This window comes from Gobius niger (assembly GCF_951799975.1).
Source record: "Gobius niger genome assembly, contig: SCAFFOLD_77, whole genome shotgun sequence".
Classification (NCBI taxonomy): Eukaryota; Metazoa; Chordata; class Actinopteri; order Gobiiformes; family Gobiidae; genus Gobius; species Gobius niger.
This window is the reverse complement of record NW_027639241.1, coordinates 1789-144610: the sequence shown is the minus strand read 5'-3', so window position 1 is coordinate 144610 and position 142822 is coordinate 1789. Positions and strand designations below refer to the sequence as shown.

Below are 142822 nucleotides of genomic sequence, written 5' to 3'. Positions count from 1 at the left end.
ATGACTGATCACTGTTAATTACCTGCTATTCATGACTGATCACTGTTAATTACCTGCTATTCATGGCTGATCACTGTTAATTACCTGCTATTCATGGCTGATCACTGTTAATTACCTCCTATTCATGGCTGATCACTGTTAATTACCTGCTATTCATGGCTGATCACTGTTAATTACCTGCTATTCATGACTGATCACTGTAATTACCTGCTATTCATGACTGATCACTGTTAATTACCTGCTATTCATGACTGATCACTGTTAATTACCTGCTATTCATGACTGATCACTGTTAATTACCTGCTATTCATGACTGATCACTGTTAATTACCTGCTATTCATGGCTGATCACTGTTAATTACCTGCTATTCATGGCTGATCACTGTTAATTACCTGCTATTCATGACTGATCACTGTTAATTACCTGCTATTCATGGCAAGGGTTAAACCTGGACTAAACAAGGGTTAAACCAGGACTAAACAAGGGTTAAACCAGGACTAACAAGGATTAAACCAGGACTAAACAAGGGTTAAACCAGGACTAAACAAGGGTTAAACCAGACTAACAAGGATTAAACCAGGACTAAACAAGGGTTAAACCAGGACTAAACAAGGATTAAACCAGGACTAAACAAGGGTTAAACCAGGACTAAACAAGGATTAAACCAGGACTAAACAAGGGTTAAACCAGGACTAAACAAGGATTAAACCAGGACTAAACAAGGGTTAAACCAGGACTAAACAAGGATTAAACCAGGACTAAACAAGGGTTAAACCAGGACTAAACAAGGGTTAAACCAGGACTAAACAAGGGTTAAACCAGGACTAAACAAGGGTTAAACCAGGACTAAACAAGGATTAAACCAGGACTAAACAAGGGTTAAACCTGGACTAAACAAGGGTTAAACCAGGACTAAACAAGGATTAAACCAGGACTAAACAAGGGTTAAACCAGGACTAAACAAGGATTAAACCAGGACTAAACAAGGGTTAAACCAGGACTAAACAAGGGTTAAACCAGGACTAAACAAAGGTTAAACCTGGACTAAACAAAGGTTAAACCTGGACTAAACAAGGGTTAAACCAGGACTAAACAAGGGTTAAACCAGGACTAAACAAGGGTTAAACCAGGACTAAACAAAGGTTAAACCTGGACTAAACAAAGGTTAAACCTGGACTAAACAAGGGTTAAACCAGGACTAAACAAGGGTTAAACCAGGACTAAACAAGGGCTAAACCAGGACTAAACCAGGACTAAACCAGGACTAAACCAGGTCTAAACCAGGGCTAAACCAGGACTAAACAAGGGTTAAACCAGGACTAAACAAGGGTTAAACCAGGACTAAACAAGGGTTAAACCTGGACTAAACCAGGACTAAACAAGGGTTAAACCTGGACTAAACAAGGGCTAAACCAGGACTAAACCAGGACTAAACCAGGACTAAACCAGGTCTAAACCAGGGCTAAACCAGGACTAAACAAGGGTTTAAACCAGGACTAAACAAGGGTTAAACCAGGACTAAACAAGGACTAAACCAGGACTAAACCAGGACTAAAGCAGGACTAAACAGGACTAAACCAGGTCTAAACCAGGACTAAACCAGGACTAAACCAGGACTAAACAAGGATTAAACCAGGTCTAAACCAGGTCTAAACCAGGACTAAACCGGGACTAAACCAGGACTAAACCAGGACTAAACCTGGACTAAACCAGGTCTAAACCAGGACTAAACCAGGACTAAACCAGGACTAAACCTGAACTAAACCAGGTCTAAACCAGGACTAAACCAGGACTAAACCAGGACTAAACCTGGACTAAACAAGGGCTAAACCATGACTAAACAAGGGCTAAACCAGGACTAAACCAGGACTAAACAAGGGCTAAACCAGGACTAAACAAGGGTTAAACCAGGACTAAACAAGGGTTAAACCAGGACTAAACCTGGGTTAAACCAGGACTAAACAAGGGTAGTAAACCAGGACTAAACAAGGGCTAAACCAGGACTTAACAAGGGTTAAACCTGGACTAAACAAGGGTTAAACCAGGACTAAACAAGGGTTAAACCAGGACTAAACAAGGGCTAAACCTGGACTAAACAAGGGTTAAACCTGGACTAAACAAGGGTTAAACCAGGACTAAACAAGGGCTAAACCTGGACTAAACAAGGGTTAAACCTGGACTAAACAAGGGTTAAACCAGGACTAAACAAGGGCTAAACCAGGACTAAACAAGGGTTTAAACCTGGACTAAACAAGGGTTAAACCAGGACTAAACAAGGGTTAAACCAGGACTAAACAAGGGCTAAACCTGGACTAAACAAGGGTTAAACCTGGACTAAACAAGGGTTAAACCAGGACTAAACAAGGGCTAAACCTGGACTAAACAAGGGTTAAACCTGGACTAAACAAGGGTTAAACCAGGACTAAACAAGGCTTAAACAGGACTAAACAAGGGTTAAACCAGGACTAAACAAGGGTTAAACCAGGACTAAACAAGGGCTAAACCTGGACTAAACAAGGGTTAAACCTGGACTAAACAAGGGTTAAACCAGGACTAAACAAGGGCTAAACCAGGACTAAACAAGGGCTAAACCAGGACTTAACAAGGGTTAAACCAGGACTAAACAAGGGTTAAACCAGGACTAAACAAGGGCTAAACCAGGACTAAACAAGGGCTAAACCAGGACTAAACAAGGGTTAAACCTGGACTAAACAAGGGTTAAACCAGGACTAAACAAGGGCTAAACCAGGACTAAACAAGGGTTAAACCAGGACTAAACAAGGGCTAAACCAGGACTAAACAAGGGCTAAACCAGGACTAAACAAGGACTAAACCAGGACTAAACAAGGGCTAAACCTGGACTAAACAAGGGTTAAACCAGGACTAAACAAGGGTTAAACCTGGACTAAACAAGGGTTAAACCTGGACTAAACAAGGGCTAAACCAGGGCTAAACAAGGGTTAAACCAGGACTAAACAAGGGTTAAACCTGGACTAAACAAGGGCTAAACCAGGACTAAACAAGGGTTAAACCAGGACTAAACAAGGGTTAAACCTGGACTAAACAAGGGTTAAACCAGGACTAAACAAGGGTTAAACCAGGACTAAACAAGGGTTAAACCAGGACTAAACAAGGGTTAAACCTGGACTAAACAAGGGTTAAACCTGGACTAAACAAGGGTTAAACCAGGACTAAACAAGGGTTAAACCAGGACTAAACAAGGGTTAAACCAGGACTAAACAAGGGTTAAACCTGGACTAAACAAGGGCTAAACCAGGACTAAACAAGGGTTAAACCTGGACTAAACAAGGGCTAAACCAGGACTAAACAAGGGCTAAACCAGGACTAAACAAGGGCTAAACCAGGACTAAACAAGGACTAAACAAGGGCTAAACCAGGACTAAACAAGGGCTAAACCAGGACTAAACAAGGGTTAAACCTGGACTAAACAAGGGCTAAACCAGGACTAAACAAGGGCTAAACCAGGACTAAACAAGGGTTAAACCTGGACTAAACAAGGGTTAAACCAGGACTAAACAAGGGTTAAACCAGGACTAAACAAGGGTTAAACCAGGACTAAACAAGGGTTAAACCTGGACTAAACAAGGGTTAAACCAGGACTAAACAAGGGCTAAACCAGGACTAAACAAGGGCTAAACCAGGACTAAACAAGGGCTAAACAAGGGTTAAACCTGGACTAAACAAAGGCTAAACCTGGACTAAACAAGGGCTAAACCAGGGCTAAACAAGGGCTAAACCAGGACTAAACAAGGGTTAAACCTGGACTAAACAAGGGCTAAACCAGGACTAAACAAGGGCTAAACCAGGACTAAACAAGGGCTAAACCAGGACTAAACAAGGGTTAAACCTGGACTAAACAAGGGCTAAACCTGGACAAAACAAGGGCTAAACCAGGACTAAACAAGGGTTAAACCTGCTAAACCAGGAAAAGGGCCGGACTCTCTCCTTCAGGGCTGGCGTTCTGAGGAAGTCCAGCCCCCGTCGTCTCCTGAAACTGGAAAACAAACATCTGAAGCTCCGTGAGGGCCGTGTCTGGATCTGTGTCGCATTATCCAGCGGAACAGAAACACGGGAAGGTAAGAACTGCTTCAGCTTTAATGTTTATCCTGGGACGTGTTTACAGATGTTTCCTGTCGAACGCTGAGCTCCAACAGCAGCAGCACGGGAGACAAAACATTCACCTCTCAACACACTTGAACAGAGCTTTACCCAAATCTAAAAGCTTCTTGAAGAGAGCAGAGATGAAAACGAGAGGGCGAAGGAGCGTCTTCTTATACAGTGCCTCTCGAAAGTATTCATACACCTTGAACTTTTGCACATTTTGTCATGTTTACAGCCCTAAACATAAAGATTTTATTTAGATTTTTTTACTGAACGTTCACACACAAGTAACAGACAACTGTGAAGTGAAAGCAAAATGATACATGATTCTGTGATTTTTCAAAAAATAGAAAAGTGAAAAAATTGCCTTTACAAAAATTCAACAAAAAATCAACAAAAAAATGACAAAAAATCAACAAAAAAATGACAAAAATTCAACAAAAAAATGACAAAAATGCAACAAAAAAATGACAAAAATTCAACAAAAAAATGACAAAAATTCAACAAAAAAATGACAAAAATTCAACAAAAAAATGACAAAAATTCAACAAAATGTGACAAAAAAATGACAAAAATTCAACAAAAAAATGACAAAAACGCAACAAAAATGTGACAAAAATTCAAAAAAATGTGACCAAAAAATGACAAAAAATCAACAAAAAAATGTGACAAAAATTCAACAAAAAAATGACAAAAAATCAACAAAAAGTGACAAAAATTCAACAAAAAAGTGACAAAAATTCAACAAAAAAATGACAAAAATTCTACAAAAAAATGACAAAAATTCAACAAAAAAATGACAAAAACGCAACAAAAATGTGACAAAAATTCAACAAAATGTGACCAAAAAATGACAAAAAATCAACAAAAAAATATGACAAAAATTCAACAAAAAAATGACAAAAACGCAACAAAAATGTGACAAAAATTCAAAAAAATGTGACCAAAAAATGACAAAAATTCAACAAAAAAATGACAAAAATTCAACAAAAAAATGACAAAAATTCAACAAAAAAATGACAAAAATTCAACAAAAAAATGACAAAAATTCAACAAAATGTGACAAAAAAATGACAAAAATTCAACAAAAAAATATGACAAAAATTCAACAAAAAAATGACAAAAATTCAACAAAAAAGTGACAAAAATTCAACAAAAAAATGACAAAAATTCTACAAAAAAATGACAAAAATTCAACAAAAAAATGACAAAAATTCAACAAAAAAATGACAAAAATTCAACAAAATGTGACAAAAAAATGACAAAAATTCAACAAAAAAATGACAAAAACGCAACAAAAATGTGACAAAAATTCAAAAAAATGTGACCAAAAAATGACAAAAAATCAACAAAAAAATATGACAAAAATTCAACAAAAAAATGACAAAAAATCTACAAAAAAATGACAAAAATTAAACAAAAAAATGACAAAAATTCTACAAAAAAATGACAAAAAATCAACAAAAAAATGACAAAAATTCAACAAAAAAATGACAAAAATGCAATAAAAAAATGACAAAAATTCAACAAAAAAATGACAAAAATGCAACAAAAAAATGACAAAAATTCAACAAAAAAATGACAAAAATTCAACAAAATGTGACAAAAAAATGACAAAAATTCAACAAAAAAATGACAAAAACGCAACAAAAATGTGACAAAAATTCAAAAAAATGTGACCAAAAAATGACAAAAAATCAACAAAAAAATATGACAAAAATTCAACAAAAAAATGACAAAAAATCAACAAAAAGTGACAAAAATTCAACAAAAAAGTGACAAAAATTCAACAAAAAAATGACAAAAATTCTACAAAAAAATGACAAAAATTAAACAAAAATGCAACAAAAAAATGACAAAAATTCAACAAAAAAATGACAAAAATTCAACAAAAAAATGACAAAAATTCAACAAAAAAATGACAAAAATTCAACAAAAAAATGACAAAAATTCAACAAAAAAATGACAAAAATTCAACAAAAAAATGACAAAAATTCAACAAAATGTGACAAAAAAATGACAAAAATTCAACAACAAAATGACAAAAACGCAACAAAAATGTGACAAAAATTCAAAAAAATGTGACCAAAAAATGACAAAAAATCAACAAAAAAATGTGACAAAAATTCAACAAAAAAATGACAAAAAATCAACAAAAAGTGACAAAAATTCAACAAAAAAGTGACAAAAATTCAACAAAAAAATGACAAAAATTCTACAAAAAAATGACAAAAACGCAACAAAAATGTGACAAAAATTCAACAAAATGTGACCAAAAAATGACAAAAAATCAACAAAAAAATATGACAAAAATTCAACAAAAAAATGACAAAAACGCAACAAAAATGTGACAAAAATTCAACAAAATGTGACCAAAAAATGACAAAAATTCAACAAAAAAATGACAAAAATTCAACAAAAAAATGACAAAAATTCAACAAAAAAATGACAAAAATTCAACAAAACAATGACAAAAATTCAACAAAATGTGACAAAAAAATGACAAAAATTCAACAAAAAAATATGACAAAAATTCAACAAAAAAATGACAAAAATTCAACAAAAAAGTGACAAAAATTCAACAAAAAAATGACAAAAATTCTACAAAAAAATGACAAAAATTCAACAAAAAAATGACAAAAATTCAACAAAAAAATGACAAAAATTCAACAAAATGTGACAAAAAAATGACAAAAATTCAACAAAAAAATGACAAAAACGCAACAAAAATGTGACAAAAATTCAAAAAAATGTGACCAAAAAATGACAAAAAATCAACAAAAAAATATGACAAAAATTCAACAAAAAAATGACAAAAATTCTACAAAAAAATGACAAAAATTAAACAAAAAAATGACAAAAATTCTACAAAAAAATGACAAAAATTAAACAAAAAAATGACAAAAATTCTACAAAAAAATGACAAAAAATCAACAAAAAAATGACAAAAATTCAACCACAAAATGACAAAAATGCAATAAAAAAATGACAAAAATTCAACAAAAAAATGACAAAAATGCAACAAAAAAATGACAAAAATTCAACAAAAAAATGACAAAAATTCAACAAAATGTGACAAAAAAATGACAAAAATTCAACAAAAAAATGACAAAAACGCAACAAAAATGTGACAAAAATTCAAAAAAATGTGACCAAAAAATGACAAAAAATCAACAAAAAAATATGACAAAAATTCAACAAAAAAATGACAAAAAATCAACAAAAAGTGACAAAAATTCAACAAAAAAGTGACAAAAATTCAACAAAAAAATGACAAAAATTCTACAAAAAAATGACAAAAATTAAACAAAAATGCAACAAAAAAATGACAAAAATTAAACAAAAAAATGACAAAAATTCAACAAAAAAATGACAAAAATTCAACAAAAAAATGACAAAAATTCAACAAAAAAATGACAAAAATTCAACAAAAAAATGACAAAAATTCAACAAAAAAATGACAAAAATTCAACAAAATGTGACAAAAAAATGACAAAAATTCAACAACAAAATGACAAAAACGCAACAAAAATGTGACAAAAATTCAAAAAAATGTGACCAAAAAATGACAAAAAATCAACAAAAAAATGTGACAAAAATTCAACAAAAAAATGACAAAAAATCAACAAAAAGTGACAAAAATTCAACAAAAAAGTGACAAAAATTCAACAAAAAAATGACAAAAATTCTACAAAAAAATGACAAAAATTCAACAAAAAAATGACAAAAACGCAACAAAAATGTGACAAAAATTCAACAAAATGTGACCAAAAAATGACAAAAAATCAACAAAAAAATATGACAAAAATTCAACTAAAAAATGACAAAAACGCAACAAAAATGTGACAAAAATTCAACAAAATGTGACCAAAAAATGACAAAAATTCAACAAAAAAATGACAAAAATTCAACAAAAAAATGACAAAAATTCAACAAAAAAATGACAAAAATTCAACAAAAAAATGACAAAAATTCAACAAAATGTGACAAAAAAATGACAAAAATTCAACAAAAAAATATGACAAAAATTCAACAAAAAAATATGACAAAAATTCAACAAAAAAATGACAAAAATTCAACAAAAAAGTGACAAAAATTCAACAAAAAAATGACAAAAATTCTACAAAAAAATGACAAAAATTCAACAAAAAAATGACAAAAATTCAACAAAAAAATGACAAAAATTCAACAAAATGTGACAAAAAAATGACAAAAATTCAACAAAAAAATGACAAAAACGCAACAAAAATGTGACAAAAATTCAAAAAAATGTGACCAAAAAATGACAAAAAATCAACAAAAAAATATGACAAAAATTCAACAAAAAAATGACAAAAATTCTACAAAAAAATGACAAAAATTAAACAAAAAAATGACAAAAATTCTACAAAAAAATGACAAAAAATCAACAAAAAAATGACAAAAATTCAACCAAAAAATGACAAAAATGCAATAAAAAAATGACAAAAATTCAACAAAAAAATGACAAAAATGCAACAAAAAAATGACAAAAATTCAACAAAAAAATGACAAAAATTCAACAAAATGTGACAAAAAAAATGACAAAAATTCAACAAAAAAATGACAAAAACGCAACAAAAATGTGACAAAAATTCAAAAAAATGTGACCAAAAAATGACAAAAATTCAACAAAAAAATGACAAAAAATCAACAAAAAGTGACAAAAATTCAACAAAAAAGTGACAAAAATTCAACAAAAAAATGACAAAAATTCTACAAAAAAATGACAAAAATTAAACAAAAATGCAACAAAAAAATGACAAAAATTAAACAAAAAAATGACAAAAATTAAACAAAAAAATGACAAAAATTCAACAAAAAAATGACAAAAATTCAACAAAAAAATGACAAAAATTCAACAAAAAAATGACAAAAATTCAACAAAAAAATGACAAAAATTCAACAAAATGTGACAAAAAAATGACAAAAATTCAACAACAAAATGACAAAAACGCAACAAAAATGTGACAAAAATTCAAAAAAATGTGACCAAAAAATGACAAAAAATCAACAAAAAAATATGACAAAAATTCAACAAAAAAATGACAAAAAATCAACAAAAAGTGACAAAAATTCAACAAAAAAATGACAAAAATTCAACAAAAAAATGACAAAAATTCAACAAAAAAATGACAAAAATTCAACAAAAAAATGACAAAAATTCAACAAAAAATGACAAAAATTCAACAAAATGTGACAAAAAAATGACAAAAAAATGACAAAAATTCAACAAAAATGTGACAAAAATTCAACAAAAAAATGACAAAAATTCAACAAAAATGTGACAAAAAAAATGACAAATTCAACAAAAAATGTGACAAAAAAGTGACAAAAATTCAACAAAAATGTGACAAAAATTCAACAAAAATTCAACAAAAAAATGACAAAAATGTGACAAAAATGTGACAAAATGTGACAAAAACTCAACAAAAACTCAACAAAAACTCAACAAAAACTCAACAAAAATTCAACAAAAATGTGACAAAAATTCAACAAAAATTCAACAAAAATTCAACAAAAATTCAACAAAAATTCAACAAAAATTCAACAAAAACAACAAAAATGTGACAAAAATTCAGAATGAGGTCTTCGCTTTCCATCACAGTGGCCTCTAACAATGGTGGTCTCTACAATGGTGGCCTCTACAATGGTGGTCTCTACAATGGTGGCCTCAACAACGCTCCAGGATCATTTGTGTAGTTGGTCTTCCTGTCAGAGGCTCCATCAGCAGAGAAAACCTTCCAAACAGGTGATCCTGGAGCATCAGAGGCCGCTGTGCTGACCCCTCGTCCAGCCGCTGGGTCACTAAGGTCAGACACACACAAATAAACGTTTATTCCACATGAGAAGTCGCCTAATGCTCCTTTAAGTTCCTCCTCTCACATGAGTGACCTGTGATCCTGTAAAGAGCGTGTGCTGTTGTTGCAGATGGACGTGCGGCTGCTCTGGACTGTGACTCTGCTGCTCGGACTCTCCACGGCTCGGAAAGGTCAGTCCCTCTGTTCCTCTGTTTGTTCCTCTGTTTGTTCCTCTGTTTGTTCCTCTGTTCCTCTGTCTGTTCCTCTGTTTGTTCCTCTGTTTGTTCCTCTGTTTGTTCCTCTGTTCCTCTGTTTGTTCCTCTGTTCCTCTGTGTTCCTCTGTTCCTCTGTGTTCCTCTGTGTTCCTCTGTGTTCCTCTGTGTTCCTCTGTTCCTCTGTGTTCCTCTGTGTTCCTCAGATCCTCGTTCAGGTCCGTGAGGTCCAGGCTGTTCCCAGTGTTTATCTCGGCGTCTGTTCAAACTAAACACATGAAGCTGAAGTGGAGATTCCACAGTTTGGTGTAAACTGTTGATCAGAGTCAGATCATTGTTTGTGCAGCAGAAGTTTCTTCCATGACGTGTCTTCACCGCTCGCCTTCACAAAGGGCTTTACCCAAATCTAACAGTTCTCCAGCTTTACCCAAATCTAACAGGTCCTGCAGGTCTTTTCCCTTGTTCTCGTAACTTTGGAAGGTTTTTTCTACATTGCACTTTTTCCACTTTTTCATCGCTTGTTTCTTGTTTTTGTCGCTCTTTTGTTGTGTTTTTACTCACACTTTAATCGTGTGCGACGTCTCCAGTTCAGCTTTACCCAAATCCCGTAGGCCAGTGTAACGCCTCATTTGAAAGCTAAGATCTACAAAACTGAACTGATCTTTTTCCTCACGTCAGATTTTTTTTCAGCACTTTTTTTGTTGGGCAGTCGTCTCATTTTTGTCACTTTTTCGTTAAATTATTCGCATTTTTTTTGTCAAATTCTTATCACTTTTTCGTCCATTTTTTCTCAATTATTCGTCAAATTTTTGTCAAATTCTTATCACTTTTTTGTAAATTTTTGTCACTTTTTCGTTAAATTATTCACATTTTTTCGTCAAATTCTTATCACTTTTTAGTGGATTTTTCGTCACTTTTTCGTCCATTTTTTCTCAATTTTGGTCAAATTTTTGTCATAGTTTTGTCCATTTTTTTGTAAATTTTTGTCACTTTTTCGTCCAATTCTTCATTTTTTTTGTCATTTTTTTGTACATTTTTCGTCACTTTTTCATCAAATTATTCCCATTTTTTCGTAAATGTTTTCTCACTGTTTTGTCACATTTCCATCCTTGTTTTCGTCTCAGTTTTGTCGCTATTTTCACACCTTTTTTCCAGAAGCTTTTGGATTGGGGTAAAGCTGGTGTTAACAGCAGGTGCAGAAGTTTATCTGAAGAATAAAACAGGCTCAGGTGTTTGTGACGTGATTCTCTGTGAAGCACTTTGTGATTTTATCTGTGAGAGGTGCTGTATAAATAAAGTTTCTTCTTCTTCTTCTTCTTCCTGTGTCGTCCTGCAGGGGGCAGTGTTTGCATCCAGGCCGGCGCTCGCTCGTGCGGGGAGTGCGTCCAGGTGTCGGAGTCCTGCGGCTGGTGTTCAGACGAGGTACAGGCGCCTCCTGGAGGTTTAACCTCTTAACCCCCGCCTTTTCTCCTGTTCGGCTTTACCCAAATCTAAAAGCTTCTGGAGAAAAATAGCAACAAGAAATGGACGAAAACGACGGTGAACAGAAAAGTGACAACGGACAAAGATCTGTTTAGCGACAGAACAGAGACGAAAACTATGATGAGGATGTGACAAAAAAGTGAGAAAACTTAGACAAAAAACTGTCAAAAAATGGACAAAAATGTGACAGAAAATGGACCAAAAAAAGGACAAAAAATGGACAAAAAAGGGACAAAAAAATGACAGAAAGTGACAAAAAATGGATGAAAAATTGATTAAAACAATGATGAAAAAGTGGCAAAAAATTGACACAAAAAGGAAAAAAATTGGACAAAAAATTACGTAAAAATGACAAAAATGTGACAAAAAATGGACAAAAAAAAGGACAAAAAAGGGACAAAAAATGGATGAAAAATTGATTAAAAAATGATGAAAAAGTGGCAAAAAAATTGACACAAAAAGTTGACAAAAAAATTACAAAAAAATTATGAAAAATGATGAAAAAGTGGCAAAAAATTGACAAAAAATATTACGAAAAAAATACGTAAAAAAGACAAAAAAGTGACAAAAATTGACAAAAAAAGGACCAAAAAATGATGAAAAAATGATGAAAAAATGATGAAAAAGGACAAAAAAAGTTTACAAAATTCGACCAAAAAAAATACCGAAACAATGACAAAAATTGACAAAAAAAAATGATGAAAAAAAGACAATGTGACAAAAATGTGACAAAAAATTAACAAAGAATAGATGAAAAAATGATGAAAAAGTGGCAAAAAAAAGACAAATTTTTTGTCATTTTTTGGTCACGTTTTTGTCATTCTTTCATCCATTTCTTGTGACATTTTCGTCACTTTTTCATTTTTTTTTGTATTGACCTTTATTTATTATTATTTAAATACTTTTTCATCAATGTTTTCTCACTTTTTTGTCACATTTCCATCATTGTTTTCGTCTCAGTTTTGTTGCTATTTTTTCCCAGAAGCTTTTGGATTGGGGTAAAGCCAAACTGGAGAAAATGTGCTCGGTTCAGGCGGGAGTTAAGGGGTTAATGCAGGCTAGCTGATACCATAGACATGCACTAGCCTAGCATTAGCCTAGCGCCACAAAACTCTTCAAATATAAGAACTGCATGAATTACAAAAAAAAATATCTCCATAAATCAGCAACGCTCTGGATAACGAGGAAACGAGGCCCTGAGAGGTGATGTTCATGTGTCATTTCAAAACGTGTCTCAGACTGAAGTGCTTCGTCCTGTTTCTCTGCAGGCGTTCCTGAGCGTGGGCGAGGCCAAGTCTGCTCGCTGTGATGACCTTCAGTCTCTGTCTGAGCGCCGCTGTCCTCCTGAGAAGATCGAGAACCCTCGAGGAAGCATCACCATCGACAAGGACCAACCAGTGACCAACCGTAAGAAGGACTCCCCCGAGAAGCTGAAGCCGGAGCAGATCACCCAGATCCAGCCGCAGAAGCTCAGCCTCACCCTCCGCTCTGGTACAGATCATCTACAGAAGAACATCTGTGGAGGGTCAGTGGTTAAATCTCTGCTCACGTGCTGTTTCCAGGTGAACCTCAGACCTTCTCTCTGAAGTTCAAGCGTGCGGAGGATTATCCCATCGACCTGTACTACCTCATGGACCTGTCCTTCTCCATGAAGGACGATCTGGAGAACGTCAAGAACCTGGGCACCGACCTCATGAGGGAGATGCAGGGGATCACCTCTGACTTCAGGATCGGTAAGGACCCGGATGTTCATGTCTCTGTCACCGAGCAGAACCTGGAGTTTTCCTTAACCCCTTAACTCCCACCCGAACCGAGCCAGTTTCTCCAGCTTTACCCCAATCCAAAAGCTTCTGGAAAAAAGCTGTGAAAATAGCAACCAAACTGAGACGAAAACAATGATGGAAATGTGACAAAAAAGTGACAAAAAAATGACAAAAAAGTGACGAAAAATTGATGAAAAAATTACAAAAAATTACTAAAAAATTACTAAAAAATTACAAAAATTGACAAAAATGTGATAAAATTGACAAAAAAATGACAAAAAAATCCCCCAAAAATTACAAAAAATTACAAAAACATTTACAAAAAATTACAAAAAATTACAAAAAAATTACAAAATTTGATTTTTTTTTTACTAAAAAATTACAAAAACATTTACAAAAATTGATGAAAAAGATAACAAAAATAACAAAAAAATTACCAAAATTACAAAAAAATTACAAAAAACTTACTAAAAAATTACTAAAAAATTACTAAAAAATTACAAAAATTGACAAAAATGTGATAAAATTGACAAAAAATGACAAAAAAATGACAAAAAAATCCCCCCCAAATTACAAAAACATTTACAAAAAATTAAAAAAAATTAAAAAATTTGATTTTTTTTTACTAAAAAATTACAAAAACATTTACAAAAAATGACAAAAAAGTGATAAAATTGACAAAAAAATGACAAAAAAATCCCCCAAAAATTACAAAAAATTACAAAAACATTTACAAAAAATTACAAAAAATTACAAAAAAATTACAAAATTTGATTTTTTTTTTACTAAAAAATTACAAAAACATTTACAAAAATTGATGAAAAAGATAAAAAAAATAACAAAAAAATTACCAAAATTACAAAAAAATTACAAAAAACTTACTAAAAAATTACTAAAAAATTACTAAAAAATTACAAAAATTGACAAAAATGTGATAAAATTGACAAAAAATGACAAAAAAATGACAAAAAAATCCCCCCAAAATTACAAAAACATTTACAAAAAATTTAAAAAAATTAAAAAATTTGATTTTTTTTTACTAAAAAATTACAAAAACATTTACAAAAAATGACAAAAAAGTGACTAAAAATAATGAAAAAAATACAACCCCACCTCAAAAAAATTACAGAAATGTGATAAAATTTACAAAAAAAACTACAAAAAAAAAGACAAAAAAATTACAAAAATGTGATTTTTTTTTTACAAAAATTGACAAAAATTGACAAAAATTGACAAAAATTGACAAATAAATTACAAAAAATTGCTTAAAATGACAAAAACGTAATGAAAAAATTACAAAAAACAAAAAAGTGACAAAAATGAGTTTAATAACCGACAAAAAATGATCCTCTCGGTTCAGGCGGGGGTTAAGAGGTTAAAGCCTCATGAACGTCACTAACGTCACAGATCACCAGTGTCGCTGTGAAGGTCCTTCCACTAAACGCCTCCCGTCCCGCAGGTTTCGGGTCGATAGTGAAGACTCCGCCCCCTTGTCCCGGGACCCAGAGCTGCCCCTTCAGCTTCACCAACGTCCTGAGTCTGACCGACCGAGGAGACGAGTTCAACCGGCGAGTCAGTGAGCAGCAGATCCAACCCGAGCTGCAGTCAGCGCCGGGAGGCGTCCAGGGCGTCCTGCAGGCGGCGCTGTGTCAGGTGAGGCTAAAGGGAGACGTCCTGCAGGAGGAGCTGTGTCAGGTGAGGCTAAAGGGAGACGTCCTGTAGGAGGAGCTGTGTCAGGTGAGACTAAAGGGAGACGTCCTGCAGGGGGCGCTGTGTCAGGTGAGGCTAAAGGGAGACGTCCTGTAGGAGGAGCTGTGTCAGGTGAGGCTAAAGGGAGACGTCCTGCAGGAGGAGCTGTGTCAGGTGAGACTAAAGGGAGACGTCCTGCAGGGGGCGCTGTGTCAGGTGTTAAAGGGAGGCGTCCTGCAGGGGGCGCTGTGTCAGGTGAGGCTAAAGGGAGACGTCCTGTAGGAGGAGCTGTGTCAGGTGTTAAAGGGAGACGTCCTGTAGGAGGCGCTGTGTCAGGTGAGGCTAAAGGGAGACGTCCTGCAGGGGGCGCTGTGTCAGGTGAGGCTAAAGGGAGACGTCCTGTAGGAGGCGCTGTGTCAGGTGAGACTAAAGGGAGACGTCCTGTAGGAGGAGCTGTGTCAGGTGAGGCTAAAGGGAGACGTCCTGTAGGAGGAGCTGTGTCAGGTGAGACTAAAGGGAGACGTCCTGTAGGAGGAGCTGTGTCAGGTGAGGCTAAAGGGAGACGTCCTGTAGGAGGAGCTGTGTCAGGTGAGACTAAAGGGAGACGTCCTGTAGGAGGAGCTGTGTCAGGTGAGACTAAAGGGAGACGTCCTGCAGGCGGCGCTGTGTCAGGTGAGACTAAAGGGAGACGTCCTGTAGGAGGAGCTGTGTCAGGTGAGACTAAAGGGAGACGTCCTGTAGGAGGAGCTGTGTCAGGTGAGGCTAAAGGGAGACGTCCTGTAGGAGGCGCTGTGTCAGGTGAGGCTAAAGGGAGACGTCCTGTAGGAGGAGCTGTGTCAGGTGAGGCTAAAGGGAGACGTCCTGCAGGGGGCGCTGTGTCAGGTGAGACTAAAGGGAGACGTCCTGTAGGAGGAGCTGTGTCAGGTGAGACTAAAGGGAGGCGTCCTGCAGGAGGCGCTGTGTCAGGTGAGACTAAAGGGAGACGTCCTGTAGGAGGAGCTGTGTCAGGTGAGACTAAAGGGAGACGTCCTGCAGGAGGAGCTGTGTCAGGTGAGACTAAAGGGAGACGTCCTGCAGGAGGAGCTGTGTCAGGTGAGACTAAAGGGAGGCGTCCTGCAGGAGGCGCTGTGTCAGGTGAGACTAAAGGGAGACGTCCTGTAGGAGGAGCTGTGTCAGGTGAGGCTAAAGGGAGACGTCCTGTAGGAGGCGCTGTGTCAGGTGAGACTAAAGGGAGACGTCCTGTAGGAGGAGCTGTGTCAGGTGAGACTAAAGGGAGACGTCCTGCAGGAGGAGCTGTGTCAGGTGAGACTAAAGGGAGACGTCCTGCAGGAGGAGCTGTGTCAGGTGAGACTAAAGGGAGACGTCCTGCAGGAGGCGCTGTGTCAGGTGAGGCTAAAGGGAGACGTCCTGTAGGAGGCGCTGTGTCAGGTGAGACTAAAGGGAGGCGTCCTGCAGGAGGCGCTGTGTCAGGTGAGACTAAAGGGAGACGTCCTGTAGGAGGAGCTGTGTCAGGTGAGGCTAAAGGGAGACGTCCTGTAGGAGGCGCTGTGTCAGGTGAGACTAAAGGGAGACGTCCTGTAGGAGGAGCTGTGTCAGGTGTTAAAGGGAGACGTCCTGTAGGAGGAGCTGTGTCAGGTGAGGCTAAAGGGAGACGTCCTGCAGGAGGAGCTGTGTCAGGTGAGGTTAAAGGGAGACGTCCTGCAGGAGGAGCTGTGTCAGGTGAGACTAAAGGGAGACGTCCTGCAGGCGGCGCTGTGTCAGGTGAGACTAAAGGGAGACGTCCTGTAGGAGGAGCTGTGTCAGGTGAGACTAAAGGGAGGCGTCCTGCAGGAGGAGCTGTGTCAGGTGAGACTAAAGGGAGACGTCCTGTAGGAGGAGCTGTGTCAGGTGAGACTAAAGGGAGACGTCCTGTAGGAGGAGCTGTGTCAGGTGAGGCTAAAGGGAGACGTCCTGCAGGGGGCGCTGTGTCAGGTGAGGCTAAAGGGAGACGTCCTGCAGGGGGCGCTGTGTCAGGTGAGACTAAAGGGAGACGTCCTGTAGGAGGCGCTGTGTCAGGTGAGACTAAAGGGAGACGTCCTGCAGGAGGAGCTGTGTCAGGTGAGACTAAAGGGAGACGTCCTGTAGGAGGCGCTGTGTCAGGTGAGACTAAAGGGAGACGTCCTGTAGGAGGCGCTGTGTCAGGTGTTAAAGGGAGACGTCCTGTAGGAGGCGCTGTGTCAGGTGTTAAAGGGAGACGTCCTGTAGGAGGCGCTGTGTCAGGTGAGACTAAAGGGAGACGTCCTGCAGGGGGCGCTGTGTCAGGTGAGACTAAAGGGAGACGTCCTGTAGGAGGCGCTGTGTCAGGTGAGACTAAAGGGAGACGTCCTGTAGGAGGCGCTGTGTCAGGTGAGACTAAAGGGAGACGTCCTGTAGGAGGCGCTGTGTCAGGTGAGACTAAAGGGAGACGTCCTGCAGGAGGAGCTGTGTCAGGTGAGACTAAAGGGAGACGTCCTGTAGGAGGCGCTGTGTCAGGTGAGACTAAAGGGAGACGTCCTGTAGGAGGCGCTGTGTCAGGTGTTAAAGGGAGACGTCCTGTAGGAGGCGCTGTGTCAGGTGTTAAAGGGAGACGTCCTGTAGGAGGAGCTGTGTCAGGTGAGGCTAAAGGGAGACGTCCTGTAGGAGGAGCTGTGTCAGGTGTTAAAGGGAGACGTCCTGTAGGAGGAGCTGTGTCAGGTGAGGCTAAAGGGAGACGTCCTGCAGGAGGAGCTGTGTCAGGTGAGGCTAAAGGGAGACGTCCTGTAGGAGGAGCTGTGTCAGGTGAGACTAAAGGGAGACGTCCTGTAGGAGGAGCTGTGTCAGGTGTTAAAGGGAGACGTCCTGCAGGAGGCGCTGTGTCAGGTGAGGCTAAAGGGAGACGTCCTGTAGGGGGAGCTGTGTCAGGTGAGGCTAAAGGGAGACGTCCTGCAGGGGGCGCTGTGTCAGGTGAGACTAAAGGGAGACGTCCTGCAGGAGGAGCTGTGTCAGGTGAGACTAAAGGGAGACGTCCTGCAGGAGGAGCTGTGTCAGGTGAGACTAAAGGGAGACGTCCTGCAGGCGGCGCTGTGTCAGGTGAGGCTAAAGGGAGACGTCCTGTAGGAGGAGCTGTGTCAGGTGAGGCTAAAGGGAGGCGTCCTGCAGGCGGCGCTGTGTCAGGTGAGGCTAAAGGGAGACGTCCTGCAGGCGGCGCTGTGTCAGGTGAGACTAAAGGGAGACGTCCTGTAGGAGGCGCTGTGTCAGGTGAGGCTAAAGGGAGACGTCCTGTAGGAGGAGCTGTGTCAGGTGAGGCTAAAGGGAGGCGTCCTGCAGGGGGCGCTGTGTCAGGTGAGGCTAAAGGGAGACGTCCTGCAGGGGGCGCTGTGTCAGGTGAGGCTAAAGGGAGACGTCCTGTAGGAGGAGCTGTGTCAGGTGAGACTAAAGGGAGACGTCCTGTAGGAGGCGCTGTGTCAGGTGAGGCTAAAGGGAGACGTCCTGTAGGAGGAGCTGTGTCAGGTGAGGCTAAAGGGAGACGTCCTGTAGGAGGCGCTGTGTCAGGTGAGGCTAAAGGGAGACGTCCTGTAGGAGGAGCTGTGTCAGGTGAGGCTAAAGGGAGACGTCCTGTAGGAGGAGCTGTGTCAGGTGAGGCTAAAGGGAGACGTCCTGTAGGAGGCGCTGTGTCAGGTGAGACTAAAGGGAGACGTCCTGTAGGAGGCGCTGTGTCAGGTGAGGCTAAAGGGAGACGTCCTGTAGGAGGAGCTGTGTCAGGTGAGGCTAAAGGGAGACGTCCTGCAGGAGGAGCTGTGTCAGGTGAGACTAAAGGGAGACGTCCTGTAGGAGGCGCTGTGTCACAAGAAATTACAAAAAAATTACAAAAAAATTACAAAAAAATTACAAAAAAATTACAAAAAAATTACAAAAAAATTACAAAAAAATTACAAAAATGTGTCAAAAAAATTACAAAACAATTATTAAAATGTGACCAAAAAAAAGTCAAAAATGTGACAAAAAATGAAAAAAAATGACAAAAAAGTGTCAAAAAAATGACAGAAAAAAGGACAAAAATGTGACAAAAAAGTCAAAAAATTACAAAAAAAATTACAAAAATGTGACAAAAAAATGACAAGAAAATGACAACAAAACCACAAACAAATGACAAAAAAATGTAAAAAAAAATTAAAAAAATGTGTCAAAAAAATGTGTCAAAAAAATGTGTCAAAAAAATGTGTCAAAAAAAGGTGTCAAAAAAAGGTGTCAAAAAAATTACAAAAAAATTACAAAAAAATCACAAAAAATGACAAAAAAATGACCAAAAAATTACAAAAATGTGACAAAAAAATGACAGGAGGCGCTGTGTCAGGTGAGGCTGAAGGGAGGCGTCCAGAGCGTCGTGCAGGGGGCGCTGTGAGGCTAAAGGGAGGCGTCCTGCAGGGGGCGCTGTGTATCTGGACGACTGAGAGCCCAAACCCGTGTCTCCTCCAGGAGCAGATCGGCTGGAGGGAGGTCACCCGCCTGCTGGTCGTGTCCTCAGACGCTGAGGTCGTCGCTCACGGAGGCGCGAGGCGGACGCTGGAGGCGCAGTGCCAAATGATCAACCACACGTACAACGACGACGGACAGGTCAGAGGAAAACATGTATAACAGGAGACCGGGACTCCCACTCATAAGAATGTTCTCCTGCGTCTCCTGTGTCTCCTCTGTCTCCTGTGTCTCATGTGTCTCCTGTGTCTCCTGTGTCTCCTGCGTCTCCTGTGTCTCCTGTGTCTCCTCTGTCTCATGTCTCTCCTGTGTCTCCTGCGTCTCATGCGTCTCCTCTGTCTCATGTCTCCCCTGTGTCTCCTGTGTCTCATGTGTCTCCTCTGTCTCCTGCGTCTCCTCTGTCTCATGTCTCTCCTGTGTCTCCTGCGTCTCCTCTGTCTCATGTCTCCCCTGTGTCTCCTGTGTCTCATGTGTCTCCTCTGTCTCCTGCGTCTCCTCTGTCTCATGTCTCCCCTGTGTCTCCTGTGTCTCCTCTGTCTCATGTCTCCCCTGTGTCTCCTGTGTCTCATGTGTCTCCTCTGTCTCCTGCGTCTCCTCTGTCTCATGTCTCCCCTGTGTCTCCTGTGTCTCCTGTGTCTCCTGTGTCTCCTATGTCTCCTCTGTCTCATGTCTCCCCTGCGTCTCCTCCGTCTCCTCTGTCTCATGTCTCCCCTGTGTCTCATGTCTCCCCTGTGTCTCCTGCGTCTCCTCTGTCTCATGTCTCCCCTGTGTCTCCTGCGTCTCATGTGTCTCATGTCTCCCCTTCGTCTCATGTCTCCCCTGTGTCTCCTGCGTCTCCTCTGTCTCATGTCTCCCCTGTGTCTCCTGTGTCTCATGTGTCTCATGTCTCCCCTTCGTCTCATGTCTCCCCTGTGTCTCCTGCGTCTCCCCTGTGTCTCATGTCTCCCCTGTGTCTCCTGTGTCTCATGTGTCTCATGTCTCCCCTTCGTCTCATGTCTCCCCTGTGTCTCCTGCGTCTCCTCTGTCTCATGTCTCCCCTGTGTCTCATGTCTCCCCTGTGTCTCATGTCTCCCCTGTGTCTCCTGCGTCTCCTCTGTCTCATGTCTCCCCTGTGTCTCCTGCGTCTCCTCTGTCTCATGTCTCCCCTGTGTCTCCTGTGTCTCCTGTGTCTCATGTCTCCCCTGTGTCTCCTGTGTCTCCTCTGTCTCATGTCTCCCCTGTGTCTCATGTCTCCCCTGTGTCTCCTGTGTCTCCTCTGTCTCATGTCTCCCCTGTGTCTCATGTCTCCCCTGTGTCTCCTGCGTCTCCTCTGTCTCATGTCTCCCCTGTGTCTCCTGTGTCTCCTGTGTCTCCTGTGTCTCCTCTGTCTCCTGTGTCTCCTGTGTCTCCTGCGTCTCCTGTGTCTCCTGTGTCTCCTGTGTCTCCTCTGTCTCCTGTGTCTCCTGTGTCTCCTGTGTCTCCTGTGTCTCCTGTGTCTCATGTCTCCCCTGCGTCTCCTGCGTCTCCTGTATCTCCTGTGTCTCCTCTGTCTCCTGTGTCTCCTGTGTCTCCTCTGTCTCCTGTGTCTCCTCTGTCTCCTCTGTCTCCTGTGTCTCCTGTGTCTCCTCTGTCTCCTGTGTCTCATGTCTCCCCTTCGTCTCCTGTGTCTCCTCAGGCTCCTGCGAGCGTCTCTCAGCTCAGCTCCGCTCTGAGCCAACACAACATCCAGACCATCTTCGCCGTCACCGAGGAGGTCCTGCCCGGCTACCAGGTGCCTGCTGTGGACTCAGTCTGACTAAACTCCGTGTGCCTAAACTCCTTTTCTCTGAGTTTGGTTTCCTTTCCGTTCGTTTGTCCTTCAGGAGCTCGTGAGTCACATCCCGAAGTCGACCGTGGGAACTCTGTCGTCCAACTCCAGCAACATCCTGGAACTCATCGTCGACGCCTACCACGTGAGTCTGACTGAAACCCCGGGTCTGGAGCGTCTGAACTGACCTGAACCCCGTTCCTCTCGCCCAGTCGCTGTCCTCAGAGGTGATCCTGGAGAACAGCAGACTTCCTGAAGGCGTGTCCATCTCCTACCAGTCTGTGTGCAAGAACGGCGTCGAGGGAACCGGCGAGGGCGGCCGCAAGTGCTCCAACATCTCCATCGGCGACAAGGTGAGAGGAGCCCCGGGATCCTCTGCTCCTTCAAATCCTCTGCAACTTCTGCTCCTTCTGCTCCTTCAAATCCTCTGCTCCCTCTGCTTTATTTTTGTCTCTTTTTGCTGGATTTTTGTCTCTTTTTTTTCCTGTATTTTTATGTTTTTTTGCTGTATTTTTGTCTTTTTTTGCTGTATTTTTATGTTTTTTTTGCTGTATTTTTATCTTTTTTTGCTGTATTTTTTATCTTTTTTTGCTGTATTTTTATCTTTTTTTTGCTGGATTTTTATCTTTTTTTGCTGTATTTTTATCTTTTTTTGCTGTATTTTTATCTTTTTTTTTGCTGTATTTTTATCTTTTTTTGCTGTATTTTTATCTTTTTTTGCTGTATTTTTATCTTTTTTTTTGCTGTATTTTTATCTTTTTTTGCTGTATTTTTATCTTTTTTTGCTGTATTTTTATCTTTTTTTTGCTGTATTTTTATCTTTTTTTTGCTGTATTTTTATCTTTTTTTTTTCCTGGATTTTTTATCTTTTTTTTGCTGTATTTTTGTCTTTTTTTGCTGTATTTTTATCTTTTTTTTGCTGGATTTTTTATCTTTTTTTTGCTGTATTTTTGTCTTTTTTTTGCTGGATTTTTTATCTTTTTTTTGCTGTATTTTTGTCTTTTTTTGCTGGATTTTTATTTATTTTTTTCTGAATTTTCATCTTTTTTGCTGGATTTTTGTCACTTTTTTGTTGAGTTTTTGTCATTTTTGTCGCTTTTTTAGTCACTTTTTAGCTTTCTTTGTTGCGTTTACTTCCTCATTTTCTCCTGTTTTTCGCCTCTGTTTTGAAGAAGCTTTTAGATTTGGAGAATTTGGAGAAAACATGTTCAGGTGGGAGTTAAGAGGTTAAGAAAAAATGTGTGGAAAATGTTGACAAAATATGGTGAAATAAGGAAAACAAAACCCTTTAAACAGTAGTTGTTGAGATGCTGCAGCTCCGTTGTGAACCATCAGCTGCTCCTCCTCTGCTCCAGGTGTCCTTCCAGATCTCCATTACGGCGCAGAAGATCCCGGAGCCCGTCAGAGCCGAGGTGATAAAGATCAAACCTCTGGGCTTCAACGAGGAGGTGGAGGTGGTTCTGAACTTCATCCGCGAGTGCGAGTGCTCCGCCCACAGAGAACCGAACAGCGCCAAGTGCAGCGGCGGCCACGGGGCGCTCGAGTGCGGAGACTGCGGGTACGAGCAAAAAACTTATATAAATATCCAGAAACAAACGTCGCTGAAAAGGAGAACTGTGGTTTCAGGTGTAACGAGGGCCGGGTCGGGCGTCTCTGTGAGTGCAGCTTAGACGACGTCCGCACTGAGGACATGGACGCCCCCTGCAGGAGGGACGGAGGTACTGACGTCTGCAGCAACAACGGGGACTGTGTGTGCGGAACCTGCGAGTGCAAGAAGAGGGAGAACCCTGAAGAGAGGTACAGCGGCCAGTACTGCGAGTGCGACAACTTCAACTGTGACCGGAGCAACAACAAGCTCTGCGGAGGTGAGCGAGTACTGCTAATACTACTGCTACTGCTAATACTACTACTGCTACTGCGAGTGCGACAACTTCAACTGTGACCGGAGCAACAACAAGCTCTGCGGAGGTGAGCGAGTACTGCTAATACTGCTACTGCTACTGCTAATACTGCTACTGCTAATGCTACTGCTACTGCTACTGCTAACACTACTACTGCTACTGCGACAACTTCAACTGTGACCGGAGCAACAACAAGCTCTGCGGAGGTGAGCGAGTACTGCTAATACTACTACTACTACTGCTAATACTACTACTGCTACTGCTACTGCTAATACTGCTACTGCTACTGCTACTGCGAGTGCGACAACTTCAACTGTGACCGGAGCAACAACAAGCTCTGCGGAGGTGAGCGAGTACTGCTAATACTACTACTACTACTGCTAATACTACTACTGCTACTGCTAATACTGCTACTGCTACTGCTAATACTGCTAATACTACTACTACTGCTACTGCTACTGCGAGTGCGACAACTTCAACTGTGACCGGAGCAACAACAAGCTCTGCGGAGGTGAGCGAGTACTGCTAATACTGCTACTGCTACTGCTAATACTACTGCTACTACTGCTAATACTACTACTACTGCTACTGCTACTGCTACTGCTACTGCTACTGCTACTGCTACTGCTAATGCGAGTGCGACAACTTCAACTGTGACCGGAGCAACAACAAGCTCTGCGGAGGTGAGCTAGTACTGCTAATACTACTACTGGTACTGCTAATACTACTACTGCTACTGCTACTGCGAGTGCGACAACTTCAACTGTGACCGGAGCAACAACAAGCTCTGCGGAGGTGAGCGAGTACTGCTAATACTACTACTGGTACTGCTAATACTACTACTGCTACTGCTACTGCGAGTGCGACAACTTCAACTGTGACCGGAGCAACAACAAGCTCTGCGGAGGTGAGCGAGTACTGCTAATACTGCTACTGCTACTGCTAATACTACTACTGCTACTGCTAATACTACTACTGCTACTGCGAGTGCGACAACTTCAACTGTGACCGGAGCAACAACAAGCTCTGCGGAGGTGAGCGAGTACTGCTAATACTGCTACTGCTACTGCTAATACTACTACTGCTACTGCTAATACTACTGCTACTACTGCTAATACTGCTAATACTGCTAATACTGCTACTGCTACTGCTAATACTGCTACTGCTAATACTGCTACTGCTAATGCTACTGCGAGTGCGACAACTTCAACTGTGACCGGAGCAACAACAAGCTCTGCGGAGGTGAGCGAGTACTGCTAATACTGCTACTGCTACTGCTAATACTACTACTGCTACTGCTAATACTACTACTACTGCTACTGCTACTGCTAATACTACTACTGCTACTGCTAATACTACTACTGCTACTGCTACTGCTAATACTGCTACTGCTACTGCTACTGCTAATACTACTACTGCTACTACTGCTACTGCTAATACGACTACTACTGCTACTGCTACTGCTACTACTACTGCTACTGCTACTGCTACTGCTAATACTACTGCTACTGCTAATACTACTGCTACTGCTAATACTACTACTGCTACTGCTAATACTGCTACTGCTACTGCTACTGCTAATACTACTGCTACTGCTAATACTACTGCTACTGCTAATACTACTACTGCTACTGCTAATACTACTACTGCTACTACTGCTACTGCTAATACTACTACTACTGCTACTGCTACTGCTACTACTACTGCTACTGCTACTGCTACTGCTACTGCTAATACTACTGCTACTGCTAATACTACTGCTACTGCTAATACTACTACTGCTACTGCTAATACTACTACTGCTACTGCTAATACTACTACTGCTACTGCTACTGCTAATACTGCTACTGCTACTGCTAATACTGCTAATACTACTACTGCTACTGCTACTGCTAATACTACTACTGCTACTACTGCTACTGCTAATACTACTACTACTGCTACTGCTACTGCTACTACTACTGCTACTGCTACTGCTACTGCTACTGCTAATACTACTGCTACTGCTAATACTACTGCTACTGCTAATACTACTACTACTGCTACTGCTAATACTACTACTACTGCTACTGCTACTGCTACTACTACTGCTACTGCAACTGCTACTACTACTGCTACTGCTACTGCTACTGCTAATACTACTGCTACTGCTAATACTACTGCTACTGCTAATACTACTGCTACTGCTAATACTACTGCTACTGCTACTGCTACTGCTACTGCTAATACTACTGCTACTGCTAATACTACTGCAACTGCTACTGCTACTGCTACTGCTACTACTGCTAATACTACTGCTAATACTGCTAATACTGCAACTGCTACTACTGCTACTGCTAATACTACTACTGCTACTACTGCTACTGCTAATACTACTACTACTGCTACTGCTACTGCTACTACTACTGCTACTGCTACTGCTACTGCTAATACTACTGCTACTGCTAATACTACTGCTACTGCTAATACTACTACTGCTACTGCTAATACTGCTACTGCTACTGCTACTGCTAATACTACTGCTACTGCTAATACTACTGCTACTGCTAATACTACTACTGCTACTGCTAATACTACTACTGCTACTACTGCTACTGCTAATACTACTACTACTGCTACTGCTACTGCTACTACTACTGCTACTGCTACTGCTACTGCTACTGCTAATACTACTGCTACTGCTAATACTACTGCTACTGCTAATACTACTACTGCTACTGCTAATACTACTACTGCTACTGCTAATACTACTACTGCTACTGCTACTGCTAATACTGCTACTGCTACTGCTAATACTGCTAATACTACTACTGCTACTGCTAATACTACTACTGCTACTACTGCTACTGCTAATACTACTACTACTGCTACTGCTACTGCTACTACTACTGCTACTGCTACTGCTACTGCTACTGCTAATACTACTGCTACTGCTAATACTACTGCTACTGCTAATACTACTACTTCTGCTACTGCTAATACTACTACTACTGCTACTGCTACTGCTAATACTACTGCTACTGCTAATACTACTGCTACTGCTAATACTACTGCTACTGCTAATACTACTGCTACTGCTACTGCTAATACTACTGCTACTGCTAATACTACTGCAACTGCTACTGCTACTGCTACTGCTACTACTGCTAATACTACTGCTAATACTGCTAATACTGCAACTGCTACTACTGCTACTGCTAATACTACTACTGCTACTACTGCTACTGCTAATACTACTACTACTGCTACTGCTACTGCTATTGCTAATACTACTGCTACTGCTACTGCTACTGCTAATACTACTACTACTGCTACTGCTAATACTACTACTACTGCTACTGCTACTGCTACTACTACTGCTACTGCTACTGCTACTTTACTGCTACTGCTACTGCTACTGCTAATACTACTGCTACTGCTAATACTACTGCTACTGCTACTGCTACTGCTACTGCTAATACTACTGCTACTGCTAATACTACTGCAACTGCTACTGCTACTGCTACTGCTACTACTGCTAATACTACTGCTAATACTGCAACTGCTACTACTGCTACTACTACTGCTACTGTGAGTGCGACACCTTCAACTGTGACTGGAGCAACAACAGGCTCTGCGGAGGTGAGCGAGTACTGCTAATACTGCTACTGCTACTGCTAATACTACTACTGCTACTGCTAATACTACTACTGCTACTGCGAGTGCGACAACTTCAACTGTGACCGGAGCAACAACAAGCTCTGCGGAGGTGAGCGAGTACTGCTAATACTGCTAATGCTACTGCTAATACTACTACTGCTACTGCTAATACTACTGCTACTACTGCTAATACTGCTAATACTGCTACTGCTACTGCTAATACTGCTACTGCTAATACTGCTACTGCTAATGCTACTGCGAGTGCGACAACTTCAACTGTGACCGGAGCAACAACAAGCTCTGCGGAGGTGAGGGAGTACTGCTAATACTACTACTACTGCTACTGCTAATACTACTACTGCTACTGCTAATACTACTACTGCTACTGCTACTGCTAATACTGCTACTGCTACTGCTAATACTACTACTGCTACTACTGCTACTGCTAATACTACTACTACTGCTACTGCTACTGCTACTACTACTGCTACTGCTACTGCTACTGCTACTGCTAATACTACTGCTACTGCTAATACTACTGCTACTGCTAATACTACTACTGCTACTGCTAATACTGCTACTGCTACTGCTAATACTACTGCTACTGCTATCACTACTGCTACTGCTAATACTACTACTGCTACTGCTAATACTACTACTGCTACTACTGCTACTGCTACTGCTACTACTACTGCTACTGCTACTGCTACTGCTACTGCTAATACTACTGCTACTGCTAATACTACTACTGCTACTGCTAATACTACTACTGCTACTGCTAATACTACTACTGCTACTGCTACTGCTAATACTGCTACTGCTACTGCTAATACTGCTAATACTACTACTGCTACTGCTACTGCTAATACTACTACTGCTACTACTGCTACTGCTAATACTACTACTACTGCTACTGCTACTGCTACTACTACTGCTACTGCTACTGCTACTGCTAATACTACTGCTACTGCTAATACTACTGCTACTGCTAATACTACTACTACTGCTACTGCTAATACTACTACTACTGCTACTGCTACTGCTACTACTACTGCTACTGCTACTGCTACTACTACTGCTACTGCTACTGCTACTGCTAATACTACTGCTACTGCTAATACTACTACTACTGCTACTGCTAATACTACTACTACTGCTACTGCTACTGCTACTACTACTGCTACTGCTACTGCTACTACTACTGCTACTGCTACTGCTAATACTACTGCTACTGCTACTGCTACTGCTACTGCTACTGCTAATACTACTGCTACTGCTAATACTACTGCTACTGCTACTGCTACTGCTACTGCTACTACTGCTAATACTACTGCTAATACTGCTAATACTGCAACTGCTACTACTGCTACTGCTAATACTACTACTGCTACTACTGCTACTGCTAATACTACTACTACTGCTACTGCTAATACTACTACTACTGCTACTGCTACTGCTACTACTACTGCTACTGCTACTACTACTACTACTGCTACTGCTAATACTACTACTACTGCTACTGCTAATACTACTACTACTGCTACTGCTAATACTACTACTACTGCTAATACTACTACTACTGCTACTGCTACTGCTACTACTACTGCTACTGCTACTGCTACTACTACTGCTACTGCTACTGCTACTGCTAATACTACTGCTACTGCTAATACTACTGCTACTGCTACTGCTACTGCTACTGCTAATACTACTGCTACTGCTAATACTACTGCAACTGCTACTGCTACTGCTACTGCTACTACTGCTAATACTACTGCTAATACTGCAACTGCTACTACTGCTACTACTACTGCTACTGTGAGTGCGACACCTTCAACTGTGACTGGAGCAACAACAGGCTCTGCGGAGGTGAGCGAGTACTGCTAATACTGCTACTGCTACTGCTAATACTACTACTGCTACTGCTAATACTACTACTGCTACTGCTACTGCTACTGCTACTGCTACTGCTAATACTACTGCTACTGCTAATACTACTGCTACTGCTACTGCTACTGCTACTGCTAATACTACTGCTACTGCTAATACTACTGCAACTGCTACTGCTACTGCTACTACTGCTAATACTACTGCTAATACTGCTAATACTGCTACTACTGCTACTGCTAATACTACTACTGCTACTGCTACTGTGAGTACGACAACTTCAACTGTGACCGGAGCAACAACAAGCTCTGCGGAGGTGAGGGAGTACTGCTACTGCTAATACTGCTACTAATACTGCTACTAATACTGCTACTACTGCTAATACTACTGCTAATACTGCTACTGCTACTGCTAATACTGCTACTGCTAATACTGCTACTGCTAATGCTAATGCTAATACTGCTACTGCTAATACTGCTGCTGCTGCTACGTGCTGTTTTCTCCTCGGGCACTTCATCAGGCCTAAGGCTTTACATTACAGACATCAGGCTCTTCCTGTTTGACACTGTATGACACTATGAGAGTGACGGGTCAGTGGTTCACCAGCAGAGGGCGAGAGAGAGCAGGATTCAGGAGGATTGTTAGAACTGTGTGAATGAGGCAAAAAAACAACACTCTGGGTGTTTTTGAGAAGGAAGTAGTATAACAACATGGCTAACAGCTCCAAAAGGTCGATTTTATATGATATAGGACCTTTCAATCAGTTTTGTAGGTCTTAGCTTTCAAATGAGGCGTTACCCTGCACGGCCTGTAGGCTGTGCGCTCCTGTCGAGTAGGTTCTCACTCGTCCAGGTGATTAAAACTGAAAACAGGTGAAATGGGTGGGGTTTTCTGTGTGTGTGGAGCCGCTGACTGAAGAATGACCTCCCTCTGTGTCCAGGTCACGGCCGGTGTGAGTGCAGGGTTTGCATCTGCGACGCCAACTACACAGGAAGTGCGTGCGACTGCCTTCTGGACCAGACTTCCTGTTTGGCGATGAACGGTCAGATCTGTAACGGCCGCGGGACGTGCGAGTGCGGCGTCTGCAAATGCACCGACCGCAAGTTCCAGGGACCGACGTGTGAGGTCTGCCCCACGTGTCCAGGAGTCTGCACGGAGCACAAGTACGCTGATGTTTAACCCCTGTGCACCGCGGTCGCATTCAGGCCCCCCACCTTAAAGTGACAGTCTGTACGTTTGCAAAAGAGAGAGTGAAATTTGAAAGTAAACAATCAAATTCCTCCCCTCTTTAACCAGAAAGCCCAATAGACACAGACGGCATCGCGTCATAGAAGGGGGCGTGGCTTCGACGAGGGGGAAATAGAATCTTTAGAGAAACACAATTATTATTCATCACACAAATAAAGTCAAGTGTAAATCAGGCCCATATGGATATTTTCTCACAGCAGTTTGTTCAGTAGAAGTGAAAAAAACGGCAGTTGTAGCTAGCGCTAGCTAACGTTAGCATTAGCATTCTCCGTTATTCATGTATTTATGGGCTGTTGAACCACTTTGCTCCTCTCCATGTCTTTGTATCTTTATTTAGTAAAAAACTATATTCATAATTCAGCGTTTGTTAAAGTAGTTTTTGAATAATTAGAGAAAGTTTAGAGTTTTCTCCAAATTGTTTTCAAATATGACCATATATGGGCGATTCCAGAGATGCGTCTGTATCTATAGATACAGACGCATCTCGTCATAGAATCTTTCGAGAAACACTATTTTCCACCCTTTTTTGCCATTTTCTGGTGGAATATCAACTTATTTATCACATAAATAAAGTCAAGTCTAAATCAGGCCCATATGGATGTTTTCTCACAGCAGATTGTTCAGTAGAAGTGAAAAAACGGCAGTCGTAGCAAGCGCTAGCTAACCGTTAGCATTAGCCCGATGCTAGCATGTAGCATCATGTTAGCATTCTCCCTTATTCATGTATTTATGGGCTGTTGAACCACTTTGCTCCTCCCCATGTCTTTGTATCTTTATTTAGTAGAAACTATATTCTTAATTCAGCATTTGTTAAAGTAGTTTTTGAATAATTAGAGAAAATTTACATTTTTTCGAAATTGTTTTCCCCCTTAACTGTTTTCAAATATGACCATATATGGGCGATTCCAGAGATGCCGTCTGTATCTATGGAAGCCAAATATTCAAAAGTAAACGACCAAGCTCCTCCCCCTCCTCCTGATTGGACCTGACGGGCTGGTTCACAGGAAAAGCTCGTTTCATTGGTTAAAGCAGGAGGATACTAGACTCTGATCAGATCAGGGAAGAACGGACTTCACAACAAATAATATGTTCATATTATTACTAACTTTACATCAAAATGCAGGACCAAGAGGTGGGTTTTAACATTTTATAACATTTGTAAACATTTAGACTTCCAGACTATCACTTTAACCGAGCCCATGCTGTCCAGTCCAGCTTTACCCAAATCTAAAAGCTCCTGGACTGGAGCTCACAGACTATATATGTCAGAGTGAAGACCTACAAAACTGATGCACTTTTTTGTCACCTTTTTGTCACTCTTTTGTGGCTTTCTTGTAGAATCACTCTCTAGTTGTGTGTTTTTGTCGCTTTTTTGTTGTTGCTTTTCCAGCCCGTTTTTTGTCACATTTTGAAAGTGTTTTTGTCGCGTTCTCTTCTTTTTGAATCGCTTTTTTGGCAGGTTTTTGTCTTGTGGCTTTTTCATCACTCTTTAGTCGTGCGTTTTTGTCCCTTTTTTAAAATTGTGTTGTTACTTTTGTGGCACGTTTTTGTCGCTCTTTGTAGCCTTTAGATTTGGGTAAAGCCTCTTGTCTCCGTGCAGGGACTGCGTGCTGTGCCGGGCCTTTGGGACGGGGCCGAAGGCGGCCACGTGCGAGCGCGACTGCAGCTACTTCACCCTGACCAAAGTGAAGGAAACCAGGGACCTGCCTCAGCCCGAGGACCAGAGCTTTGCCCTGAGCCACTGCAGGGAGCGCGACCAGAACGACTGCTGGTTCTACTTCACCTACAGCGTCCGCCGCGACCACACCAAAGAGGTCCACGTGGTCGAGACACTGGGTGTGAAAACCAGATCTACTACTAACAATACTACTGTGTCCATTCCACGTCTCACCATGTTCTACTTTTTATTTCTAATCTTTTTTATTTAATATTCTTATGCTTGCCCCTACAGCCTTATAGTTTAAAGTTTTATATCTTATTGTATCTAAATCCTGTGTTATATGGTTTATGTTGCACGTCTGCATCAAGAAAACATCCTGGTTTGTGAACCTGTTCTCAAACAAGGATAATAAAAATAAAACTCTGACTCTGACTCTGACTCTGATTCTGATTCTGATTCTGACTCTGACTCTGACTCTGACTCTGACTCTGACACTGACACTGACTCTGACTCTGACTCTGACTCTGACTCTGACTCTGACTCTGACTCTGAATTCTGACTCTGACTCTGACTCTGACTCTGACTCTGACTCTGACACTGACTCTGACTCTGACTCTGACACTGACTCTGACACTGACTCTGACACTGACACTGACACTGACACTGACACTGACTCTGACTCTGACACTGACTCTGACACTGACACTGACACTGACACTGACACTGACACTGACACTGACTCTGACTCTGACTCTGACTCTGACTCTGACTCTGACACTGACACTGACACTGACTCTGACTCTGACTCTGACTCTGACTCTGACTCTGACTCTGACACTGACTCTGACTCTGACTCTGACTCTGACTCTGACTCTGACTCTGACTCTGACACTGACACTGACTCTGACTCTGACTCTGACTCTGACTCTGACTCTGACACTGACTCTGACTCTGACTCTGACTCTGACACTGACACTGACACTGACACTGACTCTGACACTGACACTGACTCTGTCTCTGACTCTGACTCTGACTCTGACACTGACTCTGACTCTGACTCTGACTCTGACTCTGACACTGACTCTGACTCTGACTCTGACTCTGACTCTGACTCTGATTCTGACTCGGATTCTGACTCTGACTCTGACTCTGACTCTGACTCTGACTCTGATTCTGACTCGGATTCTGACTCGGATTCTGACTCTGATTCTGACTCTGACTCTGATTCTGACTCTGACTCTGACTCTGACTCTGACTCTGACTCTGACTCTGACTCTGACTCTGATTCTGACTCGGATTCTGACTCGGATTCTGACTCTGATTCTGACTCTGACTCTGATTCTGACTCTGACTCTGATTCTGACTCTGACTCTGACTCTGACTCTGACTCTGACTCTGACTCTGATTCTGACTCGGATTCTGACTCGGATTCTGACTCTGATTCTGACTCTGACTCTGACTCTGATTCTGACTCTGACTCTGATTCTGACTCTGACTCTGACTCTGACTCTGACTCTGACTCTGACTCTGACTCTGACTCGGATTCTGACTCTGACTCTGACTCTGACTCTGACTCTGACTCTGACTCTGACTCTGACTCTGACTCTGACTCGGATTCTGACTCGGATTCTGACTCGGATTCTGACTCTGATTCTGACTCTGACTCTGATTCTGACTCTGACTCTGACTCTGACTCTGACTCTGACTCTGACTCTGACTCTGACTCTGACACTGACACTGACACTGACACTGACACTGACACTGACACTGACACTGACTCTGACTCTGACACTGACACTGACACTGACTCTGACTCTGACTCTGACTCTGACTCTGACTCTGACTCTGACACTGACTCTGACTCTGACTCTGACACTGACACTGACACTGACACTGACTCTGACTCTGACTCTGACTCTGACTCTGACTCTGACACTGACACTGACACTGACACTGACACTGACACTGACTCTGACTCTGACTCTGACTCTGACTCTGACTCTGACTCTGATTCTGACTCTGATTCTGACTCTGACTCTGACTCTGACTCTGACTCTGACTCTGACTCTGACTCTGACTCTGATTCTGACCTTTGTGGTAAAAGTTGGATGACCTCTCTCTCTCTCTTGCAGATTGTCCATCGACATGGTTCGGGTTCTAAGACGTGACCAGAAAAGTGCAGTTCTAGCAACAGCAAAGATGCTCCAGCTCCCAGGCCGGAATATACATTATTGTTATGATTATTATGTGTTTTTATATATATACATTACAAACTATCTTGGTACCATATAGGCCAATAAAAGCTATACAAAAAGTCTGGATGCTTCATACACTGACTCACGGTGAGATTTACGGTGAGATTTACAGCTTCTTTAATCAATTTGCCCAGAAATCATTGGAACTAATCTTCAAATGTCCTTTTCAAAGAGCTCATTAATGACCATCATCATGAAACCAGGTCACTTTTCACTTTTACTCTTTTTTTCTTTAATTATCTTGAGCATACAGAAAAAAATTAGGGAACATCAACCCTTCTTTGAAGCTGATGGTCTAGATCCGCCCTGTCCAGCAGAGGGCGCACTGTCACAGTGGATCTGCAGCTCTCTCTCCACATGCCGCAGGGCAGAGCAGGGTTCTAGACTGCGACCAAAATGCTCGCATATGCGACTATTTTTAGAGAATGTGCGAGTAAAAAAAATAAGTGGTAGCATCTGTGCGAGCAAAAAAAAGAAAGAAAGTCTAAAAGGCTTTAAGAGGAGTGCTGCAAATAACGTTATAAACAGCGTCTCCAGAGCACTCCTCTGAGAACACACACACACTGCACAAACACGTACACACCCAAGCTTCCACTATTATTGAAGAAGTCAGCTGGTAGTTTACGCTAAACGTTTTGTCCAGGCAAGTGCCCCGCTCTCCCTGTTTGTCCGAGGGACAGGTGAAACACAGACAGCAACAGAAGCCACGTGTCCCGACATGAATTAACCTTCTATTACTTTCTGCCAATGCGCACTTTCCGACAGTTTATTCCCCAAAGAAGTATCTATTTTCACTTTTATGTTCGCCTTTTGGGGCGGTAGCGCTGCAGCCGAGCAGCGAGCTCACGAGCGCAGGTCAGAGAGAAGCACGAGCTCGAGAGGAGACAGGAGCGACTGGAGAGGAGGAGACAGGAGGAGAAAGAGTTCAGCGGTTTATGTTCCTACCTGAGCTCGCTCTGATCTCCTCGCGGTCAGAAAAAGCTTGTTTTAGAGCGCAAATGTAAAGCTAACGGAGAGCTAACGTAAAGCTAACGTAAAGCTAACAGAGAGCTAACAGCTGCTGTTATGACCCGCCCTCCCCCTCAGCCGCAGCAGATTCAGCTCCTGTATTTTATTTAGGCTTTAGGCTAAAACAGGTACTTTTTGCCTGTGATTAATACGGTCTTAATTGGCAGTAATACATAATTTTATAAGTGAATATCCTGCAAGTGATATTGCAGATTTGGAAAGAAAGAGACAAGCAATTGTCAAAGAAGATGAATAATAATGGATTGAAAACACAAAATTAAAGCAGAACAATGCAAAAAATATATAATAAAACTATATAAAATCACTATTATTTTAGAAAGTTTTAACACTATTTTAATCATTGTTAGGATCAATTATAAGTTATTCCAAACATGTTTATAACTGTCCTTGTTTTAATTCATTAAAATGGTGAATTTTGATATTGTGTCTGGAGTCTGTGCGAGTCTGTGCGACCAAATGAAAAAGTTGGTAGCGCCAGCGCTACTAAAATAAAAGTTAGTCTTGAGCCCTGCAGAGTCAAACTGCCCCAAGTGACCACAGTGGGAAAAGTCCTGCAATGTGTCGAGCCATGTCTGGTTGAAACACTGTGATGTCATTCATGAAACAGTAAATACCAGTTTAACGAGTCGAGCCAAACACTGTAGTAACCAGAGGCTGTTATTACATGTATTATTATAATAACCACAATGTGACAGATATCTCATGTACCTATATTCAGTTTTAGCAAATACTAGGTCCTTTGTACATCAGAGTGTGCACGTGTGTGCGTGTGCACGTGTGTGCGTGTGCACGTGTGTGTGCACGTGTGTGTGTGCGTGTGTGTTATGTTTTAATGGTGTCTCTTGTGATGAAAACTGCTGCTGGATTGACTCCCAGAAGAGTAGCTGTACTTTGTTACAGCAAATAAAGGCTATATGTAAAGTTACATGTTAGCTACGTGTTAGTTACATGTTAGTTACATGTTAGTTACATGTTAGTTACATGTTAGTTTAGTTACCTCCTACCCCTGCCCTTTCCAAGCGCATTTTCTCCACCTCAGTTTTACTCAAATCTACAAACCTCATCCTCGCGTTGTTGCCGCATCGTTGGGACTTTGTTTTAAAACTTCTTTTCATTCATTTCTTTTCATTTAATGCGTCTTCGTCACATTTTTGCCACATTTTCACATCGCTTTTTTGTCACTTTTTTGTTTCAGTTTTGACACTTTTTTCAATAAGTTTTTAGTTTTGGGTAAGGCCAGACTGGAGAAAATAATAATAATTGTTTTTATCATTATTATTATTTTATTTATTATTATTATTATTATTATTATTATTATTATTATTATTATTATTATTATTATTATTATTATTGATTGACTGCGGAATTCTTCCGCAGTCAATTATTGGTTTTCATGTTCTTTATAATTGATTGACTGCAGAATTCTTCCGCAGTCAATTATTGGTTTTCATGTTCTTTATTATTATTCCTCTTCCATCTTTTTCCCGATTTTCTCCAGCTTTCAGCACCTTCATGCTTTGTGCAATTTATGCAAGTTATGCATCAAAACGTTCCGCATGATGAGGAGAAGGTGCTGTTACTTTTGTTCCGCATGTTGAGGAGAAGGTGCTGTTACTTTTGTTCCGCATGTTGAGGAGAAGGTGCTGTTACTTTTGGGACTTCTGCAACTTACGGTTTTTCCACAATCGGCCAAAATGTCGGCGATTTTTCCCATTGACTTATAATGGGGCTGCCGCAAATCCATGCTTTTCTGCACTTTTTTCTGCATTTTATGCAATTTCTGCACTTTGTGCATGTTCAGCTTCTGCAACTTGTGGGTTTTGAGAAAAAATTGGCCTTCTGCAGTTTTCCAGTTTTTTTATACGAGAGTTTAAAATTTTTGCATTGGTGTGTATGGGGGAATCCAGCCAATGGGGAGACTCCAGGCCTTTCAGCCATTTGTGCTTCTGCCAATCAAGCACTGAGGCCATTTCAACAGTTTGACCAGTTTATGGAATATAAATGTTTATGCAATAATAACAATTTATGCAAAGTAACCACTTTATGCCTTTTAAAGAGTTTATGCAACTTAAGAGTTTATGCTATTTAGGATTTATGAATTTTAAAGAGTTTATGCAATTTACATAATTTATGCAAATTAACCCATTCATGCATTTTATCACTTTATGCAGTTTATACAGTTCATGCAACATGACATTTTATGCATTGTACCAGTTTATGCAAAATAGATTATGCAAATTAAGCAATTTATGCAATTTAAAAAGTTTATGCAATTTGAACAGTTTATGCAATTTCTGCATTCGCTTCCCGCAATTCCGCAGTCAATCGCAATGGCGCAGCCATTGCATTTCTAGTTATTATTATTATTATTATTATTTTTCCATATTATTATTATTATTATTATTATTATTATTTATTATTTATTAGTTATTCATTTATTTATTGTAATTCGGTTTGCCTTATTTTACTTCCGGGTACAGGTCTGGTCCTCACACCGCTACTTCCGGTGTGGGCGGGAGTGACTCAGAACAAGAGTTTTGTCCAAACGAGTGACTCAAACAGCCTCTCTTTACGCCCCAGACTGAGGTTTAGACGCTTTAAGCTCCTCTAAACCACACGTAACGCTCTGTTTTTAACCCACGGTCACCTTTTACCGCGTTTATCACTTTGTACCAGTTTTAATCTCTTCGTGTTTGTACTTCGACATCACCTAAAACTACTCACCAAAAAACCAACAGCTGGACTTATTCACCGAAGAACTTCCCCGGGAGCAAATGCTGAAGTAGGACAAAGAAAGTGCGAAAGGTAAGCGCTGTTTTGAAGCCGTTTTATCGCGTTTGTGAGTAAAGTAAAGTCCGTGTTAAACGGGAGCTCCGCCGTGAGGAGGAAGAATGCGTGTCCCGAGGCGAAACTGTGGGTGTGGGGAAAGTAAACGGAGAAAAGGGATATTTCCGCACGTTTCTGCTCTTGTCGTCGGTGTAAACGGGGGTGTAGGAGTGTAGGGAGGATGTCACGTTAAAAAAAGGAAACTTAACTCGATATAAACGGTCACAAAAGGGAATAATGTAGGCCGCGGAAATGACCGTTAAACTGAAGCGGGTCGAGCCGTTACTCCCGTGTCTGCGTGAAGTTTGAGGCTTTACTGACGCTTTTGAGACTTTACTGACGCTTTTGAGACTTTACTGACGCTTTTGAGACTTTACTGACGCTTTTGAGGCTTTACCGACGCTTTTGGCTGTTTATGTTGAGCTACAGTGTTAATTAACCTCTTTTAACCCAGCACGTTTTCTTCAGTTTTACCCAAATCTAAGCGTCTTGCCTGAAGCTACAGTTTGAGAGCAGTTCTGGTCCAGACGTGTTTGTGTTTCCGCCTTTTTTTCATTTTTTTTTTCACTCATTTTTCCCCCCATGTTTTTAATCCTTGTTTGTCACATTTTTCGTATTTTTTTGGTATTTTTGTTGCTTTTTTTGTCACACTTTTGTCCTGTTTTCGTCCATTTCTTCTCGTGTTTTTGATGATTTTTATGACCTTTTCACTGTTTTTATCTGTTCCTTTTTACATCACTTTTATTTTTTTCCGTTTTTTTGACATTTTTTGTTTCCTTGTGTTTTTAACCTCTTACCACCCGCCTAAACCGAATGCATTCTGTCCTCTTTGGCTGTTATATAGGCCTGTGTAACACCTCATTTGAAAGCTAAGACCCATAAAACTGATCTTTTTCCTCGCGTTGTTGCTGTGTTGTGTCACCTTTTGTATGATTTTTTTTCCCCCCAAGTTTTGTCAAACTTTTGTTGAATTTTTGTCACATTTTTGTCACATTTTTGTCACTTTTTTGTTGAATTTTTGTCACTTTTTTGTTGAATTTTTGTCACTTTTTTGTTGAATTTTTGTCACTTTTTTGTTGAATTTTTGTCACATTTTAGTTGAATTTTTGTCACTTTTTGTTGAATTTTTGTCACTTTTTTGTTGAATTTTTGTCACATTTTTGTTGAATTTTTGTCACATTTTTGTTGAATTTTTGTCACTTTTTTGTTGAATTTTTGTCACTTTTTTATTGAATTTTTGTCACTTTTTTATTGAATTTTTGTCACTTTTTTGTTGAATTTTTGTCACTTTTTTGTTGAATTTTTGTCACTTTTTTGTTGAATTTTTGTCACTTTTATTGAATTTTTGTCACATTTTTGTTGAATTTTTGTCACTTTTTTGTTGAATTTTTGTCACTTTTTTGTTGAATTTTGGTCACTTTTTTATTGAATTTTTGTCACTTTTTTGTTGAATTTTTGTCACTTTTTGTTGAATTTTTGTCACTTTTTTGTTGAATTTTTGTCACATTTTTGTTGAATTTTTGTTGAATTTTTGTCACATTTTTGTCACTTTTTTTGTCACTTTTTTGTAGAATTTTTGTCACATTTTTGTAGAATTTTTGTCACATTTTTGTTGAATTTTTGTCACATTTTTGTAGAATTTTTGTCACATATTTGTTGAATTTTTGTCACATTTTTGTTGAATTTTTGTCACATTTTTGTTGAATTTTTGTCACTTTTTTGTTGAATTTTTGTCACTTTTTTATTGAATTTTTGTCACTTTTTTGTTGAATTTTTGTCACTTTTATTGAATTTTTGTCACATTTTTGTTGAATTTTTGTCACTTTTTTGTTGAATTTTTGTCACTTTTTTGTTGAATTTTTGTCACTTTTTTGTTGAATTTTTGTCACATTTTTGTCACATTTTTGTTGAATTTTTGTCACTTTTTTGTTGAATTTTTGTCACATTTTTGTTGAATTTTTGTCACTTTTTTATTGAATTTTTGTCACTTTTTTGTTGAATTTTTGTCACTTTTTGTTGAATTTTTGTCACTTTTTTGTTGAATTTTGTCACATTTTTGTTGAATTTTTGTTGAATTTTTGTCACATTTTTGTTGAATTTTTGTTGAATTTTTGTCACTTTTTTTGTCACTTTTTTGTAGAATTTTTGTCACATTTTTGTTGAATTTTTGTCACATTTTTGTAGAATTTTTGTCACATTTTTGTTGAATTTTTGTCACATTTTTGTTGAATTTTTGTCACTTTTTTATTGAATTTTTTTCACTTTTTTGTTGAATTTTTGTCACTTTTTGTTGATTTTTTGTCACTTTTTTGTTGAATTTTTGTCACTTTTTTGTTGAATTTTTGTCACTTTTTTGTTGAATTTTTGTCACTTTTTTGTTGAATTTTTGTCACTTTTTTGTTGAATTTTTGTCACATTTTTGTTGAATTTTTGTCACTTTTTTATTGATTTTTTGTTGAATTTTTGTTGAATTTTTGTCACTTTTTGTTTAATTTTTGTCACATTTTTGTTGATTTTTTTAGTTAGTTTAGTTAATTTATTTTCTTCGGTCATGATGAACATTTAAATCACATGTTTTCCAAAGATCTTAGACATTATACAATAAGAAAACACATACTTTAAGAAGTTAATCTAAATGAAGCCTGACCCAAAGGGGTTTAGGCTGAAGCCGAGACTTATTCTGCCTAAACCCCTTTTACAAAGTGTGACTCTGTGTCCAAAGAGACACATTCTACACTTTCTCTGACACCAACGATGGAAACACTTAAGCTCAAAACGTAAACTTCAACAATCAGAAATTATGCTTTGTTTCCTCGATCGACTTCTTTTCTAATGGTTTTCATTCAAGTGTTCTATACGTCTCTATCATGTTTAACTTATACGTGTTCTTCAATGCTTTAATAGTTTTGGAGCCTTAAGTTGAATAAACCGTAACTGATAAACACCTCCTCTTAGTATTACTGTCACTTTTTGTCATGTTTTTGTCACTTTTTGGTTGAGTTTTTGTCACTTTTTGGTTGCGTTTACATCCTTGTTTTCTTCTATTTTTTGTGGCTGTTTTGGTGCTTTTTGATTGGGGTAAAGCCAAACTGGTTGAGGTCGAGAGGTTAAACGAAGCTCGTGTTCTCTTGGTTCAGTGGAATGACGACCATCTGTTCCTCTTTACAGGGTCCCATTTGTCACAGCTCCGTGTCCTGCAAATATTTGCTCTAAAGCTCCTCTGTTTCTGCTCTAAAGCTCCTCTGTTTCTGTCCTAAAGCTCCTCTGTTTCTGTCCTAGAGCTCCTCTGTTTCTGCCCTAAAGCTCCTCTGTTTCTGCCCTAAAGCTCCTCTGTTTCTGCTCTAAAGCTCCTCTGTTTCTGCTCTAAAGCTCCTCTGTTTCTGCCCTAAAGCTCCTCTGTTTCTGCCCTAAAGCTCCTCTGTTTCTGCTCTAAAGCTCCTCTGTTTCTGCTCTAAAGCTCCTCTGTTTCTGCTCTAAAGCTCCTCTGTTTCTGCTCTAAAGCTCCTCTGTTTCTGCTCTAAAGCTCCTCTGTTTCTGCCCTAAAGCTCCTCTGTTTCTGCCCTAAAGCTCCTCTGTTTCTGTCCTAAAGCTCCTCTGTTTCTGTCCTAAAGCTCCTCTGTTTCTGCTCTAAAGCTCCTCTGTTTCTGCTCTAAAGCTCCTCTGTTTCTGCCCTAAAGCTCCTCTGTTTCTGCCCTAAAGCTCCTCTGTTTCTGTCCTAAAGCTCCTCTGTTTCTGCCCTAAAGCTCCTCTGTTTCTGTCCTAAAGCTCCTCTGTTTCTGCTCTAAAGCTCCTCTGTTTCTGTCCTAAAGCTCCTCTGTTTCTGCCCTAAAGCTCCTCTGTTTCTGTCCTAAAGCTCCTCTGTTTCTGTCCTAAAGCTCCTCTGTTTCTGCTCTAAAGCTCCTCTGTTTCTGTCCTAAAGCTCCTCTGTTTCTGTCCTAAAGCTCCTCTGTTTCTGTCCTAAAGCTCCTCTGTTTCTGTCCTAAAGCTCCTCTGTTTCTGCTCTAAAGCTCCTCTGTTTCTGTCCTAAAGCTCCTCTGTTTCTGTCCTAAAGCTCCTCTGTTTCTGTCCTAAAGCTCCTCTGTTTCTGCTCTAAAGCTCCTCTGTTTCTGCTCTAAAGCTCCTCTGTTTCTGTCCTAAAGCTCCTCTGTTTCTGCTCTAAAGCTCCTCTGTTTCTGCCCTAAAGCTCCTCTGTTTCTGCCCTAAAGCTCCTCTGTTTCTGCTCTAAAGCTCCTCTGTTTCTGCCCTAAAGCTCCTCTGTTTCTGCCCTAAAGCTCCTCTGTTTCTGTCCTAAAGCTCCTCTGTTTCTGTCCTAAAGCTCCTCTGTTTCTGCTCTAAAGCTCCTCTGTTTCTGCTCTAAAGCTCCTCTGTTTCTGCCCTAAAGCTCCTCTGTTTCTGCCCTAAAGCTCCTCTGTTTCTGTCCTAAAGCTCCTCTGTTTCTGCCCTAAAGCTCCTCTGTTTCTGTCCTAAAGCTCCTCTGTTTCTGCTCTAAAGCTCCTCTGTTTCTGTCCTAAAGCTCCTCTGTTTCTGCCCTAAAGCTCCTCTGTTTCTGTCCTAAAGCTCCTCTGTTTCTGTCCTAAAGCTCCTCTGTTTCTGCTCTAAAGCTCCTCTGTTTCTGTCCTAAAGCTCCTCTGTTTCTGTCCTAAAGCTCCTCTGTTTCTGTCCTAAAGCTCCTCTGTTTCTGTCCTAAAGCTCCTCTGTTTCTGCTCTAAAGCTCCTCTGTTTCTGTCCTAAAGCTCCTCTGTTTCTGTCCTAAAGCTCCTCTGTTTCTGCTCTAAAGCTCCTCTGTTTCTGCTCTAAAGCTCCTCTGTTTCTGCTCTAAAGCTCCTCTGTTTCTGTCCTAAAGCTCCTCTGTTTCTGCTCTAAAGCTCCTCTGTTTCTGCTCTAAAGCTCCTCTGTTTCTGTCCTAAAGCTCCTCTGTTTCTGCTCTAAAGCTCCTCTGTTTCTGCCCTAAAGCTCCTCTGTTTCTGCCCTAAAGCTCCTCTGTTTCTGCTCTAAAGCTCCTCTGTTTCTGTCCTAAAGCTCCTCTGTTTCTGCCCTAAAGCTCCTCTGTTTCTGCTCTAAAGCTCCTCTGTTTCTGCTCTAAAGCTCCTCTGTTTCTGCTCTAAAGCTCCTCTGTTTCTGTCCTAAAGCTCCTCTGTTTCTGCTCTAAAGCTCCTCTGTTTCTGTCCTAAAGCTCCTCTGTTTCTGTCCTAGAGCTCCTCTGTTTCTGCTCTAAAGCTCCTCTGTTTCTGCCCTAAAGCTCCTCTGTTTCTGCTCTAAAGCTCCTCTGTTTCTGCTCTAAAGCTCCTCTGTTTCTGCCCTAAAGCTCCTCTGTTTCTGTCCTAAAGCTCCTCTGTTTCTGCTCTAAAGCTCCTCTGTTTCTGCTCTAAAGCTCCTCTGTTTCTGCCCTAAAGCTCCTCTGTTTCTGTCCTAAAGCTCCTCTGTTTCTGCTCTAAAGCTCCTCTGTTTCTGCTCTAAAGCTCCTCTGTTTCTGCTCTAAAGCTCCTCTGTTTCTGTCCTAAAGCTCCTCTGTTTCTGCTCTAAAGCTCCTCTGTTTCTGCTCTAAAGCTCCTCTGTTTCTGTCCTAAAGCTCCTCTGTTTCTGTCCTAAAGCTCCTCTGTTTCTGCTCTAAAGCTCCTCTGTTTCTGCTCTAAAGCTCCTCTGTTTCTGTCCTAAAGCTCCTCTGTTTCTGTCCTAAAGCTCCTCTGTTTCTGCTCTAAAGCTCCTCTGTTTCTGCTCTAAAGCTCGTCTGTTTCTGCTCTAAAGCTCCTCTGTTTCTGCCCTAAAGCTCCTCTGTTTCTGCTCTAAAGCTCCTCTGTTTCTGTCCTAAAGCTCCTCTGTTTCTGCCCTAAAGCTCCTCTGTTTCTGCTCTAAAGCTCCTCTGTTTCTGTCCTAAAGCTCCTCTGTTTCTGCCCTAAAGCTCCTCTGTTTCTGCTCTAAAGCTCCTCTGTTTCTGCTCTAAAGCTCCTCTGTTTCTGCTCTAAAGCTCCTCTGTTTCTGCCCTAAAGCTCCTCTGTTTCTGCTCTAAAGCTCCTCTGTTTCTGCCCTAAAGCTCCTCTGTTTCTGCTCTAAAGCTCCTCTGTTTCTGCTCTAAAGCTCCTCTGTTTCTGCCCTAAAGCTCCTCTGTTTCTGCTCTAAAGCTCCTCTGTTTCTGCTCTAAAGCTCCTCTGTTTCTGCTCTAAAGCTCCTCTGTTTCTGTCCTAAAGCTCCTCTGTTTCTGCTCTAAAGCTCCTCTGTTTCTGTCCTAAAGCTCCTCTGTTTCTGCTCTAAAGCTCCTCTGTTTCTGCTCTAAAGCTCCTCTGTTTCTGTCCTAAAGCTCCTCTGTTTCTGTCCTAAAGCTCCTCTGTTTCTGTCCTAAAGCTCCTCTGTTTCTGCTCTAAAGCTCCTCTGTTTCTGTCCTAAAGCTCCTCTGTTTCTGTCCTAAAGCTCCTCTGTTTCTGCCCTAAAGCTCCTCTGTTTCTGTCCTAAAGCTCCTCTGTTTCTGTCCTAAAGCTCCTCTGTTTCTGCTCTAAAGCTCCTCTGTTTCTGTCCTAAAGCTCCTCTGTTTCTGTCCTAAAGCTCCTCTGTTTCTGCTCTAAAGCTCCTCTGTTTCTGTCCTAAAGCTCCTCTGTTTCTGTCCTAAAGCTCCTCTGTTTCTGCCCTAAAGCTCCTCTGTTTCTGTCCTAAAGCTCCTCTGTTTCTGCTCTAAAGCTCCTCTGTTTCTGCCCTAAAGCTCCTCTGTTTCTGCCCTAAAGCTCCTCTGTTTCTGCTCTAAAGCTCCTCTGTTTCTGCCCTAAAGCTCCTCTGTTTCTGCCCTAAAGCTCCTCTGTTTCTGCTCTAAAGCTCCTCTGTTTCTGTCCTAAAGCTCCTCTGTTTCTGTCCTAAAGCTCCTCTGTTTCTGCTCTAAAGCTCCTCTGTTTCTGCTCTAAAGCTCCTCTGTTTCTGCTCTAAAGCTCCTCTGTTTCTGTCCTAAAGCTCCTCTGTTTCTGCTCTAAAGCTCCTCTGTTTCTGCTCTAAAGCTCCTCTGTTTCTGCTCTAAAGCTCCTCTGTTTCTGCTCTAAAGCTCCTCTGTTTCTGCCCTAAAGCTCCTCTGTTTCTGCTCTAAAGCTCCTCTGTTTCTGTCCTAAAGCTCCTCTGTTTCTGCTCTAAAGCTCCTCTGTTTCTGCTCTAAAGCTCCTCTGTTTCTGTCCTAAAGCTCCTCTGTTTCTGCTCTAAAGCTCCTCTGTTTCTGTCCTAAAGCTCCTCTGTTTCTGTCCTAAAGCTCCTCTGTTTCTGCCCTAAAGCTCCTCTGTTTCTGTCCTAAAGCTCCTCTGTTTCTGTCCTAAAGCTCCTCTGTTTCTGTCCTAAAGCTCCTCTGTTTCTGTCCTAAAGCTCCTCTGTTTCTGCTCTAAAGCTCCTCTGTTTCTGCCCTAAAGCTCCTCTGTTTCTGTCCTAAAGCTCCTCTGTTTCTGTCCTAAAGCTCCTCTGTTTCTGTCCTAAAGCTCCTCTGTTTCTGTCCTAAAGCTCCTCTGTTTCTGCTCTAAAGCTCCTCTGTTTCTGCTCTAAAGCTCCTCTGTTTCTGCTCTAAAGCTCCTCTGTTTCTGCTCTAAAGCTCCTCTGTTTCTGCCCTAAAGCTCCTCTGTTTCTGCTCTAAAGCTCCTCTGTTTCTGTCCTAAAGCTCCTCTGTTTCTGCTCTAAAGCTCCTCTGTTTCTGCTCTAAAGCTCCTCTGTTTCTGTCCTAAAGCTCCTCTGTTTCTGCTCTAAAGCTCCTCTGTTTCTGTCCTAAAGCTCCTCTGTTTCTGTCCTAAAGCTCCTCTGTTTCTGCCCTAAAGCTCCTCTGTTTCTGTCCTAAAGCTCCTCTGTTTCTGTCCTAAAGCTCCTCTGTTTCTGTCCTAAAGCTCCTCTGTTTCTGCCCTAAAGCTCCTCTGTTTCTGTCCTAAAGCTCCTCTGTTTCTGTCCTAAAGCTCCTCTGTTTCTGCTCTAAAGCTCCTCTGTTTCTGCTCTAAAGCTCCTCTGTTTCTGTCCTAAAGCTCCTCTGTTTCTGTCCTAAAGCTCCTCTGTTTCTGCCCTAAAGCTCCTCTGTTTCTGTCCTAAAGCTCCTCTGTTTCTGTCCTAAAGCTCCTCTGTTTCTGTCCTAAAGCTCCTCTGTTTCTGCTCTAAAGCTCCTCTGTTTCTGTCCTAAAGCTCCTCTGTTTCTGCTCTAAAGCTCCTCTGTTTCTGCCCTAAAGCTCCTCTGTTTCTGTCCTAAAGCTCCTCTGTTTCTGTCCTAAAGCTCCTCTGTTTCTGTCCTAAAGCTCCTCTGTTTCTGCTCTAAAGCTCCTCTGTTTCTGTCCTAAAGCTCCTCTGTTTCTGCTCTAAAGCTCCTCTGTTTCTGCTCTAAAGCTCCTCTGTTTCTGTCCTAAAGCTCCTCTGTTTCTGCTCTAAAGCTCCTCTGTTTCTGTCCTAAAGCTCCTCTGTTTCTGCCCTAAAGCTCCTCTGTTTCTGTCCTAAAGCTCCTCTGTTTCTGTCCTAAAGCTCCTCTGTTTCTGTCCTAAAGCTCCTCTGTTTCTGCTCTAAAGCTCCTCTGTTTCTGTCCTAAAGCTCCTCTGTTTCTGTCCTAAAGCTCCTCTGTTTCTGCCCTAAAGCTCCTCTGTTTCTGTCCTAAAGCTCCTCTGTTTCTGTCCTAAAGCTCCTCTGTTTCTGCTCTAAAGCTCCTCTGTTTCTGTCCTAAAGCTCCTCTGTTTCTGCTCTAAAGCTCCTCTGTTTCTGCTCTAAAGCTCCTCTGTTTCTGCTCTAAAGCTCCTCTGTTTCTGCTCTAAAGCTCCTCTGTTTCTGCTCTAAAGCTCCTCTGTTTCTGCCCTAAAGCTCCTCTGTTTCTGCTCTAAAGCTCCTCTGTTTCTGTCCTAAAGCTCCTCTGTTTCTGTCCTAAAGCTCCTCTGTTTCTGCTCTAAAGCTCCTCTGTTTCTGTCCTAAAGCTCCTCTGTTTCTGCTCTAAAGCTCCTCTGTTTCTGCTCTAAAGCTCCTCTGTTTCTGTCCTAAAGCTCCTCTGTTTCTGTCCTAAAGCTCCTCTGTTTCTGTCCTAAAGCTCCTCTGTTTCTGTTTTGTGATGTTTTGAGGAAGTCTAGACAAGTCCTTTAGTTTTCAATCTCTGAACCCAGGTGTTCACTGAGGTCTTCACTGAGCCTGAACCCAGGTCTTCACTGAGTCTGAACCCAGGTCTTCACTGAGTGTGAACCCAGGTCTTCACTGAGTCTGAACCCAGGTCTTCACTGAGGTCTTCACTGAGCCTGAACCCAGGTCTTCACTGAGCCTGAACCCAGGTCTTCACTGAGCCTGAACCCAGGTCTTCACTGAGTCTGAACCCAGGTCTTCACTGAGGTCTTCACTGAGGTCTTCACTGAGTCTGAACCCAGGTCTTCACTGAGGTCTTCACTGAGGTCTTCACTGAGGTCTTCACTGAGGTCTTCACTGAGGTCTTCACTGAGTCTGAACCCAGGTCTTCACTGAGGTCTTCACTGAGGTCTTCACTGAGGTCTTCACTGAGGTCTTCACTGAGTCTGAACCCAGGTCTTCACTGAGGTCTTCACCGAGTCTGAACCCAGGTCTTCACTGAGGTCTTCACTGAGTCTGAACCCAGGTCTTCACTGAGGTCTTCACCGAGTCTGAACCCAGGTCTTCACTGAGGTCTTCACTGAGGTCTTCACTGAGTCTGAACCCAGGTGTTCACTGAGTCTGAACCCAGGTGTTCACTGAGTCTGAACCCAGGTCTTCACTGAGTCTGAACCCAGGTCTTCACTGAGGTCTTCACTGAGTCTGAACCCAGGTCTTCACTGAGGTCTTCACTGAGGTCTTCACTGAGGTCTTCACTGAGGTCTTCACTGAGTCTGAACCCAGGTCTTCACTGAGGTCTTCACTGAGTCTGAACCCAGGTCTTCACTGAGGTCTTCACTGAGGTCTTCACTGAGGTCTTCACTGAGTCTGAACCCAGGTCTTCACTGAGGTCTTCACTGAGTCTGAACCCAGGTCTTCACTGAGGTCTTCACTGAGTCTGAACCCAGGTCTTCACTGAGGTCTTCACTGAGTCTGAACCCAGGTCTTCACTGAGGTCTTCACTGAGTCTGAACCCAGGTCTTCACTGAGGTCTTCACTGAGTCTGAACCCAGGTCTTCACTGAGGTCTTCACTGAGTCTGAACCCAGGTCTTCACTGAGGTCTTCACTGAGTCTGAACCCAGGTCTTCACTGAGGTCTTCACTGAGTCTGAACCCAGGTGTTCACTGAGGTCTTCACTGAGTCTGAACCCAGGTGTTCACTGAGTCTGAACCCAGGTGTTCACTGAGGCAGTGTTGTTTTCGGCCCTTTTAGTTTTAGTCTTAGTCTTAGTCCTTTGGACGAAAATGCATTTAGGTTTAGTCACATTTTAGTCACTTCAAAATGTGATCGTTTTAGTCACGTTTTAGTCAGACGAAAATTAAAAAAGGTTTTTGTCAAGTTTTCGTCGGTTTCATTATAAGAAGTGATAATTAATTTCGATAAGTCTTGGAAATTGGGATAAATAAAAGCTTCTATTGGCTTTTGACAAACAGATGACACCACGATAGGCACTGGCAGAAGTGGCCGACTGTGAACAGGACTTTTCCCAAAAGCGCCCGCTCTCCTCGTCCTCTGATCATCGCTTCGAGATTTTTTTTTTTTTTTTTACCAACAGCGCTGTCTGCACATACGTAGCTACATCAAAGTGCTTTCTGCGTTCAGACGCCACGGTATTGAAAACTGTCCTGAGAAACAACAAAGTCCCTGTGACCTGGATGTCAGACGCTCCGAGGAGGATGTGCACGAGCAGTGACCGCACGCCACGGGGAGAGAGAGAGAGGGAGGGAGAGAGAGAGAGAGAGAGAGAGAGAAAGAGGCGCCGCTGCATCATGAGCAGCGCGGCGCCGCACCGGGTCACGTTTACCGTGTGTTCTCTCACTCCGCGCACAAACTTTGTGTTTGTGAACGATCTGACGAAAAACTTTCTCCCATTTTTGTCTCGTCTCGTCTCATTGACGTAAACTCGTAAACGTCTCGTCATGTTCTCGTCCCCAAAGAGCTCATTTTAGCTCGTCATCGTTACGTTATCGTCATTAAAAAAAGGGGCGTCAACGAAAAGATATCGTTATCGTCTTCGTTGACGAAAACAACACTGCACTGAGGTCTTCACTGAGTCTGAACCCAGGTGTTCACTGAGTCTGAACCCAGGTGTTCACTGAGTCTGAACCCAGGTGTTCACTGAGGTCTTCACTGAGTCTGAACCCAGGTCTTCACTGAGTCTGAACCCAGGTCTTCACTGAGTCTGAACCCAGGTGTTCACTGAGTCTGAGCCCAGGTGTTCACTGAGGTCTTCACTGAGTCTGAACCCAGGTCTTCACTGAGTCTGAACCCAGGTGTTCACTGAGTCTGAGCCCAGGTCTTCACTGAGTCTGAGCCCAGGTGTTCACTGAGGTCTTCACTGAGTCTGAGCCCAGGTCTTCACTGAGTCTGAGCCCAGGTGTTCACTGAGTCTGAACCCAGGTGTTCACTGAGTCTGAACCCAGGTGTTCACTGAGGTCTTCACTGAGTCTGAGCCCAGGTCTTCACTGAGTCTGAGCCCAGGTGTTCACTGAGTCTGAACCCAGGTCTTCACTGAGTCTGAACCCAGGTCTTCACTGAGTCTGAACCCAGGTCTTCACTGAGTCTGAGCCCAGGTCTTCACTGAGTCTGAGCCCAGGTCTTCACTGAGTCTGAGCCCAGGTCTTCACTGAGTCTGAACCCAGGTCTTCACTGAGTCTGAGCCCAGGTCTTCACTGAGTCTGAGCCCAGGTCTTCACTGAGTCTGAACCCAGGTCTTCACTGAGTCTGAACCCAGGTCTTCACTGAGTCTGAACCCAGGTCTTCACTGAGTCTGAACCCAGGTCTTCACTGAGGTCTTCACTGAGCCTGAACCCAGGTCTTCACTGAGTCTGAACCCAGGTCTTCACTGAGTCTGAACCCAGGTCTTCACTGAGTCTGAACCCAGGTCTTCACTGAGTCTGAACCCAGGTCTTCACTGAGCCTGAACCCAGGTCTTCACTGAGTCTGATCCCAGGTCTTCACTGAGGTCTTCACTGAGCCTGAACCCAGGTCTTCACTGAGTCTGATCCCAGGTCTTCACTGAGGTCTTCACTGAGGTCTTCACTGAGTCTGAACCCAGGTCTTCACTGAGGTCTTCACTGAGGTCTTCACTGAGTCTGAACCCAGGTCTTCACTGAGGTCTTCACTGAGGTCTTCACTGAGGTCTTCACTGAGGTCTTCACTGAGTCTGAACCCAGGTCTTCACTGAGGTCTTCACTGAGGTCTTCACTGAGTCTGAACCCAGGTCTTCACTGAGGTCTTCACTGAGTCTGATCCCAGGTCTTCACTGAGGTCTTCACTGAGCCTGAACCCAGGTCTTCACTGAGGTCTTCACTGAGCCTGAACCCAGGTCTTCACTGAGGTCTTCACTGAGGTCTTCACTGAGGTCTTCACTGAGTCTGAGCCCAGGTCTTCACTGAGTCTGAGCCCAGGTCTTCACTGAGTCTGAACCCAGGTCTTCACTGAGGTCTTCACTGAGTCTGAGCCCAGGTCTTCACTGAGTCTGAGCCCAGGTCTTCACTGAGTCTGAACCCAGGTCTTCACTGAGGTCTTCACTGAGGTCTTCACTGAGTCTGAACCCAGGTCTCTGAGCCTGATGTGAAGAGTCGAGCGCTCAGGAACACGTCTGAACATGTGTGGATTCCTCACCCAACAAAGGAGTGATTAAATACCTCCTACACTGATGCTGAATGTTGGCTCAGGACGTCTCTAAGGGTGTCCTATTGTGCATGTTTTGGGGGTCATGTAAAGCGTGGCACTTGGAGAGCCTGGGCAGACACTGGGGGAGGTGTTTCCCACTGAGGCCCTAATGTTTCTGATAATGAGGTCAGATGTTCTGAGTCACTGAGTCACTTCCTGGAGACGTAAACAGACCAGAGAGGAGAGGCAGCTGCAGACGCATGAGTCAGACCTCCTGCTGCTCCTGCTCCTCCTGCTGCTGCTCCTCCTCCTGCTGCTCCTCCTCCTTCTGCTCCTGCTCCTGCTGCTCCTCCTGCTGCTCCTGCTCCTCCTCCTGCTCCTCCTCCTGCTGCTGCTCCTGCTCCTCCTCCTGCTGCTCCTCCTGCTCCTCCTCCTGCTTCTCCTCCTGCTCCTCCTCCTGCTTCTCCTCCTGCTCCTCCTCCTCCTGCTCCTGCTCCTCTTCCTCCTGCTTCTCCTCCTGCTCCTCCTCCTCCTCCTGCTCCTGCTCCTCTTCCTCCTGCTCCTCCTGCTGCTCCTCCTCCTCCTCCTCCTGCTCCTCATCATAAATCCCGGATACAGAAATAAGTTGTTAGTGTCACTTTTAGCCGACTGTTATTAACCTCTTACCACCCGCCATCACCAAGTGCATTCTCTCCTCTTTGCCATTGTCGTCACTTTTTATTTCCCTTGTGTGTTTTTGTCACTTTTTTTCTTTCTTTTTTGCTGGATTTTTGTCACTTTTTTTCTTTTTTTCTGTTGGATTTTTGTCACTTTTTTGCTGGATTTTTGTCACTTTTTTTCTTTTTTTCTGTTGGATTTTTGTCACTTTTTTGCTGGATTTTTGTCACTTTTTTATTACTTTTTGCTGGATTTTTGTCTTTTTTTCTGTTGGATTTTTGTCACTTTTTTGCTGGATTTTTGTCACTTTTTTTCTTTTTTTCTGTTGGATTTTTGTCACTTTTTTGCTGGATTTTTGTCTTTTTTTCTGTTGGATTTTTGTCACTTTTTTGCTGGATTTTTGTCACTTTTTTTCTTTTTTTCTGTTGGATTTTTGTCACTTTTTTGCTGGATTTTTGTCTTTTTTTCTGTTGGATTTTTGTCACTTTTTTGCTGGATTTTTGTCACTTTTTTGCTGGATTTTTGTCTTTTTTTCTGTTGGATTTTTGTCACTTTTTTGCTGGAGTTTTTGTCACTTTTTTTCTGTTGGATTTTTGTCACTTTTTTGCTGGATTTTTGTCACTTTTTTGCTGGATTTTTGTCTTTTTTTCTGTTGGATTTTTGTCACTTTTTTGATGGATTTTTGTCTTTTTTTCTGTTGGATTTTTGTCACTTTTTTGCTGGATTTTTGTCTTTTTTTCTGTTGGATTTTTGTCACTTTTTTGCTGGATTTTTGTCACTTTTTTTCTTTTTTTCTGTTGGATTTTTGTCACTTTTTTGCCGGATTTTTGTCACTTTTTTTCTTTTTTTCTGTTGGATTTTTGTCACTTTTTTGCTGGATTTTTGTCTTTTTTTTCTGTTGGATTTTTGTCACTTTTTTGCTGGATTTTTGTCACTTTTTTTTCTTTTTTTCTGTTGGATTTTTGTCACTTTTTTATTACTTTTTGCTGGATTTTTGTCTTTTTTTCTGTTGGATTTTTGTCACTTTTTTGCTGGATTTTTGTCACTTTTTTATTACTTTTTGCTGGATTTTTGTCTTTTTTTCTGTTGGATTTTTGTCACTTTTTTGCTGGATTTTTGTCACTTTTTTGCTTTTTTTTTTGGTTGGATTTTTTTCTTTTTTTTTTCTTTTTTTCTGCTGGATTTTTGTCATTTTTGTCGCTTTTTTGTTGTGTTTACATCCTCATTTTCTTCTCGTTTTGTAGTCCATGTTCTGTAGAAGCTTTTAGATTTGGAGAAAACATGTTCAGGTGGAGTTAAGAGCTTAAAGCACCAGTGTGTTCATCAATGGGGAGGAAATAATGAAGAAAAAGTTGTATCCGTTTTTCTCTGCCCTTTTGTTTCTCCAATGATACAAATGAACATTCTGCTTCTATGTGACATATTTGAGAATCGTTTTTCCTCCATCATCACTTTCTGCTTTGGATTTGGGCCGTGCTGGATGTGGGGATTCCTCTTGTTCCGTCTCTGTGACGTGATGCTCCTCGGTCTGGAGTCTGTTACAGAGGAATGTGGGGGGGGGGGGTGCACATGACGTCACCTCAGTCGCTCCACATCAGGCCCACAGTCTGATTTAGGACTCTCTCCATGATGATGATGATGATGAAGCAGCTTCAGCCCCTTCAGTCTCTGTGTCTGTAGGACTCTCTCCATGATGATGATGATGATGGAGCAGCTTCAGTCCCTTCAGTCTCTGTGTCTGTTTGTCAGAGACATTCAGGAAGTTCATTATCCCTGATTGTTCCCATGTGTTCCTGGACCAGTCGACTACTCGAATGCTTTATGTCCAGTTTACAAACAGATCTGCGTTCCTGTTGTTCCATGAATTACTGTGTGAACGAGGAGCTTTAACCTCTGACCCCCGCCTTGCCTTTAAATGGTTCTGTTCTGTGTAACATTATGCACAAGGTTTAAACGCTTTTCATGTGCAGTGAACATGGAACCACTTGTGTACGAGTCATACGTCTCATCATCATCATCATCATCATGGACACGGAGGGTTCACCGAGGGGGTGTGGCTGGTACACTTAGATATCAGGGTGTTTGTTGTCGTTGTTTGGAAACAACGACCACAACTAATGAAATAAAAATGAATATTTGATGCTTACTATGATAATAAAGGGTTAAAGAGGTTAAAGAGAGAGGCTAAACCCCTGACCTTTAACCTCAGCCTCACCGGAGCAGCTGGAGGAAGAGTTATGTGCAGATGAAGGGTCGTCTGAGCTGTTTCTCTTATGTCCACAGGACAAACTGTTGGTCTCGTTCCTCCTCGTCTTTAATGCGTCTGTACTTTCATTAAGTTTGATAAAGTTTTTCCCATTTTGATACGGCGGCTGTTCAGCCTCTGTGTCTCTTCTAGTTGTGTTAGTGCATCTGCCCAAATATCCAGGAGTCAGTGTCTCCTCAGAGTCTCCTCAGAGTCTCCTCAGAGTCTCCTCAGAGTCTCCTCAGAGTCTCCTCAGAGTCTCCTCAGAGTCTCCTCAGTGTCTCCTCAGTGTCTCCTCAGAGTCTCCTCAGAGTCTCCTCAGAGTCTCCTCAGAGTCTCCTCAGAGTCTCCTCAGTGTCTCCTCAGTGTCTCCTCAGTGTCTCCTCAGTGTCTCCTCTGTGTCTCCTCAGAGTCTCCTCAAAGTCTCCTCAGTGTCTCCTCAGTGTCTCCTCAGAGTCTCCTCAATGTCTCCTCAGTGTCTCCTCAGAGTCTCCTCAGTGTCTCCTCAGAGTCTCCTCAAAGTCTCCTCAGTGTCTCCTCAATGTCTCCTCAGTGTCTCCTCAGAGTCTCCTCAGTGTCTCCTCAGAGTCTCCTCAATGTCTCCTCAGTGTCTCCTCAGAGTCTCCTCAGTGTCTCCTCAGTGTCTCCTCAGTGTCTCCTCAGTGTCTCCTCAGAGTCTCCTCAGTGTCTCCTCAGTGTCTCCTCAGTGTCTCCTCAGAGTCTCCTCAGAGTCTCCTCAGTGTCTCCTCAGTGTCTCCTCAGTGTCTCCTCAGTGTCTCCTCAGTGTCTCCTCAGAGTCTCCTCAGAGTCTCCTCAGTGTCTCCTCAGAGTCTCCCCGGTGTCTCCCCGGTGTCTCCTCAGTGTCTCCTCAGTGTCTCCTCAGTGTCTCCTCAGTGTCTCCTCAGTGTCTCCTCAGTGTCTCCTCAGTGTCTCCTCAGAGTCTCCTCAGTGTCTCCTCAGTGTCTCCTCAGAGTCTCCCCAGTGTCTCCCCAGTGTCTCCCCAGTGTCTCCTCAGTGTCTCCTCAGTGTCTCTTCAGTGTCTCCCCAGTGTCTCCTCAGTGTCTCCTCAGTGTCTCCCCAGAGTCTCCTCAGTGTCTCTTCAGTGTCTCCCCAGTGTCTCCTCAGTGTCTCCTCAGTGTCTCCTCAGTGTCTCTTCAGTGTCTCCCCAGTGTCTCCTCAGTGTCTCCTCAGTGTCTCCTCAGAGTCTCCTCAGTGTCTCCTCAGTGTCTCCTCAGAGTCTCCTCAGTGTCTCCTCAGTGTCTCCTCAGAGTCTCCTCAGTGTCTCCTCAGTGTCTCCTCAGTGTCTCCTCAGTGTCTCCTCAGTGTCTCCTCAGAGTCTCCTCAGTGTCTCTTCAGTGTCTCCTCAGAGTCTCCTCAGTGTCTCTTCAGTGTCTCCTCAGTGTCTCCTCAGAGTCTCCTCAGAGTCTCCTCAGTGTCTCCTCAGTGTCTCCCCAGAGTCTCCTCAGTGTCTCCTCAGTGTCTCTTCAGTGTCTCCCCAGTGTCTCCTCAGTGTCTCCTCAGTGTCTCCTCAGTGTCTCCCCAGTGTCTCCTCAGTGTCTCCTCAGTGTCTCCTCAGTGTCTCTTCAGTGTCTCCCCAGTGTCTCCTCAGTGTCTCCTCAGTGTCTCCTCAGTGTCTCCTCAGAGTCTCCTCAGTGTCTCCTCAGAGTCTCCTCAGTGTCTCCTCAGTGTCTCCTCAGAGTCTCCTCAGTGTCTCCTCAGTGTCTCCTCAGTGTCTCCTCAGTGTCTCCTCAGAGTCTCCTCAGAGTCTCCTCAGTGTCTCCTCAGTGTCTCCTCAGAGTCTCCTCAGAGTCTCCTCAGTGTCTCCTCAGTGTCTCCTCAGTGTCTCCTCAGAGTCTCCTCAGAGTCTCCTCAGTGTCTCCTCAGAGTCTCCTCGGTGTCTCCTCGGTGTCTCCTCAGTGTCTCCTCAGAGTCTCCTCAGTGTCTCCTCAGTGTCTCCTCAGTGTCTCCTCAGAGTCTCCTCGGTGTCTCCTCGGTGTCTCCTCGGTGTCTCCTCGGTGTCTCCTCGGTGTCTCCTCAGTGTCTCCTCAGTGTCTCCTCAGAGTCTCCTCAGTGTCTCCTCAGTGTCTCCTCAGTGTCTCCTCAGAGTCTCCTCAGAGTCTCCTCAGAGTCTCCTCAGAGTCTCCTCAGAGTCTCCTCAGAGTCTCCTCAGAGTCTCCTCAGAGTCTCCTCAGAGTCTCCTCAGTGTCTCCTCAGTGTCTCCTCAGTGTCTCCTCAGTGTGAGCCCTGAGCCGAGTCATTGGTGATGACTGCATGTGTCCTCGCCCTGTGACGTCATCTGCAGACCTGAGGAAGTGTCCATCGCTCAGACTCGTTCCTCACACTCACATTTCTGAATCACTAAAGAGGAACATTGGAGGATCTGTGTTACTTTGTCCTTCCTGGTCCGCTTGTTTCAGCCGTTTCTCCTGCAGTGTCCAGGTCTTCAGCAGCTTCAGTGTCTGGAGTCCGTTGTTCTCATGTAGATGTTATCTCCAGTTAAAGCTCAGGTTCTGATGACGTGTTGTCCTGTTGCAGATGGACGTGCGGCTCCTCTGTGCTGTGGCTCTGCTGCTCGGACTCTCCGCGGCTCAGAAAGGTCAGTCCGATATCTAACTTCTCCATCCTCCACATGCTGAGACTGTCCCTGACGCTTCCTGTGTCGTCCTGCAGAGGGCAGTGTTTGCATCAAGGCCAACGCGCAGTCGTGTGGGGAGTGCATCCAGGTGTCGGAGTCGTGCGGCTGGTGTTCAGACGAGGTACTGATGAAGGGGGGGCAGAAACGGATTCATTTGACTACTTTTTATTATATTTATTATTATATTATATATTATTATTGATAATGTCACCCCCACAGCCATAAAAAAAAGTAATTTTCTAACATTTGCGAGACAAACGACAATGTTTTTTTTGTTTTTACCGGTCTAAACCTGATCTAAATCAGTCTATACCTGGGCTAAACCAGTCTAAAAGTTGTCAAAAGAAGCATAAACCAGTCCAAACTTGATCTATGCCAGTCTTAACCAGTCCAAACTTGATCTAAACAAGTCTTAACCAGTCCATACTTGATCTAAACCAGTCTTAACCAGTCCAAACTTGATCTATGCCAGTCTTAACCAGTCCAAACTTGATCTAAACAAGTCTTAACCAGTCCATACTTGATCTAAACCAGTCTTAACCAGTCCAAACTTGATCTAAACAAGTCTTAACCAGTCCATACTTGATCTAAACCAGTCTTAACCAGTCCAAACTTGATCTATGCCAGTCTTAACCAGTCCAAACTTGATCTAAACAAGTCTTTACCAGTCCAAACTTGATCATACCAGTCTTAACCAGTCCAAACTTGATCTATGCCAGTCTTAACCAGTCCAAACTTGATCTAAACCAGTCTTTACCAGTCCAAACTTGATCTAAGCCAGTCTTAACCAGTCCACACTTGATCTAAACCAGTCTTAACCAGTCCAAACTTGATCTAAACCAGTCTTAACCAGTCCAAACTTGATCTATGCCAGTCTTAACCAGTCCACACTTGATCTAAACCAGTCTTAACCAGTCCAAACTTGATCTAAACCAGTCTTAACCAGTCCAAACTTGATCTATGCCAGTCTTAACCAGTCCACACTTGATCTAAACCAGTCTTAACCAGTCCAAACTTGATCTATGTCAGTCTTTACCAGTCCAAACTTGATCTATGCCAGTCTTTACCAGTCCAAACTTGATCTATGTCAGTCTTTACCAGTCCAAACTTGATCTAAACCAGTCTTTACCAGTCCAAACTTGATCTATGCCAGTCTTAACCAGTCCACACTTGATCTAAGCCAGTCTTAACCAGTCCAAACTTGATCTATGCCAGTCTTAACCAGTCCAAACTTGATCTAAGCCAGTCTTAACCAGTCCACACTTGATCTAAACCAGTCTTAACCGGTCCAAACTTGATCTAAACCAGTCTTAACCAGTCCAAACTTGATCTATGCCAGTCTTAACCAGTCCAAACTTGATCTATGCCAGTCTTAACCAGTCCAAACTTGATCTAAGCCAGTCTTAACCAGTCCAAACTTGATCTAAGCCAGTCTTAACCAGTCCAAACTTGATCTATACCAGTCCAAACTAGTCCAACCCTGATCTAAACTGGATACTTTAAGTATTACACACTTGGTGGAAAAAGGTAGAGATGATTCAGTAAAGTGTTCCGAGCTACCGCAAACCACTTTGTGTCCTCTCCCCCTGGCCCAGCGCCTCGGTCCCTCACCTGGCCCAGCGCTTCTGTCCCTCACCTGGCCCAGCGCCTCTGTCACTCACCTGGCCCAGCGCCTCTGTCACTCACCTGGCCCAGCGCCTCTGTCACTCCCCTGGCCCAGCGCCTCTGTTACTCACCTGGCCCAGCGCCTCTGTCACTCACCTGGCCCAGCGCCTCTGTCACTCACCTGGCCCAGCGCTTCTGTCCCTCACCTGGCCCAGCGCCTCTGTCACTCACCTGGCCCAGCGCCTCTGTCACTCACCTGGCCCAGCGCCTCTGTCACTCACCTGGCCCAGCACCTCTGACACTCACCTGGCCCAGCACCTCTGACACTCACCTGGCCCAGCACCTCTGTCACTCACCTGGCCCAGCACCTCTGTCACTCACCCAGCGCCTCTGTCACTCACCTGGCCCAGCGCCTCTGTCACTCACCTGGCCCAGCGCCTCTGTCACTCCCCTGGCCCAGCGCCTCTGTCACTCCCCTGGCCCAGCGCCTCTGTCACTCACCTGGCCCAGCGCCTCTGTCACTCACCTGGCCCAGCGCCTCTGTCACTCCCCTGGCCCAGCGCCTCTGTCACTCACCTGGCCCAGTGCCTCTGTCCCTCCCCTGGCCCAGCTCCTCTGTCACTCACCTGGCCCAGCGCCTCTGTCACTCACCTGGCCCAGCGCCTCTGTCACTCCCCCTGGCCCAGCGCCTCTGTCACTCACCTGGCCCAGCGCCTCTGTCCCTCCCCCTGGCCCAGCGCCTCTGTCACTCACCTGGCCCAGCGCCTCTGTCACTCCCCCTGGCCCAGCGCCTCTGTCACTCACCTGGCCCAGCGCCTCTGTCACTCACCTGGCCCAGCGCCTCTGTCACTCACCTGGCCCAGCGCCTCTGTCCCTCACCTGGCCCAGCGCCTCTGTCCCTCACCTGGCCCAGCGCCTCTGTCACTCACCTGGCCCAGCGCCTCTGTCACTCACCCAGCGCCTCTGTCCCTCACCTGGCCCAGCGCCTCTGTCACTCACCTGCCCCAGCGCCTCTGTCACTCACCTGGCCCAGCGCCTCTGTCACTCCCCCTGGCCCAGCGCCTCTGTCACTCACCTGGCCCAGCGCCTCTGTCACTCCCCTGGCCCAGCACCTCTGACACTCCCCTGGCCCAGCACCTCTGACACTCCCCTGGCCCAGCACCTCTGACACTCCCCTGGCCCAGCACCTCTGACACTCCCCTGGCCCAGCACCTCTGTCACTCACCTGGCCCAGCGCCTCTGTCACTCACCTGGCCCAGCGCCTCTGTCACTCACCTGGCCCAGCACCTCTGACACTCACCTGGCCCAGCGCCTCTGTCACTCACCTGGCCCAGCGCCTCTGTCACTCACCTGGCCCAGCGCCTCTGACACTCACCTGGCCCAGCGCCTCTGTCACTCAACTGGCCCAGCGCCTCTGTCACTCACCTGGCCCAGCGCCTCTGTCACTCACCTGGCCCAGCGCCTCTGTCACTCACCTGGCCCAGCGCCTCTGTCACTCACCTGGCCCAGCGCCTCTGTCACTCACCTGGCCCAGCGCCTCTGTCACTCACCCAGCGCCTCTGTCACTCACCTGGCCCAGCGCCTCTGTCACTCACCCAGCGCCTCTGTCACTCACCTGGCCCAGCGCCTCTGTCACTCACCTGGCCCAGCGCCTCTGTCACTCACCTGGCCCAGCACCTCTGACACTCACCTGGCCCAGCACCTCTGACACTCACCTGGCCCAGCACCTCTGTCACTCACCTGGCCCAGCACCTCTGTCACTCACCCAGCGCCTCTGTCACTCACCTGGCCCAGCACCTCTGACACTCACCTGGCCCAGCACCTCTGACACTCACCTGGCCCAGCGCCTCTGTCACTCACCTGGCCCAGCACCTCTGTCACTCACCTGGCCCAGCACCTCTGTCACTCACCTGGCCCAGCGCCTCTGTCACTCACCTGGCCCAGCGCCTCTGTCACTCACCTGGCCCAGCGCCTCTGTCACTCACCTGGCCCAGCGCCTCTGTCACTCACCTGGCCCAGCGCCTCTGTCACTCACCTGGCCCAGCGCCTCTGTCCCTCACCTGGCCCAGCGCCTCTGTCACTCACCTGGCCCAGCACCTCTGACACTCACCTGGCCCAGCACCTCTGACACTCACCTGGCCCAGCGCCTCTGACACTCACCTGGCCCAGCACCTCTGTCACTCCCCTGGCCCAGCGCCTCTGTCACTCACCTGGCCCAGCACCTCTGACACTCACCTGGCCCAGCGCCTCTGTCACTCACCTGGCCCAGCACCTCTGACACTCACCTGGCCCAGCACCTCTGTCACTCCCCTGGCCCAGCACCTCTGACACTCACCTGGCCCAGCACCTCTGTCACTCACCTGGCCCAGCACCTCTGTCACTCACCTGGCCCAGCGCCTCTGTCACTCACCTGGCCCAGCTCCTCTGTCACTCACCTGGCCCAGCACCTCTGACACTCACCTGGCCCAGCGCCTCTGTCACTCACCTGGCCCAGCACCTCTGACACTCACCTGGCCCAGCACCTCTGTCACTCCCCTGGCCCAGCACCTCTGACACTCACCTGGCCCAGCACCTCTGTCACTCACCTGGCCCAGCACCTCTGTCACTCACCTGGCCCAGCACCTCTGTCACTCACCTGGCCCAGCACCTCTGTCACTCACTCCTGCTGCGTCAACCCACTCGCACCATCGCTCAGTCCGTGTCCCGCCTTCAATCCCCAAATCCACACAAGAGCCAGCGCAGGAGAACAATAACAACATCTCTGATAACCCGTGCAGAGTTTGCGGACCTCGACCCCGTCCCGGTTTTCAGGCTGGGAAATGTGGTCACCCTATATCTACTTATTAAAGAGACTGTAATCAGGTTAACATGGCACATTTAGCTTTTTGCCAAATATATTGTTTAAAACAGACTTAGTGGAGTTACTCTCTATATCCAAAATCATGAATGAAATGAAGTTGAATAATATAGTTTTTTTTCTTAATTTTTAAAATAATGTGTTAGGTATCGGATCGGGACTCGGTATCGGGCAATTCTCAAAATCAAATGACTCGGGGGCAAAAAAACCTGATGGGGACATCCCGAGCCTCTGTGGTGCCAGTGCGTGTTGAACTCTCACATGGAGGCGTGTCAGAGGACATGCCGCGGCGTGCTCCGAGCTGATGTGCAGGGCTCGGGGAAACACATTCTCAGGCGAAGACACCAGGAGGGGGGTGAACACGGTGTACACAGTGGGACAAAAACCTTTTTAGTTTGAACTGATGAGTTTCTGAAAGCCTGTGATACTGAAGGAGGAACATGAGGCGATGTCATTGCACCAGGGCGTCTGCAGAGTTGGACAAGTCAAATTTAAGACTTTTTAAGACCTTTTTAAGAGCACAGAATCTCAAAAATAAGACCTGTTTTTGAACGCGCGATATATAAACGGACTGTAAAGAAAATCAGTCCCAAAAATCCAAGAGTCAAACTTGTTTTTGATTTCACAGTGGGACGTACATTTAAACAACCATTCAAGTTTGAACAACCTTATCCCATAATAAGAATATTGAGATTGAATAATTCACAATTATCGACTGAATGAAAGAAAACAACAGATATTTAGTTTGTGTATTTAAAATGCTTTGTGATACTTGAGCTGGTAAAACATTCACTGTTTCTAAAAATAAAAGCAGCTTTTCCACTCGTTTGCAAAGAACAAAACACTGTCAACTTTACAACTCATTCATTATCATTATTATTTTAATGATATTATTATTGGGCCAGAATCTAGTCTGGGTTTTCTGTTTTCTAAACTTGTTTGTCAGATGTTTTGATGAACAAAGTGAGAAACGTGTTTCTAAAGTCACAGGACTTTCTCTTTCCTTCTGTCCCTGAGCAGAGGAGCGTTCGCTTTGAGTTTCCCAACATTCGGACAAACTTTATTGTGATTTATACCGTTCATGACCTAACAGTATAGTGAGGTCACCTGCTGCTCCTCAAAGCGTCTCCGTGTGTGTTTCTGAGACTCACCAGGGCACGTTCCGTGAACCTGATGAGGCCAGTCATCTGAAGGACTTCTCACATACTACAGTTTCTATTACTGCAGCTGCTTTAAGGTTCAGGAGCATCAAACTGTCTTATCATGTTTTTAATCATGGAGTTTGAATGAAACGAAACAATAATGAAGTGTTGTAATGAGATGGTTCAGAGCTCATGAAGGACCTGAACGTCCATGTGAGATGTTTCACACTGACCTGTTTCTCTGCAGGCGTTCCTGAGCGTGGGCGAGGCCAAGTCTGCTCGCTGTGATGACCTTCAGTCTCTGTCTGAGCGCCGCTGTCCTCCTGAGAAGATCGAGAACCCTCGAGGAAGCATCACCATCGACAAGGACCAACCAGTGACCAACCGTAAGAAGGACTCCCCCGAGAAGCTGAAGCCGGAGCAGATCACCCAGATCCAGCCGCAGAAGCTCAGCCTCACCCTCCGCTCTGGTACAGATCATCTACAGAAGAACATCTGTGGAGGGTCAGTGGTTAAATCTCTGCTCACGTGCTGTTTCCAGGTGAACCTCAGACCTTCTCTCTGAAGTTCAAGCGTGCGGAGGATTATCCCATCGACCTGTACTACCTCATGGACCTGTCCTTCTCCATGAAGGACGATCTGGAGAACGTCAAGAACCTGGGCACCGACCTCATGAGGGAGATGCAGGGGATCACCTCTGACTTCAGGATCGGTAAGGACCCGGATGCCCTCCCAGCCTCCTGGAGTGTCACTAAAACCCTCTCAGAACATCAGACTAAATGTGCGGTGATGTGTTGAGTTTTCCTCCTCCACAGCGTTCAAGTCTGTGTTCAGTTCCTTTAGCTTTCGTTTGGGTTATTTGTTTTTTTTTGGTCTTTTTTTGGTCCTCAGGCTTCGGTTCGTTCGTGGAGAAGACGGTGATGCCGTACATCTCCACCACCCCGGCTCGGCTCCAGAACCCCTGCACCTCGAACCAGAACTGCACCAGCCCCTTCAGCTACAAGAACGTCCTCAAGCTGACCAACAAAGGAGACGAGTTCAACCGCCTGGTGAGCCAGCAGCAGATCTCCGGGAACCTGGACTCGCCCGAGGGCGGCTTCGACGCCATCATGCAGGTGGCCGTGTGCGAGGTGAGCACCTGTAAAGACGGGCTCTCCCTGGAGAGCGTTTGGTGACGCTGTGGTTTCTTCTTCCTCAGGACCAGATCGGCTGGAGGAACGTCACGCGGCTGCTGGTGTTCTCCACAGACGCCGGCTTCCATTTCGCCGGAGACGGAAAACTGGGCGGCATCGTCCTGCCCAACGACGGGAGGTGCCACCTGGAGAACGACATGTACACCATGAGCCACTACTACGTACGCAAATACTTTATATATGTACACCATGAGCCACTACTACGTACGCAAATACTTTATATATACTCACATGAACACCATGAGCCACTACTACGTACGCAAATACTTTATATATGTACACCATGAGCCACTACTACGTACGCAAATACTTTATATATGTACACCATGAGCCACTACTACGTACGCAAATACTTTATATATACTTACATGTACACCATGAGCCACTACTACGTACGCAAATACTTTATATATACTCACATGTACACCATGAGCCACTACTACGTACGCAAATACTTTATATATGTACACCATGAGCCACTACTACGTACGCAAATACTTTATATATACTCACATGTACACCATGAGCCACTACTACGTACGCAAATACTTTATATATGTACACCATGAGCCACTACTACGTACGCAAATACTTTATATATGTACACCATGAGCCACTACTACGTACGCAAATACTTTATATATGTACACCATGAGCCACTACTACGTACGCAAATACTTTATATATACTCACATGTACACCATGAGCCACTACTACGTACGCAAATACTTTATATATGTACACCATGAGCCACTACTACGTACGCAAATACTTTATATATACTCACATGTACACCATGAGCCACTACTACGTACGCAAATACTTCACCCGTTCTGTCATTGACCTTCTGTCTCTCTCGTCTGTGTTTGTGTTTGTTTTCTTTAACCCGGGTTGTTTTCTCTGTGTTTGTTTTCTTTAACCCGGTCTGTTTTCTCTGTGTTTGTTTTCTTTAACCCGGGTTGTTTTCTCTGTGTTTGTTTTCTTTAACCCGGTCTGTTTTCTCTGTGTTTGTTTTCTTTAACCCGGTCTGTTTTCTCTGTGTTTGTTTTCTTTAACCCGGGTTGTTTTCTCTGTGTTTGTTTTCTTTAACCCGGTCTGTTTTCTCTGTGTTTGTTTTCTTTAACCCGGGTTGTTTTCTCTGTGTTTGTTTTCTTTATCCCGGGTCTGTTTTCTCTGTGTTTGTTTTCTTTATCCCGGGTTGTTTTCTCTGTGTTTGTTTTCTTTAACCCGGTCTGTTTTCTCAGGATTACCCGTCCATCGCTCACCTGGTGCAGAAACTGAGCGACCACAACATCCAGACCATCTTCGCCGTCACCGAGGACTTCCAGCCCGTCTACAAGGTCAGCTCTTCTACAGGGACTCTGCTCTGCTCTGCTTCATCAGGAACTTCACTCACGTCTGTCCCGTCTTCTTTCAGGAGCTGAAGAACCTCATCCCCAAATCAGCCGTGGGAACTCTGTCGTCCAACTCCAGCAACGTCATCAAGCTCATCATCGACGCCTACAACGTGAGTCTGAGCCCGTTTACATGTGACGGTGTCCGAGCCGTGGCCACGCCCCTTTAGCGTGTTTCCCTTGTGTCGTGTGTGTGCGGCGTTTACCTCCTGATGAACACTTTCCTAACTGCTGCTCCAGGACAGAGGAGCGGAATCATCGACTGCTCTTTAGGTCAGAAAAGACACTTAAACTGGAGCTCAGTTTAAGACACAGGCTCCGCTCAGGGGGAGGGACCAAAACTGACAAACACACCTCACTCTAGTTGTTTTAGTTTCACTCAACAGCAGGTCTTTGTTACTTGCGAGACTTGCCAGTTGAGTGATACTATAGGACAGGGGTAGGCAACGTCAGGCCCGAGGGCCAAATCCGGCCATTCAGCACAGAACCTCTGGCCCTCAAGATGATTTTGAGAAACATTATCACACACATCAGAGAGTACTTTTAACATCATTAGAGTTAAATGGGAGAAAGGAAAAGGTAGAAATACTGTCAATGCACCCACTGAGGTCATATACAGTATTGTTAATATAACACTGGTATTTGAAGGAAGTGCACTAGAAAGAGAATAATCGTTTTAAGGAAGAAATGACATAAATCTACTTGAATTAAGAGATTAAATATAAGGATTGAGTAGATTTGTTCTGGTTTTAGATGAGATAAAAAGTAGTATTTATTCTCTTAATTCAGATATTTTTTGTGACATTTCAAGTGAAAAACAATTGTCTGATTTGAAGTGGGTTTTATTCCTGTTCCATTGGTGCTATAGCATTTGTATCTTGGATTAGTTCAAACCGACTCAAATTCAACATAGAAGAACTGTTATTCAAGCAATTTTAAGTCATTTATCTCATTTAAGACGGTCGTGTTTCCAGTGTTGTGCTTTACTTTGGTCTAATAATCAGCGGTTTCGGCCCTCGGTCTATTTACAATAAAGAAAACTTGCCTCCCCCTGCCATAGGATGTTGGGCAGTTTTGGTCCCTCCTCCTGGGCGGAGCCTGGGTCTTATTTAGACTTAGCTCCAGTTAGAGTAGCAAAAAGGGTCAGTCTCTGCCTTTAATGGTTCCAAAATCATGAACAAAAGTCTACAATAAAAAACATATGAAATAGGTGCACAAACGTGTGATTTTCATCACCACGTTTCTCCGCTGTTAAAGCTCAGAAGTTATTGGAGGCTCATTTTAAAGCTCTGACTGAGCTCTTTCCAGTGGAACAAATGGGAAGTGGGTTCCAGAGATTTAGCCAATATTGACATTACCCAAATATTGGCCAGCTCTGGTTTAAAGCCACTCCGTGTACAATTTTACCCAATGAATACAATTGAAATACAAGCATTTATTTTATGACAGATATATTCATCATTGAAAAATACCTCATACATGTACAAACAAACATGTATCCCCTCTCTTATGATGTGTCTGTAAACTTTATTGGGAGTGGGTGCGTCTCCAGCTCGTCTCCATGTGACGAAAGGTAGAAGAGGTTAGTTTCTCATCCAAATCCATTCTCTGATTACACAGTAATAGCATTTTCTGTGTTGAGCTGGTCATTAGGAGCATGTTTTGTTTTGCCTCAACAGTATAGTCCAAAATCTTACACAGTGTACCTTTAAAGAGGTACACTGTGTAAGATTTTACATTTTGGTGAGTATCAAAGTCGTCTTCCCCCGTTTCATGCTGTTGGGACTAACTATTTTCCTCCACCTCGGTCGCACATTAAACACCTCCTCTTGACATAATCGGGCTGTGACTCGGTTTGTTTGTAAGTGTGAGGGCGGGGCATTCACAGCGGCGCAGCGGTTAGCGCTCACGCCTCACAGCTAGAAGGTCTCGGGTTCCATTCCCACCTGGGCTTTCTGTGTGGAGTTTGCATGTTCTCCCCGTGTCTGCGTAGGTTTCCTCCGGGTACTCCGGTTTCCCCTACCACTAAAAACATGTACAATAGATTCCCCTCTGAGGCAAGGACTCCCCTGAAAAAGAGATTCTTCCTGTCAATGGGACTATCCTGGTTAAATTCAGGCTTTCCTCCAATGAGAGCACGGCTCGGATGTCACGTGTGAGCGCCCCCATAGTCCAGGCGTCTCCATCAAGAAGAGGTCATGACAAAGGATCTGTGTGACCTCAGATCTTCTTTGAAACGTTGTATTTGATGTATCGCTTTTCTCTGCAGACCGGCCTCAGAACCTGCAGAAATGTAACAGGCTAAAAAGTAGATTTCAGACAATAACCAGCGTTATTTATACTGTATTTTATGAGAATAGTAATGTAATACCGTCTGAAACCGTGGCCCTGTGTCCCGCCCAGTCGCTGTCCTCAGAGGTGATCCTGGAGAACAGCAGACTTCCTGAAGGCGTGTCCATCTCCTACAAGTCTGTGTGCAAGAACGGCGCCGAGGGAACCGGCGAGGGCGGCCGCAAGTGCTCCAACATCTCCATCGGCGACGAGGTGAGAGGAGCCCCAGGTTCAGAGACCAGTCCTGGAGGTCGTTAACCCCCCTCCTCTGCTCCAGGTGTCCTTCCAGATCTCCGTGGAGGCGCAGAAGTGCCCGGAGGACGGCAAAGCGGAGGTGATAAAGATCAAACCTCTGGGCTTCAACGAGGAGGTGGAGGTGGTGCTGAACTTCATCTGCGAGTGCGAGTGCTCCACCCTGGGGGAAAGTAACAGCGCCAAGTGCGACAGCGGCCACGGGGCCTTCGAGTGCGGAGCCTGCAAGTACGACCCTCAAAGATCACTTAAACCATGATGAAGCCAGATCTGTGTTAAACATCAGAAATATCCAGAAATGTCCTGCAAACGTCAGGCTTTGTGATGAACTGGGCAGACAAAACATGTTCCACATTTACCCCCTTTCTCCCCAATTTTCCTCAAACTTTTTACCAATTATTACAGATCCCACCAGGGGACATGGATGAGATAAAAAAGGGTAATTATGTCGTGATCCTGACTTAAGTCGGGGGCAACGAGACATTAACTCGGGGCTCGAGATGGCGAGCGCGGTAAAGTTGGTTGGATATTGAATATTCACCATATCCGGTCAGATTTAGGGACTGTCAGCAAATAACTCTTCTTAAAGAGTGTGTATTCTGCTTTCTTCAGTCCCATAGCACCAGTCTATATCACACTACAATGATGACAAACCTTCTGTTGGTCTGTAAATGCAGTAAATTAGAATAACTGCCTTGTATAAAATGTCTCTCTCAAAATGGCTGTAGTGAATGTCTTGAAATAGGCCCCTGTCTCTTTAAGAACCTCTGAGCCTTTAGACACGCCCCCTCCACACGCTGTCTGTGGCATCAGTGGGGAGGGGGTTCTGCTGAGGAGCAGTGGTTGGTTACTCGGCTGGTGACGAAAGCTCGGAGGCGTCTCCAGGAGGTGGGGGCGTTCCTAGGAGGACTCAGGCAAACCTATCCCTAAAATGGCCGCCATCAGAGTTTTTACAGATTACTCAGAAATACGTGAATGTGCCAAGGCAACACTTCAGGCATGTTTTTAATGAGGGAACGACAGAATAACATGATGGAAAGCTTGAAAAAGTCCATTTTGCAGAATCCCCCCTTTAATATCACTGCTAAAAGAAAAAAAAAGAAATATTAAAAATCATCCAAGTTGTATGAAAATTGCGATCTGTTTTATCTGTGGTGATTTAGCAAAGTATTTCAGCACAAAGCTTTTTTTATGTGCACTTTACTTATAGCTGTGATATTAAGTACAGTAATTTGCTGACGGTCCCTAAATCCGACCGGCTGGTCAACGAGCGTTAGCCGCTTCCCGGTGGGTGTCCGGCAGCCTCACAGCCGTCTGAATATCTGCTGACTATCCCTAACCCTAAGCCTAGCTATTTTATATATCCATTATATACACATTTCCCCCCCCAATTTGTCCCCTATTCTTTCACAGTCATTCCTCTATTTCTTCCGCATTGTTTCCAAAAATGCTTCCCAAGAATATTATTAATCCCCCTCCATTTTTCTGTGATTTTTCCCCCTCCCCCACAATTTTGAACCCCTTTGTGCCTCTGTTTTCCCATTTTATAAAGTGTTTTCCCCACATTTTCTGGTCATTGTAAGATCCACACGTTTCCAACATGGATTTTTGTCTGACATGATCTCGTGGACGACATGCTGCCCCCCTCCTGCTGTGGTTTCAGGTGTAACGAGGGCCGGATCGGGCGTCTGTGCGAGTGCAGTAAAGACGAGGTCCGCACCGAGGACCTGGACGCAAACTGCAGGAAGGACAACGGGACCGACATCTGCAGCAACAACGGGGACTGTGTGTGCGGAACCTGCGAGTGCAAGAAGAGGGAGAACCCTGCGGAGGTCTACAGCGGGACCTACTGCGAGTGCGACAACTTCAACTGTGACCGGAGCAACAACAAGCTCTGCGGAGGTGAGCGAGTACTGCTACTGCTAATACTGCTACTGCTAATGCTACTGCTACTGCTAATGCTACTGCTACTGCTAATGCGAGTGCGACAACTTCAACTGTGACCGGAGCAACAACAAGCTCTGCGGAGGTGAGCGAGTACTGCTAATAGTGCTACTGCTACTGCTAATACTGCTACTGCTACTGCTAATACTACTACTACTACTACTGCTACTGCTAATACTACTACTGCTACTGCTAATACTACTACTGCTACTGCTACTGCTAATGCGAGTGCGACAACTTCAACTGTGACCGGAGCAACAACAAGCTCTGCGGAGGTGAGCGAGTACTGCTAATACTGCTACTGCTACTGCTACTGCTAATACTACTACTACTGCTACTGCTAATACTACTACTGCTACTGCTAATACTACTACTGCTACTGCTACTGCTAATGCGAGTGCGACAACTTCAACTGTGACCGGAGCAACAACAAGCTCTGCGGAGGTGAGCGAGTACTGCTAATACTGCTACTGCTAATACTACAACTGCTACTGCTACTGCGAGTGCGACAACTTCAACTGTGACCGGAGCAACAACAAGCTCTGCGGAGGTGAGCGAGTACTGCTACTGCTACTGCTAATACTACTGCTACTACTGCTAATATTACTGCTACTGCTACTGCTAATACTACTGCTGCTACTGCTACTGCGAGTGCGACAACTTCAACTGTGACCGGAGCAACAACAAGCTCTGCGGAGGTGAGGGAGTACTGCTAATACTACTGCTAATACTGCTAATACTGCTACTGCTACTGCTACTGCTACTACTACTGCTAATACTACTACTGCTACTGCTAATACTACTACTGCTACTGCGAGTGCGACAACTTCAACTGTGACCGGAGCAACAACAAGCTCTGCGGAGGTGAGCGAGTACTGCTAACACTACTACTGCTACTGCTACTACTACTGCTACTGCTATTGATACTACTTCTAATGCTACTACTGCTACTGCTACTACTACTGCTACGACTACTGTTACTGCTACTACTGCTAATACTAGTGCTACTGCTACTACTGCTGCTGCTACTGCTAATACTACTACTACTGCTACTACTGTTACTGCTACTACTGCTAATACTATTGCTACTGCTACTACTGCTGCTGCTACTGCTAATACTACTACTACTATTACTACTGCTACTGCTACTGCGAGTGCGACACCTTCCACTGTGACCGGAGCAGCAGGCTCTGTGGGGGTGAGGGAGTACGTGTCACACATATCTAAAGGAGTGCTGTCTCTCCCCGGCCTCTGTAAAATAACTTATAAATCGGGCTAACATGAGCTCTCCCTCTGTGTCCAGGTCACGGCCGGTGCGAGTGCAGGAAGTGCATCTGCGACGCCAACTACACAGGAAGTGCGTGCGACTGCTCTCTGGACCAGACTTCCTGTTTGGCGAAAAACGGTCAGATCTGTAACGGCCGCGGGACGTGCGAGTGCGGCGTCTGCAAATGCACCGACCCCAAGTTCCAGGGACCGACGTGCGAGCTGTGCCCCACGTGTCCAGGAGTCTGCCCCGAGCACAAGTACGTCACTAACCCCCTCACAGGCGCCCCCCGGAGTCTGCCCCGAGCACAAGTACATCACTAACCCCCTCACAGGCGCCCCCTGGAGTCTGCCCCGAGCACAAGTACGTCACTAACCCCCTCACAGGTTCCCCCTGGAGTCAACCCCAAACACAAGTGCGTCACTAACCCCCTCACAGGCGCCCCCTGGAGTCAACCCCAAACACAAGTACGTCACTAGCCCCCTCACAGGCGCCCCCTGAGGTCTGCCCCGAGCACAAGTACGTCACTAACCCCCTCACAGGCGCCTCCTGGAGTCTGCCCCGAGCACAAGTACGTCACTAACCCCCTCACAGGCGCCCCCTGGAGTCTGCCCCAAACACAAGTACGTCACTAACCCCCTCACAGGCGCCCCCTGAGGTCTGCCCCGAGCACAAGTACGTCACTAACCCCCTCACAGGCGCCCCCTGGAGTCTGCCCCGAGCACAAGTACGTCACTAACCCCCTCACAGGCGCCCCCTGGAGTCTGCCCCGAGCACAAGTACGTCACTAACCCCCTCACAGGCGCCCTCTGGAGTCTGCCCCGAGCACAAGTACATCACTAACCCCCTCACAGGCGCCCCCTGGAGTCTGCCCCGAGCACAAGTACATCACTAACCCCCTCACAGGCGCCCCCTGGAGTCTGCCCCGAGCACAAGTACGTCACTAACCCCCTCACAGGCGCCCCCCGGAGTCTGCCCCGAGCACAAGTACGTCACTAACCCCCTCACAGGCGCTCCCTGGAGTCTGCCCCAAACACAAGTACGTCACTAACCCCCTCACAGGCGCCCCCTGGAGTCTGCCCCGAGCACAAGTACGTCACTAACCCCCTCACAGGCGCCCCCCGGAGTCTGCCCCGAGCACAAGTACGTCACTAACCCCCTCACAGGCGCCCCCTGGAGTCTGCCCCGAGCACAAGTACGTCACTAACCCCCTCACAGGCGCCCCCTGGAGTCTGCCCCGAGCACAAGTACACTACTAGCCCCCTCACAGGCGCCCCCTGGAGTCTGCCCCGAGCACAAGTACGTCACTAACCCCCTCACAGGCGCCCCCCGGAGTCTGCCCCGAGCACAAGTACGTCATTAACCCCCTCACAGGCGCCCCCTGGAGTCTGCCCCGAGCACAAGTACGTCACTAACCCCCTCACAGGCGCCCCCTGGAGTCTGCCCCAAGCACAAGTACGTCACTAACCCCCTCACAGGCGCCCCCTGGAGTCTGCCCCGAGCACAAGTACGTCACTAACCCCCTCACAGGCGCCCCCTGGAGTCTGCCCCGAGCACAAGTACATCACTAACCCCCTCACAGGCGCCCCCTGGAGTCTGCCCCGATCACAAGTGCGTCACTAACCCCCTCACAGGCGCCCCCTGGAGTCTGCCCCGAGCACAAGTACGTCACTAACCCCCTCACAGGTTCCCCCTGGAGTCTGCCCCGAGCACAAGTACGTCACTAACCCCCTCACAGGCGCCCCCTGGAGTCTGCCCCAAACACAAGTACGTCACTAACCCCCTCACAGGCGCCCCCTGGAGTCTGCCCCGAGCACAAGTACATCACTAACCCCCTCACAGGCGCCCCCTGGAGTCTGCCCCGAGCACAAGTGCGTCACTAACCCCCTCACAGGCGCCCCCTGGAGTCTGCCCCGAGCACAAGTGCGTCACTAACCCCCTCACAGGCACCCCCTGGAGTCAACCCCAAACACTAGTACGTCACTAACCCCCTCACAGGCGCCCCCTGGAGTCAACCCCAAACACAAGTACGTCACTAACCCCCTCACAGGCGCCCCCTGGAGTCTGCCCCGAGCACAAGTACGTCACTAACCCCCTCACAGGCGCCCCCTGGAGTCTTCCAGTAGCAGTAGCAGTAGTAGTATTAGCAGTAGCATTAGTAGCAGTAGTAGCAGTAGTAGTATTAGCAGTAGCATTAGTAGTAGTAGCAGTAGTAGCAGTAGCATTAGTAGTATTAACAGTAGCATTAGTAGCAGCAGTAGCATTAGTAGCAGTAGTAGTATTAGCAGTAGCAGTAGCAGTAGCAGCAGTAGTAGTATTAACAGTAGCATTAGTAGCAGTAGCATTAGTAGTATTAACAGTAGCAGTAGCATTACTAGTATTAACAGTAGCATTAGTAGCAGTAGCAGTAGTAGCAGTAGTAGTATTAACAGTAGCATTAGTAGCAGTAGCATTAGTAGTATTAACAGTAGCATTAGTAGCAGTAGCAGTAGTAGCAGTAGTAGTATTAACAGTAGCATTAGTAGCAGTAGCATTAGTAGTATTAACAGTAGCATTAGTAACAGTAGCAGTACTAGCAGTAGCAGTAGCAGTAGTAGCAGTAGTAGTATTAACAGTTGCATTAGTAGCAGTAGTAGTATTAACAGTAGCAGTAGTAACAGTAGCAGTAGCAGTAGCAGTAGTAGCAGTAGTAGTATTAACAGTAGCAGTAGTAGCAGTAGTAGTATTAGCAGTAGCATTAGTAGCAGTAGTAGCAGTAGTAGCAGTAGTAGTAGTAGTATTAGCAGTAGCAGTATTAGTATTAGCAGTAGTAGTAGTAGCAGTAGTAGCAGTAGCAGTAGTAGTAGTAGTATTAGCAGTAGCAGTATTAGTATTAGCAGTAGCAGTAGCATTAGTAGCAGTAGTAGCAGCAGTAGCATTAGTAGCAGTAGTAGCAGTAGTAGTATTAACAGTAGCAGTAGCAGTAGTAGCAGTAGTAGCAGTAGTAGTAGCAGTAGTAGCAGTAGTAGCAGTAGTAGCAGTAGTAGCAGTAGTAGCAGTAGTAGCAGTAGTAGCAGTAGTAGCAGTAGCAGTAGTAGCAGTAGTAGTATTAGCAGTAGCATTAGTAGCAGTAGTAGCAGTAGCAGTAGTAGTAGTAGTATTAGCAGCAGCAGTATTAGTATTAGCAGTATCAGTAGTAGCAGTAGTAGTAGTAGCAGTAGTAGTAGTAGCAGTAGTAGCAGTAGCAGCAGTAGCAGTAGTAGTAGTAGTAGTATTAGCAGTAGCAGTATTAGTATTAGCAGTAGCAGTAGCATTAGTAGCAGTAGTAGCAGCAGTAGCATTAGTAGCAGTAGTAGCAGTAGTAGTATTAACAGTAGCAGTAGCAGTAGTAGCAGTATTAGTAGTAGCAGTAGTAGTAGTAGCAGTAGTAGTATTAGCAGTAGCATTAGTAGCAGTAGTAGCAGTAGTAGTAGTATTAGCAGTAGTAGTATTAGTATTAGCAGTAGTAGCAGTAGTAGTATTAGTAGCAGTCGCATTAGTGGCAGTAGTAGTAGTAGCAGCAGTAGCAGTAGTAGCAGTTGTTGTATTAGCAGTAGCAGTATTAGTATTAGCAGTAGCAGTAGTAGCAGTAGTAGTATTAACAGTAGCAGTAGTAACAGTAGCAGTAGTAGCAGTAGCATTAGTAGCAGTAGCATTAGTAGCTGTAGTAGCAGTTGCAGTAGTAGCAGTAGCATTAGTAGCAGTAGCAGTAGCATTAGTAGCAGTAGTAGTAGTAGTAGTAGAAGTAGTAGCAGTAGTGTATTACCAGCAGTAGCAGTAGTAGTATTAGCAGTAGTAGCAGTAATAGTAGTAGTATTAGTGCTTGAATATGTAAATGCATGAATGCATGAATGTGTGACTGTGTGACTGTGTGAATATGTAAATGTGTAAATGTGTGACTTTGTGAATATGTAAATGGGTGACTGTGTGACTGTATGAATATGTAAATGTGTGAATGTGTGAATATATAAATGTGTGACTGTGTGACTGTATGAATATGTAAATGTGTGACTGTATAAATATATAAATGTGTAAATGTGTGAATGTGTGAATATATAAATGTGTGACTGTGTGACTGTATGAATATATAAATGTGTGACTCTGTGACTGTGTGAATATATAAATGTGTGACTGTATAAATATGTAAATGTGTGACTGTATGACTGTATGAATATATAAATGTGTGACTGTATGACTGTATGAATATATAAATGTGTGACTGTGTGAATATATAAATGTGTGACTGTGTGACTGTATGAATATATAAATGTGTGACTGTATGACTGTATGAATATATAAATGTGTGACTGTGTGAATATATAAATGTGTGACTGTGTGAATATATAAATGTGTGACTGTATGAATATATAAATGTGTGACTGTGTGACTGTATAAATATGTAAATGTGTGACTGTGTGAATGTGTGAATATATAAATGTGTGACTGTATGAATATATAAATGTGTGACTGTATAAATATGTAAATGTGTGACTGTGTGAATATATAAATGTGTGACTGTATGAATATGTAAATGTGTGACTGTATGAATATATAAATGTGTGACTGTGTGAATATATAAATGTGTGACTGTGTGAATATATAAATGTGTGACTGTGTGACTGTGTGAATATATAAATGCGTGACTGTGTGAATATATAAATGCGTGACTGTGTGAATATATAAATGTGTGACTGTGTGAATATATAAATGTGTGACTGTGTGAATATATAAATGTGTGACTGTATGAATATATAAATGTGTGACTGTATGACTGTGTGAATATATAAATGTGTGACTGTGTGACTGTATAAATATGTAAATGTGTGACTGTGAATATATAAATGCGTGACTGTATGAATATATAAATGTGTGACTGTGTGAATGTATGAATATATAAATGCGTGACTGTGTGACTGTGTGAATATATAAATGCGTGACTGTGTGAATGTATGAATATATAAATGTGTGACTGTGTGAATATAGAAATGTGTGACTGTGTGACTGTGTGAATGTGTAAATGTGTGACTGTGTGACTATGAATATATAAATGTGTGACTGTGTGACTGTATGAATATATAAATGTGTGACTGTATGAATATATAAATGTGTGACTGTGTGAATATATAAATGTGTGACTGTGTGAATATATAAATGTGTGACTATATGAATATATAAATGCGTGACTGTGAATATATAAATGCGTGACTGTGTGACTGTGTGAATATATAAATGTGTGACTGTGTGAATATATAAATGTGTGACTGTGTGAATATATAAATGTGTGACTGTGTGAATATATAAATGTGTGACTGTGTGAATATGTAAATGCGTGACTGTGTGACTGTGTGAATATGTAAATGTGTGACTGTGTGACTGTATGAATATGTAAATGTGTGACTGTGTGAATATGTAAATATGTGACTGTGTGAATATGTAAATGTGTGACTGTGAATAAATAAATGCGTGACTGTGTGAATATATAAATGCGTGACTGTGTGAATATATAAATGCGTGACTGTATATATAAATGCGTGACTGTGTGACTGCTGCAGGGACTGCGTGCAGTGCCGGGCCTTCGAGACGGGGGAGAAGAAGGAGTCCTGCGAGCGCGACTGCAGCTACTTCACCATGATCAAAGTGAAGGACCACAGTAAGATGCCTCAGCCCACGGACCAGAGCTTCCCCCTGACCCACTGCAAGGAGCGCGACGAGAACGACTGCTGGTTCTACTTCACCTACAGCGTCCGCAACAGCACCAAGGAGGTGTACGTGGTGGAGAAGCTGGGTACGGCCACGCCATGTTCTTCCATTCACCTGCTACACTGGCCCACAGGCTGCCAGCTTTTACATTCGGAGCCTCTGAATACTGTGTGTGTTCTAACGTGTGTCCCCCCCCCCCTCCCTCAGAGTGCCCCCCCGGCCCCGACATCATCCCCATTGTGCTGGGCGTGGTGGCGGGCATCGTGCTCATCGGTCTGGCTCTGCTGCTCATCTGGAAGCTGCTCATGATCATCCACGACCGCCGCGAGTTCGCCAAGTTCGAGAAGGAGAAGATGAACGCCAAGTGGGACACGGTGAGTGCGGAATCCGGGACACAGCCTCACTCCCCCAACCTCCTTTTCACCTGATTGGAGCTTTAGCTCGTAGTATTGGCTTGTTGCAGAATGTGGCTACGCTAGTTCCTCTGAGCTGAAGGTGTGGGCACTGGTACTTCCTGTTCGTATTAATTTCCATTAAGATTAGCTCAGACCCGTTCGAATCATGGTATTTCCTACAGATCCTGTGGTGGACAGTGAGTTTCTGGTAGACGATCACTTCCTGCAGGTGAACGAGTTGCTGTACAGTGTAAATGTTTCCGTAGAGGAGACGTCTATGTTCATAACGATCAGTGAGTTTGTCTTGAAGCTAAAGGCTAACATTAATTTCATGCATTATACAATTTGAAATGGCGCCTTTTATTAAAAACAAATTATATCACGTTAGCCTTTAGCTTCAAAACAAACTATCAATCCTGTCCACAACATAATCTTTAGACGATATGATTATTATTCCAGGAAAAGAATCCAGACAGGAACTAGCATAGCCACACCGTGCAACAGGCCAATTAGCTTTGGGAATGCTCTGTGCATCATCAAGGCCCAAACACATTCCCAGCACAGATCCAGCCACTGAAATGTGTTTTCCTGTGGCAAAGTCTGATGTGTCTTTGTAAAAGCCTCACATGAAGCTAATCCTCCATCGCTGTTTACCAAAGGTCCAACCATCCCAGCCGTAGACCTGGACTCTGGGCTTCATATTTCCCCTCTGAACCAAACACTTTAGACGCTCCTGACCCGTCCTCTGTGTGTCTTTATTTCAGGGAGAGAACCCGATCTACAAGAGCGCCGTGACCACCGTGGTGAACCCCAAATACGAGGGGAAATGACCGGAGCAAAGCTGAGCAGGAGAACCAGGAGAACCGGGAGAACCCCAGAGTCTGCGTCCGTTCTCCGCCTCGCTCTGAGAATCACTCTTTACTTGTTAAGGTCCGCCTCACTTTCACGTCCAAGCAGAACTTCCCCTTTGAGTCTTGGAGCAAAGTCTAAATCTGAATTCTTGGTTTGTGAACGAGCGTTCTGGAGCCGAGACTTGGTCAGAGTCGTGTCTTTCATGTTTTTTATGTTTCCTGGTTTTGTACAGGGCCGGGGGGAATAACGGGTTTGATAAATCATTCTCCAGATCCAAGCTTTTATTCTGAATTGGATCTTTTTATACTTGTGTCTACGGCTGGTTCAACACTAGTACTTTAACGATACTTTTACGATACTTAAGGGGAGACACTACAGGCAAAACTCAATTTTTTCAGTTTTCAGGTTTTGGGCCAAATCTGTCTCTGAACATATAAACTTTCACCCGGAAACAGAAAACACGCCTAATCTTCACAATAACATGTTTAAATATTGCGCTGATTCAATGTTCCCCCATAGACTTATATGGGAGAACACAATTTCAAGGGCCTTTTTCTCCAAACACATGTTTCTGTCATTGTGGCGACACTATGTCCACGTCAGTCGGACCTAAAGACTTGAACGATATTTGGAAGATTTTTTCAGAGGGATTTTTTATTATTTAATCCCTTAAGCCCCATTTATTGAGTTTTGAATGTCAAAAAATGAGGCGAAAATTACATTTTTACACATTTTTCCACTAAAAAACAGCTTATTTTAAAACTAAACAAGAAATCCAAAATCACCTCTGAAAAAGTCTTGGCAACTCATTCATTAATAAAATGAAACCATACATTTGAATGTAGCTCTGTCCATTATTCAGATTTCGTTGCCGAAAAGATGTGAAATTTGAGGCATTTTTAGGCACAAAACACCTTGTTCTTATATGAAAAGATAAAATGACATAAAACTTGCATGTATTTTTTTCTCACATTTATGCCAGTGATCGACAGCAAATTGATATCTGTAAATATACATTTTTTCCCCCATTCACCTGCAGTGTCTCGCCTTAAACTGAAATATTTATCGTCGAGAACCAGAAAAAATCATTGGTATTTCTCCCATTAGGACTTTCCCAACGTTCACCTGATCATCACGATGTTTGAAAAGCCGGTTTCCTTCAGTCGCTCCTGCAGCGTTTCAGCCTCACAGCCTTTGACTGAACAGTGTGTGGAGAAAAAAAACAAGGAGAAATAAAAACATTTTTTTAAGAGGAAAAAATGAGTAACAAGAAATTGTGTAAAAAAAACGACAGTAGGGCCGGATCCACTTCTGTCACGATCCGATACGTGTCACGATACTCAGGGGCCGATCCGATACAATAAGTTATTAGGATTTGTCATGTGTTCACCTTAAAGCAGTACTAAGTAACTCTTCCCCCTAGAGGCCATGAGCGCAACTGCAGGTGTCGTAGCATGTTATGATTTTTTAACTTATTAATTGTCTTGGAGAGTAAATACTACGCCGACAGGAAAGGCGAAGGGAGAGAGGGTTACTGTGCATCCAATTATACAACGGAAATAACTTTTTTTCACTCAAACTTTGCTGTAAATACTGTTTAAAGTGACGCTAGCCCGCAGTTAGCTGTGCCCGTTAGCATGTTAGCTTCTTCTTCGTGATTCCATTAGCGTGTATTGGTGACAGTGAAGTTGCAAACATGGTTTTCTGGCCAGAGACACCAGGGGGCGATGAAAGACCCTCCAATCATCCCATAAACACTTGTATCACCCCCACAGGGACGACGGGGAGGGTTTATTAAGGTAAACACGTTACTTAGTTCTGCTTTAAAATGTGTAAAAAGAAAAGTCATGTGACCCAACGCCATTCGATAGTTTTTAAAGTGCATTAAAGCAGCACTAAGTGACGTGTTGACATTAACAAACCCTCCCCGTCGTCCCTGTGGGGGTGATACAAGTGTTTATGGGATGATTGGAGGGTCTTTCATCGCCCCCTGGTGTCTCTGCACAGAAAACCATGTTTGCAACTTCACTGCCACCGGACCGGAGTCACCAATACACACTAATGAAATCACGAAGAAGAAGCTAACATGCTAACTGCGGGCTAGCGTCACTTTAAACAGTATTTACAGCCAAGTTTGAGTTTGTACAATATCCCTCTGTCCCCTCGCCTTTCCTGTCAGCGTCGTATTTACTCTCCAAGACAATCAGTTAAAACATCGTAACTTGCTACGACACCTGCAGTTGCGCTTGTGGCCTCTAGGGGGAAGAGTTACTTAGTACTGCTTTAACACAGGATGTAACACAGAGCTGTTACTGAGTCATATCCTGATATATTTAGGCTGAATATCGATAAACGACCCGCAAAGTGACGTAACATAAACACTGGATAACAAAACTCCATCAGGTCCATATTTAAATAATGATCTTGAATAAAAAGAGCCGATTAAATAAAGGGCAGTGTTTATATATAAATAATTAACTGAAGGGTTTATCTGAATTTGAACTATATCAGTAAACCCGATATGGTCCATTTCTCATATATCGCCCAGCCCTAATTGAAAGTATTGCGATTCTTGAAAAAGTATCGATCTGCGACCCAAATCCGATCTGATATTTTGTCCCAGCCCTAGAAAATAGGAGAAAAATTAGAACTTAAGAAAAGGCAAAAGTCGGGTCAGATTTGGGTGAAAAAGATCATTTCTTTGAGCTGAGAAAAGGACTGGCTTGAGTCCTGGGACCAGCAGCGTTCACACTGCAGACGTTTGGTTTCGGCCTCAGTCTGGTGCGGTGTTGAGTCTCGTACTGGCGTCTCCGGGAGTTCCTTCGTGGGTGAACTCGGGCCACACTCGTCACAGACTTTACAGCTTTACCTGAACCGTTCCATGTTCCTTCAGCCGCTGATCGACCGCCTCACCCTGGTCACTGCTGTAAATGTGGCCCTGATTCACCCACTCTTTCTGTCTTTATCTTGTTTATGTGGTGTGAAGTTTTTCATGTTTTGCCAAAGACTGAACGAGTCGGGACGGGCTCGTTTTTGTTAAATCCTTCATCGCTTTGTGACACGAGCTCCAAGATCACATTCAAAACTGTTCAAGGAGAATGAGTCTGGCACCGTGAGCAGAAGAGGCTTCTTCTTCTTCTTCTTCTTCTCTTTAGAAGGAGGTGACGTCATGTGCTTTACCTCTGTCTATGTCACTTCCTGTCTGTCCAATAAGGAAGTGAAACTATAAACACCAGAATAAACCGATCAGTGCGTCTCGTCATCGGCCTCCGAGGGCGGCCATGTTGGATTTGTTTTGGCGCTCGTGTCACAGCTTTGTCCTGATTCTCGTGTAAAGCCATTTCTAAATGAACAATCAATGCAACCGTGTGAGGTTAACCCTGTGAGGATAACCCTGTGAGGTGAGGTTAGCCCTGTGTGTTTATATGATCTGTATCTCAGGTTTGACTGTCCTGTCCACCGTTCGCTGCTCGTCCTCAGAGGATCATCGTCCTCAGAGGATTGTCCTCCTCAGAGGATTGTCCTCCTCAGAGGATTGTCCTCCTCAGAGGATCACTGTCCTCAGAGGATCACTGTCCTCAGAGGATCACTGTCCTCAGAGGATCGTCCTCCTCAGAGGATCGTCCTCCTCGATGATCGATCGATTGATGATCCTCTGAGGAGGACGATCCTCTGAGGACAGTGATCCTCTGAGGATCGTCCTCCTCTGGCAGGTCTCGCTCTGTGGAGCTGTTTCTCGAGTAAAAGTCAATCTCAGTTTTTTCCTGAGGTTTAGTTTCTCTGAAAGTTTCAACCAAAGCTTTTATTTCAAACTTTTATCATGAAAACTTAATGTAGCAAAACCTGATCCTCATCGAGACGGCTCCGTATGCAGATTATGTCACTGAGAACACTTAGTACTATAGTACTATAGTATTGTAGTACTATAGTATCATAGTTCTATAATATCATAGCACTATAGTATTGTAGTACTATAGTACAGTCTGAGTATTTGGAGGCGAGTCCTGCAGCAGCAGTGGTCGGGTCGACGGCGTCTCGTGTTCAGACCGGCTTCACTTTGTAACTGTTTTATTTTGTGTTCAGTGATTTTTCCTTCTTGTTTTGAATCCAGACGTCACAGGAGCCTCGGCGGCGTCTGGATTTATTTATTAAATAAAACTCTTTTAAAACACCTGTTTGTTTGTTTTTGTTTTGTCACATGACGGAACATTAACCCCTGAGTGAAGTGTTTGAATCTAAATGTTCTTTTCTAAAGTGCTTTAAAGCAGGACTCGCTCTCAGACACTGGGGAGAGGAGGAAGTGTCTTGCCCAAGGACACCAGCACAGTGTGGACGAGCCGCTCGGCCATTCTTCATCTTTATTTGTTTTCGTCTATTTTGATTTTCAGGAAGCTTTTAGATTTGGGTAAAGCTCGGTTGAGGCGGGACTGGTGGCCCCTCTGTGCTCTTCCAGAATACAGGACATTTGGCCGGTCCGCCCCGTGTCTGCGTAGCTTTCCTCCGGGTTCCCCTACCACTAAAAACATGTACAATAGATTCCCCTCTGGGACTTCCCTGAAAAAGGGATTCTTAATCTCAGTGGGACTATCCTGGTTTAACCTCTTAACTCCCACCTGATCGGATCCCATTTTCTCCAGTTCGGCTTTACCCGAATCAAAGAGAGTCTTGGGGAAAAAAGCAAGAAAACAAAAATGTGACAAATTGTGTTAATTCTGACACGCTAATTGTGTAAATTGTAAAAATGAAACTTATGGCACAATAAAGTAATAAAAAAAAAATGTGACAAAAATTCAGCAAAAAAGTGACAAAAAAATCAACAAAAAAGAGACAAAAATTCAGAAAAAATGTGACAAAAACTCAACAAAAGTGACCAAAATGAAAAAAAAAACACAAACAAAATAAGGTTACACAACACAGCAACAACGCGAGGAAAAAGATCAGTTTTGTGGGTCTTAGCTTTCAAATGAGGTGTTACCCAGGCCTATAGAGAAGAGGACAGAATGCATGTGGTTGAGGCGGGGGGTAAGAGGTTAAATAAGGGTCAATAAAAATGAGTTTCACGGAAATGAATGAAATTCGGCACAAATCCGATCAAAAAAGCCAATGAGACCCATGTCATATTTTGTACGGTGTTGCCATGGTGACGCCCGGGGCCCCCCATGTTATTGTAATGGGGCTGACACATGAATCTCACATTATATAACATTGAAGCGCGTTAGCGCCCCCTGTCAGGAGCTTGTGGACAGTGATCATGGAAGTACAGCCCGTTAGGGCCGCCTGATGCTAATTATGAAATTATAAAGATTATGGGCGCGCTAGCGCCCTCTGCAGGCTGGAGCCATTATTCACATGGAGAGGCTAAAAAGTAGCTTAGATGTTTACTCACAAAGATTAATGGCACATCAGGACAGTAAAATGCAGTCTGGTGCCCTTGGTACGGTTACATAGACGCGGCAATAGAGGCGCTAAAGGAGGCACGGCCCGCGAGGGCCTCTAAATGCCGCTTGCAGCTTTAATGTTGTTTTATTGTTGCTTTTCTGGCCTGTTTTAGTCATTCTTTTGTTGTGTTTATGTCGCTTTTTCGTCACTTTGTTGTGTTTCGATGCCATTTTGATGCTTTCTTTTCAAGAAGCTTTTAGGTTTGGGTAAAGCCAAAAATGTGCTCAGTTCAGATGGGAGTTAAGAGGTTAAAAAACACATGTAAACAGCAGCATTTTGTATTTATATTATACTGTTTTTACACAATAACCACCAAAGCAGAAAGTGGTTCATCTTCCTCTGACTTTGGCTGTGTGGCTGTTTGGCTTTAGGTGTGTGAGCAAATTCACCTTGGGGGCCAGAGGTTCTGTGCAGGAGGGCCGGGTTTGGCCCCCGGGACATTTAGAGTTGGGGGAGTTATTTTATCACCACAAATCTACAGGATAATAAAAAGTTCTTTCCCAAATAAAGCAGTGTGCTTGTGTTACCATGTTATCTTTAACCTCTTAGCCCCCGCCTTGACCACCTGCATTTTCTCCAGTTAAGCTTTACTCCAATCTAATCCCAGCCTCTAGGCCAGTGTAACGCCTCATTTGAAAGCTAAGACCTACAAAACTGATCTGAAGTGATCTTTTTCCTTACGTTGTTGCCACGTTGTCGTTTTTAAACTTTGTTTCCATTGCTTTTTTGTTGCTCTTTTGTGGTGGTTTCATCCTCGTTTTCGTCTCATTTTTGTCGCTATTTTGACACTTTGGTGTTGTTTAGATTTGGGTAAAGCCAAACTGGAGAAAGTGTGTTCAGGTGAGGGTTAAGAGGTTAGTTATCTGTATTATTGCTGAGTTAGCTGATTGATTAGTTTCATATTTAGTGTAAATGATCTGTATTATTGCTGAGTTAACTGATTGATTAGTTAAATATTTAGTGTAAATGATCTGTATTATTGCTGAGTTAACTGATTGATTAGTTTCATATTTAGTGTAAATGATCTGTATTATTGCTGAGTTAACTGATTGATTAGTTTCATATTTAGTGTAAATGATCTGTATTATTGCTGAGTTAACTGATTGATTAGTTTCATATTTAGTGTAAATGATCTGTATTATTGCTGAGTTAGCTGATTGATTAGTTTAATATTTAGTGTAAATGATCTGTATTATTGCTGAGTTAACTGATTGATTAGTTTAATATTTAGTGTAAATGATCTGTATTATTGCTGAGTTAGCTGATTGATTAGTTTCATATTTAGTGTAATGATGTGACCCCCCCACACTGGCCCCTCCGTGCCTTCCCCTGGCCCTGCTCTCAGCGCCGCGGCCCTGGCTGACGGATCGCGGCGCAGTCGCAGAGCGTCCTATGTTTCTCTGTTAAATGTCCGCCATGTTGCGCATGGCGCACTGAAGCGGCGCGCCGCGTCGCGTCACAAAAACACAGTCCGACAGAGAAGCGACGACACCGGCCTTCTGCTGCGAGGCGACGCCCTAAACACTACCACAGCCGAACAGTCACTGACCTACACAGACACATCCATGAAAGCTCCACTCTGCTCCGCTCTGGACACCGGGAGAACGGAGATTTTTATATCGCATCTGGAATTGTGAAAAATGAGTAAATTGTCGTTTCGGGCGCGGGCGCTGGACGCTTCCAAGCCACTACCCGTCTTCCGCTGCGAGGATCTACCGGATCTGCACGAATATGCATCTATCAACCGGGCCGTGCCGCAGATGCCCACGGGGATGGAGAAGGAGGAGGAATCGGTAGGATTATCACTGTTCACGCGCTGCGTTTGGTGGATATTTTATTTCTGCATGACAGAGGCGTCCCTCTTTTTTTCTGCGCCAGCTTTCACAAAATGGCGGACGGTTTTCTGGGACGTTACACGACGGATCTGTCCGTTAAACGGCTCCGGGAGAGCCGCGGGTCCCGGTGACCTCACAGCGGGCCACGGCGCGTCTGTTTGGGGTGAAACATCTGGGTTTGAGTCGTGTATTTGCGGCTGGAGCGGCTCCGCGAGTACAAAGGGGTCATGTGACCGAGGCCGCGCCGACATTTTGTTTGTTCTGCGTGAGGACGGTGCAGTTCCAGCAGCGCCGGCAGGGGGCGCTGTGCGGGGTAGCAGCGTTAGCTTGTGCTGCTAACGTCAACAACACGTTTCCCCGTCACGCTTTAACCACAGTCACCTCAAAACACTCACGTCTACTCACGTTTACCGTGTAAAGCACCGGGCTGATCTCGTGTGGCCGTTAATGTCTGTTTACGGTGACGGTTTACGTTCTGTCATGTTAGCATCGTTAGCATCACAACAAACCCCGCTCCGGGTTAATTCAATGAGCAATGGCTTCATGCTGGGGCTTACTTTTAATGCAACATATTAATAAACCCAGTAATAACGTGTCTTCCCGCTGACTCCTCCACACGGTGCCGTTATGACCCCGGGGGTTGGTTGTAACGTTCCCGGGGGAGAACGTTAGCTTTAGCTCCGTGTAGCATCAGTGCCGCTGTCACTATTGTCAACACGTTTTGACCCCAGTTAGATGAAAACAAACACGTTCTGCTCGCGGTGACTGTATAAAGCACCGGGCTGATTATGGCAGTTTAAGTTTGTGGGTGACGGTTAAAGTTGGCGCTCTGTCACGTTAGCATCGTTAGCATCACAACAAACCGCGCTCCGGTTTTACTAATCATGTCTTCTTGTTGGATTTTACTTTAATGCAACATATTAATAAACCCAGTAATAAGTTATCGTCCCGCTGACTCCTCCACACGGTGCCGTTAAGGCCCCGGGTGTTGGTTTTAATGTTCCCGGGGAGAGCGTTAGCTTTAGCTCCGTGTAGCATGAGTGCCGCTGTCACTAATGTAAACAACACAGCTCTACCTTTATATTGTCAGCCTAAAACATTACACTACTCTGATATTCAGAGCGTGAGGCCCGTGGACTGACCCGTGTGTTTATCCCTGACTGTTTTATTTAGTTGACACACACTTTTCTGACATATTAGCATCGTTAGCACCGTTAGCATCACAACCGCGGCTGTGTTTGTATGGAGCCCTGACGGTTCGTTGTTGGTCTGATGTTTTCTGGTTTATGTTGATCATTTTCCCGTTTCCTTGTTGTCCCACTGGCACGTGCGGAGCCGGGCCCACGGAGGGCTGGTGTGGTGTTGTGTTGCAGTGTTTTGATCTGTTCCCAGACATATTAGCTTCTCCCAGTGTTTATATTAGAGTTGAATGGCTTTTTACGCGCTCCTTCATCTGTTATGTTTCTGATTCATGTGCACTTTTAGTTTAAAGTGCCTTTATAGTTGGCAGTGCACATTTTGATATCGGAGAGAAGACTGAAATATGAAATTCTATACTAATAACAGCATTTAGACCCATAAAGTCCTTATGGAAACAGATTTTCACATCATAGAGTTCTTTTATGGATCTCTAGAACAGTGTTTCCAAACCAGGGGCATTTCTGATTTACAAAAAGGTTAAAGCTGAGCCGTATTTCAATATGTTGTATAATACAAGTAAATTTAATGTTGTGAAGGATAATCATTAAGGCTGGGGCGCCTGACTTTTTGTGGTTGTAGTGTTTTCTTTTCGAGTGTGTCGTGCAAACAGGACAACGCAGACCTTGTTGCATTGTCTTCAACTAAATGTTTATTGAGCGATGGAAGTAGGGCTGAAACGACTAATCGATTATTGAAATACTCGACAACTATTTTAGTATCGATTGATCGTTTTCTGGTTCACACACGCTCAAATGGAGTAAAAATGACATAAAAATGTAGTATTTTTGATGAAATCCTACTTTGTTTGTATAGTTCGGGTCTGTGTACATTTTGTTCATTGTAAATGTCATGAATCGAGCCTCCAACAAACATTTCCCTTTAGTTTACTCCATCAACACATCTTCAAGCAGCTTTACCCAAATCCTGTAGGCCAGTGTAACGCCTCATTTGAAAGCTAAGACCTACAAAACTAAATTGATCTTTTTTCTCACATCAGATTTTATTTTCATCACTTTTTTTGTTGGGCAGTCTCATTTTTGTCAAATTTTCTTGAGTCAGTTTTTCGTCCGTTTTTTTTTATTTTTTTCGTCCATTTTTTCTCAATTTTTTGTCAAATTTTTCTCACTTTTTTGTCAAATTTTTATCCATTTCTCTCATTGTTTTGTCAATTTTTTGTACATTTTTCATCAATGTTTTCTCACCTATTTCACATTTTCATCCTTGTTTTCGTCTCAGTTTTGTCGCTATTTTCACACCTTTTTTCCAGAAGCTTTTGGATTGGGGTAAAGCTGGAGAAAATGTGCCCGGCTCAGGTGGGAGTTAAGGGTTTTTTAAGATATATGTGATTAAAAAAATAGTAAAAATAACATTTTCCTACACCAGTGTTTTTCAACCTTTTTTGAGCCAAGGCACATTTTTTTCCATTGAAAAAATCCCGAGGCGCCACCAGCATAAAATGTAAAAAAAATGTAACTTTATAGCCCATATTCTCAATATAAAGTCATTCTGATCAAAGTGCTGAATCGGACCATCGTATAGTCTCGCTAGCCACTGCCACAGTCACAGCCACCTGTCACATTCATGCATGAATAATTCTCTTGTCTCAAAGAAATTGGTTTCCTGCTGCCATTACTGATATGGAAGAGTATTACATGGTTACTCTGCTGATCACTAGACAGCACTGAGACTCCACAACGGCACATTATTAATCAATTTATTTTCAAAACAATTTTTTTTTTTGGACCAACTAGGTGAAATTGGATAATTTCCCAAGGCACAATATCTCACGGCACACTAGTGTGCCCCGGCACAGTGGTTGAAAAACACGGTCCTACACCATTCACAGCCAAGCGATTAAAAATAATCAATAGATGAATCGACTACAAAATAATCGTTAGCCCTAGATGGAAGATAAAATAAGAATCCTAATTTGTGCAATTTAATTTTGGAGGTTTCCCGCTCAAAGCATGACATGTCCACGTAGTTAATTTGCTTGAACATTTCCGTTGTGACGGCTAGAAATGTTTGTTTGGGCCAAAACTTCTCTTTTTATCTTTTTTAAACAGAATAATCAGTTTCGTAGATCAGTGACAGGACAGTGTTTCCCAAATTCAGTGTCATTATCATAACATTAATAAGAAAGAAAAGATCGAAACAGCCGGGGAAAAGTTTAGCTCTGGCTAGGGCTGTGCAATTAATCGAAATTCGATTACGATTTCGATTATTACACTGGACGATCACAAAAATAGCATAATCGAGAACAAACGATTACTAAGGATGCCCTCCCGCTCGTCCTGCGCGGTTTGTGTGACGCGTCTGATCAGCTGAAACACCAGCGCAGTAACAGAACTGTAAATAATATTGTACTAATATTGTTTATACCAAACTCATGAGATAACGCCACTGTCAAGAGCTCACCTTGTGTTGAAGGAGAACAGCTGTTCAGAAGCCTCGATCGTTTGCTCAGGCACTGGTTTTGTTTAGTAGAAAAGTCTAAAACTCTTCTTCAGGAGCATCAGCGGAGCTCAAACAAACTCTGATTACTTCATGCTGCTGAGATGATTGTTTCTGTTCCCTTCGCATTTCACGCGCTAGAGGCTCATGCTTTGGTTTGACATAAAAACATTAGCGCTGTGTGATGATGTCATCAGGCCGCGCGGCTCTGTTGGACAGGTGTGAGGGCTGGCCAGCAGGGGGCAGGTGTGAGGGCTGGCCAGCAGGGGGCAGGTGTCCCTATAGGACTAGTTTAGAAACGTGAGCATCTTAAAAAAAAAAATGCTATTGTCCAAAGAAAATGTCGTCCATAGTTGTTTTTTTTTAAATAATTGTAAAAATGAATAAATAAAAAAAAGTTTTTTTAAGGCCACGAATAATCGTTTGAATAATCGTGATTTCAATTATTACTAAAATAATCGTGATTATTATTTTTTCTATAATCGAGCAGCCCTAGCTCTGGCCTTCTCGTATTCTCCCCATCCCTGCTAACGCTGTACCTTTAACCTGTTTCAGCTACAGATGCATTAATGTACTGCAACTATCAAATACTTAGTTTATCAAGGACAGAATTGGATTTACAGGTTTAGTCTGAAGTGGTGCAGTCGGTAAATCACTGACTGCTAATATTTATAGTTTTGATTTACATAAAAAGTGTCCGTGCAGTGTTTGAACATTGTAAATAAACCCGGTCTGTGTCTCTATTATTATTAGTTATTATTCATAAAGAAGAATGAGCAGCACTTGTATTTAACTTTCTGCTGGAAATCTCGTTGTACCTCAACACTGCAAACCTAAATGCTCCGATAAACAGCCAGTTATCGGAATCACAATAAGACTCCAGACTGCGGGGCATCAACTGTGCGAGACCCTAAATGCCGTTAAAGATAATTAAATTGGATTCAAACTGGCAGTGAATCTGAATCTATAAGAGGCTAAGTTCATCTAAAAAAGTACAGGAGTTTCCAGACCGTCAAACTCAGGCAACAACAACTCAGGACCAACTTCTGCAAATGGAATCAGCGTTTCTGATCATTTAAGCTGCGAAACATTTCAAATCTGATTAATGGAGTGAGTTTGGAGTGTGTCATGATATTTGGCACTGACAGTGTTAAAACTAGTGTAAAAAGTTCTCCTCTGGTTCTGTCTCTCTGGTCTGTTCTCTGTTCTCCTCTGGTTCTGTCTCTCTGGTTCTGTCTCTCTGGTCTGTTCTCCTCTCTGGTTCTGTCTCTCTGGTCTGTTCTCCTCTCTGGTTCTGTCTCTCTGGTTCTCCTCTCTGGTTCTGTCTCTCTGGTTCTCCTCTCTGGTCTGTCTCTGTTCTCCTCTCTGGTTCTGTCTCTCTGGTCTGTTCTCCTCTCTGGTTCTGTCTCTCTGGTCTGTTCTCCTCTCTGGTTCTGTCTCTCTGGTTCTGTCTCTCTGGTCTGTTCTCCTCTCTGGTTCTGTCTCTCTCTGGTCTGTTCTCCTCTGGTTCTGTCTCTCTCTGGTCTGTTCTCCTCTCTGGTTCTGTCTCTCTGGTCTGTTCTCCTGTTCTCCTCTGGTTCTCTCTCTCTGGTTCTGTCTCTCTGGTCTGTTCTCCTCTCTGGTTCTGTCTCTCTGGTCTGTTCTCCTCTCTGGTTCTGTCTCTCTCTGGTCTGTTCTCCTGTTCTCCTCTGGTTCTCTCTCTCTGGTTCTGTCTCTCTGGTCTGTTCTCCTCTCTGGTTCTGTCTCTCTGGTCTGTTCTCCTGTTCTCCTCTCTGGTTCTGTCTCTCTGGTCTGTTCTCCTGTTCTCCTCTGGTTCTCTCTCTCTGGTTCTGTCTCTCTGGTCTGTTCTCCTGTTCTCCTCTGGTTCTCTCTCTCTGGTTCTGTCTCTCTGGTCTGTTCTCTGTTCTCCTCTGGTTCTCCTCTCTGGTCTGTTCTCCTCTCTGGTTCTGTCTCTCTGGTCTGTTCTCCTCTGGTTCTGTCTCTCTGGTCTGTTCTCCTCTCTGGTTCTGTCTCTCTCTGGTCTGTTCTCCTCTCTGGTTCTGTCTCTCTGGTCTGTTCTCCTCTCTGGTCTGTTCTCCTCTGGTTCTCCTCTCTGGTTCTGTCTCTCTGGTCTGTTCTCCTCTGGTTCTCCTCTCTGGTTCTGTCTCTCTCTGGTTCTGTCTCTCTGGTCTGTTCTCCTCTCTGGTTCTGTCTCTCTGGTTCTGTCTCTCTCTGGTCTGTTCTCCTCTCTGGTTCTGTCTCTCTCTGGTCTGTTCTCCTCTCTGGTTCTGTCTCTCTGGTCTGTTCTCCTCTCTGGTTCTGTCTCTCTCTGGTCTGTTCTCCTCTCTGGTTCTGTCTCTCTGGTCTGTTCTCCTCTCTGGTCTGTTCTCCTCTGGTTCTCCTCTCTGGTTCTGTCTCTCTGGTCTGTTCTCCTCTGGTCTGTTCTCCTCTGGTCTGTTCTCCTCTGGTTCTCCTCTCTGGTTCTGTCTCTCTGGTCTGTTCTCCTCTGGTCTGTTCTCCTCTGGTTCTCCTCTCTGGTTCTGTCTCTCTCTGGTCTGTTCTCCTCTGGTTCTCCTCTCTGGTCTGTTCTCCTCTGGTTCTGTCTCTCTTGTCTGTTCTCCTCTGGTTCTGTCTCTCCAGTCTGTTCTCCTCTGGTTCCGTCTCTCTCTGGTCTGTTCTCCTCTGGTTCTGTCTCTCTGGTCTGTTCTCCTCTGGTTCTGTCTCTCTTGTCTGTTCTCCTCTGGTTCTGTCTCTCCAGTCTGTTCTCCTCTGGTTCCGTCTCTCTCTGGTCTGTTCTCCTCTGGTTCTGTCTCTCTGGTCTGTTCTCTGTTCTCCTCTGGTTCTGTCTCTCTCTGGTCTGTTCTCTGTTCTCCTCTGGTTCTGTCTCTCTGGTTCTGTCTCTCTGGTCTGTTCTCCTCTCTGGTCTGTTCTCCTCTCTGGTTCTCCTCTCTGGTCTGTTCTCCTGTTCTCCTCTGGTTCTGTCTCGTCGCTGTGTTTACGTCTGGTGCTGAAGTGAAAGCGGCTTCGTCAGCACATTCCTCAGCTGTGGCGGAGACTGAACCGCAGCACGTGTCTCTGTTTACATGTGTGAAGCTCCAGCCTGTGGTCCTGGTCCCTCTCACTTTGTTGCTGCAGCACCTTCTCTCCTCCTCCCTCTCTCCCCGTTCCTCCTTTCTCTCACCGCCTCTGTCTCCCCTTTTTCTCTCCATCTTCAGCCTCTTCATCCTGCTCCTTTCCTCTCTCTCCTCTCTCCCCTCCCCTCTCTCTCTCTCCTCTCCCTCCTCTCCTCTCTCTCTTCCTCTCTCTCCTCTCTCTCTCCTCTCTCCCCTCTCTCTCCTCTCTCTCCCCCCTCCTCTCTCCTCCTCTCTCGCCTCTCCTCTCTCTCCTCTCCCTCCTCTCCTCTCTCTCCTCTCTCCCCTCTCTCTCCTCTCCTCTCTCCCTCCTCTCCCTCCTCTCTCTCCTCTCCCTCCTCTCTCCTCTTTCTCTCCCCTCCTCTCCTCTCTCCTCCTCTCTCTCCCCTCCTCTCCCTCCTCTCTCCCCTCCTCTCTCCCCTCCTCTCTCCCTCCTCTCTCCTCTCCCTCCTCTCTCGCCTCTCCTCTCCCTCTCCTCCTCTCTCCTCTTTCTCTCCCCTCCTCTCTCTCCTCTCTCCCCTCCTCTCTCTCCTCTCTCCTCCTCTCTCCTCCTCTCCTCTCTCCTCCTCTCTAATCCTCTCTCCTCTCTCCCCTCCTCTCCCTCTCCTCCTCTCTCCTCTTTCTCTCCCCTCCTCTCCTCTCTCCTCCTCTCTCCTCCTCTCTCCCCCCCTCCTCTCTCCTCTCCCTCCTCTCTCGCCTCTCCTCTCCCTCTCCTCCTCTCTCCTCTTTCTCTCTCCTCCTCTCTCCTCTCCTCTCTCCTCCTCTCTCCTCCTCTCTCTCCCCTCTCTCTCCTCTCTCCTCTTTCTCTCCCCTCCTCTCCTCTCTCCTCCTCTCTCTCCCCTCTCTCTCCTCTCTCCTCTTTCTCTCCCCTCTCCCCTCTCCCTCCTCTCCCCTCTCTCCCCTCCTCTCTCTCTCCTCTCTCCCCTCTCTCTCCTCTCTCCTCTCTCTCCTCTCTCTCCCCTCTCCCTCCTCTCCCCTCTCTCCCCTCCTCTCTCTCTCCTCTCTCCCCTCTCTCTCCCCTCTCCCTCCTCTCTGTCTCCTCTCTCTCCTCCCTCTCCTCTCTCCCCTCCTCTCTCTCTCCTCTCTCTCCTCTCTCCTCTTTCTCTCCCCTCTCCCTCCTCTCTCTCCTCTCTCTCCCCTCTCCCTCCTCTCTCCCCTCTCTCTCCCCTCTCCCTCCTCTCTCTCTCCTCTCTCCCCTCTCTCTCCCCTCTCCCTCTCCTCTCTCCCCTCTCTCTCCTCTCTCCTCTTTCTCTCCCCTCTCCCTCCTCTCCCTCCTCTCCCTCCTCTCTCTCTCCTCTCTCCCCTCTCTCCCCTCTCCCTCCTCTCTCTCTCCTCTCTCTCCCCTCTCCCTCCTCTCTCTCTCCTCTCTCCCCTCTCTCCCCTCTCCCTCCTCTCTCTCTCCTCTCTCTCCCCTCTCTCTCCTCTCTCCCCTCCTCTCTCTCTCCTCTCTCTCCCCTCTCCCTCCTCTCTCTCTCCTCTCTCCCCTCTCTCTCCCCTCTCCCTCCTCTCTCTCTCCTCTCTCTCCCCTCTCTCTCCCCTCTCCCTCCTCTCTCTCTCCTCTCTCTCCCCTCTCTCTCCTCTCTCCCCTCCTCTCTCTCCCCTCTCTCTCCTCTCTCCCCTCCTCTCTCTCCCCTCTCCCTCCTCTCTCTCTCCTCTCTCTCTCCTCTCTCCTCTCTCTCCCCTCTCCCTCCTCTCTCCCCTCCTCTCTCTCTCCTCTCTCTCCTCTCTCTCCTCTCTCCCTCCTCTCTCTCCTCCCTCTCCCCTCTCTCTCCTCTCCCCTCCTCTCTCTCCCCTCTCTCCCTCCTCTCTCTCCTCTCTCTCCTCCTCTCTCTCCCCTCCTCTCTCCTCTCCTCTCTCCTCTCCTCTCTCTCTCCTCTCCCTCTCTCCCCTCCTCTCCCTCTCTCTCCTCTCTCTCCTCTCCCCTCCTCTCTCCCCTCCTCTCCCTCCTCTCCTCTCCTCTCTCTCTCCCCTCTCTCCCCTCTCCCTCCTCTCTCTCTCCTCTCTCTCCCCTCTCTCTCCTCTCTCCCCTCCTCTCTCTCTCCTCTCTCTCCCCTCTCCCTCCTCTCTCTCTCCTCTCTCCCCTCTCTCTCCCCTCTCCCTCCTCTCTCTCTCCTCTCTCCCCTCTCTCTCCCCTCTCCCTCCTCTCTCTCTCCTCTCTCTCCCCTCTCTCTCCCCTCTCCCTCCTCTCTCTCCTCTCTCTCCTCTCTCCCCTCCTCTCTCTCCCCTCTCCCTCCTCTCTCTCTCCTCTCTCTCTCCTCTCTCCTCTCTCTCCCCTCTCCCTCCTCTCTCCCCTCCTCTCTCTCTCCTCTCTCTCCTCTCTCTCCTCTCTCCCTCCTCTCTCTCCTCCCTCTCCCCTCTCTCTCCTCTCCCCTCCTCTCTCTCCCCTCTCTCCCTCCTCTCTCTCCTCTCTCTCCTCCTCTCTCTCCTCTCTCTCCTCCTCTCTCTCCTCTCTCTCCTCCTCTCTCTCCTCTCCTCTCTCTCTCCTCTCCCTCCCCTCCTCTCTCTCCTCTCTCTCCCCTCCTCTCTCTCCTCTCTCCCCTCTCTCCTCTCTCTCCTCTCCCTCCTCCCTCCCCTCCTCTCTCTCTCTCTCCCCTCCTCTCCCTCTGTGTTGTGATGGATGTTGACATTTGCTTCTATTCCTGGAGCTGTGACGAGACGTGGGAACCAGGGCACAGCGTTTACACTCGGCCTCAGATAACTGCTGCGAGCCGCCGACCCGCCAGCCCCACACACTTAAACATAAACAATAACAATAATAAAGATAAAGATATCCCACTGGAGCTTTAGAGGAGTCTGTGAACTCTGACCCGCCAGCCCCACACTTAAACATAAACAATAACAATAATAAAGATAAAGATATCCCACTGGAGCTTTAGAGGAGTCTGTGAACTCTGACCCGCGAGCCCCACACTTAAACATAAACAATAACAATAATAAAGATTAAGATATCCCACTGGAGCTTTAGAGGAGTCTGTGAACTCTGACCCGCCAGCCCCACACTTAAACATAAACAATAATAATAATAAAGATTAAGATATCCCACTGGAGCTTTAGAGGAGTCTGTGAACTCTGACCCGCCAGCCCCACACTTAAACATAAACAATAACAATAATAAAGATAAAGATATCCCACTGGAGCTTTAGAGGAGTCTGTGAACTCTGACCCGCCAGCCCCACACTTAAACATAAACAATAACAATAATAAAGATTAAGATATCCCACTGGAGCTTTAGAGGAGTCTGTGAACTCTGACCCGCCAGCTCCACACTTAAACATAAACAATAATAATAATAAAGATTAAGATATCCCACTGGAGCTTTAGAGGAGTCTGTGAACTCTGACCCACCAGCTCCACACTTAAACATAAACAATAATAATAATAAAGATTAAGATATCCCACTGGAGCTTTAGAGGAGTCTGTGAACTCTGACCTGCGAGCCCCACACTTAAACATAAACAATAATAATAATAAAGATAAAGATATCCCACTGGAGCTTTAGAGGAGTCTGTGAACTCTGACCCGGAAGCTCCCCATTTAAACATAATAATAATAACAGTAATAATGATGATAATAATAATAATAATAATGATAATAATATCCCACTGGAGCTTTAGAGGAGTCTGTGAACTCTGACCCGCCAGCTCCACACTTAAACATAAACATAATAATAACAGTAATAATAATGATAATAATAAAGATAAAAATATCCCACTGGAGCTTTAGAGGAGTCTGTGAACCGTGATCTCCACATGGAAGTGCAGAGCAGGGGTTCCCAAAGTGGGGGTCGCGGGTTTTCCACAGAATGTTTTAGAAATGACTTTGATGTGTTTTTAATTGAAAGGTTGTTTTAGTGAAATGAAACGTCAGTGGTCCTGGGTTCGATTCCCGCCTGGATCAGGTCTTTGTGGAACTCCGGTCTCCCCCCCCACTAAAACATGTACATCGGGCAACAGGAGAGGTGAGACGACGGATGGATCAGCCCAGGACGAGCCGGCGTGACGTGTTCATGAACATTTACCAACACGTGGGGCTCATGCATGTAAACACGCCACGCGGGATCCAAAGTTGATGATGCTGGAGGTGAACTGAGCGCAGGCACTGAGTGACTTTGATGAAATCGTGTATTTCAGGCTGTTTTATCATTCAGTACTTTTACTTCTACTGGAGTGAAGTTATCATGAAGTATCTGTTGAGTAGAAATAACTTGAACAGTTACTCACTGTACTCGAGTAACATTTTCTAGGGATGCACCGATACCACTTTTTCTAAAACCGATACGAGTACGAGTACTTTGATTCAACGTTCTCACTTTTCTCACAGCAGATTGGTTTGTAATGAGTTAATTTACTCCTGTACATTTCCTTAAGTAAAGTCGGCGACACATTAAGAGCAGTTATATTAGAATTGTGCTGATGCCATTTGTTATTTATTTTATTTTCATTCAATATAATTTTTTATTTTTATGTCTCTGTCCATCATAGACAGAAAAGCCCATGTCCTAAAGCTCCCAATGCCTGAGCTTTATTCATGGATGTGTTTTTATTTAACAATAGTATTGAGAGGGGAGGAGCTCGGAGTAGAGTCGCTGCTCCTTCACGTGGAAAGGAGCAGCTGAGGTGGCTCGGGCATCTGTTCCGGATACCTCCTGGTCGTGGTGTTCCAGGCATGTCCTAGTGGGAAAAGGCCTCGTGGACCCAGGACACGGTGGTGGGACTATGTCTCCGAGCTGGCCTGGTGTGGCCTCGGGGTCAGAACAGCTGGAGGAGGTGTGGCCTCGGGGTCAGAACAGCTGGAGGAGGTGTGGCCTCGGGGTCAGAACAGCTGGAGGAGGTGTGGCCTCGGGGTCAGAACAGCTGGAGGAGGTGTGGCCTCGGGGTCAGAACAGCTGGAGGAGGTGTGTGTGGATCGGGAGGTCTGGGCATCTCTGCTGAGACGCTGCCCCCGCGACCCGGCCCCGGATAAAGAGGAAGAAAATGGATGGATGGATGAGTAGTATTGAGATGTTACTTAAATGGTCTCTTTTCTCCTTTACTTCAGCTAGTCTTCTAGCCTTTTGGCTAATCTGGCATATTTTACAGTTGAGCTGTTATGCATAATATGCATGTCCTTGCAAAAATAAATAAATAAAGCTCTGTGTGTTTGTAGTAACTTAGCGAGAAGCTACAGCGTTTCCATTGTTCTGCTGCAGCTCATTTTCCCTCAATATAAACATGCTGTATGTCTTTACTTTGGATTTTCTGAGGACTTTTTAGTCGCTGGGTTAGTTTTTCAGATGAATAAACCCCTGGGCTTAAAACGGCGTCAGAATGGCCAAAACTGTTAGCCGCGAGTTAGCATCGTTAGCCTGTATGTTGTAAACACTGCAGGCGCTGCAGTGAGTTAGCAACGTTAGCCTGTATGTTGTAAACACTGCAGGCGCTGCAGTGAGTTAGCATCGTTAGCCTGTATGTTGTAAACACTGCAGACACTGCAGCGAGTTAGCATCGTTAGCCTGTATGTTGTAAACACTGCAGGCGCTGCAGTGAGTTAGCATCGTTAGCCTGTATGTTGTAAACACTGCAGACGCTGCAGCGAGTTAGCATCGTTAGCCTGTATGTTGTAAACACTGCAGACACTGCAGCGAGTTAGCATCGTTAGCCTTTATGTTGTAAACACTGCAGACGCTGCAGCGAGTTAGCATCGTTAGCCTGTATGTTGTAAACACTGCAGACGCTGCAGCGAGTTAGCATCGTTAGCCTGTATGTTGTAAACACTGCAGACGCTGCAGCGAGTTAGCATCGTTAGCCTGTATGTTGTAAACACTGCAGACGCTGCAGCGAGTTAGCATCGTTAGCCTGTATGTTCTTCTTCTCTCCTCAGCTGAGAGCTGCGCCTCGTGGCTGCGCCTCGTAGCTGCGCTGGCCGCACGTCAAATGGTATCGGTTTCTGGTATCGGGACCTCATGAATGAGTACGAGTATGAGTACAAGCCTGTGGTATCGGCCCGATACTGGTATAGGTATCGGTGCATCCCTAGTTCGAATCCCAGCTCCTGCAGGTGCACACTGTCGTCGTGTCCTTGGGCAAGACACTTCACCGTCCTCTCCTCCAGTGTCTGACACTGGCAGGTGTCATCACCTGGGCCTTAAGTCTTAAAGGGGGGGTATTCTGCAAAATGGACTTTTTCAAGCTTTCCATCATGTTATTCTGTCACTCCCTCATTAAAAACATGGCTGAAGTGTTGCCTTGGCACATTCACGTATTTCTGAGTAATCTGTAAAAACTCTGATGGCGGCCATTTTAGGGATAGGTTTGCCTGAGTCCTCCTAGGAACGCCCCCACCTCCTGGAGACGCCTCCGAGCCGAGTAACCGACCACTGCTCCTCAGCAGAACCCCCTCCCCACTGATGCCACAGACAGCGTGTGGAGGGGGCGTGTCTAAAGGCTCAGAGGTTCTTAAAGAGACAGAGGCCTATTTCAAGACATTCACTACAGCCATTTTGAGAGAGACATTTTATACAAGGCAGTTATTCTGATTTACTGCATTTACAGACCAACAGAAGGTTTGTCATCATTGTAGTGTGATATAGACTGGTGCTATGGGACTGAAGAAAGCAGAACACCCCCTCTTTAAAGCGTGTGTTTGAAGACCTGCTCCAGAGGTGGGCCAGAGGTGGGCCAGAGGTGGGCCAGAGGTGGGCCCGATTCTTTGTTTGATTCTGGGGTGAACTCTTCACAAAGTGTGAACTCTAGTCCATTCATTTGGAATAATAAATATTGTGCTTTATGTAGTATAGTATCTAAGGCCACATAAGTGAAGTCGGACCCCCCCTCCACTTCCATAAGGTTTCCTGTTTCTGCTCTAAGTCGTGTCATTTATACATGAAGCATTATTTGAAGCATTATTTGAAACATTATTTAATATGAAATGTGAGTCGTCTTTAGGGGCTCGTGGTGTTAAATTCTGTAATTCTCCGTGATGTAAGCGCTTTGGGCCTAAGGGGGGCCACGTGCTGTGTAAGCTGAGACCATTTACTTTCATGATCTCGCACATAAAGAAATGCTCTTGTTCCAAAAGCAGCAGCCTGTGAGGAAGTCTCTGGGTATCGGTCAGGATCGTATCGGATAGAAAAGCACTGGATCGGTAGTTTTCGGTGGTGGTTTTTCCTGATGACGTCCCTGAGGCGGATCCGAGTGGAGAAGGTCCAGTGGCTGAAGGTGCCACATGTGTCCGTGTGTTGGTAAAGCCGTGTTGGTCTCAGTGCCGTGTGCAGCTCGTACGAACACGGCCCTGGAGTAAACCTGATGTTTGTGTCATACAGGAGCACCACCTGCAGAGGGCGATCTCTGCACAGCAGGTTTACGGAGAGAAGAGGGACAACATGGTCATCCCCGTCCCCGAGGCCGAGAGCAACATCCCCTACTACGACTCGCTGTACCCGGGAGAGTTCAGGATGCCCAAGCAGCTCATCCACCTGCAGCGTGAGTACTACTGCAAATACTACTACTACTACTGCAAATACTACTACGACTCGCTGTACCCGGGGGAGTTCAGGATGCCCAAGCAGCTCATCCACCTGCAGCGTGAGTACTACTGCAAATACTACTACTACTACTGCAAATACTACTACGACTCGCTGTACCCGGGGGAGTTCAGGATGCCCAAGCAGCTCATCCACCTGCAGCGTGAGTACTACTACTGCAAATACTACTACTGCAAATACTACTACGACTCGCTGTACCCGGGAGAGTTCAGGATGCCCAAGCAGCTCATCCACCTGCAGCGTGAGTACTACTGCAAATACTACTACTACTACTGCAAATACTACTACGACTCGCTGGACCCACGGCTCATCTACACATACATGAACACTGAGCTGAACGAGCAGCTAAAGTAACAGAGGGTTTTCTGATCACCGTGACAAACTGGACTGAAGTAACTGAAGCTTTGTGATGATGTTTGAGTGTGTAATGTACTAGTATTAGATTGATACTGCCTTTATTTCATTTCCCCATGGGCTCGTCCATCGAGACACTAAACTGATCTTTTTCCTCGCGTTGTTGCTGTTTTGTGTCATCTTTTTGTTTTTTGAGTTTTTGTCACTTTTAGGTAGAATTTTTGTTGAATTTTTGTCACTTCTTGGTTGAATTTTTGTTATTTTTTGTTGAATTTTTGTCACATTTTTGTTAATTTTTTGTCATTTTTTGGTTGAATTTTTGTCACTTTTGAATTTTTGTCACTTCTTGGTTGAATTTTTGTTATTTTTTGTTTAATTTTTGTCACATTTTAGTTAATTTTTTGTCACTTTTTGGTTGAATTTTTGTCACTTTTTGGTTGAATTTTTGTTTAATTTTTGGTTGAATTTTTGTCACTTTTAGGTTGAATTTTTGTCACTTTTTGGTTGAATTTTTGTCACTTTTTGGTTGAATTTTTGTCACTTTTTTGTTGAATTTTTGTCATTTTTTGGTTTAATTTTTGTCACTTTTTGCTTGAATTTTTGTCACTTTTTGCTTGAATTTTTGTCACTTTTTGTTTATTTTTTGTCATTTTTTGCTTGAATTTTTGTCACTTTTTGCTTGAATTTTTGTCACTTTTAGGTTGAATTTTTGTCACTTTTTGCTTGAATTTTTGTCACTTTTTGGTTGAATTTTTGTCACTTTTTGGTTGAATTTTTGTCACTTTTTGGTTGAATTTTTGTCACTTTTAGGTTGAGTTTTTGTCACATTTTTGTTGAATTTTTGTCACATTTTGGTTGAATTTTTGTCACTTTTAGGTTGAATTTTTGTCACTTTTTGGTTGAGTTTTTGTCACTTTTTGGTTGATTTTTTGTCATTTTTCGGTTGAATTTTTGTCATTTTTTGGTTGAATTTTTGTCACTTTTTGGTTAAATTTTTGTCACTTTTTGGTTGAATTTTTGTCACATTTTTGTCGCGTTTTTGTCGCGTTTACATCCTTGTTTTCTTCTCATATTTTGTGGCTATTTTGGTGCTTTTTCCCCAAGAAGTTTTTGATTAGGGTAAAGCCAAACTGGAGAAAATGGGATCCGTTCAGGTGGGAGTTAAGAGGTTAAAGGAACAGGCCACCGTTTTCCCACACTGAGACATGTTCTTACCTGAGCTTAGACGAGTTCATGTGTGCCTGTCTGGTCTTCACGCGTGTCCTCAGTCACGTAAACACAGACGGCGTTTTATAGTTTTGTTTTGTTTTCTGACCTCACACCTGTTTCTCCACAGCGTTCAGCCTGGACACGGAGCAGCCCGACTACGACCTGGACGCGGACGACGAGGCCTTCGTGCTGAAGCTGAAGAAGAAGATGGAGATCAGTCTGCTGCAGTTCGAGGAGATGATCGACCGCCTGGAGAAGGGCAGCGGACAACAGGTGAGAACCACACCAGAGGAGGGCGGTAAAGAGCTGAAAGCATCTCACACACACACGAGGACAACAGGTAAGAACCACACCAGAGGAGGGCGGTAAAGAGCTGAAAGTATCTCAAACACACATGAGGACAACAGGTCAGAACCACACCAGAGGAGGGCGGTAAAGAGCTGAAAGCATCTCACACACACATGAGGACAACAGGTAAGAACCACACCAGAGGAGGGCGGTAAAGAGCTGAAAGTATCTCACACACACATGAGGACAACAGGTAAGAACCACACCAGAGGAGGGCGGTAAAGAGCTGAAAGCATCTCACACACATGAGGACAACAGGTAAGAACCACACCAGAGGAGGGCGGTAAAGAGCTGAAAGTATCTCACACACACATGAGGACAACAGGTAAGAACCACACCAGAGGAGGGCGGTAAAGAGCTGAAAGTATCTCACACACACATGAGGACAACAGGTAAGAACCACACCAGAGGAGGGCGGTAAAGAGCTGAAAGCATCTCACACACACATGAGGACAACAGGTAAGAACCACACCAGAGGAGGGCGGTAAAGAGCTGAAAGTATCTCACACACACATGAGGACAACAGGTAAGAACCACACCAGAGGAGGGCGGTAAAGAGCTGAAAGCATCTCACACACATGAGGACAACAGGTGAGAACCACACCAGAGGAGGGCGGTAAAGAGCTGAAAGCATCTCACACACACATGAGGACAACAGGTAAGAACCACACCAGAGGAGGGCGGTAAAGAGCTGAAAGTATCTCACACACACATGAGGACAACAGGTAAGAACCACACCAGAGGAGGGCGGTAAAGAGCTGAAAGCATCTCACACACACACGAGTCTGAAGTATCTGCAGATGTTTCAGTGTGATGGTTTCCGTGTCTGCAGCTGGTGAGTCTGCCCGAGGCCAAGCTGCTGCTGAAGGAGGACGACGAGCTGATCAAGGAGGTGTTCGAGTACTGGAGCAGGAAGCGGCGCAGCAGCAAAGCACAGTCCCTCATCCCCACCGTGAAGCAGGAGAAACGGGACGGATCCTCCACCAACGACCCCTACGTGGCCTTCAGGCGCCGCACCGAGAAGATGCAGACCAGGAAGGTAAGAAACCAAACTCAGGGTGTCTGTGGGGTCTTAAAAAGGCTGAAAAAGTCTAAAATTGGGCCTATTTGGTCTTAAATCCAGGGTAAACTAGTCTTAAAAATTAACATTCAACGACCCAATTATTTGCGCACAATTTAGTTTAAAAAGTCGACAAATAAAGTGACAGAAGCAGCGATGAGGAGCCGCCCGGTGCCGCCGCCACAGACAGCGTAAACTCAGCGATAGTGGAGCGAGGCAGAAGGACTCTCCTTCAGAGCTTTATCCACCCAAACAAACCACTGAAGTCAGCAGAGTTTAGGATCCAGAACATGACCGAGGTGATGGATCCGTAACGCTGCTGTCGGGGGAAAGACACGTCCGATATGAAACAACGTGGAGATAATCCTTCACTGTAAATATCAAACTCAAGGTCATGAACGGCATCATTCACAATAAAGTTTGTCCAAATGTTGGGAAACACAAAGCGAACGCTCCTCTGCTCAGGGACAGAAGGAAAGAGAAAGTCCTGTGACTTTAGAAACACGTTTCTCACTTTGTTCATCAAAACATCTGACAAACAAGTTTAGAAAACATCAAACCGAGACTAGATTCCTCCCTAATAATAATAATGATAATGAATGAGTTGTAAAGTTGACAGTGTTTTGTGTTGTGGAAAAGCTGCTTTTATTTTTAGAAACGGTGAATGTTCTACCAGCTCAAGTATTACAAAGCATTTTAAATACACAAACTAAATATCTGTTGTTTTCTTTCATTCAGTCGATAATTGTGAGTAATTATTCAATCTCAATATTCTTATTATGGGATAAGTTTGTTCAAACTTGAATGGTTGTTTAAATGTACGTCCCACTGTGAAATCAAAAACAAGTTTGATTTTTGTGACAGTGATTTTCTTTACAGCCCATTCATATATCGCGCGTTCAAAAACAGGTCTTATTTTTGAGATTCTGTGCTCTTAAAAAGGTCTTAAAAAATACAGACAAACACAACTCGACCTAATGTTTTGCTAACGTTACATTCTCCGTTTCTACAGAACCGTAAGAACGACGAGGCGTCTTATGAGAAGATGTTGAAACTGCGGCGCGACCTGAGCCGAGCGGTCACCATTTTGGAGATGATCAAACGGCGGGAAAAGAGCAAGAGGGAGCTGCTTCACCTGACGCTGGAGATCTGCGAGAAGAGGTGGGTCCCTCCATCGTCCAGCGCCTCGTTCACTCACCTCCGCTGTTCCTCTGCTGTTCCTCACCTCTGCTGTTACTCACCTCTGCTGTTCCTCACCTCTGCTGTTACTCACCTCTGCTGTCACTCACCTCTGCTGTTCCTCACCTCTGCTGTTACTCACCTCTGCTGCTCCTCACCTCCGCTGTTCCTCACCTCTGCTGTTCCTCACCTCTGCTGTTCCTCACCTCTGCTGTTCTCCCGCAGGAACACCATGGGAGACTTCGGCGGCGAGGTGATGGCCGAGGTCCTGGCAGAGCGCGCCCTGATCCGGCCCCAGATCATCCCCCTGGTCCCCCTCACCAACCAGTACAGGCACCAGGACCACGGAGACCTCAAGGACTACAAATCTAAGGTACAGGACTACAACTCCCACACGCACAGACCACACAGACCACAAGGATTACAAATCTAAGGTACAGGACTACAACTCCCACACACACAGACCACAAAGACCTCAAGGACTACAAATCTGAGGTACAGGACTACAACGCCCACACAGACAGACCTCAAGGACTACAAATCTAAGGTACAGGACTACAACTCCCACACACACAGACCACAAAGACCTCAAGGACTACAAATCTGAGGTACAGGACGACAACTCCCACACAGACAGACCTCAAGGACTACAAATCTGAGGTACAGGACTACAACTCCCACACAGACAGACCTCAAGGACTACAAATCTGAGGTACAGGACTACAACTCCCACACAGACAGACCTCAAGGACTACAAATCTGAGGTACAGGACTACAACTCCCACACACACACAGACCACAAAGACCTCAAGGACTACAAATCTGAGGTACAGGACTACAACTCCCACACACACAGACCTCAAAGACCTCAAGGACTACAAATCTGAGGTACAGGACTACAACTCCCACACACACAGACCTCAAAGACTTCAAATCTGAGGAACAGGACTACAACTCCCACACACACACAGACCTCAAAGACTTCAAATCTGAGGTACAGGACTACAACTCCCACACACACAGACCACAATGACTACAAATCTGAGGTACAGGACTACAACTCCCACACACAAAGACCTCAAGGACTACAAATCTAAGGTACAGGACTACAACTCCCACACACACAGACCACAAAGACCTCAAGGACTACAAATCTGAGGAACAGGACTACAACTCCCACACACACAGACCATAATAAACGTGTCACTAATGAAAAGGGAAACCTGTGTGTTTCAGCCGGAGAAGTGCGACGCCCCCCGACAGAAGAGGAAATACGAGAAGAAGCAGAAGGCCACGCCGCTGTCAGCAGGGGGCGCTCATCACCCTCTGTTCAACGCAAAAGACCTGAACCAATACGACTTCCCCAGCTCCGACGACGAGCCGTACTCGCAGGTCAGAGCCGTAAGAGCCGTACTCACAGGTCAGAGACGTAAGAGCCGTACTCACAGGTCAGAGACATAAGAGCCGTACTCACAGGTCAGAGCCGTACTCACAGGTCAGAGACATAAGAGCCGTACTCACAGGTCAGAGACATAAGAGCCGTACTCACAGGTCAGAGCTGTAAGAGTCGTACTCACAGGTCAGAGCCGTACTCACAGGTCAGAGCCGTACTCACAGGTCAGAGACATAAGAGCCGTACTCACAGGTCAGAGACGTAAGAGTCGTACTCACAGGTCAGAGTCATAAAAGCCGTACTCACAGGTCAGAGACGTAAGAGTCGTACTCACAGGTCAGAGCCGTAAGAGCCGTACTCACAGGTCAGAGACATAAGAGCCGTACTCACAGGTCAGAGACATAAGAGCCGTACTCACAGGTCAGAGCCGTACTCACAGGTCAGAGACGTAAGAGCCGTACTCACAGGTCAGAGCCGTACTCACAGGTCAGAGCCGTACTCACAGGTCAGAGTCGTACTCACAGGTCAGAGACGTAAGAGCCGTACTCACAGGTCAGAGTCGTACTCACAGGTCAGAGACATAAGAGCCGTACTCACAGGTCAGAGACATAAGAGCCGTACTCACAGGTCAGAGACATAAGAGCCGTACTCACAGGTCAGAGTCGTACTCACAGGTCAGAGACGTAAGAGCCGTACTCACAGGTCAGAGCCGTACTCACAGGTCAGAGACATAAGAGCCGTACTCACAGGTCAGAGCCGTACTCACAGGTCAGAGACGTAAGAGTCGTACTCACAGGTCAGAGCCGTACTCACAGGTCAGAGCCATAAGAGCCGTACTCACAGGTCAGAGCCGTACTCACAGGTCAGAGACATAAGAGACGTACTCACAGGTCAGAGACGTAAGAGCCGTACTCACAGGTCAGAGCCGTAAGAGCCGTACTCACAGGTCAGAGCCGTACTCACAGGTCAGAGACATAAGAGCCGTACTCACAGGTCAGAGCCGTAAGAGCCGTACTCACAGGTCAGAGACATAAGAGCCGTACTCACAGGTCAGAGACATAAGAGACGTACTCGCAGGTCAGAGCCGTAAGAGCCGTACTCACAGGTCAGAGACGTAAGAGTCGTACTCACAGGTCAGAGACGTAAGAGCCGTACTCACAGGTCAGAGACGTACTCACAGGTCAGAGCCGTAAGAGCCGTACTCACAGGTCAGAGCCATACTCACAGGTCAGAGACGTAAGAGTCGTACTCACAGGTCAGAGACGTAAGAGCCGTACTCACAGGTCAGAGCCGTAAGAGCCGTACTCACAGGTCAGAGCCGTAAGAGCCGTACTCACAGGTCAGAGCCATACTCACAGGTCAGAGACGTAAGAGTCGTACTCACAGGTCAGAGACGTAAGAGCCGTACTCACAGGTCAGAGCCGTAAGAGCCGTACTCACAGGTCAGAGCCGTAAGAGCCGTACTCACAGGTCAGAGACGTAAGAGCCGTACTCACAGGTCAGAGCCGTAAGAGCCGTACTCACAGGTCAGAGACGTAAGAGCCGTACTCACAGGTCAGAGACATAAGAGCCGTACTCACAGGTCAGAGACATAAGAGCCGTACTCACAGGTCAGAGCCGTACTCACAGGTCAGAGACATAAGAGCCGTACTCACAGGTCAGAGACATAAGAGACGTACTCACAGGTCAGAGCCGTACTCACAGGTCTGAGACATAAGAGCCGTACTCACAGGTCTGAGACATAAGAGCCGTACTCACAGGTCAGAGACATAAGAGACGTACTCACAGGTCAGAGCCGTACTCACAGGTCTGAGACATAAGAGCCGTACTCACAGGTCTGAGACATAAGAGCCGTACTCACAGGTCAGAGACATAAGAGCCGTACTCACAGGTCAGAGACATAAGAGCCGTACTCACAGGTCAGAGTCGTAAGAGCCGTACTCACAGGTCAGAGCCGTACTCACAGGTCAGAGTCGTAAGAGCCGTACTCACAGGTCAGAGCCGTACTCACAGGTCAGAGACATAAGAGCCGTACTCACAGGTCAGAGCCATAAGAGCCGTACTCACAGGTCAGAGTCATAAGAGCCGTACTCACAGGTCAGAGACATAAGAGCCGTACTCACAGGTCAGAGACGTAAGAGCCGTACTCACAGGTCAGAGACATAAGAGCCGTACTCACAGGTCAGAGACATAAGAGACGTACTCACAGGTCAGAGCCGTAAGAGCCGTACTCACAGGTCAGAGACGTAAGAGCCGTACTCACAGGTCAGAGCCGTAAGAGTCGTACTCACAGGTCAGAGCCGTAAGAGCCGTACTCACAGGTCAGAGACGTAAGAGCCGTACTCACAGGTCAGAGACGTAAGAGCCGTACTCACAGGTCAGAGACGTAAGAGCCGTACTCACAGGTCAGAGACGTAAGAGCCGTACTCACAGGTCATAGTCGTAAGAGCCGTACTCACAGGTCAGAGTCATAAGAGTCGTACTCACAGGTCAGAGACGTAAGAGCCGTACTCACAGGTCAGAGCCGTACTCACAGGTCAGAGACGTAAGAGACGTACTCACAGGTCAGAGACATAAGAGCCGTACTCACAGGTCAGAGACATAAGAGCCGTACTCACAGGTCAGAGACATAAGAGCCGTACTCACAGGTCAGAGACGTAAGAGCCGTACTTTCCTCTGTAGAAAGGGTTTAATGACTTGTGGTTGTTGCTGTAATTCTGTTTAAGTTGTTGGACAGTCATGATTGACCTTTGCCCTTTGACCCTCAGCTGTTGTCGGGGTCGTCGGAGGCTGAAGAGGAGAACGACCCTGATGGAGCCTTCGCCTTCAGGAGGAGAGCGGGCTGTCACTACCACGCTGTGAGTCTGACCACCGGACCCCCCCTGATCAGACCCTGACCCCCCCCTGATCAGACCCTGACCCCCCCTGATCAGACCCTGACCCCCCCCTGATCAGACCCTGACCTCCCCCTGATCAGACCCTGACCTCCCCCTCCTGATCAGACCCTGACCCCCCCCCTGATCAGACCCTGACCCCCCACTCCTGGTCCTCAGCAGACCCTGACCCCCCCTCCTGGTCCTCAGCAGACCCTGACCCCCCCCTCCTGATCAGACCCTGACCCCCCCTCCTGATCAGACCCTGACCCCCCCCTCCTGATCAGACCCTGACCTCCCCCTCCTGATCAGACCCTGACCCCCCCCCCTCCCTGATCAGACCCTGACCCCCCCTCCTGATCAGACCCTGACCTCCCCCTGATCAGACCCTGACCCCCCCTCCTGATCAGACCCTGACCCCCCCTCCTGATCAGACCCTGACCCCCCCTCCTGATCAGACCCTGACCCCCCCTCCTGATCAGACCCTGACCCCCCCTCCTGATCAGACCCTGACCTCCCCCTGATCAGACCCTGACCTCCCCCTGATCAGACCCTGACCCCCCCTCCTGATCAGACCCTGACCCCCCCCTCCTGGTCCTGATCAGACCCCGACCCCCCCTCCTGGTCCTCAGCAGACCCTGACCCCCCCCTCCTGGTCCTCAGCAGACCCTGACCCCCCCTCCTGGTCCTCAGCAGACCCTGACCCCCCCCTCCTGGTCCACAGCAGACCCTGACCCCCCCCTCCTGGTCCACAGCAGACCCTGACCCCCCCCTCCTGGTCCTCAGCAGACCCTGACCCCCCCCTCCTGGTCCACAGCAGACCCTGACCCCCCCCTCCTGGTCCACAGCAGACCCTGACCCCCCCTCCTGGTCCACAGCAGACCCTGACCTCCCCTGATCAGACCCTGACCCCCCCCTCCTGGTCCACATCAGACCCTGACCCCCCCTCCTGGTCCTCAGCAGACCCTGACCCCCCCCCTCCTGGTCCACAGCAGACCCTGACCCCCCCCTCCTGGTCCACAGCAGACCCTGACCCCCCCTCCTGGTCCACAGCAGACCCTGACCTCCCCTGATCAGACCCTGACCCCCCCTCCTGGTCCTCAGCAGACCCTGACCCCCCCCTCCTGAGCAGACCCTGACCCCCCCCGATCAGACCCTGACCTCCCCCTCCTGATCAGACCCTGACCCCCCCCTCCTGATCAGACCCTGACCCCCCCCTCCTGATCAGACCCTGACCCCCCCCTCCTGGTCCTCAGCAGACCCTGACCCCCCCCCCCCCCCCTCCTGGTCCTCAGCAGACCCTGACCCCCCCTCCTGGTCCTCAGCAGACCCTGACCCCCCCCTCCTGGTCCACAGCAGACCCTGACCCCCCCCTCCTGGTCCTCAGCAGACCCTGACCCCCCCCTCCTGGTCCACAGCAGACCCTGACCCCCCCCCTCCTGGTCCTCAGCAGACCCTGACCCCCCCCTCCTGGTCCTCAGCAGACCCTGACCCCCCCCTCCTGATCAGACCCTGACCCCCCCTGATCAGACCCTGACCCCCTCCTCCTGGTCCTCAGCAGACCCTGACCCCCCCCCTCCTGGTCCTCAGCAGACCCTGACCCCCCCCTCCTGATCAGACCCTGACCCCCCCCTCCTGATCAGACCCTGACCCCCCCCTGATCAGACCCTGACCCCCCTCCTCCTGGTCCTCAGCAGACCCTGACCCCCCCTCCTGGTCCTCAGCAGACCCTGACCCCCCTCCTGGTCCACATCAGACCCTGACCCCCCCTCCTGGTCCACATCAGACCCTGACCCCCTCCTCCTGGTCCTCAGCAGACCCCTGACCCCCCCTCCTGGTCCTCAGCAGACCCTGACCCCCCCTCCTGGTCCTCAGCAGACCCTGACCCCCCCCTCCTGGTCCTCAGCAGACCCTGACCCCCCCCTCCTGATCAGACCCTGACCCCCCCCTCCTGATCAGACCCTGACCCCCCCCTGATCAGACCCTGACCCCCTCCTCCTGGTCCTCAGCAGACCCTGACCCCCCCTCCTGGTCCTCAGCAGACCCTGACCCCCCCCTCCTGATCAGACCCTGACCCCCCCCTCCTGATCAGACCCTGACCCCCCCCTGATCAGACCCTGACCCCTCCTCCTGGTCCTCAGCAGACCCTGACCCCCCCTCCTGGTCCTCAGCAGACCCTGACCCCCCCTCCTGGTCCACATCAGACCCTGACCCCCCCTCCTGGTCCACATCAGACCCTGACCCCCTCCTCCTGGTCCACATCAGACCCTGACCCCCTCCTCCTGGTCCTCAGCAGACCCCTGACCCCCCCTCCTGGTCCACATCAGACCCTGACCCCCTCCTCCTGGTCCTCAGCAGACCCTGACCCCCCCTCCTGGTCCACATCAGACCCTGACCCCCTCCTCCTGGTCCACATCAGACCCTGACCCCCCCTCCTGGTCCTCAGCAGACCCTGACCCCCCCTCCTGGTCCACATCAGACCCTGACCCCCCCTCCTGGTCCACATCAGACCCTGACCCCCCCTCCTGGTCCACATCAGACCCTGACCCCCTCCTCCTGGTCCTCAGCAGACCCCTGACCCCCCCTCCTGGTCCTCAGCAGACCCTGACCCCCCCTCCTGGTCCTCAGCAGACCCTGACCCCCCCCTCCTGGTCCTCAGCAGACCCTGACCCCCCCCTCCTGATCAGACCCTGACCCCCCCCCTCCTGATCAGACCCTGACCCCCCCCTGATCAGACCCTGACCCCCTCCTCCTGGTCCTCAGCAGACCCTGACCCCCCCCTCCTGGTCCTCAGCAGACCCTGACCCCCCCCTCCTGATCAGACCCTGACCCCCCCCTCCTGATCAGACCCTGACCCCCCCCTGATCAGACCCTGACCCCCTCCTCCTGGTCCTCAGCAGACCCTGACCCCCCCTCCTGGTCCTCAGCAGACCCTGACCCCCCCTCCTGGTCCACATCAGACCCTGACCCCCCCTCCTGGTCCACATCAGACCCTGACCCCCTCCTCCTGGTCCTCAGCAGACCCCTGACCCCCCCTCCTGGTCCTCAGCAGACCCTGACCCCCCCTCCTGGTCCACAGCAGACCCTGACCCCCCCTCTCTCTGCAGGTGCAGCCTGACGCCCGGGCCTCGTGGCCGTGGTCCAGTCCGTCTGAAGCGGCTCAGCCTCAGCCACGGTTCAGGTACAGCCTGACGTCGCTCACGGTGCCGCGGCGCTGCCTGGGCCTCGCCCGGCGCCGAGTGGGACGCGGCGGCAGGTACGCTCTACTTATTATACACAGTACACGCTCTATTTATATACACAGTACACGCTCTATTTATATATTATACAGTACACGCTCTATTTATATATACATATATATATTATACAGTAAAGTCTTTATTTATATATACATATTATACAGTAAACGCTTTATTTATATATTATACACAGTACACGCTCTATTTATATATTATACACAGTACACGCTCTATTTATATATACACAGTACACGCTCTATTTATATATACACAGTACACGCTCTATTTATATATACACAGTACACGCTCTATTTATATATTATACACAGTACACGCTTTATTTATATATTATACACAGTACACGCTCTATTTATATATTATACACAGTACACGCTCTATTTATATATTATACACAGTACACGCTCTATTTATATACACAGTACACGCTCTATTTATATATTATACACAGTACACGCTCTATTTATATATTATACACAGTACACGCTCTATTTATATATTATACACAGTACACGCTCTATTTATATATTATACACAGTACACGCTCTATTTATATATTATACACAGTACACGCTCTATTTATATATTATACACAGTACACGCTCTATTTATATATTATACACAGTACACGCTCTATTTATATATTATACACAGTACACGCTCTATTTATATATTATACACAGTACACGCTCTATTTATATATTATACACAGTACACGCTCTATTTATATATTATACACAGTACACGCTCTATTTATATATTATACACAGTACACGCTCTATTTATATATACATATATATATTAAACAGTAAACGCTTTATTTATATATACATTAAACACAGTAAAGGCTTTAGTGTCACATACATAATATTTATATATTATAAATATTTTATGCAGTATATTTGTATGTTTCTAGGGTGATCCTGGACCGAGCGCACTCGGACTACGACCCTGTGTATCACCATCTCTACCCCCCCTCTCCGCCGGAGCGCCTGCCCCCGCCCCCCTCGGACAGAGTGCCCCCCCTGCCCACCCCGCCCTCAAACCCCACAGCGCCCCCTGCAGACCGCCGCTGGCACACGGACCTCACCCGCCTCCTGCTGAGCATTAAGGCCTGTCGCTGGAGACACTTCCGGCCACGGACACTCCCCCTGGCTCAGCTCGACAACGCCCCCCCCCTGTTCAGACGCCTCAGCAGAGAGCTGAGGAGGGCCCCCCCGCCGACGGCCCCCAGAGGCTGTGCCAGAGGAGGGAGAGCCCAGCACACGCCTGTCCAGGGTGAGTGAACACGCCCACACAGAGGAGAGCCCAGCACACGCCTGTCCAGGGTGAGTGAACACGCCCACACAGAGGAGAGTCCAGCACACGCCTGTACAGGGTGAGTGAACACGCCCACACAGAGGAGAGTCCAGCACACGCCTGTACAGGGTGAGTGAACACGCCCACACAGAGGAGAGCCCAGCACACGCCTGTCCAGGGTGAGTGAACACGCCCACACAGAGGAGAGCCCAGCACACGCCTGTCCAGGGTGAGTGAACACGCCTGTCCAGGGTGAGTGAACACGCCTGTACAGGGTGAGTGAACACGCCCACACAGAGGAGAGCCCAGCACACGCCTGTCCAGGGTGAGTGAACACGCCCACACAGAGGAGAGTCCAGCACACGCCTGTCCAGGGTGAGTGAACACGCCCACACAGAGGAGAGTCCAGCACACGCCTGTCCAGGGTGAGTGAACACGCCCACACAGGAGAGTCCAGCACACGCCTGTCCAGGGTGAGTGAACACGCCCACACAGAGGAGAGTCCAGCACACGCCTGTCCAGGGAGAGTGAACACGCCCACACAGAGGAGAGTCCAGCACACGCCTGTACAGGGTGAGTGAACACGCCCACACAGAGGAGAGTCCAGCACACGCCTGTACAGGGTGAGTGAACACGCCCACACAGAGGAGAGTCCAGCACACGCCTGTACAGGGTGAGTGAACACGCCCACACAGAGGAGAGTCCAGCACACGCCTGTACAGGGTGAGTGAACACGCCCACACAGAGGAGAGTCCAGCACACGCCTGTACAGGGTGAGTGAACACGCCCACACAGAGGAGAGTCCAGCACACGCCTGTACAGGGTGAGTGAACACGCCCACACAGAGGAGAGTCCAGCACACGCCTGTACAGGGTGAGTGAACACGCCCACACAGAGGAGAGTCCAGCACACGCCTGTACAGGGTGAGTGAACACGCCCACACAGAGGAGAGCCCAGCACACGCCTGTACAGGGTGAGTGAACACGCCCACACAGAGGAGAGTCCAGCACACGCCTGTACAGGGTGAGTGAACACGCCCACACAGAGGAGAGCCCAGCACACGCCTGTACAGGGTGAGTGAACACTGCTCTTCTTCTCTGCTGTGACCTCTGGTTCGGCCTCAGGCGCTCACTGCGGCCGGACCCTGTTGTACATGTTGTATGTGGTCATGTGCTAACGTGAGTCCTTTGTCCAGTGCTGACGACGGAGCAGTTCCAGCTGCACCAGGAGCAGTTATCTCTGATGCAGAGGCAACAGCTGGAGCAGCAGCAGCAGCACGGGCCTGCAGTACGTACTATATACTTTATATATACATGTACACATCCTGTATACTGGTATATCTACAGCACGGGCCTGCAGTACGTACTATATACTTTATATATACATCCACGGGCCTGCAGTACGTACTATATACTTTATATATACATGTACACATCCTGTATACTTGTATATCTACAGCCACGGGCCTGCAGTACGTACTATATACTTTATATATACATCCACGGGCCTGCAGTACGTACTATATACTTTATATATACATGTACACATCCTGTATACTTGTATATCTACAGCCACGGGCCTGCAGTACGTACTATATACTTTATATATACATCCACGGGCCTGCAGTACGTACTATATACTTTATATATACATCCACGGGCCTGCAGTACGTACTATATACTTTATATATACATCCACGGGCCTGCAGTACGTACTATATACTTTATATATACATGTACACATCCTGTATACTTGTATATCTACAGCCACGGGCCTGCAGTACGTACTATATACTTTATATATACATCCACGGGCCTGCAGTACGTACTATATACTTTATATATACATCCACGGGCCTGCAGTACGTACTATATACTTTATATATACATCCACGGGCCTGCAGTACGTACTATATACTTTATATATACATCCACGGGCCTGCAGTACGTACTATATACTTTATATATACATCCACGGGCCTGCAGTACGTACTATATACTTTATATATACATCCACGGCCTGCAGTACGTACTATATACTTTATATATACATCCACGGGCCTGCAGTACGTACTATATACTTTATAAATACAGCCACGGGCCTGCAGTACGTACTATATACTTTATATATACATCCACGGGCCTGCAGTACGTACTATATACTTTATATATACATCCACGGGCCTGCAGTACGTACTATATACTTTATATATACATGTACACATCCTGTATACTTATATATCTACAGCACGGGCCTGCAGTACGTACTATATACTTTATATATACATCCACGGGCCTGCAGTACGTACTATATACTTTATATATACATCCACGGGCCTGCAGTACGTACTATATACTTTATAAATACAGCCACGGGCCTGCAGTACGTACTATATACTTTATATATACATCCACGGGCCTGCAGTACGTACTATATACTTTATATATACATCCACGGGCCTGCAGTACGTACTATATACTTTATATATACATGTACACATCCTGTATACTTATATATCTACAGCACGGGCCTGCAGTACGTACTATATACTTTATATATACATCCATTGGCGGCACGGTAGCGCAGCGGTTAGCGCCTCCGCTTCACAGCTAGAAGGTCCCGGGTTCGATTCCCACCAGGACGGGGCCTTTCTGTGTGGAGTTTGCATGTTCTCCCCGTGTCTAGGTTTCCTCCGGGTACTCCGGTTTCCCCTACCACTAAAAACATGTGCAATAGGTGAATCCTCCAGCCAGGTGATTCTGACCATCAGCCTGGCTCCACATCATGGAGACGGGTCCCCGGGCGCGGCACTGCCGTCGACCACTGCTCCTTACAGGTCGCCCCAGCGGCATCAAAGGATGGGTTAAATGCAGAGGACAAATTTCCCTACGGGGACAATAAAGTATACAAACATGGGCCTGCAGTACGTACTATATACTTTATATATTATACATCCACGGGCCTGCAGTACGTACTATATACTTTATATATACATGTACACATCCTGTATACTTGTATATCTACAGCACGGGCCTGCAGTACGTACTATATACTTTATATATACATCCACGGGCCTGCAGTACGTACTATATACTTTATATATACATCCACGGGCCTGCAGTACGTACTATATACTTTATATATACAGCCACGGGCCTGCAGTACGTACTATATACTTTATATATACATCCACGGGTCTGCAGTACGTACTATATACTTTATATATACATGTACACATCCTGTATACTTGTATATCTACAGCCACGGGCCTGCAGTACGTACTATATACTTTATATATACATGTACACATCCTGTATACTTATATATCTACAGCCACGGGCCTGCAGTACGTACTATATACTTTATATATACATGTACACATGCTGTATACTGGTATATCTACAGCCACGGGCCTGCAGTACGTACTATATACTTTATATATACATCCACGGGCCTGCAGTACGTACTATATACTTTATATATACATGTACACATCCTGTATACTTTATCTACTGCAGTACGTACTATATACTGTGTCTGTAAAGTGTGTTAGTAAAGTGCGTGTCTGTAAAGTGTGTGTTAGTAAAGTGTGTGTTAGTAAAGTGTGTTAGTAAAGTGTGTTAGTAAAGTGTGTGTTAGTAAAGTGTGTGTCTGTAAAGTGCGTGTCTGTAAAGTGTGTGTTAGTAAAGTGTGTGTTAGTAAAGTGTGTTAGTAAAGTGTGTGTTAGTAAAGTGTGTGTCTGTAAAGTGCGTGTCTGTAAAGTGTGTGTTAGTAAAGTGTGTGTTAGTAAAGTGTGTTAGTAAAGTGTGTGTTAGTAAAGTGTGTGTCTGTAAAGTGTGTGTCTGTAAAGTGTGTGTCTGTAAAGTGTGTGTCTGTAAAGTGTGTGTCAGTAAAGTGTGTGTCTGTAAAGTGTGTGTCTGTAAAGTGTGTGTCTGTAAAGTGTGTGTCTGTAAAGTGTGTGTCTGTAAAGTGTGTTAGTAAAGTGTGTGTTAGTAAAGTGTGTGTCTGTAAAGTGTGTGTCTGTAAAGTGTGTGTTAGTAAAGTGCGTGTCTGTAAAGTGTGTGTCTGTAAAGTGTGTGTGAGTAAAGTGTGTGTCTGCGCAGACGCAGGGGAACACCGTGGACCAGGCGTCTGCGCAGTTCGCCGCCTCCGCTCTGGTGACGCCGGAGCAGCTGCTCGCTCTGAAGAGTAAAGACGACCTGCCACTAGGAGGCGCCGTCAACGGAGTCCTCTCCCCCTCAGGTACACAGTACTGTGTGTTAGAAGTATTCTGTCCTTCACACATACGTGTAAACAAGCAGCCACCTCCCTCTCTCTAAGTACAGCTGTGGGTTTCTGTCCCACATTGTGTTTCTTTTGTCCGTCTTTGCCGTGTTTTTGTGGATCGTTTTACTTTGTGAGTCCATAACGGTCCTGAAGAAGCAGCAGCTTATGAGCTAAGGACACATTTCATCTTCTGAGACACTGAAGAGGCACCAAGAGCCCCCCCTACAGCACAGAGGAGGAGGTATCCGGGCAAGACTCAGCTAAGCCTTACATGCCTCTTGTGACTAATGGACGTTCACTGGAGAATGAAACAGATGAACTGCTGAGCTCTTCAGAAGATGGAGAAAGTGTTGTGGAGCGGAGGGAGCTGCGCAGGAGGAGGAGCTGACCAGTGCAGGACACCACGCTCTGAAACGGTGCCCCGCCTCCTGGGGCTGTCGCTGTTTCAGAGGAGTTTCCCCTGAACACTTCCTGTGTGCGGGTTTATTATGGCAAATAAAGTTACTTAAACATGCTCTGAGATCCAGGAGTGAAGCTCTGATGAAAACCTCAGACCAGATGTGTCCACAGATGTGTCCACAGATGTGTCCACAGATGTGTCCGTCTCGTTGAGTGAGAAGAGCTCAAATCCTCCTGTTCTCACTCACGTTTCTCTGGTGATCCAAACTAAAAACCTGCTCGTTTAATCAGATAAAGGCTTGTTTTGTAGCTTGTTTGGTAGCTTTGTTTTGTAGCTTTGTTTTGTAGCTTTGTTTTGCAGCTTTGTTTTGTAGCTTTGTTTTGTAGCTTGTTTTGTAGCTTTGTTTTGTAGCTTGTTTTGTAGCTTTGTTTTGTAGCTTGTTTTGTAGCTTTGTTTTGTAGCTTTGTTTTGTAGCTTGTTTTGTAGCTTTGTTTTGTAGCTTGTTTTGCAGCTTTGTTTTGTAGCTTGTTTTGTAGCTTGTTTTGTAGCTTTGTTTTGTAGCTTGTTTTGCAGCTTTGTTTTGTAGCTTTGTTTTGTAGCTTGTTTTGTAGCTTTGTTTTGTAGCTTTGTTTGGTAGCTTTGTTTGGTAGCTTTGTTTTGTAGCTTGTTTTGTAGCTTGTTTTGTAGCTTTGTTTTGTAGCTTTGTTTTGTAGCTTTGTTTTGTAGCTTTGTTTTGTAGCTTTGTTTGGTAGCTTTGTTTTGTAGCTTTGTTTTGTAGCTTGTTTTGTAGCTTGTTTTGTAGCTTTGTTTTGTAGCTTTGTTTTGTAGCTTTGTTTTGTAGCTTTGTTTTGTAGCTTTGTTTTGTAGCTTGTTTTGTAGCTTGTTTTGTAGCTTTGTTTTGTAGCTTTGTTTTGTAGCTTTGTTTTGTAGCTTGTTTTGTAGCTTGTTTTGTAGCTTTGTTTTGTAGCTTGTTTTGTAGCTTTGTTTTGTAGCTTGTTTTGTAGCTTGTTTTGTAGCTTTGTTTTGTAGCTTTGTTTTGTAGCTTTGTTTTGTAGCTTTGTTTTGTAGCTTTGTTTTGTAGCTTTGTTTTGTAGCTTTGTTTGGTAGCTTTGTTTTGTAGCTTGTTTTTTGTTTTTCTGTGATTCACTTTGACGTCTCTGTGAAAGTGACTAAATAACCGTTTCTTTTCCCTCAGGTGTGTATAAGGCGTGTCACCTCTCCAGCTCCGCCTCCCCCGCCCCCGGAGCCCCCGCCCCCAGCCCCAGCGCGCTCCTGCCCAGCTCCACGGCCTCCACCCCTCACAGTAACAACGGCACGGGGCCCCCCGTCCCCCCTCACTCCAACAGCCTGCGCCTGGGCCCCCTGGGCGCCCTGACCCCCGGGAAGAGGCCGCACGGCCCCAGGACCGTCCCCGTCTCCTCCTTGGGCCCCGCGGCGCTGAAACTGGCCCACTGTCAGAAGCCCAAAGCCCCCCCGGGGGCCCCCACAGCCCCCCTGGACATGGGCCCCAGGTGAGAGGAGTGTTTGTAAACTCGTTCTGAACAGGAGGATTTGTAGGATCTTAATTCTTAACAGGGACGACTTTAAAGGCACATTTCACGACTTCAGCGTCACCTTTACAGGAGTGTATTTGGTGAACTCTCGTTTCCTCACAAGTGTTTTATAATTAGATACAAAGTGAGTTTACATTTAAGGAGGGAAAACAAATGTTGTTCCATTACTGCAGAATAAATCGGGTAAAGAACCTTTAAGGAAACGATAAGATTTAATGTGGGAGAATTTGTTGAAGAGCTGGAGTTTTACTTTGAGCCTCTGGCCTCAGACTTGACTCATGTTTAGTCTTTGCTAAATGACCGTCAGGAGGGTTTAATTAGAGATGCACCGATACCACTTTTTCTAAAACCGATACGAGTACTCTGAGAACTTTGAGTACTTTGAGTACTTTGAGTACTTTGAGTACTTTGAGTACTTTGAGTACTTTGAGTGCTTTGAGTGCTTTGAGTACTTTGAGTACTTTGAGTACTTTGAGTACTTTGAGTACTTTGAGTACTTTGAGAACTTTGAGTACTCTGAGTACTCTGAGTACTCTGAGTACTTTGAGTACTTTGAGTGCTTCCCGTGTGGATTTTCTAATATGTTTACAGTAACTTATCCAGTAGCTTCAGCATTTTCGTTGTTTTGCTGCAGCTCATTTTAGCTCAATATAAACATGCTGTATGTCTTTATTCTGGATTTTCTGACGGCAAGTTAGCAACATTAGCATCATTAGCAACTTTAGCAACATTAGCTTCATTAGCAACATTAACATCATTAGCAACATTAGCATCATTAGCAACATTAGCAAAATTGGCAACATTAGCATCATTAGCAACATTAGCAAAATTGGCAACATTAGCTTCATTAGCACCATTAGCATCATTAGCAACATTAGCATAATTTGCAACATTAGCTTCATTAGCATCATTAGCACCATTAGCAACATTAGCATAATTTGCAACATTAGCATTATTTGCAACATTAGCAACATTAGCATCATTAGCAACATTAGCATCATTAGCAACATTAGCATCATTAGCAACATTAGCAAAATTGGCAACATTAGCACCATTAGCAACATTAGCATCAGTAGCAACATTAGCAAAATTGGCAAAATTAGCTTCATTAGCACCATTAGCAACATTAGCATCATTTGCAACATTAGCATCATTTGCAACATTAGCATCATTTGCAACATTAGCATCATTTGCAACATTAGCAACATTAGCAACATTAGCATCATTAGCAACATTAGCAACATTAGCATCATTAGCAACATTAGCACCATTAGCAACGTTAGCCTGTATGTTGTAAACACTGCAGACGCTGCAGCACTAACATTAGCTCTGGTTAAATCCAGCTCAGACTCTGGTTTAGAGACACAGTCTGTAATAAAGTCAGCTCTATGTGGATTATTGTGTTTACACTAAACTATTCTCCAGTTTGTTGTTGATAATAATAATAATAGTAATAATATTTTTTATTTATATTGCACTTTACATTCAATGAAGACTCAAAGTGCCACAACAGAAGAATAAAATCAGATAAAAACAAAGAACATTCACATAGTAAAACAAAGTTATTTCCTTACACGGCAGGAGGTATCGGGACCTCATTAATGAGGACGAGCATGTGGTATCGGCCTGATACCCGATACTGGTATCGGTGTATCCCTAGTCTAAATGATGACATTGTTGAAAAGTTTCTACTGTTGAAGTTCATAGTAAAGTCCCCCCCCCTCGTCCCCCCCCCCTCTGTTGCAGGGACGGCCGTGACCAGGAGAAGGCGCCCCTGAACACTTTGTCTGAGAACACAGTGGCCATGGAGGTCACGTAGCTCCCGCCCCCTCGCGTCCCTACATGGTGCTATGCATCGCCCGCCGCGGCCAATCACAGCCCACCGACCGCACCCACCGGCCAATCACAGCCCGCGGCTGTGGAGGGTATGCACATGACGTCCCCTCATTCAGGAACTCCGTCTGCGAAAACCGCTGCTCAAAGACATGAAATGTTCTGGATCTTCTGTCCCGTCAGGAGCTCCTCCGAGCCCTCACGGTTCTGTCCCGTCAGGAGCTCAGAGCCCTCACGGTTCTGTCCCGTCAGGAGCTCAGAGCCCTCACGGTTCTGTCCCGTCAGGAGCTCCGAGCCCTCACGGTTCTGTCCCGTCAGGAGCTCCTCCGAGCCCTCACGGTTCTGTCCCGTCAGGAGCTCCGAGCCCTCACGGTTCTGTCCCGTCAGGAGCTCCTCTGAGCCCTCACGGTTCTGTCCCGTCAGGAGCTCCGAGCCCTCACGGTTCTGTCCCGTCAGGAGCTCCTCTGAGCCCTCACGGTTCTGTCCCGTCAGGAGCTCCGAGCCCTCACGGTTCTGTCCCGTCAGGAGCTCCTCCGAGCCCTCACGGTTCTGTCCCGTCAGGAGCTCCTCCGAGCCCTCACGGTTCTGTCCCGTCAGGAGCTCCGAGCCCTCACGGTTCTGTCCCGTCAGGAGCTCCGAGCCCTCACGGTTCTGTCCCGTCAGGAGCTCCTCCGAGCCCTCACGGTTCTGTCCCGTCAGGAGGAGCTCCGAGCCCTCACGGTTCTGCACGTTTCTGACCCATCATTATTATTATATATTACTGATTATTACTGATATTCACAGGAACACAAGTTACCTCTATCTCTAAATGTGATAAAATGAGATAAACTTGGGGTAAAAGGGAAATGTTTTGTTAATCTCAGTGTTTTCAGAAACATCACGTCGTCATGGAGACGGTCCCACAGATACACATTATTGTCTGGGTGTAATCCAAACAAACAAAATGGACGTCGGTGCAAACCCTCCACTCTGCCCCGGGCCGATCCACTCCTCCTCTTCCTCCTCTTCCTCCTGTCACAAACGCTCCCGAAGTAAGGACTAAATGTACAGCTGCACATTTGTAAAGCCCCGCCCCCTCTATTCTTGTATATAACATTACTTGAATACGGAAGTTTGTTCATTTGTGATGTTTTGCACTCGACATGGGAAAAAAATCCAATGAATTATTAAAAACACAAAGCTGCGAGTGGCGCCCCCTGCAGGCCCCGCCCCTGCAGGCCCCGCCCCCTGCAGGCCCCGCCCACAGCGCCGACGAGAATAAAGTGAAACCTATGAATAAAAGCTGTGCTCTCTTCTGTGAAGAGTTTGGTACTAAACAGGCTCTGTGTCCGTTTGTCCTGCACTCGCTCACCGAGATTAGCAACATTAGCATCATTAAAGAACATTACCATCATTAGAAACGTTAGCATCAGTAGAAACATTACCATCATTAGAAACGTTAGCATCAGTAGAAACATTAGCATCATTAGAAACATTAGCAACATTAGCATCAGTAGCATCATCAGCAAAATTGGCAATATTAGCCTCATTAGCCTCACCCAGACTCATTAGCAATATTAGCATCATTAGAAACATTAGCAACATTAGCATCAGTAGCATCATTAGCAAAATTGGCAACATTAGCCTCATTAGCCTCACCCAGACTCATTAGCAATATTAGCATCATTAGAAACATTAGCATCAGTAGAAATGTTAGCATCATTAGAAACATTATCAATATTAGCAACATTAGCATCAGTAGAAGCATTAGCAACATTAGCATCATTAGAAACATTAGCCTCACCGACCGAGACTCACCCAGACTCATTAGCAACATTATCAACATTAGCATCATTAGAAACATTAGCATCATTAGAAACATTAGCATCAGTAGAAACATTAGCATCATTAGAAACATTAGCATCAGTAGAAACATTAGCATCATTAGAAACATTAGCATCAGTAGAAACATTAGCATCATTAGCAACATTGTGAAAACTGGCAACATTAGCCTCATTAGACTCACCGACCGAGACTCACCCAGACTCACGAGACTCACCCAGACTCACCGACCGAGACTCACAGTAGCATCATTAGAAACATTAGCAACATTAGCAACATTAGCATCATTAGCAACATTAGCATCAGTAACATCGTTAGCAACATTAGCATTAGTAGCATCGCTAGCAAAATTGGCACCATTAGCAACATTAGCCTCAACGACCGAGACTGACCGAGACCCACAGTAGCATCATTAGAAACATTAGCATCATTAGCAACATTAGCATCATTAGCATCATTAGAAAAATTAGCAACATTAGCATCATTAGAAACATTAGCAACATTAGCATCAGTAGCATCATTAGAAACATTAGCATCAGTAGCATCATTAGCATCATTAGAAACATAGCATCAGTAGCATCATTAGAAACATTAGCATCTTTAGAAACATTAGCATCATTAGCAACATTAGCATAATTAGAAACATTAGCAACATTAGCATCATTAGCAACATTAGCATCATTAGCAACATTAGCATCATTAGCAACATTAGCATCATTAGAAACATTAGCAACATTAGCATCATTAGAAACATTAGCAACATTAGCATCAGTAGCATCATTAGCAACATTAGCAACATTAGCATCATTAGAAACATTAGCAACATTAGCATCAGTAGCATCATTAGAAACATTAGCATCATTAGAAACATTAGCATCAGTAGCATCATTAGAAACATTAGCAACATTAGCATCATTAGAAACATTAGCATCATTAGCAACATTAGCATCATTAGAAACATTAGCAACATTAGCATCATTAGAAACATTAGCAACATTAGCATCATTAGCAACATTAGCATCAGTAGCATCATTAGAAACATTAGCAACATTAGCATCATTAGCAACATTAGCATCATTAGCAACATTAGCATCATTATAAACATTAGCATCATTAGCAACATTAGCATCATTAGCAACATTAGCATCATTAGCAACATTAGCATCATTAGCAACATTAGCATCAGTAGCATCATTAGCAACATTAGCATCATTAGAAACATTAGCAACATTAGCATCATTAGCAACATTAGCATCAGTAGCATCATTAGAAACATTAGCATCATTAGCAACATTAGCATCATTAGAAACATTAGCAACATTAGCATCATTAGCAACATTAGCATCAGTAGCATCATTAGAAACATTAGCATCATTAGCAACATTAGCATCATTAGCAACATTAGCCTCACCGACCGAGACTCTTAACTCCCGCCTGAACCGAGAACATTTTCTCCAGGTCAGCTTTACCCAGATCCTGTAGGCCAGTGTAACGCCTCATTTGAAAGCTAAGACCCACAAAACTCATCTGAATGGATCTTTTTCCTCATGTCATCAGATTGTTTTCCATCTTTTTTTGAGGGGTTTCAACTACTTTGGGAACTTTTTTTGGTCATTTTTTTGTCACATTTTTGTCATTTTTTGTCACGTCCTCATTATTGTTTTCGTCTCAGTTTTGTTGCTATTTTCACAGCTTTTTTCCAGAAGTTTTTGGATTGGGGTAAAGCCAAACTGGAGAAAATGTGCTCGGTTCAGGCGGGAGTTAAGGGGTTAATGAGAATACAAACATGAGGAGATCTGACTCTGCTTAAAGGGATGTTTCAGGATGTTTGACATAGGGCCTCATTTCCTCGTTATCCAGAGCGTTGCTGATTTCTGGAGATATTTTTTTTTGTAATTCATGCAGTTCTTATATTTGAAGAGTTTTGTGGCGCTAGGCTAGTGCTAGGCTAGTGCATGTCTATGGTATCAGCTAGCCTGCATTAAAAACAGTGTGACCCACAGAGCACCTGAGGCAAATCACTTATAACACCAGACTAACCATATAAATGTCTGTGTCCATAGAGTCATTTAAAATAACTTATGTTTGAGCAGCTTCAGCTTCGTGGTTTGTTAAAGCTACGCGGCGGCGGAGTGATCTGACAGAAAATAGTCCCTCAGAATGTGATCGTTCATGTGATGCAGGTCAGTTATATTCCAAACACAGACATTTATATGGTTAGTCTGGTGTTATCAGTGACTCAGGTGCTCTGTGGGTCACACTGTTTTTAACCCCTTAACTCCCACCTGAACCGAGCACATTTTCTCCAGTTTGGCTTTACCCCAATCCAAAAGCAAAAAAAACTGAGACGAAAATAATGTTGGAAATGTGACAAAAAAGTGAAAAAACATTGATGAAAAAGTGACGAAAATGTCACAAGAAATTGACGAAAAAATGATGAGAAAATGACAAAAATTGTGACAAAAAATGACAAGAATTTGACAAAAAAATGACCAAAAATTTGACAAAAAATTACAAGAATTTGATTAAAAAATTGACAAATGTCAAAAAATTGACAAAAAATTACCAAAAATGTGACAAAAAATGACAAATGTGAAAAAAAGCAAAAAACAAAATTGACCAAAAAATAACGAAAAATGACCAAAACTGTGACAAAAATGGACAAAAATTTGACAAAAAAATGTGACAAAAAATTGTCAAAAAATTGTCAAAAAATTACAAAAATTTGACAAAAAAATGTGACAAAAATTTGACTAGAAAATGACAAGAATTTGACAATGACAAAAATTTGATAAAAATTTGATTTAAAAATTGACCAAAAAACGTCAAAAAATTGACAAAAAATGTGACAAAAAAATGTCAAAAAAGCTACAAAAATGAGTTGAACACACAACAAAAAAATGATGGAAAAAAAATGTGATGACGCGAGGAAAAAGGTCCTCTCGGTTCAGGCGGGAGTTAAGGGGTTTAAAATACCTTTAATTTAATTTGTAAAGCACTTTACATGGAATCTCAAAGTGCTACAGCACAAGTAAAAACTGACAATAATAAAATAATAAAAGCATAATAAAAGCACACAAAAGTTGAAGTTAAAATGTTAAAAAGGGAACAGAAAAGTCTTGAGTCTCTTCTGAAAGTCTCCAGAGACTGTGGGGCCCTCAGGTGTGGTGGTCGGGCGTTCCACAGTTTAGGAGCAGCCGCCTGGAACGCTCTGTCACCAATTGTCCGGAGCTTTGTTCTGGGGACGGAGAGAAGGTTGGTGTCTGTGGACCTGAGTGTTCTGGTTATGGGCGGAGGGGTGAGGAGTTCAGTGAGATAGTCCGGGGCGTGTCCATGGATGCATTGATAGGTGAGCAGACAGATTTTGTAGTTGATGCGTTGACCGATCGGGAGCCAGTGTGACCCGCAGAGCACCTGAGGCAAATCACTGATAACACCAGACTGACCATATACATGTCTGTGGTCATAGAATCATTTAAAATACCTCATATTTGAGCAGCATCAGCTTCGTGGTTGTATAAGCTACGCGGCGGCGGAGTGATCCGAGAGAAAATAGTCCCTCAAAATGCGATCCTTCATGTGATGCAGGTCAGTTATATTCCAAACAGGACACAGACATTTATATGGTTAGTCTGGTGTTATCAGTGACTCAGGTGCTCTGTGGGTCACACTGTGTTTAACCCCTTAACTCCCACCTGAACCGAGCACATTTTCTCCAGTTTGGCTTTACCCCAATCCAAAAGCTTCTGGAAAAAAGGTGAGAAAATAGCGACAGAACTGAGACGAAAACAATGATGAAAATGTGACAAAAAAGTGATGAAAAATTGATGAAAAAGTGGCAAAAGTGTCACAAGAAATTGACAAAAAATTGAAGAAAAAATTACAAAAAAGTGACAAAAAAACGACACAAATGTGATAAAAAATTGACAAAAGAAATTACAAAAATGTGACAAATGTGACCAAAAATTGACTAAAAATTGATTGAAAATTTGATGAAAAATGACAAAAAAGTCCCAAAAATGAGTTGAACACCCAACAAAAAAATGATCTGATGAAATGTGATGACGTGAGGAAAAAGATCCTCTCGGCTCAGGCGGGAGTTAAGGGGTTAATGCAGGCTAGCTGATACCATAGACATGCACTAGCCTAGCATTAGCCTAGCATTAGCCTAGCGCCACGAAACTCTTCAAACAAACTGCATGAACTACAAAAACAACATCTCCAGGTCCCAGCAACACTCTGGAAAACCAGGACATGAGGCCCTGTGTCATCCTGAAACATCCCTTTAAACGCCATGACTGAAGCCCCACAGCGCCTCCTGTTGGCCAAAGGACAAACCTCTTTATTTCTGAAGGTCAAATCAAACTGAAGCCGGAGGAGGTTTTACTTTATGCTTTATTTGACGTTTTAGGTCCAGAGTAAACGGTTACTTCAGGAGTCGGGCGTCGCTCCGGCCTCTCGGCTCTGCACCACCAGATGTTCCTCACACAGCTGTCTGAGAGAGAGAGTACTATTACTACAACTGTTACTGCAGAGGACTACAGAGCCGTGGGAAGATACTTCAGCTAGGGGGGGCTGAGGGACAAAATGTACCCAGCCCTGGACTCTGACCGGCCCTGGACTCTGACCAGCCTGGCCCAAGTTAGAGTAACTGTGACACTTCCACAAATACACATTTTAACCTCTTTAACCTTCGCCTGAACTGAGCACATTTTCCCCAGGTCGGCTTTACCCCAATCCAAAAGCTTCTGGAAAAAAGGTGGGAAAATAGCAACAAAACTGAGACGAAAACAATGATGGAAATGTGACAAAAAAGTGAGAAAACATTGATGAAAAATTGAAAAAAAATGTGACAAAAAATGACAAAAAATTTGATAAAAAATTGACAAAAAAATGAAAAAACAAAACAAAAAAACAATTGACCAAAAATTGACAAAAAAAATTGACAAAAGAATGACAAATGTGACAAAAAAGTGACGATAAAATTGATGAAAAAATGAGAAAAATGTCACAAAAAAATGACTGGAGAACAGGATAATCAGCCTCATGTTCCTCCTTCAGTATCCCAGGCTTTTAAAATGTAACAAAAAATGACAAAAATTTGATTAAAAAATTGACAAATAAATGAAAAAAATATGACAAAAATTACTATTTTTTTTTTAAACAAAAATGTGACAAAAAATGGACCAAAAATTACAAAAAAATATACAAAAAATGTGGAAAAAAAATTAACAAAAAAGTGACCAAAATGTGACAAAAAAAATTATTTAAAAAAATGACAAAATGAGTTGAAAACCCCCCAAAAAAGATGGGAAAAGATCTGATAATGTGAGGGAAAAGATCCATTTAGATGAGTTTTGTAGGTCTTAGTTACACTGGCCTACAGACGGGAGGTAAGAGGTTAATAAAAATAATAAATAATAATGGTCCCAAAATGGAACCTTGTGGTGCCCCATACACCACGGAATTCCTTTTAGATTCATGTTTATTTATACTGGGCTTTACCCAAATCTAAAAGCTTCTCGACTGGAGAGCAAAGGAAAGACCTACAAAAGTGATGGTCATTTTTCCTTATTTTTCCTATCATTTGTTTGTGTTTGTCTCATGTTTTTGTTGCTTTTCGTCACATTTTTGTTTTGTTTTCATCCTCTTTTTCTCGCTGTTTTGATGCTTTTCTTTTTAGCTTTTAGAATTCTGAATTAGAGACGTTTTAGCTTCGTCATTAAAAGAACTCATCTGCCCGACACTAAAGTCCTGTTTTAAAAGCTTTAAAATAAAGGCTTTAACAGCTGGAAACATCTGCAGAGTCTGGTCCCTCTGAGTCTCACCTGGAAAGGCCTCGTTCTCTCCCATCGTTCTCCTCAGCTCGAACTCCTTCAGCCTCAGACTCAGCTCCAGCAGCTCCTCGTCCTCACTGCTCGGCTCCTCCAGGGGGCGCTGCTGCTGCTCCTCTGCAGGGCCTCCGAACACCACCAGGGGGCGGTACTCCGGGGCCCTCACACGTCCTGATCCAGAGGTTTAAAGTGACGGATCAGATTTAAATAAACTCGTCATTAGCTTGTTGTTTTGGTTCAAAGCTCCAGAGTCTGACCTGTGGGCCAGTCCTCGGCTCCGCCCCTCTCCCTCTGCGGGCGCTGCACCCTCGTGGGCCTGTAGGTGGCGCTGTGGCGGGGTCTGTGGCGCACCTGGCGGCCCGGGGGGCGGAGCCACGGGGCGGCCAAGGGGAGCGGGAATGGCACGTATCGCCAGGCGGACATTTTCCTCAGGAGTTTGGGCTCGAACGGGAGGTCGCCGCGGCAACCGGGCTGTACACAAACCGAAAGTAAACGACAACGCCGTCGCCATGTTTGAAACTCCAGAACTCTCTCCCCTCCCGTTAAACAGAGCTGCCCAGACTCTGCTGTTCATATCCTGATTTCTTATGTCAGCGCCCTCTGCTGGACACCTGTGGAATTATTTCCTCTTATTCTTATTTATTATACGGCTCTTCACAGCGTAAGTAGAAGCTCCGTTGATTTGAATGGGATTCTCCAACGTTCTCCCGGTCATTATTTTCTGATAAAGGACCTCTGAAAAAAACAATGCTTTCATATCACTCCGCGCGTACGTAGCAGCGACACTATCTGTCCCGTCACTGAGAGAGAAGTCGGGGAATCGCTAGGCTAGCTGCTAGCCTTGCTACTTCTATAATGACACAAATCAGAAGGTACTTTCAGGTGTAATAATACCAGGAGTAGTTTGAAATCCGCGCCAAACTACTCCTGGTATTATTACGCCTTACAATATAGTCCCCCCTTTTATCCGCTTAGAAAATCCACATTGTTTAATTGTGTGTAATTATACTTTGTAGTGGAACACTTCACGTAACCATATTTAAATAGGGAAAACGTGGAAGAGCTTGGTAGCTTCTATCTTGACCTGTTTTGGAGCTATAGAGGAGAGAGGGAGAGGCTAAATGCTAACGCCGTCTGCGCTGTGTTTACATGACTGCAGAGACGGTTTTTCCTATACGCAGACTACGCAAGGTGCGTAGGGCCCCCGCAGCTGCAAGGGCCCCGCGTCTCAGTCAAACTACGGTGTTGTTTCACTGATTAATCAACGCGTTGTTGTTACGGGACAGGCTCTTCCAGCGCGCACTCACTCTCCGCCTGCTTCGCCACATATAACACCAACACGGAGCATCTGCAAGTGGATGATCAGGAGAGACCGACCGCCTTCCCCCGGTCTCTTCCAAAGCGCAAGTGCTTCTCCGCTCGTGTCCCGCTCGGCCGTCTGTCTCCCGGTGCTTCGCCTCATGCTTCGCCTCATGCTTCGCCTCATGCTTCGCCTCATGCTTCGCCTCATGCTTCGCCTCATGCTTCGCCTCATGCTTCGCCTCATGCTTCGCCTCATGCTTCGCCTCATGCTTCGCCTCATACTCGGCTCCTCCGCGGCTGCATCATGTCACCCGTGTCCCGGGCGCAGCTCTCATGTTTTCTCTGCGCGGACTCTGGGCTGCAGCTCTGGGCCTCACTCTCATTTAAACTCTCTTCTTATTGTGTCTGGTGAGTCTGGGGCATCAGGACAGTAGTTTGAGGAGTAGACGAGAGTAAAACGCGTGTCCGTGGCTTTTTTGTTGAGTTGAATCCACATGGTTCTCATGAGTGCAGTTACTTACAGTAACTCTGGTTCTCTGAATGTGCACAGTCTAAAACGGGTTGGGCGACTCACAGACTAATTCTCAGTGGTCAGACAGAAACAACCGTCAGGAGCAGGTTTCAGTTAGTTTTAAATCAGCGGTTCCCAATCTGTGGGTCAGGGACCAGAGGTGAGAGAATGGGACCATTTGCCATTTACTATTTTAAAAAGGGAAATAGACTAGTAGTCGTCCTAAATCCCAGTCTCACAGTGGCTTAGTGATTAGTGGCTCTCACACAGGGGGCGGGGCCTGAATTGAGGTCTGTATGTTCTGCTTCTGCCCTGAAACAGTGGAACTGTTTTGACCATAAATGGATTCTCTCTTTGTCGAATAGCCATGGGACGCTACTGCAGGGCCCCCGTGTGGATTTTTGCTTAGGGCCCCAGAAGGGCCAGCACCGGCTCTGCGTGACTGAAGATCACACAGGTCCTAAAGAACTCACAGCTCAGGTAACGGTGGCCTATTCCTTTAAGTCTGATTTTTGTCCAAAGCTTTCGCTCCTGCGCCCTCTAGTGGTAAAGCAGACGGAACAATTATTTAATTTTTTGGCTCCGCCCGACCTCAGCCAAGCCGTGCTACAGCAGCAGCTACGCTTCAGCTCGTTCCCTGAAGGTGAAATAAATAAGAAGAAAACCAAAGAAACAACAAGGAGAAAGATACTGGAGGTTTGTTTAGTTTGTGTATTTTAGTAATAAATCGCACGATTTGTATTTTCATGTGTATTTTATTTATTAGAAGACGAGTAAGAGCTCACATGGACATTTAGCCCCTGGCAGGGGTGGACGGGCCATAGGTCCGTTCTGGAGGAGCACAGAAGGGCTGCTGGCTTGAGGGCCATCAGCCTGTAGGGGGCGCTGCTACCCGGCCTTGCAATTGCACAGCGAAGCAGCACAAAAATCATTCGTTCGTCATTTGTTTAACAGCTCTGTTGTTCATTGTTGACACAGCAATAGGTAGCGTTCACGATTTATTATGTGATGATGTCATGATGTCAGATGGAGGGCAGGGCCAATACAACTCTATGGGAGAAATGCAGCTTTTGGAAGAAATCTCCAAAACAAAAATTGACAAATGTTTTTCCTCTTCAGTATTTGATCGTGATCGGATTCTCAAACCTGTGAGATTATTTTTTTGTCTGAAAGTCCTTTATCACGTCATGTTTTCGCATATTGTCACCACTTTTTGACATTTTTTAGAGAAAATAATTGGACATTAGTTCATATGAGCCGACAGAGGAGACGATGAACTTTGTGACGGTTTTTGTTTCATGTGGATTCCTCCAGTAATGACTGAAATATGAGCCAAAAAACAAAGACATAAAAATATGCATTTTGTCAGTTACCACCGTTACCATAGTTACCGTCAGTTGCTCCACCTCAATGTTAAACTGTGGCTCTTTAGAATGTTGTGATGTCACGTGAACACAGCCTATTGTGCAATAAAAATGAGGCCTTTTATGAATTGATTCAAAATCTGTCTTTGTGGACGCGTGTGTTTGGGCCGGTCAGAGTCCAGGGCCGTTGTTTAGTCCCAGTCCACCACTGCCCCCTGGTGGAGGTCAGCTCACCAGGTCTGTCTTAAGTGTATATGTTTTATTTTATTGTCAGTTGATATTTATTGATATGTTTTAATATTGGTTCATTTTTCTTTTTTGTGCCCAGTTCTCACGGGTTGCCAAGCCAATAAACCCTGTTTTTAACGACCTCGTGCCTGTGCTACGTCAGCTTTACCCAAATCTCAAAGCTTCTCGACTGGAGCCTACAGGCCATTTGAAAACTAAGCCCTAAAACACTGGTCTGTGCGTGTTTTTCATCTCATTTTGTCGCTTTTTTTTAAAGAAGCTTTTAGATTTGGGTAAAGCCAAACTGGGCAGAACTGCTCATGTGGGTTAGGAGGAGAATAAACGGATCCACCGCAGGGCTGCAACTAACGATTATCTTTACGAGTAATCGAGTAATCGCTTGGCTGTGAACGGTGTATTTTTTTTTAACCACATATTGCTTAACCCCTTAACTCCCACCTGAACCGGGCACAGTTTCTCCAGCTTTACCCCAATCCAAAAGGTGCGAAAATAGCAACAAAACTGAGACGAAAACAAGGATGGAAATGTGAAAAAAGTGAGAAAAATAATGGACGAAAAAGTGACAAAAAATTTACAAAAAAATGACCGAAATGGATAAAAATTTGACAAAAAAGTGAGAAAAATTTGATGAAAACAAATCGAAAAATTTGACGAAAAAGTCACGAAAATTTGACAAAAATGAGACGACTGCCCAACAAAAAAAGTGATGAAAAAAAAATCTGATGATGTGAGGACACTGGCCTACAGGATTTGGGTAAAGCTGCTTGAAGATGTGTTGATGGAGTAAACTAAAGGGAAATGTTTGTTGGAGGCTCGATTCATGACATTTACAATGAACAAAATGTGCACAGACCCAAACTATAGAAACAAAGCAGGATTTTCATTTCAAAACGATTCATCGATACTAAAATAGTTGTGGATTATTTTAATAATCGATTAGTCGTGGATTAATTGATTAGTCGTTTCAGCCTTAATCCACAGCCTCGAGTCACGTCTGGATCTGCAGATGCTTCACAGGAAACAAATGTTCAGGACAAACGAGAGAAAAGTGGTTTAAACGGTTTAATAAAAAGCTCCAGAAACATCACAGTTCACAGTTTCATCACGACCGAGATCCTCAGGGGAAAACGGCGACGTTAAAGAGAAACGAAAAGAGAAACGAAAAGAGAAACGAAAAGAGAAACGAAAAGAGAAACGAAAAGAGAAACGAAAAGAGAAACGCCGACGTTAAAGAGAAACGAAGAGAGAAACGAAAAGAGAAACGAAGAGAGAAACGAAAAGAGAAACGCCGACGTTAAAGAGAAACGAAGAGAGAAACGAAAAGAGAAACGCCGACGTTAAAGAGAAACGAAGAGAGAAACGAAAAGAGAAACGAAGAGAGAAACGAAAAGAGAAACGCCGACGTTAAAGAGAAACGAAGAGAGAAACGAAAAGAGAAACGAAGAGAGAAACGAAAAGAGAAACGCCGACGTTAAAGAGAAACGAAGAGAGAAACGAAAAGAGAAACGAAAAGAGAAACGAAAAGAGAAACGCCGACATTAAAGAGAAACGAAAAGAGAAACGAAAAGAGAAACGAAAAGAGAAACGAAAAGAGAAACGCCGACGTTAAAGAGAAACGAAAAGAGAAACGAAAAGAGAAACGAAAAGAGAAACGAAAAGAGAAACGAAAAGAGAAACGAAAAGAGAAACGAAAAGAGAAACGCCGACATTAAAGAGAAACGAAAAGAGAAACAAAAAGAGAAACAAAAAGAGAAACGAAAAGAGAAACGAAAAGAGAAACGCCGACTTTAAAGAGAAACGAAAAGAGAAACGCCGACATTAAAGAGAACAAAGAGAAAAACACAGATTAACCTCTTAACTCCCGCCTGAACCGAGAGGATCTTTTTCCTCACTTCATCAGATTTTTTTCCATCATTTTTTTGTAACTTTTTTGTCATTTTTTGTCACATTTTTGTCTTCTTTTTTTTGAATGTTTTTGTCTATTTTTTGTTAATTTTTCGTAAATTTTTTATCAAATTGTTGTCATTTTTTTGTCACATTTTTATCACATTTTTGTATTTTTTTTGTCCATTTCTTGTCAATTTCTTGTGACATTTTTGCCACTTTTTCATCCATTTTTCGTCACTTTTTGTCACATTTCCATCATTGTTTTCGTCTCAGTTTTGTTGCTATTTTCTCACCTTTTTTCCAGAAGCTTTTGGATTGGGGTAAAGCCAAACAGGAGAAAATGTGCTCGGTTCAGGCGGGAGTTAAGGGGTTAAAGACCGTCCAAAAGTCTCAGCGGTTCAAGAGAAACAACAGAGCCTGTTTTAGCCCCGCCCTCGTCTTTAGCCCCGCCCTCGTCTTTGGCCCCGCCCTCGTCTTTGGCCCCGCCCTCGTCTTCGGCCCCTGTGAAACGTCGTACAGGTGAGGGCGGAGCTTAAGAGGTTACGTTTGTTCTAAAAGGCACTAAATGTAAATGTCGCTCAGAGCCAGGTCTAAATGTGTTTTTAGTTTTGCTCAGAGACATTTTGGAATTTGTTCAACTAATTATCAGTGAAAGAATCTTTTAAAAAAAACAAAATGTCTCCTTGTTTTTTTGGCTCAGTAAATCTGAAACATGAACGCGTTAAATCCAGTAAAAAGACAAAAACCTTCACCACAAAGAAAATCATCCAAAACAAAAGAACGTTTGTAAAATAAGACTTTTCAGGTCCATTTTCAGCCCGGTCCAGACGACAGCGAAGGCCTCGCACTTCAGCGACGTCACTGAGGAGAGAGAGAGAGAGAAGGATCTGTAAAAGTCCCTCATGTTCCTCACTCAACACCTTTAAAACTCACCTTTAAAACTCACCTCGTCGGAAACTAAATCATTTGGGAATTTTCTTCTTTTTCTTTTTCTGAAAAACAAACAAAAAAAGAGAAAAATAAATAAGTAAAGTACAGTTAAAGGTCAGGTACAGTTAAAGGTCAGGTACAGTTAAAGGTCAGGTACAGTTAAAGGTCAGGTACAGTTAAAGGTCAGGTATAGTTAAAGGTCAGGTACAGTTAAAGGTATAATATAGTTAAAGGTCAGGTACAGTTAAAGGTCAGGTATAGTTAAAGGTCAGGTATAGTTAAAGGTATAATATAGTTAAAGGTCAGGTACAGTTAAAGGTCAGGTACAGTTAAAGGTCAGGTACAGTTAAAGGTCAGGTACAGTTAAAGGTATAATATAGTAAAAGGTATAATATAGTTAAAGGTCAGGTACAGTTAAAGGTCAGGTACAGTTAAAGGTCAGGTACAGTTAAAGGTCAGGTACAGTTAAAGGTATAATATAGTTAAAGGTCAGGTACAGTTAAAGGTCAGGTACAGTTAAAGGTCAGGTACAGTTAAAGGTCAGGTACAGTTAAAGGTATAATATAGTTAAAGGTCAGGTACAGTTAAAGGTCAGGTACAGTTAAAGGTCAGGTACAGTTAAAGGTATAATATAGTTAAAGGTCAGGTACAGTTAAAGGTCAGGTACAGTTAAAGGTCAGGTACAGTTAAAGGTATAATATAGTTAAAGGTCAGGTACAGTTAAAGGTATAATATAGTTAAAGGTCAGGTATAGTTAAAGGTCAGGTACAGTTAAAGGTATAATATAGTTAAAGGTCAGGTACAGTTAAAGGTCAGGTACAGTTAAAGGTCAGGTACAGTTAAAGGTCAGGTACAGTTAAAGGTCAGGTACAGTTAAAGGTCAGGTACAGTTAAAGGTCAGGTATAGTTAAAGGTCAGGTATAGTTAAAGGTCAGGTACAGTTAAAGGTCAGGTATAGTTAAAGGTATAATATAGTTAAAGGTCAGGTACAGTTAAAGGTCAGGTATAGTTAAAGGTCAGGTATAGTTAAAGGTCAGGTATAGTTAAAGGTCAGGTATAGTTAAAGGTCAGGTATAGTTAAAGGTCAGGTACAGTTAAAGGTCAGGTACAGTTAAAGGTCAGGTACAGTTAAAGGTCAGGTATAGTTAAAGGTCAGGTACAGTTAAAGGTCAGGTATAGTTAAAGGTCAGGTATAGTTAAAGGTCAGGTACAGTTAAAGGTCAGGTACAGTTAAAGGTATAATATAGTTAAAGGTCAGGTACAGTTAAAGGTCAGGTATAGTTAAAGGTCAGGTATAGTAAAAGGTCAGGTATAGTTAAAGGTCAGGTACAGTTAAAGGTATAATACAGTTAAAGGTCAGGTACAGTTAAAGGTCAGGTATAGTAAAAGGTCAGGTACAGTTAAAGGTCAGGTACAGTTAAAGGTCAGGTACAGTTAAAGGTCAGGTACAGTTAAAGGTCAGGTACAGTTAAAGGTCAGGTACAGTTAAAGGTCAGGTACAGTTAAAGGTCAGGTATAGTTAAAGGTCAGGTATAGTTAAAGGTCAGGTACAGTTAAAGGTCAGGTACAGTTAAAGGTATAATACAGTAAAAGGTCAGGTACAGTTAAAGGTCAGGTACAGTTAAAGGTCAGGTACAGTTAAAGGTATAATATAGTTAAAGGTCAGGTACAGTTAAAGGTCAGGTACAGTTAAAGGTCAGGTACAGTTAAAGGTATAATATAGTTAAAGGTCAGGTACAGTTAAAGGTCAGGTACAGTTAAAGGTCAGGTACAGTTAAAGGTATAATATAGTTAAAGGTCAGGTACAGTTAAAGGTATAATATAGTTAAAGGTCAGGTATAGTTAAAGGTCAGGTATAGTTAAAGGTCAGGTACAGTTAAAGGTCAGGTACAGTTAAAGGTCAGGTACAGTTAAAGGTCAGGTACAGTTAAAGGTCAGGTACAGTTAAAGGTATAATATAGTTAAAGGTCAGGTATAGTAAAGTCGTGAGGTATTTGAACTTTTATATTCCTTGTGTTTTTCTAAAAGAGCGTTTTTTCATCATAAATGTCATAAAATAATAAATCTAAGTTTCCTGAACTCGTCAGTTTCAGTTTTTCACCTTGGACACAGTTTCTACAGCAGCTTCTTCTTCCACAAACTTCAGCTTTTCTGCAAAAGTAAAGAATAAAAAGAGGCTGAACCATGTTGTCTTTAAGTTTATGTTTTCACTTCTCTGATTAAATACTTCAGTACTTTTACTTCAGTTACAGAAGTACTTCTTCAGTATTCTGTAACACTCACTGCTCTGTGCCGCCCCCTGCTGGACGCCGTCAGGAACCGCCTTGTTCTTCTTCTTCTTTGGAGTTTGTGTTTGTTCCAGGTTTACTTTCTTCTTCTTCTTCTTCTTCGGAGCCGCTTCCTCTGAGTCGACGGACGAGGGTTTGTTTTTCCGCTCAGTCCTGGATCAAAAACAGGAAAGTTCAGACGAAACAAACAGGAACAAGTGAACTAAACATCACAAACACATTCTGATAAAGTCAGAGTACAGACGACGACTCAAGAACCTTCACCTGACTGAGCCTCAGCCCTCACCACAGGCCAGGCCAGAGTCACGTCTTATTTGAAAGCTAAGACCTACAAAACGGATAAGATTTTGCTAAACATTTGAGCCAGTTTTCTTCAGTTTGGCTGTTTCTGTGTTTATAGTTTCACTTCCTGTTTGGACACTGACAGGAAGTGACATCGACAGAGGAAAACCATTTTAACCCCTTAACTCCCGCCTGAACCGAGAGCATATTCAACTTTTTTTTTTTTTTTACTTTTTTGTCATTTTTTGTCACATTTTTTTCATTTTTTTGTTTAATTTTTTTGTCAAATTTGTATCACATTTTTGTCATTTTTGTCACATTTTTTCATAAATTTTGTAATCACATTTTTGTCATTTTTTTGCCACATTTTTGTCATTTTTTGGTCAAATGTTTTATCACATTTTTGTCATTTTTTTGTAATTTTTTTGTCACTTTTTTGCCATTGTTTGGTAAACTTTTTGTCAATTTCTTGTGACATTTTTGCCACTTTTTCATCAATTTTTCGTCACTTTTTTGTCAGATTTTTGCCATTTTTTGTCAATTTTTTATGAAATTTTTGTCACATTTTTGTATTTCTTTTGTAATTTTTTGTCACATTTTGTCACATTTTTGGTCAAATTTTTGTCATTTTTTCTCACTTTTTTCTCACATTTCCATCATTGTTTTCGTCTCAGTTTTGTTGCTATTTCACACCTTTTTTCCAGAAGCTTTTGGATTGGGGTAAAGCCAAACTGGAGAAAATGTGCTCGGTTCAGGTGGGAGTTAAGGGGTTAAACCGTTTAAGTTCTTTGTATTTGTTTCACTTTTGTTAAAGCAGAACTAAGTAACTCCTGCCCCTAGAGGCCGTAAGCGCCACTGCAGGCGTCGTACATGTTGTGTTGTTTACTCATTATTTGTCCGTGAGAGTAAATCCTCACTGACAGAAAAGACAAAGGGAGATTGTTCGTCCAGTTACACAAAGGAGATCATGTTTCTCTCAGACTGGGCTGTAAATACTGGGTAAGTGGTGCTAGCACACAGTTAGCCGGTTAGCTTCTTCTTCGTGATTCCATTAGTGTGTATAGAGCCTCCGACCCGGTGCAGGAAAGTTTCAAGCATGGTTTTCTGGTCAGAGACACCAGGGGGCGATAAAGACCCCCCACTCGTCCCATTAACACTTGTATTACCCCCACAGGGGCGACGGGGAGGGTTTATTAAACAAGCTACTGAGTTCTGCTTTAAAGTTTCCGGCTTGAAACTGGAAACTTTCCGGCTCCAAATGGAGCGCAGCGTTTGATTGGACAAGTCTTGGTCTTGGTCCTGGTCGTCTTAGTCTTAGTTTTAGCTTAGTTTTAGTTTTAGTTTTAGCTTCGCTTTAGTTTAGTTTTAGCTTCGCTTTAGTTTTAGTTTTAGTTTTAGCTTAGCTTTAATTTAGTTTAGTTTTAGCTTAGCTTTAGTTTAGTTTAGTTTTAGTTTTAGCTTAGTTTAGTTTAGCTTTAGTTTGTTTAGTTTAGTTTTAGCTTAGTTTAGCTTAGCTTAGCTTAGTTTTAGCTCAGTTTTAGTATTAGTTGTAGTTGTAGTTGTAGTTGTAGTTGTAGTTGTAGTTTTAGTTTTAGTTTTAGTTGTAGTTGTAGTTGTAGCTTAGCTTAGTTTTAGCTTAGTTTTGTTTTAGCTCAGTTTAGTTTAGCTTAGTTTTAGTTTTAGCTCAGTTTAGTTTAGCTTTAGCTTAGCTTAGCTTAGTTTAGCTTAGTTTTAGTTTAGCTTAGCATAGTTTTAGCTTTAGTTTTAGCTTAGCTTTAGTTGTAGTTGTAGTTGTAGTTGTAGTTGTAGTTGTAGTTGTAGTTGTAGTTGTAGTTGTAGTTGTAGTTGTAGTTTTAGTTTTAGTTTTAGTTTTAGTTTTAGTTTTAGTTGTAGTTGTAGTTGTAGTTGTAGTTGTAGTTGTAGTTGTAGTTTTAGTTTTAGTTTTAGTTTTAGTTGTAGTTGTAGTTGTAGTTGTAGTTGTAGCTGTAGCTGTAGCTGTAGTTTTAGTTTTAGTTTAGTTTAGGGTAGTTTAGGTTAGGTTAGGTTAGGTTTAGGTGTAGTGTAGCTGTAGCTGTAGTTTTAGTTTTAGTTTTAGTTTTAGTTTTAGTTTTAGTTTTAGTTTTAGTTTAGTTTAGTTTAGTTTAGTTTAGTTTAGTTTAGTTTAGTGTAGTTGTAGTTGTAGTTGTAGTTGTAGTTGTAGTTGTAGTTTTAGTTTTAGTTTTAGTTTTAGTTGTAGTTGTAGTTTATTTTAGTTGCAGAGACTCGTACGGTTCGATCTCTCCGTTCTTCAGTTTCTGCTTCAGCTTCGCTCGTTTCTTTTGGTTCAGCTTCTTCCTCAGACGTTTCTTCTTCTTGGCGTCTGCCGGCTCAGCGCCACCTGCTGGACACAGAGAGGCAGAAGTTCGTGTCTGTGCATCAGTGGAGCTCTAGAGCAGAGGAGGCTACATGCTAACGCCGTCTGTGCCGTGTTTACGTGACTGAGGACACGCGTGAAGACCAGACAGCTACACATGAACTCGTCTAAGCTCAGGTCAGAACAGATCTCAGTGTGGAGAAACCTGTCCCTTTAACCCCTTAACTCTCGCCTGAACCGAGAGCATTTTCTCCAGTTTGGCTTTACCCCAATCCAAAAGCTTCTGGAGAAAAGGTGTGAAAATAGCAACAAAACTGAGACGAAAACAATGATGGAAATGTGACAAAAAAGTCAGAAAACATTGACAAAAATTGAAGAAAAAATGACACAAAAATGTCACAAGAAATTGACAAAAAAATGCAGAAGAAATGACAAAAATGTGAAGAAATGTGACAAAAATGTGATAAAAATTTGACAAAAAAAAAGATGAAAAAATGACAAAACAAGATGAAAAAATTACAAAAAATGATTAAAAAAATGACGAAAAAATTACAAAAATATGACAAAAAATGTGACAAAATGTGATAAAAATGGACGAAAAAATGACAAGAAATTGACAAAAATGTGAAGAAATGTGACAAAAGTTTGACAAAAATGGATTAAAAAATGACGAAAAAATGATGAAAAAGTGGCAAAAATGTCACAAAAATGTCACAAGAAATTGACAAAAAATGACGAAAAAATTACAAAAAAGTGAAAAAATGCGATAAAAATTTGACAAAAAAATTACTAAAAATGATGAAAAAATGACAAAAAATATGACAAAAAATGTGACAAAATGTGATAAAAATTGATGAAAAAATGACAAAAAATTATGAAAAAATGACAAAAAAATACGAAAAAATGACAAAAATGTGAAAAAAAATTGATAAAAATGACCAAAAAGAAATTACTAAAATTGACCAAAAAAATGACGAAAAAATGACGAAAAAATGACGAAAAAATGACAAAAAAAGGACAAAAAAAGGACGAAAAAAAGACAAAAATGTGAAAAAATAAAAAAGGCAAAAATGAGAAAAAATGTGATAAAAATGACAAAAAACATTACCAAAAAATTACAAAAAAATTACAAAAAATGACGAAAAAATGACAAAAATGAGTTGAATCCCCAACAAAAAAATGATGGAAAAAATATCTGATGACGTGAGGAAAAAGATCCTCTCGGTTCAGGCGGGAGTTTAAGAAAGGGTCATAGTTCATACTGAAGGATACTCAACCCCCCCTTGTCATCAGAAGCAGAACACCTGGATCGGTGCGTCTCCATTATCCACTAAACAGGAATGTTTTGAATAAATAATAAATAAACGTGTACAATGCCCCTAACACAGCGCCCCCTGCTGTCACAGCTCAACACGGACACGGTTTACACACAGGATTAGACCAGGAAGTGCTGCCAAACCTTGTACTTTTACTGGCGATAAACACCGAGCAACAACAGGTTTCCTCAACCTCTAAAACCCCCGACTGAACCCGGAACATTTTCTCCAGTTCGGCTTTACCCCAATCCAAAAGCTTCTGGAAAAAAGCTGTGAAAATAGCGACAGAACTGAGACGAAAACAATGATGGAAATGTGACAAAAGTGAGAAAACATTGATGAAAAAGTGGCAAAAATGTCACAAGAAAATTACAAAAAAATTACAAAAAATGATGAAAAAGTGGAAAAAATGACACAAAAATGTCACAGAAATTTGATACAAATTTGACAAAAAAAGTACAAAAAATGACGAAAAAAGTGACAAAAATGAGTTGAATACCGAACAAAAAAATGATGGGAAAAAAATCTGGTTCAGGCGGGAGTTAAGAGGTTAAGAGTTCATACTTTACCCAAATCTAAAAGCTTCTGGAAAGAAAAACCATCAATATAGCAGCGAATACGAGGATGTAGAGACAACAAAGTTTCAAATGAGCCGTCACTCTGGCCTGTGGACTTTTAGATTTGGGTAAAGCCGAACTGGAGAACCTGCACTTTGTTCAGGCGATAATGTGACGGGTTAAACAGACCTGCTTTAACGTTTGGTGACACTGACTCTCTTAACGTGTCCCATTCATTCTCAATGGTAAGTGGATGCAGTTCACTTTTTGGCCACCAGTGACAAATTGGGGGCGCTGTTTCCCTCCTCCCGCAGAGTTAAAAGGGGCGTCAGCTAAACTATTTCATTAGACTCATAGACAAAAACAAGCCTGGAAAAGGACTGGTCTCTCACCTGCTCCGCTGTCCTCCTCTGTGGCGCCCCCTGGTGGTGCCTCCTCAGACTGACTCCTCTTCCTCCTCTTCTTCTTCTTCCTCTGCTCAGTCAGCGCCGCCTCGTCACCTCCCACCGCTCCCTCCTCCTCCTCCGGCACAGGCCCCGCCTCCTCCTGCACTGGCCCCGCCTCCTCCTCCTCAGCCGCTGGAGCCTCCGCGCTCTCCTCCGCTCTCCTTTTGCGCTTTTTACTCCTCTTTTTCTTGCTCAGGCCCTCGCCTGCGTCTCCACACGCCTCCGCAGCGTCTCCACACGCCTCCGCAGCGTCTCCACACGCCTCCGCAGCGTCTCCACACGCCTCCGCAGCGTCTCCACACGCCTCCGCAGCGTCTCCACACGCCTCCGCAGCGTCTCCACACGCCTCCGCAGCGTCTCCACACGCCTCCGCAGCGTCTCCACACGCCTCCGCAGCGTCTTTCTTCTTGCGTTTCTTCTTCTTCTTCTTCTCCGGCGTCTCGTCGACCTGCCGCCAAAACACATTTGAGAGTGAGATGTTCTGCATTAAACAACGCTGCCCCCTGGTGGTCTGCACCTTTATCTCCTGCCTGAGGAGGCGCTGGGGCCTATGTAGAAATATTGTAGGATCTTTTTCCTCACGTCATCAGATTCTTTTTCCATCATTTTTTTGTTTCAACTAATTTTTGTAATTTTTTTTTGTCACATTTTTGTCACATTTTTTGTAATTTTTTGTCTTTTTTTATATATATTTGGTCCATTTTTGATCAATTTTTTGTAATTTTTTTATCACATTTTTGTCACATTTTTTTTATTTTTGGTAAATTTTTGGGGGTTTTTTTGTCAAATTTTTGTTACATTTTGGTCATTTTTGTCAATTTTTCATCATTTTTTTGTATTTTTTTGTCTTTTTTTTTCTATATTTGGTCCATTTTTTATCAATTTTTTGTATTTTTTTCGTAATTTTTTTGTCACATTTTTGTCACATTTTTGTCATTTTTTCATCAATTTTTCGTCAATTTTTTGTGACATTTTTGCTACTTTTTCATCAATTTTTCGTCACTTTTTTGTCAATGTTTTTTCACTTTTTTGTCACATTTCCATCATTGTTTTCATCTCAGTTTTGTTGCTATTTTCACACCTTTTTTCCAGAAGCTTTTGGATTGGGGTAAAGCCAAACTGAGTTAAGGGGTTAATTATTACCGCTTCCTTCAGCTCCGCTTCAGTCGACGCCGCTTCAGTTTTCTGCCGTTTCTTCTTCCTCTTCCTCTTGGGGGCGCTGTCCTCGGGGCTGATGTTCAGGACGATGGAGTCGGCGCCTCCTGACGGCTCCTCCTCATCCTCCTCCTGAGCTGGAGCTGAAACCAAACAGAGATCAGCCTCATAACCACACGTTTTTGTCACATTATTTGTCATTTTGGTCATTTTTTTGTAATTTTTTGTCACATAATTTATCCATTTTTTGTATTTTTTTTTTTTTTTTGTATTTTTTTGTTGTAATTTTTTGTCAATTTTTATCACATTTTTGTAATTTTTTCTTTAATTTTTGGTCAATTTTTGGTCAATTTTTTGTAATTTTTTGTAATTTTTTGGTAATTGTTTTTTTCATTTTTGGTCAATTTTTTTGAAAAAAAATTGTAATTTTTTTGTAATTTTTTGTCAATTTTTTGTGATTTTTTGTGATTTTTTGTCACATTTTTGTAATTTTTTCGTCAATTTTTTATCACATTTTTTTAATTTTTTGTAATTTTTTTGTGATTTTTTAGTGATTTTTTGTCACATTTTTTGTCACATTTTTGTATTTTTTTTGAATTTGTTGGTAAATTTTTGGTCATTTTTTCGTCCATTTTTTGTCATATTTTTGTAATTTTTTGTTACATTTTGGTAATTTTTTGTTGTAATTTTTTGTAATTTTTTTTGTCATTTTTGGTCTATTTTTTTTAACTTTTTTTTTTTTTTTTGTCATTTTTTGTCAATTTTTTGTAATTTTTTTGTCATTTTTTTGTCAAATTTTAGTAATTTTTTGTGAGTTTTTGTGCTTTTTTTGTGCTTTTTTTGTCATTTTTTGTAATTTTTTGTCACATTTTTTGTCAATTTTTGGTCAATTTTTGGTCAATTTTGGTCAATTTTAAAAAAAAAGTTTTTTATTTTTTTGTCATTTTTTTTGGTCATTTTTGGTCATTTTTTGGTCAATTTT

General features: G+C 44.2%; 4 protein-coding genes across 6 annotated transcripts in view; 3 read left to right on the top strand and 1 right to left on the bottom strand.

Annotated features, from left to right (window-relative positions):
• Positions 1 to 4077: 4077 nt before the first annotated feature.
• On the top strand, positions 4078 to 33848 carry LOC306982700 (integrin beta-1-like). Its single transcript, XM_079583167.1, has 15 exons — positions 4078 to 4098; positions 10073 to 10133; positions 11491 to 11576; positions 12905 to 13127; positions 13199 to 13369; positions 14859 to 15052; positions 19562 to 19699; positions 21213 to 21308; positions 21400 to 21489; positions 21557 to 21697; positions 22700 to 22902; positions 22971 to 23209; positions 29712 to 29934; positions 31620 to 31855; positions 33812 to 33848. Exons 2-15 carry the CDS (start codon positions 10073 to 10075, stop codon positions 33838 to 33840), a joined length of 2130 nt encoding a protein of 709 aa, XP_079439293.1. The 5' UTR covers positions 4078 to 4098; the 3' UTR covers positions 33841 to 33848.
• Positions 33849 to 37481: 3633 nt separating this feature from the next.
• LOC306982698 (integrin beta-1-like) lies at positions 37482 to 76974 on the top strand. Its single transcript, XM_079583166.1, has 16 exons — positions 37482 to 37768; positions 55912 to 55972; positions 56047 to 56132; positions 61863 to 62085; positions 62157 to 62327; positions 62507 to 62745; positions 62814 to 62969; positions 64053 to 64148; positions 64226 to 64315; positions 66606 to 66746; positions 66811 to 67013; positions 68449 to 68687; positions 70033 to 70255; positions 75567 to 75799; positions 75922 to 76088; positions 76874 to 76974. Exons 2-16 carry the CDS (start codon positions 55912 to 55914, stop codon positions 76937 to 76939), a joined length of 2394 nt encoding a protein of 797 aa, XP_079439292.1. The 5' UTR covers positions 37482 to 37768; the 3' UTR covers positions 76940 to 76974.
• A 6865-nt stretch (positions 76975 to 83839) lies between these two features.
• On the top strand, positions 83840 to 119689 carry LOC306982697 (enhancer of polycomb homolog 1-like). Of its 3 annotated transcripts, none has more exons than XM_079583164.1 (14): positions 83840 to 84193; positions 98300 to 98459; positions 100212 to 100357; positions 101265 to 101471; positions 102505 to 102653; positions 102897 to 103044; positions 103908 to 104063; positions 106833 to 106922; positions 110051 to 110193; positions 111111 to 111472; positions 112689 to 112780; positions 115597 to 115735; positions 117355 to 117670; positions 119459 to 119689. In XM_079583164.1, the coding sequence occupies exons 1-14, from the start codon at positions 84041 to 84043 to the stop codon at positions 119529 to 119531; spliced, it is 2334 nt and encodes a 777-aa protein (XP_079439290.1). In that variant the 5' UTR covers positions 83840 to 84040; the 3' UTR covers positions 119532 to 119689. The 3 variants fall into 3 exon arrangements, with proteins under 3 accessions (XP_079439290.1, XP_079439289.1, XP_079439291.1); XM_079583163.1 differs by having other exon boundaries at positions 83841 to 84193; positions 110045 to 110193; positions 119459 to 119688; XM_079583165.1 differs by lacking the exons at positions 83840 to 84193; positions 98300 to 98459 and adding an exon at positions 98707 to 98762 and having other exon boundaries at positions 110045 to 110193.
• A 13764-nt stretch (positions 119690 to 133453) lies between these two features.
• The window catches only part of LOC306982701 (uncharacterized protein), a gene marked incomplete at its 5' end in the record, with an annotated part of 9760 nt that continues 391 nt past the window's right edge, over positions 133454 to 142822 (bottom strand). Inside the window, 6 exons of the mRNA XM_079583168.1 lie at positions 133454 to 133505; positions 135545 to 135594; positions 135727 to 135884; positions 138282 to 138390; positions 140632 to 141133; positions 141829 to 141983. Coding sequence (XP_079439294.1) covers positions 133476 to 133505; positions 135545 to 135594; positions 135727 to 135884; positions 138282 to 138390; positions 140632 to 141133; positions 141829 to 141983 — 1004 coding nt within the window. The remainder of the gene's footprint in view (positions 133506 to 135544; positions 135595 to 135726; positions 135885 to 138281; positions 138391 to 140631; positions 141134 to 141828; positions 141984 to 142822) is intronic.

Coding starts and splice junctions, on each gene's coding strand:
- LOC306982697 (XM_079583163.1), top strand. CDS start 84,041: ATGAGTAAATTGTCGTTTCGGGCGCGGGCGCTGGACGCTTCCAAGCCA. Junction 102,654..102,896: donor CTGGAGATCTGCGAGAAGAG/GTGGGTCCCTCC, acceptor GTTCTCCCGCAG/GAACACCATGGGAGACTTCG. Junction 104,064..106,832: donor ACGACGAGCCGTACTCGCAG/GTCAGAGCCGTA, acceptor TTTGACCCTCAG/CTGTTGTCGGGGTCGTCGGA.
- LOC306982698 (XM_079583166.1), top strand. CDS start 55,912: ATGGACGTGCGGCTCCTCTGTGCTGTGGCTCTGCTGCTCGGACTCTCC. Junction 62,086..62,156: donor CAGCCTCACCCTCCGCTCTG/GTACAGATCATC, acceptor TGCTGTTTCCAG/GTGAACCTCAGACCTTCTCT. Junction 70,256..75,566: donor GGAGTCTGCCCCGAGCACAA/GTACGTCACTAA, acceptor TGACTGCTGCAG/GGACTGCGTGCAGTGCCGGG.
- LOC306982700 (XM_079583167.1), top strand. CDS start 10,073: ATGGACGTGCGGCTGCTCTGGACTGTGACTCTGCTGCTCGGACTCTCC. Junction 21,309..21,399: donor AGGTCCTGCCCGGCTACCAG/GTGCCTGCTGTG, acceptor TTTGTCCTTCAG/GAGCTCGTGAGTCACATCCC. Junction 29,935..31,619: donor GGAGTCTGCACGGAGCACAA/GTACGCTGATGT, acceptor GTCTCCGTGCAG/GGACTGCGTGCTGTGCCGGG.